This window comes from Microtus oregoni, unplaced genomic scaffold (genome assembly GCF_018167655.1).
Source record: "Microtus oregoni isolate MIOR12 unplaced genomic scaffold, Mior012 000060F_001, whole genome shotgun sequence".
Classification (NCBI taxonomy): Eukaryota; Metazoa; Chordata; class Mammalia; order Rodentia; family Cricetidae; genus Microtus; species Microtus oregoni.
In genome coordinates, this window is record NW_024543836.1 from 20910 (window position 1) to 165088 (window position 144179).

Consider the following 144179-nt stretch of genomic DNA (forward strand, 5'->3'; position numbering starts at 1 on the left):
TTGGGGCTATGTTAACATGGGTGGATCACTTAGGGGATGTCAGCATAACATACTGCAGACTTCTCTCTGCGGCTTTCTCTCCCCTGTGTTTGCATTTCATCAATTGGCATGCTCTTTGTGTTGGGGCTGAGCTGTATGACGTCTGTGTAGTTCTGCTGGTCTTGGCCTGGGATTAGCTGTTTGATGTCTCAGGATCCAGCTAGAACCCACCCAGCTGTTGGGCCACATCAGACAGCCTCCACAGGGACAGCTCATCTGCTCCTTCTTCTCCTTCTTCAACAGGCATATCCAACCGCGATCATCGGCAGTCACGGGAGCCAAGCGTCTTCCATATTGAAAGCATCTGAGTCATTATGAGATTGTTCGTTCTTAGTAAATTCTTCATTAAACTTCCAATTATTTTCCAGTATGAGATTCAATATGGATACAATGTGTGATAGATCTGACCTTTCTGAAGCTGTGGCAGTTCATTTTGTCTCTTGTGAAATAGGATAGACTTTATTACTAACATTTTCTAGTCCTTGTTCTTACACAGTTTTATAGACTTTCTGACGTGATTAAAGGTCTTTATCATTTTGTTCTCGAGCTTGTCAGTTCAATCCATACCAGAATTCTTTATTTCCCCTAATTTGTCTCATTGGCTCCTCTACTTCCTGCATAATTTTTCTTCTCTTCTTTCTTTTGACAGCCCAACTGGATTGACAGACTGTCCTGTTTTCGCTTGTCTTGGGGCCTTCAGGAGAAACCTGGGGGACTTAGTATTTATAAGTTTTGTGGTATTTGCTTAACAAAGGCGCCTTGAAGAGATCAAGGTCGCCACTGACTAAGTTAAGAAATAGGAAAACAGAGGGATGCGAGGCACCTGCAGCTGGAAGAGTTTCTCTGGGATTGCTATAATTTACAGTGGTTCTTGCCTTTTAAATTTTATAAACTATATATATGTGATTTCCCCCCTTGGCTTGACCAAACATAATAGTGTATATTTTATTTAACATCTCATATTCTGCAAACTATTTAAAAATATTAATTTGCCTAATACTAATAAAATCTTATGGGCTACTCTGAGAAGCACTGAACTTAATTTATAGAGGTGAATATGATTACAGTACATTATACATGTATGGAAATCTCATAATGAAACCCATTATTTTGTACAATGAATGTATGCTAATAAAAATGTCTAAAACTTTAATTTATAGATTAAAAAATGCTAAAGTCAAGAAGGTGGTTTTCCTCTAACCAGTGGCAAAGCAGAGTACTAACTATATAGCCTAATTCTGCACCAGAGGGACTCCATTACTCGTTTCCCAAGAGTAAGAAGACTCCCAAAGGAAGTAACATAATAACTCTTTGTGATGGTTAAGTTTCATCACCAACTTGAGCAGAGTTGCAATCATATAGGAGACACCAGGTGTCTGTGATAACGTTTTGAAGACGATGTAACTGTATCAGGAAGTCCTGCTCTGAATGTGGACAGAACATGCCATGGACTGGGGGGTCTTGGACCAAATGGAAAGAGTGGAAAACAGGACTGGAGAGATGCTTTGTGGTTAAGAGCACTTGTTACTCTCCCAGAGGACCCAGCACCCACATGGCGGCTCACAACCATCTACACTCTAGTCCCAGGGGATGCAATACCCTCTTCTGGCCTCTGTATCAGCAGGTATGTGCGTAGTACACAGACATACACGCAGGCAAAAATTCATACATGTAATAAAATATTTAAAGAAAAGTGGGATAAGGAGTTCATGTGTGTACTGCTTTCTTATTGGGGAGTTGATGTGACCTAACACATCATGCCTGACCTGGGTATTAAGGGTGGCCTCCACACTGGCCTCCACGGCTGTTTCTGTACACATAGGCCATAACATCTATCATGGGCACTCTCTGGAAAACATAGAGCTGAAATATCCTGTACTGAGAGACAAAATTAAACTTTTATATCTATACTTCAGATATATGAGTGTTTCATAAATTCAAGCCGTTAAAGTGATTTAGATTTTACAAAGTAGACTGGGAGTGGGAACTGTTTTATCAGATTGGTCTCCAAAAGCTCACTGACTGCCAAAACAATGGTGCCAAAAAGGAATTAGGTGCAGACGACTCAGGGAAGCTGTGCTTGCTGCCAGCTTGAACTTTTCTTCTTTTCCCACTGAAACATGTTTTGGAAAATCTATGTATGTATCCTATTGTATAGAGAACTTCAAAAGCCTAAAGTGGACCACTGCAGAAACCTCAGAATATTGTCTTGAGAATACTTCAAATATTTTCAAAACACATCAGCATAAAACATCTGCATTGTGAGTTAAAGATGCCAATCGGGTTGCCAGTAAAGGCAGAGTTTAATATTCCCAGATGTTATTATACAGTATCTATGATATGTTGGCTGAGCAGGGTATGCACATTTGTACATCACAGTGTTTTTTTCAAAATGTAAATCTACTCCCTGAAGATATAACAAGCGCAAGGCTGAATAAATTGTCTGGAAAGTAAAATTCATATTTCTTTTTCATTCTTAGCTTAGAATATGGGGGAAGGGAGAAAGCAAGAAAGCTAATTTCACTGTTAGATAGAACTTGGAAAATTGAGCTTCTACCTGTGCAAATTTAGAAAACACATGCACATCTAAAATGAGCCAGCCCTTCATCTGTTTGGTTGCAATCCTCATTACCAGACACCTAAATGAATACAATAGAAGTGAGATTTGCTTAATTCCCCAGTAAACTCTCCTTTCTGAGAGAATCTTATATCACAGTCCATTCTAAAAACATCTGAAACTGGGCACAGTGGTGCATGCATCAACCCCAGCACTGGGAGGCAGAGGCAAGAAGACTTTTGTGAGCTCCAGGTCAGTTGGGTCTACATAGTGAGTTCCAGGACAGCCAGAATTACACAATGAGGCCCTGTAGGCAGAGGCTGCTCTTTCATTTCCAGCCACCCAGACCTAAAATGATCACATAGAAACTGTATTAATCAAAACACTGCCTGGCCAATCACTTAGGTGTATTGCTAGCTAGCTCTTATATCTTAAATTAACCCATCTCTATTAATCTGTGTATCACCATGGGGTTGTGGCCTACTGGCAAGGTCCCAACGGGCTCCCACAGGCATCTTTCTCCTCCCATGGATACATGGCATCTCCCTGACTCTGCCTACTCTTCTCCTGTATCTGCCTGGAACTCCTGGCGTGTCCTATTCTGCTCTGCAACAGGCCCAAAGCAGCTTATTTATTAACCAGTGATATTCACAGCATACAGAGAGGAATCCCACATCAAAGCCCTGTCTTGAAAAATACAACCCCCGCAAAAAAAACCCTTATGTTTTAAGATAATTGGTTGAATTCTATATAGAGTGTTTGGAACAAAATGAAGCAAGATAAGTTGACAATATTAAGTAAGCCATATCTCCACTGAAAAAGGATTTTGGAGGATTTAGCAATTTGTAGCAACTTTGTCCTGTGAAAGCTGGTTGTAAGGACAGAGCAGTGCAAATGGTTTCATTGTTGCTTTAGCAGTATATATATGAATTGTATCGAATGCGAGCTGCCTTGTGACTTTTCCTTGTGTGTATACCACATACTTAGGTTATACTCAGTGCCATCATCTTCTCTTTTCTCTCTACCCTTCATTTTCGTCCTACCTAATAGTCCCCTTTATATTTTATATCCTTAAAAAAATCCCCTAGGTTTTGCATATAATAGCAAACATGACTATCTGTCTGTCTGACTTATCTTACTTAGTATGGTGGCTTCCAATTTTATCCATTTTTCTCTCTCTATGGCCAAGTAATACTCATAAATAAATACACATACACACATATATCCACACATATATCACATTATATATTTCAGCAGTTTTCTGAGATTGGGAGCCACTGTGTAACCCTAATTTGAGGACAAATGATACAGCGTCTTTCAGTTAGGCTGAGAGTGCTGAATTTCCAGGGATTCCACGTCCAGTAATCTATGCCCATGAGAGTTATTTAGTGCTTATCCCTTAGCCATCAACAATGAGTCGTTAGGTACCTGCTACTTTACCATGCTGTGTTAGGCAAGAGAGAGCAGTTCCAGAAAGCTTAGATTCCTCTCCAATCTGAGAAGATGGGTTCAATAGACCAAAACTAACAAAGCCAAGGATGCACACCGGAGAGACCTACAGTGTTTGAGAAACCCTTCACAGATAGCACGCGCGAGGCGTGAACAGGGCCCAACAGGGGCTAAGAGCTGGACAGAGGAATAAATGACGTCACCAGAAATGCAGGAGCTGCCCTAGTCAGTGCCTGTCTTAGAATAATGAGCAGGGCAGTTTGAATGGAAAGACTGTATTATTATTTAATGAGCCTATAATCCCAAGTTGTGTACGGCAGCGTAGCTGTTATTTTAGCAAATGTGGTAACTATTATTGCTATATTTAGCTAGCCTTTGGTACATCAGACTATCCAAGTGTTTACAATTACTTTTATTAACCCCAGGGAAATTACTGATGTGTCTCAGAATGTAACACTGACACAGTACAACAATGGGCAGCTACTTATTTAGTCTGTGTAGTGCACAGCTCTATGGGCATAGAGTTGCATTGGAAAGATTCTTTCAGGGAACAAAGTAGCTGCTCTTGCAAATGGCTGCAAGGGAAGGAGGCAAGGAGATGAGTTAGCAGGTAAAGGCGCTTGCTGTCAAGTCTGATGACCTGAGTTCGATCCCTGGAATCTACATGGTGGAAGGAGAGAGGCGTCTCCCATGGATTATCCTCTGACTTCCACATGTGTGCATAGCATGTGTGTACCCCTGATGAAAAATAAGTGAAAATGTTTTAAAAATGGCCTTAAGTAAAAATCACATAGGATCATATAGCTGATTCAATGCTTTAAAGGAAGGTTCAGTGAGACACACTTTAAAAAGTGATTTTACCCATATCCACGATGAGAAAGATTGTTTGGGTGCAATGAAGACCCTGAATTTCTAGGCCCTTTATCCCCACAAGCTCTAGGACAGTGCTTCTTCTTTTCTTGTCCCCTACAAACACATCTTTACTCGGTGTCCCCAAACATGTTGAACTTCAAGTGCCAATATACTATCTTTCTCCAGCCTTTATAAGCAAGTATAAAAGTCTCAGAAACAACTTTCATTGCTACTTCCTTCACATACCACACACACACACACACACACACACACACACACACACACACACACAGTCTATGCACATGAATATGCATGCACACCCATCAAAACCGCAACAAAAAACAAACATACAAAATCTCAAACAAAATCATTCTTTCTCTTGCAAATCCTACTTTGGTGAATGGTAAACACCCCTGTCACCAGGTCAGATGTTGGAGCCTGAGCCCAGAGAGGGGAACAATGAAATGGGGGAAGATTGTAAACAGGAGGCAGCTTGGGAGAAAGGGTTATTGTGAGGTCAAGAGACATGTCTACTTCTCCACTGTACTTCTGCTAAGTCTGTCACAGTACCCAGTATTGAGTAATTCTCAATAAATGTTTGTGAAATCAAGCAGAAATTTGCCCAAGGGTGGAAATGGTCACCAGTGGAGAATATGGGGTGTCCTGTTTTGTTGCTTTCCACTTTATTCGTTTGAGGCGAGGTCTTTGGTGAACCTAGAGGAAGGCAGAGAGTTAGAAATTGGACCTGACAATGGGTAGGTTTTTTGTCAAGATCCATCTAAGAAGTCTTGTCTGTAGGATATATATGCAGATTAGGATGTAAAAAGAAAACAAGCAGAGCCGGGCGGTGGTGGCGCATGCCTTTAATCCTAGCACTCGGGAGGCAGAGGCAGGCAGATCTCTGGGAGTTTGAGGCCAGCCTGGTCTACAAGAGCTAGTTCTGGGACGGGCACCAAAGCTACAGAGAAACCCTGTCTCGAAAAAAAAGAAAGAAAGAAAGAAAGAAAGAAAAGAAAACAAGCAGCAAAAGAAGAAAGATTAGATGATTTTTGTTTTATTTTTGAGGCAAGAGTTTCTCTGTGTAGCTGTTCTGGAACTCGCTCGCAGACTAGGCCGGCTTCAAATTCAAGGGATCCACCTGCCTCTACCTCCTGAGTGCTGGGAATAAAGGTGTGTGTCACCAACGCCCAGCTACAATTTGTATTTTTAATTATGATTACCAAGACCAATTCTTAATTATGATTAAGAATAACTAGACCAATTCTGCTTCCTTATACCCATGAGAATGGAACTTCCAATATGTTCTGGGCTTGTTTAGGATTTCCCAGATTTTGAACAAACTTACATGCTAAAATTGGAAGGATTTCCATTGAGCAGGCATTGATGCAGCTACCTATGGTTGTATACCCACTTATCTCTAGATTGTAAAGCCTTCCAGCCTTAAAAACATAAAGAACCTTAAATAAGTTTTGGATAATAAAACAGTTATCACCCCTTTAATTTGCTACAAAGTATTATGCAAATTATTTCTTGCTGTATCACCAAAACTTTGTTTAAGCCAGTGGTTCTCAGCCTGGGGATTGCGACCCCATTTGGGATCCAACAGCCCTTTCACAGGGATCGTCTAAGACCATGGGAAATCAGCAATATTCATTTACATTATGACACCTAACAGTAGCAAAGTCAAAATTATAAAGTAACAACAAAAATAATTTTGTGGTTGGGGTCACCACAACATGGGGAACTGTATTAAAGGGTCGCAGGATTAGGAAGGTTGAGAAGCACCAATTTCAGAGAATGCTGTGTCTCAGGGAACACATTTATGATAAATCCATCCAGTTCTTTGCTATCTCGCCTCTACCGTCACTATACTTTCCTTTAAGGCAGTTATGAAGAAAAGCACCCTTTCCTTTGTTGATAAAGGAAAGCGATTTTTCATCTTAGAAAAGCATTTTTTTAGAGAGCTCTATACTCAGAGTTTAGGATGTTTTCTGTTTGAGAAGTGGTTGGCTCTTTCCCACCTTGTGTGCCTGTCAGGCTCTGTCTAGACATGGTTTCTCCACTCTGGGAAGAGCCTGTGGCAAGTGACTCATTCTTCAGGAGGACAGGATGCTTCTGTAAACCTCAGGGTCTTTCTGGCCTTCAGGATCAGATCTCTTGGGACCAGATACTGCAGATTGCATCGAGATCTCAGAAGCCTCTGGACTTTTGACACAATGGCTGACTGTTTTTTCCCCTGACCAAGCAGGGCTCCTCTCTGCCTCCCAGCTACCTCTTTGCTGTCTCCCACGTCTGGTGCTTAGCTCAGGCTATGGTATGAATAAGGCTGGAGACATCTTCCTGTAAAACAGAAAGGACATTCTTATTGCTGCGTTTGCCTTTGAAGTCAGAGAAGAGGCTAAGGAGAATTAGTTTTTGGTGTTTTCTAAAATTTCCAAAATGTGTTCCAAGACACTCTCATCTCAAGAAATTTTTTTGAAAGAAAAGGTTTGTTAAGGAATTTTTAGATAAGTTGGTTAAAGAAGTTTGACCAGGTGTGGTGCCCCATGCCTTTGATCCCAGCACTCAGGATGAGGGTGAATCTCTGAGTCTGAGGCCAGTGTGGTGTACATAGTGAGTTCCAGGCCAGTCAGCGTACACAGAGAGACCCTGTTCCTGTTTCTCTCCCTCCCTTGAATACAAGACAATAGGAGTTAGAGAGCAGAGCTCAGGTTCAATTCCCAGCACCCGCTTGGCCGATCACAGCGGACGATAATTACAGTTCCAAGGGATCAGGCACCTTCTGGCCTCCACAGGCATAGGAATGCACCATTTAGTGCAAAACATATATCAGGAAAAGACTCTTCCTACACATATAAGAAGAAAGTAGGACTGCATACTGCTCTTACGTATAGAAATTTATGATGCACCTGGGCGGTGGTGGCGCATCCCTTTAATCTCAGCACTCGGAAGACAGAGGCAGGAGCATCTCTGTGAGTTCAAGGCCAGCCTGGTCTACAGAGTGAGTTCCAGGACAGGCTCCAAAGCTACAGAGAAACCCTGTCTCAAAAAACCAATTTAAAAAAAAAAAAGAAAGAAATTCATAATGCAAAGAAGCCCAGTAGTAGTAGCTGTTACAAAAAGTCCCATAGTAAAGAAACCTATTCAGGGTGGAGGTTGGAGCTCAGTGGTAGAGTGTGGATTTAACGTATTCAAAGTCCTGAGTTCGACGCCCAGCACCAGAGGATGGAAAGAAAATAATTCAGTGTTTCCCAAACTTGTTTTTTTAAAAAATCTTTGTAATAGTTCTCTGTGTGTAATGTGTGAGAGTACACGCTCAAGTGTGTCCGTGCAAGATGCAATTGTGTGGGTGTGGCCAGAGGACAGCCCCGGGGTGTTGGTTCTCACTTTTCCGTCTTGTTTTGAGATGCGTTCTGTTCCTTTCTGGGTGAGCCGGGTCAGCTGGCCCTTTAGTTTTGAAGACACTCCTGTCTCTACCTCCCATTTCCGTAGTGAGCGGTGATTTCTCATGCTTGCACTACTGAGTCCAGCTTTGATGTGGGCTCTGGGGATCCAAACCCAGATCATCGGGCATGTGTGGTAGGCAAAAGTCTGTACCACTGAACCATTTCCCTATCCCACGTTGTTTGAATGCTATATATCATCTCCAAAGAACTAGAACGCTCAGAGCTACACAAAGGGAAATACCAGGTCAACAAGTCTTGTCATTGCCTATACTCATTCGCTTTGCTGTTACTGAAGTCTTTTGCCACAAAGGCCTGTTTTTATTTTCTGACATCCCTTCCTTCTTGTCTTCTGATTCTCTCCTGCGTCCACTCGGTGTTCCTGGCCTGAGAGGTCTCTGTCATTCATGCTTCAGTTCTGTTTGTTTTTCTTTCTGTCATCCTTGGGGATCATATCTTGTTTCTACTATCCTTCATATACAGACTTGGGAGAGCCCTGATGAGTGCTGGTTAGTTTTATAGTCAACTTTGCACAGCCCACAGTCACCTGGGGAGAGTCTCAGGCAAGTGAAGCTCAGGTTGCTGGCCTGTGGGGATGATCTTGGCTATGCTGACTGGTGCAGGGAGACCCAGGATAAAAGTAGGTGGTGCCATTCTTTTGGTTTGGGTCCTAGACAACGTGAAAAAGGAAATGGCAAGCTAATGCACAGGCCTGTATGCATTCATTTTCTCTCTCCATTGGATTATGGATGTGGCCAGCCTTGTGGCTAGTTCTGACTCCTGGACTTCCTTGCTGTGATGGGCCGTGACTGGAACCATGAGCTGAAGCCAACTGTCTTCCCCTAAGCTGCTTCTGACTCCCTCTCTAAGCTCTAGACTTGCGTCCTAAAATGGCTCTAAATAGTTTTCTCTTCTGCATTCTGTGGCCTCTTCAATTTTGACAAATCTATGCTTCTCTTGCCACAAAACCCACCCATTTCAGAATTCCCTTAAGGATTCATTGCTAGGATTTGGGGTTTGGGTAGAAAAATGCAGTTTTAAAATGTTAATAAAAACTTCACTCAAATAGAAACCTGTCTTTTTACCACATTTTTATTGATCGGAACACTAAGGAAAAGAGTTGTTTAAAACTCAGTTGTGTCTAGCCTATATGGTGTTCCACAAGGTACAAGACTGTGGCGGCAGACACAATGTCTGCTTTGATCTCCAAGAGTCACTACTATTTGGTTACCAACATTTTAAATGTAAAATAAAATGCCAAACATGAATACCCTTCCTATATATGAACAATAACCACTTTTAGCCCATAAAGTTAGAGAAAAACCCATTTTAGCAGCAATAAAGAAGATTAAGTACTTGGAAGTAAACATAGTAACAAGCACAGAAACCTGGATGTGAACATCTTAAAGCGTCCTGCCAGGCAGAGGCCAGCAAATGGAAAGTCGTCCTCTCTTCTTGCCTCAGATGAGTCGACATATAAAGATGCCAGTTCTCTTTAAGTCAGTTTATAGAGTTAACGCGGCTCCAATAAAAATGCCAAGGCACCTTTTAAAACAGAGCTATAGAAGTTGATGCAAAGTTCATGTGGAAGAATAAACATGCAAGAATAGTTAGGACAACACTGAAAGGCAAAACTACGAGAGAAGAAAGACATTGAAGAAGATGAAATACCACAGGTAAAAAAGAAAGGGGTTTAAAGGAAACAAACATTTATCTACTCATTTGTACTAAAGATATGCAAAGATAAAGCAGAAAAGGAGACAGGTTTACTGGTGGGAGTAGAGAGGGCTGGGGGTGGGGAGAAAACGTAGCAAGACTGAGAAGGCAATCATACTTCTGTATCAATCTTTTTTGGATTTTGTTTGCTTTGGTTTTTTATTTTATTTTAAGTGAACCTTAAAAGTTAGCATACAGAATGAAGGATTTCATCATGGTATTTTCACACATACATGCCATTATGAATAGATCTTTCCTGTAACTGGTTCTTGGAACTATGGTAATGAGACACCTATCCTCCTCCCTGACAAATGAAGTTAACTCCAGCCAGGATGGGAGGGAAACCAGAGGTAGACTATGAAGAGTGAGAAATGAACCTAAGTATATTAAGTGAGCAATATATAACACTGTAGCAGATAAGGGAAGAAGTGCTAACCTGGAAGACGATAGTAGGATGATAAACTGTTAGACAAACCAGCACATATTCCTGCACAGAGCCTGGAGAGACGGCTCAGCAGTTAAGAGCATAGGCTGCCCTCGTAGAGGACCCAACTTCAGTTCCCCTTACACAACTCAGACAGCTCTCAACCACCTATTATTCCAGTTCCAGGGGATCTGACACCCTCTTCTAGACTCTGAGAGCATCTGCACACATGTGCGCACACACACAAACACACAGATAGACAAAGACACAATTCAAAAGTTAAACATAGGAGTTGGAGAGATAGCTCAACACTTCAGAGCCCTGGCTCTCCTAGAGGACGTAGGCTTCGGTTCTGGCACCTTCCTGGTGGCTCAACTGTCTGTAACACCAGATGTAAGGAATCGGATGACTTTTTCTGGCCTCTGAGGGCACTAGGCACGCAGGTGATGCAGACATACATGTAGGCAAAACACTCATACAAATAAAAAAAATAACCAACCATCAAAATACACTCAGAAAACTAATTAGATAACCTTAGCTATCAGTAGTAAATACATAGATGATCAAGAATTAAAGTAAAAATTATGAGAAAAAGGGTGATACTCAAGTACTTTATTCACTGTGGTATATTTTAACGAGTCACACTTAGAATATGTATTTTCTTACTGCGACATAACCTGGCAGGCTTGGTATACTCACTGGTGTTTTTACTGTTGCTGTAGCACCGCGCCCATCAGTTTACCATTTTCAATAGGCAAAAGTTTTTCTTAAAGACTTGTTATGTTTTTTAAAACATGATAGTAGACACAAAGCAGTATTTATTATATATATATATATGTTGTAGAATAGAATATTAGCTTAACGATGTAAAGATATGTTACTTTTGTTTATGTTGCAGAATGTTACTTTAACTGTGTAAAAGTGTGTTACACTTGTTTATGCTACATTTGTTTAATTGTGTAAAGATGTGTTGCTGTTTCACCTTGTCTGCCTAAGGCACCTGATTGGTCTAATAAGAAGCTGAAAGGCCAACAGCTAGGCAGAGGAGGGATAGGCTGGCAGGCAGAGAGAATAAGTAGGATGAAGAATCTAGGCTTGGAAAGAGAAAGAGAGAATGAGGGAGAAAGAGAGGGAGACATATCTAGGACCAGCCAGTGAGGCAGTTAACAGCCAGCCAGGCAGTAGAAGCAGTACGTACAGAATGAAAGAAAGGAAGAAAAGAAAAGACAAGGCAAAATGTAAATGAAGAGCAACAGGTTAAATTTAGTTATTGGAGCTGGTGGGGCAAGGGTAAGACAAGGCTGAGGATCCATAACCAACAAAAGTCTCTGTGTCATGATGTGGGGCGGGGAGTCTGAGAAAGCCTGATACATACACATATATGTTTATCAAAATAAGTATATACAGGCTAATTATGTGGTCTTTATATTGCTATCAAGATCAAAGTAATTTTTAAGATAGAATTTATTCTTTTTTTCAGTCTTCAAATATCTGATAGAATTTATTCTTACAGATATTCTCTTTACTTATTCTGACTTCAAGACCACAGTTATTCTCATATTTATGTTAAGTAAAACTATCTTTTTGTTTTGCTTTATATTTTTAAAGATAGTCTTACTACACATTCTAAACTGGTCTTGAACTCAGTATTCTACTGCCCCAGTCTCCTGAGTGCTGGGATTACATGCTGACCATGGCTCTGGGTTGGCAACTAATTACTCTTTATAGATAAATAAACTGGCTTTCTTTTCTTTGCTGTGTGGGGGTCTAGTCATACACACATCCAAGGAGGAGGCCTGTTATTCTTTTGCAGACATTCTTAGCTCTGTTCTTTTTAGTTAAAACAATCATCTGAAATTCTCTTCCCCTGTGTTAGGGGCTGCAATTAAGACATTATCACATTTTTACAACTCCCTTCATGGAAATGAAAAATATTAAAGAGCTTAAATGACTCGTCTAAGTTCCAAAACAAGAGATAGCCACGGTATAGCACTCCCCTCCTTTTGACTGAGCACAGTGGTTCTATTGTTTTGGCTGGCCTGCATGTTTTCTCTGTTTCCCTTATTGTGACAGGCCCCACCGCCCCATCCCCAAGCCTGCTCCGCTATCCAATCCACTTACTTGGACAAAGTACTAAAAGTGGGGGTGAGAGCATGCAATTGAAGATAATTACAGTTCTTCTAGGTTAACTTAGAAGTTGGGGTTATGTCAAATTGGTGCTTGTAGCAGTCACTTCTCAAGTTGTCTGGAGAAAGTGCATTTTAAGATAAGAAGAAAATGGAACAGAGCTATAGAGACCAAGGGTGGACAGAGAGAGACGAAGACACAGAAAGACAGGTTGCCAAGCCTAAACTTCTGATTCCTACAGGCCTTTATAATTCTGTGTATCATTGCTTTATCTTTTCTATCAAAATGGGACACTAAACTTAAACATGGTTAAGTTTAGGTTTAATTGTGTTTTTGTAACTTACAACTACAGAAGTCCTAGTTAACATAGGCCCTGTGACTGTGGATGAGACATAATTGCCAGAAAGGGTGGTCAGTGAAACAATGAGACTCAGTTCCTAATGACGACTCATGAAAGTGAGCAAGAAGATAATTAGAAGATCAAGTCGGAAATAGCATTTTAATTTATTTTGAAAAACCATTAATATTTGAAAAACCTTTGCCCACGACAATCAATTATGTAGCTATTTCTCAAAAATTAGTCAAATACGCTTGTGGTTCGTGTAGTGGAGCGCCAGCCAAATAAAGAAGGCGTTACAGTCAGAAAGTGGGAACGAAAGGCATCAGCTTGATTGTCCTGGTCAGTTATGCTTCCTTAGGTTTGCAAAAGGGAAGAAAAGGAACGAAGTGACGTTAGGATGAACTGCCACGACATTTTTGGACCCTTGAAGCATCTTTGCAAAGCTAGGCACGATGGCACATTTCTTTAATCCTAGTACCTGGAGAGATGAGTTTGAGGACAGTCTGGGATACACAGCAAGACCTTCCTCACCCCAACTAAAAAAGAAAAAGAAAAAAAAGCAAAAAAGAAAAAAGGAAAGAAAAAAACTAAAGAGGAAAAATTGCTTGGAGTTAGCTATAGTTTATTGTTTCTTAACTGAGTAACACACCGTTTGTGTTGAATGAATTAGCCATTGTCAAAGTTGTTGATTGTGGAGGAGGGAACCAACTTAAGAAGTCTGTAATTTACCATTTTATTATCAAAGCAACAGTATCTTTTAAAGAATCATAGATAAGAGTTTCCTCTTGCAGATATCTTTCAAAAATATTTGCATTAAAGTATTAATATTTTGTCAGAGAAAGTGAAATATAAATAAAATGCCCAAATATTTTAATATTAACATATATTCAAAACAATAATTGAACATTCTCTTACTGTGTAATACAGTAACACAAAGTCTAGGTTAGAGACCTGCAAATATCCTATGATAGAACAATTTGGCAAGTAAGTGATTTTATTAGGGCAAACAATAAGACTGTCAATGTCATGCATTAATAATTTACTTTAAATTATTGTGTGACTATCCTTTTAGTAACATATGGATTCCACAGTACTTTTGTTTTATAACCTCATTCTTAAAAATTCCAGTGGCTTGTTTTCTTGTATTTCCCTTAATTGTGGTGATCTTAAACAGATCTTCAGTTTTAAATCTGCCAGTTGTTCTAATACAGATGCATAAATATATTTTCTCCAGTTGGCTCTTTATTACAAAGAAAGCTTGTTTGTGGGCACCGTCGAGACATCTGCATCTTATTGGATTTAATTTTTAGTAATAAAGACCTCCCACATTATACATTCTTTCCAGCCTAAATTTGCCTGTGTGGGAAGAAAAAGAACTGTCAGTCAAAGAGAAAAAAGTAAAGCCATATGCTGTGGAGGATTCAGCTTCCTTGACTACAATGAAAAGGAGTTGTGTATATAGACAGTGTCCCAGCAGATCTCAGTTTTAATTTTTTTTCTCAAAAGGCTTGCTACTGTGATCTGAATGCTGGTACCCCTTCAAATTCAAATGCTGAAACTCAATCAGCAATATAACAGTATTTAAGAGGGAGAGAGAGGCCTTTAGGAGGGTTCTTCTATGGAATTAAAACACTTATTGAAAAGGCCTGAGGGAACTTGTTTGTCCTCCTTCCCCTTGGACCATCTGAAGGCACGAGAAGATACCATCTATGAGGAGCGGTTTCTCTTGCAAGACCCTGGATCTACTGAAGCCTTGATTTTGGATTTCAGAGCTTTCCAAGATTAGCAATAAATATGCTGTTTATAAATGACCCAGTCTGGCTGGATGTGGTGGCACACACCTTTAATCCCAGCAGAGGCAGGCTTAGCTGTGAGTTTGAGGCCAGCCAGATATACATAGCTCCAGGATAGCTAGGGCTTTGTAGAGAGACCCTGTCTCAAAATAAAACAAAACAAAAAACAAAAGAAAAAAATCCCACTCCTCCCCCCAAAAGCCCCAAACAACCAAAAATATAAATGAATCAGTCTAAGGTATTTTCTCCTAGCACCTATGACTGGCTAAGACACTTGTTATACTAGCAAGGGTAGGTACGCCCTAACCCAGTCCTCTCGATGCATCCTGGTTTATTGTGTCTGGTGAGCTATGGCTGCTTGGCTACAATTATGCACAAACGTCCTTTTTGCCTCGCTCATGCTCTGTTGTTCCCACATATATTCCCAGGCTCTGGCTCTAACATTCTTTTCCATTTTGAGGTTCACCTCTACCCCTTTGTTTATTGGTTTCATAGTCATCTACGGACTTGGGCTCAAGTTACGAAATAGAACACTAAATCCATCCAAAATAGTCAAAACATATTATCTGTAGCTTTAGAAAGATAACAAACAGAAGAGGCCAACACAACTTGAACTGATAATAGACTTTTCATTTCTTCAAGGCCAGGCAAAATATTCCCTATGCAGAGGAAAAGAATGGAAAACTTGGTTGGCAGGAAGATCCAGGAACAGCTCATTTCTCTGGGTCAATGCCAACAACAGGATGAGGAGAGAACTGGACACCACACACTCCATTATTAGTGAGCTTCTTCCCTCAGCACAAACAAGAATGATCCACTACCTTCCTTGTATTGCTATGAGCTTCTCATTAACCTCTAATTTCAGTCAGAGAAAAGTTGCCTTTAGAATACTTTGTGTCTATTTAAATTAATGGGTAAGTTTAAATTTGGTTTAATAAACTTCTTACTTGTTGTGGGGGCTACAAATACTGCTATGGTTTAATCTTTAAAACTTTCTAACATTTTACATTCTCTGAGAAGACTTCTACATCCTTGCCTCTGGCATCTACGGATGAGACTGTATCTGGAAGTCAGCTCATTGCAGATGTAATTAACAAGAGGTCATTTTTCAATAGAGTGGGCCTTAATCCAATGACTGGTGCCACATTAGAAGAGGAAATTTTGGACAAAGCGACACACGGAGAATGTCACGATAGACGCAGAGGTTGAAGTGACATGACTAAAGTTATGGGATGCCAAGGAACACCGGCAATCCTAGAAGTTATGAAGCATGAGGAAGGATGTCTACGTCCTTGAGAGAAAGCAGAGTGATGGAGGATTCCCCTCTGTATGCTGTGATATGGTTTATTACCATTGCTTAATAAAGAAGCTGACTTGGCCTATGGCAGGGCAGAATAGAGCTAAGCAGGAAAACTAAACTGAATTCAGGGAGAAAGAAGGCAGAGTAAGGAGATGCCACACAGCTGCTGAAGGAGAAAGACACCAGAACCTTACCAGTAGGCCACAGCCTCATAGTAAGACACAGACTAATAGAAATGGGTTAAGATGCAAGAGCTAGGAATATGCCTAAGCTATTGGCCAAACAGTGTTATAATTAATATAGTTTCTGTGTGATTATTCGGGTCTGGGTGGTCAGGAAATGTACGAGCAGTCTCTTTCAGTCTTGCCAACACTTTCACCTTTCGTCTCAGACTTCAAGCTTCCAGACATCTGTTGTTTAAACGACCCATTCTGTGGTAATTTGTATGGCACTTCTAAGAAAGCAGTATACTACTTAACTATTAGTTAAGGAAGCAGAAATATGAACAATAATTATAATGGAGGGTCAGAGATCTATGAACATAAAGAAAGGAGACATACCTTTCCAAAAATATCATGGACAGTAATTCTTAGAACAGCAGTTTATCTATGTACAAACTTCATAAGCTATGTGTGTGTGTGTGTGTGTGGGGGGTCTGTGTGGTGGAACTAAGAATAGGAAGTAGGGTCTCAAGCTAGGCCAGAGCTTTACTAGTGTGCCAACTGCTCAGGTCTGACTTTTCTGAATACTATTATTGGCCAGCCTAATCCTCGATCTCCTGATTCTCAGTGAGAGATCCTAGAAGAAAAAAGTGAGGTGGAGAGTAACTCAAGAGGAACTTAGTCATTGACCACTGGCCTACCCAGCTGATGCTTGTGCTTGCCTGGACTAGCCCGCCAAGCCTGATGACTTGAGCTGGATTCCCGGAGTTTACGTAGCAGAAAGAGAATCCCAAAATTGTCTCAGCTCTCTATAAACACACACACACACACACACACACACACACACACACACACACACACACTTTGGCTCACCCAGAGATCTATTACAAGTGTAACTTCATGTTTCTAATTCGGTAATATTTATGACTTCCCAATTATAACCTATAATTAAAAACAACACGATTAGGCTAAGAGAAAAGACTCATGGGAGCTAGTGCCCTTCCTTCCCTGCCCCCTTTACACTCAGAAACAAGAAGTTGAAGTGTTTTATTCTCCAAGTTTCATTTTGAGTGCACGGAGTTGAAAGACAATGTTTCAGCTCACGAGCTGATCAAACCTCCTTCTGGCTAGAGCATTTGAACAAATACTTGACACTGCTATCTGTCCAGGGACCTCAAATCCTGCAGGTGGTGGAACTGAGGGAATTCTGAGTTTCTGGGTCTGACCAGGCACTTTAACCTCTTCCAGCTTGCTCCCATCTTGGTAGGTTGCTGAAAGGATGCAATAAAATTCCAAAGCGCCGATACACGTACGTGTATTCACGTAGCTAGAGACAGTGCAGAGGCTGATCTTCCAGGGCTCACGCGGGTCCGGAGCGCGCGGGGCGGAGCAGCCGGAAGTGCTGGCGCGCGCTGTCAGCGACGCCGGAAGTCTTGGGCCGGCCTGGCGGTAACCTTGCGGGCTGGGCCGCGTCTCGTGAGGTGGTTTCGCGGTGTCCGAGCGTTGAGTCAGCGAGGCTCGTGAACTGCGTGGGAGCCGCCGAGGTCGCGCGGGAGGGAGCCGAGGGCCGCGGAGCGCAGGCGCGCGTTCAGGGCCTCGCAGCCGCCATGTCTCTGGTGGCGGAAGCGTTTGTCTCCCAGATCGCAGGTAGCCCGCGTGGGCGCTGACGGGCTGGGGAGGCGACGCGGGGCAGCGGCGGGGAGCCGCGTGCGGAGAGGGCCGTAGTTTCCCTGGAACTTGTGGGGGACGAGAGTCCCGAGCCCACAGCCCGGGTGGAGGCGGCCATGCAGGCCTGGCCTCACTTTCCGGATGAGGAAACTGAGGACGCGTGGCCAAGGTCACCCTGCAGGGGCAAAGTGCTGTCCACGCTGCCCCCGCGGCGCTTTGTTCCCCTTCACGGCGGTTTGGGTGGGTGGAGGAGGCCGGGGGTTGGGGTTGCGGTGGGGGCGTGGCCACAGGGCCTTCCCTCCCCAAGGGGCTCTCTCTTGGGGTGCTGGGTTCTCCGTCACTAATGAGCGCCCCTTCTTTACCTGTTGTTGAAATTCTTGCTTCTCCCAGCCATTTGCATAATCTGTAGGATTTTTTGAACTAGTCTTAATTTGCATGAAGTTTAAAGAAAGTAAACACCTTTGACTTGGTGGTCGAACTTGACTGGTAAATAGATTCACAAAAGTTTTTTTTCTTCCTGAGGTTTTTATTTCGGAGAAAGTGAAGGGTTTAAGTTAACGGGATGAACGTTAACTCCAGCAATGTTTTCAACATGAGTACCATAAGGAGCTACTAGGATAAACTAGGAACATTTGACATAAAGTAATGTTTTGGAAATGAAAAGTATAATGTGTCATAACTTTGCCAACTGTATTGAATTTGCCTGAACATAGATTTCTTTTTTCCTTTAAAATATCATTTTATAGGAGAGGGAAGAAGCTAGATCGATTGTAAGCTTCATGAACGCAGGGGAATGCTTGTTTTGTGTGCCCCCCCCCCCCATCCTAGTACCTGTCGGTCACTTGGTTCTCTGTAAATACTCATGACTTGAGTAAGTAAGGAATACTGCGATTTCAAGTAACGGTTATCTCTGTCTGTTGTCTTAGCTGTTTGTAGTAATCTGTTGTAGTAGGAGGAAGCATTTCAATTTAGATAATTGAGTAAATACATTGGAACAGCTCCTAAGTCAAAATGCTGCATGAATAAATTTTAGATGAATTAAAGGTTAAAGATTTAAATGTAACACAAACCAATTTATAATAAAACAATTAGAAGAAAATTACAAGGACCAATGCAGGATATTAGTTTAATAATATTGAATAGCAGAAGAGGTTCCTTGGCAAAACACAGACTATTCACGCCATAATAGGAAATATTGGCAGAGTTGGTTGTATAAAAGTATTGAAAGCCTTTGATGATAAAAGACACCGTGAGTAGCTGGGTGTGGTGGCTTTTGCCTGTAATCAGAAACACTTGGGAGGCTGAGACCCAAGGATTGCAGGCTTGAAGCTAGCTAGCCTGGGCTTTAAAGGAACATGTTTCAAACAAAACAAACATCAACAACAGGGAAAACCCCCACCATAAATAAAGTTGTACATATTAATGAAAAAAAAAACCTCCTCAAAGAAAGGCAAAGAATCTTTCATAAAAGGAGAGATACACGTAGACAGTGGACAGGTGGAAAGATGTGCTCCATGAATAACTGGCACACTGTCTTTGTAGCTAGGGAAAAGTGGACATGATAATCTCCAGTATTGGCAGGGGCATAGACACATTACTTTCTCACTTAGTGGGTCTGTAGATTAGGCTCCCTTTAAGAGCCAAACACAGCAATATTTACTAAAATGTTATACTTTAACCCAGAAATCATCTGTATGTAGATTTATCTGATAGAAATTTGAGGACCAGTTCTTAAAAGAACTATATAGTCATCTTTAGCATAGCATTATTTCTGATAGCAAAAAATAAAAGTGTTTGATATACCAACCCAACAATTTCATTTTGGTACCTAAAATAAGTGAGTTGTCAGATGATATCTTTACTTCATTATTAATATTATTCTTAATAGCCAAGACATGGAAGCAGACTAGGTATTTGTCAGCAGATGAATGGATCAAAAAGACGGGCATATATACAAAAAGAATACTGCACAGCAGTAGCAAGAAGGTCATTCTTTCATTCATGATGATGTGGATAGAGCTAGAGGACCTTATCAAATGACGTCAGCTAGGAATAGAGTCACAGATATTGTATGATCTCACTTTTGTGTTAATCTTCTAGAAACCGAGTAGACAGGTGATTACCAGAGGCTGGGGCAGTGGGTGGTCGGTAGGGGTAGAAGAGGTAGAAAGGGGCCATGTTGACCAGAGGGCACAGCTTTCCGGTTGGACTCTTCTCAAGACCGAACACCATTTGAATGTGTAAGTGTCCTGACATTTTTTCCTTGTCCAATGATATTTTTTAAAATATAATAATAGTAATGATCCATGGTCATTATAGAGTGAAAGTAATCCAGAGAACGGTAGGAATAAAGTGAAAAAATCACCTGACAACCTACTGCCAAGATTAAGATTAAAGAAAAAAAAATCCCATCTCATATTCAAAACCAAATCTATCATTTATTTCCTTATAATTTATTTCCCTTAAATTAAAAATACAGACATAGATAATGTAGAGGGCACATTTCTTTTGTTATGATATAATGGGTCTCTTCTCATGTCTATGATGAAATTATATGCTTTCATATTTGAATAGCTATGTAGTATATCATTATAGTAAAGAAGCCATAATTTACTTGTGATCATTTTTGTTTGTTTTTTTGATTTTTGTTTTTTGATACAGGGTTTCTCTGTGTAGATCTAGCTGACCTGTAACTCTGTACCTAACTCAAACTCACAGAGCTCTGCCTGCCTCTGCCTCCCAAGTTTTGGGATTAAAAGTGTGTGCACCACCGCCCGGGCTTAGTGAAATCATATTCTAATGGGGTTTTAGGTTTTGTTTTGTTTTGTTCTGTTTTTATGAGACAGGGTCTCATTATGTAGCCTTGCCTGATTGGCCTCAGACTCAAAGAGCTCCACCTGCCTCTGCCTCCTGAATGCTGGAGTTTTACTCTATTTTATCAGTAATATTTATATCAGTATTATTTACTCTATTTTATCAGTTTAATGAATGATTGGCAGCAGTAGGAGCTCTGTGCCTACATGGGAATATCCACACCAGCTCATGCTCCTATTATGTGACTGACCAGACAAATTGAAAACTTGAAAAGCAGACATGAACAGGGAATCTAGGAAGGAAAGAAAGCATTTGGGACTAATGTTTGGAATGGTTGATATCAGGCAAGACTTAGTCCCTCTTTTAAAGGACTTTTAAGTTTTTAAGCCCAGGCTACCCCAGCATATCTCCTTTTTAAAAGTCATATGACTATGAATTTTAATTGTATCAGTTAAATTCCTTTACAGCAACATCTATATTTGTATTAGAATAACCAAGTGAAGGTGTTTTTGTATGCTTCACAGTGGCTGTTGTCTTGTTTTGCATTCCTACTACTTTTTGTGTAATAGTCTGGCAGTCCGTATTAACTGAGAGCAGAAAGGGAATCTGGCAGGTCAGTTTGGTCAAGTGGTTGTGTCAAAGCCATTGAACGTTATATGATTTCTCTCTTTGCAGTGCTGCTTATGCTTGTGGTTTTTTGGGGGAGATAAATTTCTTAAAATGGAAGAAGAATTTGAATTACTTTTTTTTCACCCAAGTAATATGGGAAGAATAACAATTTATGACTTTAAATGAACAGTTTGGTTTTCTAGATTATAGGCTAGATTTGGAGTTTTGAAAGGATAAAAATGGTCCTGTATATTGAATTGTCTAAAAAACTTACATAGATTGTCTCTGTATTTTAAATTTTTATTGTTTTTTTTTAATGGTAGCTTTACTAATACATAAGTTTCTGGTTTATGACCTTATTTTTAGTTAGTTGAGCATGAATATGTCCCTAGACATAAGTATCTTGAAAATAAGTGGGGTTAAGACAAGTATGTTTTGGTTGAGCATGTAGCTCAGTGGTAAGACTCTTACTTATCACGTGGGAGACCCTGGTTTTGATCCTTTGCATCACACAGACGTGCGCCCCCCCCCAAATAGGCATATTTTAAAAATGTTTTTATACTGATAATAAAGTATGCTTCCTTCTGGTTTTCCTCACATTAGTACCGGGCAATGTCAATTTATAAAGCACCAAGACAGGTTCTAGGGGGCTGAAATAAATGGAAAAATAGAGGCTAAAAGAACCTTAATATTGGTAGAGGTGGACTATAGCTCCGGGGAAGAACGTTTTCATATTCAGGGTCCTCTGTTTGATCTTCAGCACCACCAAAAAAGTGGGGTGGGTTTTGTTTATTTTTATTTTTTGGTGTGAAGGGGCAATGCTGTTGCTGTTCACAAGGCTATATTGAGCTCTCAGAGTATTTAATGATGAAAACTACAACAGAATTGAAGAAATGCATTCATTTAAAAAATGTATTAAGGACAATACATTCAATTATTTTGCTCTTGGAAATAAGATATTTTCTTAGTTGTTTTTAATGTGGTGTTCTGAAGATTTCCTAGTAGTATTGAGAAGGCACCAAGGAATTCTTGAGAAGTTATTGAACTGGCCGTTGCATTTCAGATAATCTTTTTTTTCTTTTTCATTATTAGTCATGGATAGATAGTATTATATTGTGGAACTTCTCATGTTAGTAGATGTGAAGTTGATGTTGAAGAGGCAGGTGGTGAAATCAAACAAACATAGGGTTATACTTCAGATGAAAGGCAATGTATAGTTGATTTGCAGGAGGATGGCCTATTATTTGATCTTACTGTATTAATGAATATATTGCAAACCAGATTATAAAAGGTGAGGTGCTTTGCTTCCTTTGAAAACTTTAATATGTTGCTATGGTTATTTTGAAAAACATGTTTACTGAAATAGTCCACAGTTGAGCAATAATGTCAATTTTAATTTACTTGTAAGTTCCATTACAATTTGATACTCTTAAATAGCATGTCCTCTCTCTGAGATGTGTATGGGATGGAACCCATTGCCTTTAGTATGTTAGTCAAATACTCTGCCACTCAGCTTTACCCACAGCTCCATAATTTTTAATGATTAGCTTAAAAGATTTTGGTGATGGGTACCCTGTAAAATATGTCACTATTATCTCTGTGAAGGCTTTTGAGTTATTAATGTTAGCTTAAGCTTTCCACATTTGAGTGGAAATTGAAAGAAAACATCATCAGATCTCTTAACATTTTTCAAACATTTAAAAAATTTCTTGAGAAGTAGTTATTAAATAGGCTGAAGATAATCAAATAGATAAGATGTTGAAAATTCAGACTTTTCATTTTTTTTAAAGACAGAAATTATAATATTCAGTAAATTTAGCTAAACTCATTTACATGTAGAAGAGAAGTATTCGCCTTGCCAGTAAGAAAAATGCATACTTTAATTTTTTATTGCTTTGTAAATGACCCTCTATTCTTGAACTCTTATTTTTGTATAGTCTATAAATGAATCATGGTTTTGAACTTTTTTACATCAGTAATAAAAATGAAATTTGATGGGGTAGTAATGAAGGCTCTTTTCACAAAAACAATCATTTTATCGTGTCAATTTCCATTAACTGTAACTGTGTTAGCAAAATAGAAGCCATAAAATAAATTTCATTGTGTGTTTTTGTGCTAATTGCTTATTTTTAATCATTAAGAACTTTTCTAAACCACAGAAATTTTTTTATAACTTAGTCTGCCCTTGGATAAAAAAAGATTTCTGATATATATTGAATACAGCATTCTTCACTGTAATAGAATTTCTTTTCACATGTATATTAATTATGTGGTCAACCTAAGCATTGACTAGAAATTTATGTAAATGAATTTTATCATCTGTTAGGCTTTAAGAGGCCATCATTACTGGCCATTTGTTAGTTTGCTTACCAATCTTTACGGTAAATGAAAATGTTTTGGGGGTGGGAACATAGCCCAGTAGCATTGCCTAGTGTGCTTTCCAGCGTGCTTGAGGCCCTGGTTTCAGTCCTCAGCACCACAAAAACAAACAAACAAACAAAAAAAACCATGCGAACAAAAGTGTATGGACATCTTGAACTACAAGAAATGTTTTTGACTTACCTGTTTTATTAATTTAAAGGGTTGTTATGTTCTCATTGTTTTAACCATTGTCATTTATCGGTTTAAGACTCTGATTTGGCTAGTAATGAGAACTAATTATAATATGCTAACTATTTAACTGGTAATTGGTTTTTTCTTTTTCAAATGGAATTATGAATTGTTGTTTATATTCTCCTCTGTAGTAGGCTTCTACAGAGGAGGAAGTCAAGGGCATAAGAATAGACATGACTATGTGAGACGAAATTGATTTGTGGAGTTGCTTGTTTGATTGTGGAGGATGAGATGTTCCACACAGGCTGTCTGTAACTTGGAGACTTTGGAATGCTGGTAACTGGGCTCAGTCCCAATCTAAAGTTCTCAGAGCCGGAGAAGCTTATGTCTCAGTCTAAGACTGAAGGCCTGAGAGAACCCAGGGAATGACTGATGTTAAGTCTCAAGAGTCCAGAGATTGTAGTTCTGTTGTCCCAGGGAAGGAGATGAGGACCCTGCTCAGGGAGGAAAGGAAGCCAACAAGAGAAGGAAGAAGGAGGAAGGGAACATGAATCTTCTCTTCTGCTTCATTCATTCATTCATTCATTCACTCACTTGTTTTTATTGGTAGGGGAATGTTTGCTTCATCTTACACTTTATAGTTTGTCCTCAGGGGAAGTCAAGGGAAAAGTCAAGGTAGGAACCAGGAGGCAGGAACTGATGCAGAGGTCATGGAGGAATGATGCTTACTGGCTTGTGACCCAAACCCATAGGAATAAGGGTCCCTAATGGTCAGGTGTTGAGGGGGAGGGCCGGGGATGAGAAGATAAAGAAGACAGAAAACTGGGATCATGAGGTCTTGCATAAGCTAACAGCTTATGGAAGTTTATTAAAAAGCATATCTTAAATGCCGTTTGTAGGGGAGAAGTGAGCTGATTTCAGCAGACAGCTAAATCAAACAATGTTGACTAAGAGAGCACAGCCTGAGACACAGCTGCCTTAGGCCTGATAACCACATCCTTCAGTGGGGAAAACCAGATTCCCAAGAACTGAAACCATTATTCTTTCTAGGCCAGCCGTTCTCAGCCCATTGGTTGTGTGACCCCTTGGGCGGTTGAAGGACCCTGCAGGGGTTGCATATCAAATATCTTGCATATCAGATATTTATGTTACAATTCATAATAGTAGCAAAAATACAGTCATGAAGTAGCAATGAAAATAATTTTATGGTTGGGGGTTGCCACAACTTGAGGAATTATATTAAAAGGTTGCAACATTAGGAAAGTTGAAACATTGTTCTAGACGGTATCTCTATTCCCAGACCAGCCCTTGCCAAGTCTGCTTCTGGGCAAGGACACAGAGCTAAAGTTCCATTTGTCCTTTCATCAAGGCCTCCGGAAAAGCCTTGGATTGGCCTAGCTCCCAACAGGCTTGTTACTCATGACTTCCTCACCCTGCTTTCTGATACAGCCCAGGACCATTTGCTCAGGGATGGCATCACCCACAATGGGCTCGGCCTTCATGCCAAATTGTAGTACTTCTTTACAGGTCTCGTCTGTAAAAGCCCTCACAAACACACCTGTAAAAAGCACCTTGAATAGTCCTTGATCCGAACAAGTTGATACCTAAAAATTATATTTCCTAAAATATTTCTCCACCTTGCCGTGCATTTGTGCTTTAGAAATCATGGACTGCAGATTAAAGACAAATATTTATATTTCAGTTTACTGTTTTAGATTATTTTCGTACCCTTGATATTGACTTTATTGGTCTGCCCGTAAAAAAAGATTTGGAGATTTGAGTTATAGAGCCGGACGGTGGTGGCGCACGCCTTTAATCCCAGCACTTGGGAGGCAGAGGCAGGCGGATCTCTGTGAGTTCGAGACCAGCCTGGTCTACAAGAGCTAGTTCCAGGACAGGCTCCAAAACCACAGAGAAACCCTGTCTCGAAAAACCAAAAAAAAAAAAAAAAAAAAAAAAAAAAGATTTGAGTTATGTTAGATGAATTGAATTAGTTAAGCAGTTGGAGTCTATTCGTTTTTCTTTTTGAATAACGTAGCAGCTGCTGTGCAGATCAGCTGTATGTGAGTGTGTGGTCTAGACTTCTTCTGTTGGCTTCACTGGTTGCTGTTCAACCTTAATAACTGAGTCAGGGCTTCTCTCAGTCAACCCAAAGCTCACGAATAATGGCTAGTATGGCTAGCCAGCCTGCTCCAGAGATCCCTGTCTGTGCCTCCCGTGTAATGGGAATTAGGATTCTTAATAACTCATCTAATTTTATTCTCTCAACAATCTTAGAAGACATTTAGTATTTCCCCTTCTACAGTAAGATAATGAGGTCAGAATAGGTTAAGTAATTTGGCCAAGGCTACTTAGACAATACATTGTAAAATTGGGAAACTCTACCTGACTTCAAGGCCTAACTTTCTTTACACCACCTGTTTTCACTTACTTTGCTGTGAATGGTTGCTGTCTCTCCCCTCTAGTTTCCTTTCCTTCCATCTTCTGGAGTACAATGGCAATTTTATATTCATTTTTTCTTATTAAAGTAATTTATGTTTTAGGCATTTAATAGCTTGTTTGTTCATTTAAAAGGCTAATTGAAATATTATTTGGGGGGAAATCTTTTATGTTTTAATACATAGATTTTTAGCCATATTCATAAATACTGACTTGAGTAGAGTAAGATGATCAAAAATTTTGTTGAATTAAATTAATCTACATAGGTCCTCAGTATCACTTTATCTGAGCTAAATGAATGAAAGAGATGAAAGAATGTAGTCTTAAGTGCTACTTGTGTCTCTAGGACTTTCTATGTATATATGTATTAAATGAACAAAAATTGATTGTAGACGTGCTAAATGTAGTTTCTGAAATGAATGCTATGTACAGTTTGTGTATTCACATACCACAAACAACAAGGACTCTGATACCAGTCAACAGGTTTCCTCTTTCTACAGACTTAAGGCAACTTGTAACCAAGGCCATAACTCTGTAAGACACTTTGAGTTACAAGATCCTTTTTTGAGACAGGATTTCATGTAGTCCAGGCTAGTTTTGGACTCTGAACTGCTGATTCTGCTGCTCTCACTTTCTGAGTACTGAGACTATAGGCATGTGCCACGGCACCCGTGCTTTGTAGGTACTGGAGTTGAGCCTAGTTCTTTGTGCATGCTAGGCAAGCACTCTATAACTGAGGCACATTCCAAGTTCTTATGGAGTCCTTATTTAAACCTGTTAGTCTTTAATCTTTGTATATGCACTTCTTGCTTTAAATTCTAACTTGCCTTACCACTCTGCTCCATAATGCCAGCTGCCTGTGCTTTAGGTTTCTGAAAATGACTCCTGCATTTCTCCCTTTTAATTAAAAACATGAGCCACTTTCTGGCATGAACTGATCTCTCAAACTGTTAAGGTGCTGGGAGAATTTTTTAAAAAAAGATTGACTTTTATTAATTGTGTGTGTCTATGGTGATATATGCATGTGAGTGCTGGTGTCTTTGGAGGCCAGACGAGGGCATTGGGTTCCCTAAAGCTAGAGTACAGGTGACTGTTAGCTGCCCATTGTAGGTGCTGGGGTCCGAGTTGGGGTCCTCCACAAGAGCAGTATGTACGCTTAACTACGGAACCCTGTCTCCAGCCCTGGAAGAATGTCTTCACACTCCTGTGTGGGGAAGTCACTGCTTATGCATTTGTTGTAAAGTCTTTAAATGTCATCTCTTCTCCTGCACCTTGGGGATGTTATTTAGTAATCTTGTAATTATTAGCTGGGATCTGTCGTTGCCTTCTTTTCTGTAAGCTTACAGGCTGAATTAATATCGAATTTGATAATCTAAAACAGCATTCCTTAAATTCCCATTTTGATAATCTTATATTTTAAGTCTAATTATCTTAAAAACCCATTTCATTACATTTGCCTGACAAATGATGAGTTTTAAACTTTTAGTGTATTTGTTGATATCACTGGGGTCATCAGTCTGGTGTCTATATCAAATTAGCAAGTTTGTTTCTTGTTTTCTCCGTATGTTGTACAGTAACTTTTGATTAAGATTGTCTAAGTGCTTCTTTGATTGTCTAAGTGCTTCTTTGAGCATTTTGTTATGTTGCTAGTATTTGAATTTACACCTTTGTCAGAAAGTCATCTGAATCTGGAGATAGACTGCACATATGCCTTATTCCTTTTCTGTAACACTGTAGTCGTGTTGCCGGGCTGAAGAAATGGCATCTATGAGCTTTTAGAATATAGTTGCCTAAGGAGAAACTGAGTTTGACTTCATTAGTGCACAAATGATAGGTTTGTGAGGAGTTATTATAGCATTAATCAATTTGATGGATTGGAAAAATGGCAGAATTGAAGCAGCGTGTAATATTAGTGCCTATTATTCTACAAATTATATCTTCACCTGTGTTCATATGCCAGCAGAGTCATGTTGTGCATCAGAAATGCAGAATTTAAGAAAAGAGACACCAACGGCAGAGGGGATCTCTTTTCATAGCTTGTCTCTTGTCCTCTTAGATTAGCTCAAGAAGTGGTCCTTAGAATCTAGACTTTTTTATTAGGTTATCACTTTGATAGTGTGAAATAACCTTGAATGGAAGAACCATCTGCCACCAGAACAACTTATCACTTAACTTGACATGAGAACAATCAAGTAATATGTAACTTCTCTAAAAGACCTGTGATATACATATGTGGATTTATTTGCTACCAGTCATTTCAGTAGTATTATAGTTTACTACTAGTAAAAACATTGATTTTTGATTATATTTATCGATAAAACTTAAGTATAGCTTAAGTACAATTAAAATAATGTTGAGCAAATATTTGTTTGGTTTTGTTAGTTTATCGTATATATTGCTAGCAATTTACGCATTATATTTTAACTTTTAAAATTTTAAGAGTTGTCTTTAATTTTTAAAATTTAAAATCCATTTTGTTTTTATTGATACAGTGACTATATGCTGCTATGCTAACCTGGTACTTATCCCCTGCCTCAACCTCACATGTGCTATAAGTATAGGGTGTGCCTCCTGCCTTGAGCATGTCCTTTTTAAATTTTGTTTTGTCTTCCTCAACATAAATACATGCAAGAATAGGGAAAGGTCCATTTTAAGTTTAAGAAATACTCAGTTGCATAAAAATACTCATCTTTATCCCCAAAGACTGAAACCTAGAGGTGTCTTTCGCTGTTGGTAAAGGAAGATTTGGGTAAAGTAGGAAGTAATCAGGGTACTGAGTAGGGCAAAATAGAAAGTTGGTAAAGGACTGACTAGCTTTTCAATAGAATTAATTGGGATATGCACTTAGAGGGCTTTGATTCATTTCTAGTTCTTTTTTTATATTACAAAATAGAAACATAATTCTTTATAAAAATAATAAAATTGAAGGAAATTTACCCAAATACTGTTACCATAGCAATCTATTGTTTTGAATTTAAGATTTCTTTTATTATGTAAATGAGGTTTTTTTGCCAGTTAGTGTGTCTGTGCCCCATGTATGTGCCTGGTGCCTACGGAGGTCAGAAGAGGGCATCAGCTCTCTTGGAACAGGAGTTGCAGCTATGGTGTGAACCACTGTGTGGTGCTGGATCCCTGATGTGAACCACTGTGTGGGTGCTGGATCCCTGGTGTGAACCACTGTGTGGGTGCTGGGTCCCTGGTGTGAAGCACTGTGTGGGTGCTGGATCCCTGGTGTGAACCACTGTGTGGGTGCTGGGTCCCTGGTGTGAACCACTGTGTGGGTGCTGGGTCCCTGGTGTGAAGCACTGTGTGGGTGCTGGATCCCTGATGTGAACCACTGTGTGGGTGCTGGATCCCTGATGTGAACCACTGTGTGGGTGCTGGATCCCTGATGTGAACCACTGTGTGGTGCTGGGTCCCTGGTGTGAAGCACTGTGTGGGTGCTGGGTCCCTGATGTGAACCACTGTGTGGGTGCTGGGTCCCTGATGTGAACCACTGTGTGGGTGCTGGATCCCTGATGTGAACCACTGTGTGGGTGCTGGATCCCTGATGTGAACCACTGTGTGGTGCTGGGTCCCTGGTGTGAAGCACTGTGTGGGTGCTGGGTCCCTGGTGTGAAGCACTGTGTGGTGCTGGGTCCCTGGTGTGAAGCACTGTGTGGTGCTGGGTCCCTGGTGTGAAGCACTGTGTGGTGCTGGATCCCTGATGTGAAGCACTGTGTGGTGCTGGATCCCTGATGTGAAGCACTGTGTGGGTGCTGGATCCCTGGTGTGAACCACTGTGTGGGTGCTGGATCCCTGGTGTGAACCACTGTGTGGGTGCTGGGTCCCTGATGTGAACCACTGTGTGGGTGCTGGATCCCTGATGTGAACCACTGTGTGGGTGCTGGATCCCTGGTGTGAACCACTGTGTGGGTGCTGGGTCCCTGATGTGAACCACTGTGTGGGTGCTGGGTCCCTGATGTGAACCACTGTGTGGGTGCTGGATCCCTGATGTGAACCACTGTGTGGGTGCTGGATCCCTGATGTGAACCACTGTGTGGGTGCTGGGTCCCTGGTGTGAACCACTGTGTGGGTGCTGGGTCCCTGATGTGAACCACTGTGTGGATGCTGGATCCCTGATGTGAACCACTGTGTGGGTGCTGGGTCCCTGATGTGAACCACTGTGTGGGTGCTGGATCCCTGATGTGAACCACTGTGTGGGTGCTGGATCCCTGATGTGAACCACTGTGTGGGTGCTGGGTCCCTGATGTGAACCACTGTGTGGGTGCTGGGTCCCTGATGTGAACCACTGTGTGGGTGCTGGATCCCTGATGTGAACCACTGTGTGGGTGCTGGGTCCCTGGTGTGAAGCACTGTGTGGGTGCTGGGTCCCTGATGTGAACCACTGTGTGGGTGCTGGATCCCTGATGTGAACCACTGTGTGGGTGCTGGGTCCCTGATGTGAACCACTGTGTGGGTGCTGGATCCCTGGTGTGAACCACTGTGTGGGTGCTGGATCCCTGGTGTGAACCACTGTGTGGGTGCTGGATCCCTGGTGTGAACCACTGTGTGGGTGCTGGGTCCCTGGTGTGAACCACTGTGTGGGTGCTGGGTCCCTGGTGTGAACCACTGTGTGGGTGCTGGATCCCTGATGTGAACCACTGTGTGGGTGCTGGGTCCCTGGTGTGAACCACTGTGTGGGTGCTGGATCCCTGATGTGAACCACTGTGTGGGTGCTGGGTCCCTGGTGTGAACCACTGTGTGGTGCTGGATCCCTGATGTGAACCACTGTGTGGGTGCTGGGTCCCTGGTGTGAACCACTGTGTGGGTGCTGGATCCCTGATGTGAACCACTGTGTGGGTGCTGGGTCCCTGGTGTGAACCACTGTGTGGTGCTGGGTCCCTGATGTGAACCACTGTGTGGTGCTGGGTCCCTGGTGTGAACCACTGTGTGGTGCTGGGTCCCTGGTGTGAACCACTGTGTGGTGCTGGATCCCTGATGTGAACCACTGTGTGGGTGCTGGGTCCCTGGTGTGAACCACTGTGTGGGTGCTGGATCCCTGATGTGAACCACTGTGTGGGTGCTGGGTCCCTGGTGTGAACCACTGTGTGGTGCTGGGTCCCTGATGTGAACCACTGTGTGGTGCTGGGTCCCTGGTGTGAACCACTGTGTGGTGCTGGGTCCCTGGTGTGAACCACTGTGTGGTGCTGGATCCCTGGTGTGAACCACTGTGTGGTGCTGGGTCCCTGGTGTGAACCACTGTGTGGTGCTGGGTCCCTGATGTGAACCACTGTGTGGGTGCTGGGTCCCTGATGTGAACCACTGTGTGGGTGCTGGGTCCCTGGTGTGAACCACTGTGTGGGTGCTGGATCCCTGGTGTGAACCACTGTGTGGTGCTGGATCCCTGCAAGAGCAGCAAGAGCTCTAAGCACTGAGCCGTCTCTCCAGCCCCATCCCAGGAGTTCTGATCTTTAAAATGTAAGTTAGAGTAGACCACCAAGAGTGTCTTTGTTTTAGCATGAAAAAGATGAAATAGTTTTTTAATTTTAGAAAAAAAAATGTATCCCAGTTTTATTTAGAAAGGGACAGTGTGTGTGTGGGGGGAGGGGTATGCCATAACATGAGCAGAGAAATCAGAAATTACCCATGGTAGTTGGTTTCCCCTTATACCATGTGTGTCCTGAGGATTGAATTTATGTCAGCTTTTACCCACTGAACCATATAGTAATTTCTTTTCTTAGAATGAATTAATTTCTCCAAAATCAGGCAGTAGGTTTTTTTGTATGAATGTGTTTAGCACACATGTACATGCACATATGTGACGCCAGTGGTTGACATCAGTTACTCTCTACCTTATTTTTGAAACGGGATCTCTCACTGAGCATGGAACTTATTCAGCTCACTGGCAGCCAGCAAGCCCAGGGAGCTCCTCTCTGCCTTTTCAGCATTGTGATTCCAAGCATATGCTGGAGCACAAGCTTTTCCAGTGGTTGCTGCGTGTCAAACTCAGGCTCTCATGTTCGAGTGGCACTTTACCAACTGAGCCATGTCTCTAGCTGCCAAAGTAGGTAGTTTTACTTTGGAATTCTTACAACAAGTATTAGCTTTAAATGGTAATTAGACAAAAAATTAAAACTTGATAAACTCAAATTTACTATTTTTGGCATGCACTACAGTGATTTGCTTGAAGCAGTTGAGAATCCAAGATTTTAGCAAATAACTTCAGAACTACAGAAAAACTTTTGTATCTAAGAATTTATTTGTAGGAAATGAGAAGTACAATATTGACTTCACAGTAAGATACGGTAGAAAATAATGTATGACATAGGTAAATATGAACTTCCATGGACAGTACATATAAAAGAGAAATAATGTGACAAACTTGGCTTTGAAGATGATTGTCAGTACAGAGAAACATCGAAGGGAAACAATTTGAGCAAATTCATAAAAGCAAGCCTTAAGTGTTCAGGAAAAATTTGGCATATTCTGTCTAGTTGGACAAGGATCGTGGTGTTAAGTGGGCAGGTAGACAGGGACTCCTCTACTAATTCATGTATGTTCTTCCCTCAGCCTTTCTTAGTCTAAAAAGCTGATTTTTACCTGACTTTTTCTTGGTTAGGAGCACATGAATATTTGAATTCTATGGTGAAATTTGAAATAAGTAGTTTGTAGTCAGACCTTTCTCTCCTGCCTGCCTGTTCCCAAATAACTACTCAGAGGCTTAATATTACTTATAAATGCCTGGCTGATAACTCAGGCTTGTTATTAGCTAACTCTTACAGTTAAATTAACTCATATTTCTTATCTATACTTCACCACGTGGTGCATGGCATCTCTGCGACTTTGCCTTCTTTCTCCCAATATCTGTTTGGATTTCCTACCTAGCTATATTCTGCCATGCCATGGGCCAAAACAGCTTCTTTATTAACCAATGGTAATAAAACGTAGTCACAGCATACAGAGGGGAGTCCCATTTTAATACAGCATGCAGGCCCAAATAGATTTAGTAATTATGTTTGTTTATTCTTTTAATAGATATCAGACACATAAAGAGTTTATACTAAGGATGAAAGTGGGAAGAGTTAAAAAAGTAAGTTGAAATTGGAGATCCAGCTGTTTTCAGGCAAATAATATTACTGGACTTGTGTTGTATGGTCTTGAAGTTGTCTGGGTGAATTTTTAAAAATGTTTTTCTACATGATATAGTTTCTGTATCTTTCCTGCAGCTCTTATTAGCATAAAATGATCCACAGTAATAATAAAAGAAGTGATAATAATAAAACACAACATTATCCAGTGAAATATTTCCTATGTGTTAGGTTCTAAAGATGACCTGAATTCTAGAGTCACAGTTTGTTTTCTGCTTGGAGACATAACTAAACATCAGACTGTGAAAATATCGACTGTGATAAGTGGTATAAAGGGTGTCTGTGTAAGGGAGCGTTTGAGCAGTTGAGGGAGATCAATAAAGACTTGCTGGGGATAAAGTTCATCTTCAGCATTTGTAGGATACAAAGTGAAAACGAGAGGCTCTTGCTTACAGACAGACTGTAAAGACTCCGGGACTGGGACAGCAGAGTGCTTAACTAGGCCCTTGCTGAGTGCCATCTCTGTTCAGCTGCAGGGGTCATAAGTTCACACACCGGACTACCTGAGAGGTGATGACACAAGAGAGCATTCTAGGTGGAGGAAACAACACAGGAGAGGCCGGGGCCGGAGAAACTGGATGGAGTGCAGACTGGGAAGCTGACTTTCCAAAGGCCAAGAAGGATCTGGGACATCATGTTGAGGGTTTGGGTCTTCATTCCAAGTACTACACGAAACTCTCGGTTTGGTTTAGGCATAAATAACTTGGCAGTATTGAACAACCCTTTCTCACAACTTCTGGTTTTTACCAACCCCCTTTTAAGAAAACTTTTAGTTTTAACTTTTCTAGTTATTCTGAGGCCGCTCCTTCTCTAAGGATGTTTAAAATGGCCTTTCATACATACTGGGAGTGACTTAGTTTAAGTTGAAAGTACATAGGGGTAAGTGATATGAAATATTTCCTACTGAAGTAGTTTTATTATCTAAAACATTGCAAGTCAACTGAAGAATAGTTATTTAAAACTGAATAGGCTATTTATTTATTTATCGGGTTTTCAAGACAGGGTCTCTTCGTGTAACAGCTCTGGCTGTCCTGGAATTCATTTTGTAGACCAGGCTGGCCTCGAACTTACAGAGATCCACCTGCCACTTCCTCCTGAGTGCTGGGATTAAAGGCATGTGCCACCGACACCCGGCTGTTTTATTGTTTTAAAAATAATTTTAAAAATGCTACAAGTATTATGTTTATTGTCATCACTGTGCTTTAAAAGTGTTCACTTCCCTTTATTTGGTACATAGTATAACTCAGAGCAAGTGGTGGAGTGGGAATTGGTTTGCTCAACATTTGGAAAGAGAAAATGTCCTTTTGGATGGCCCCTTTAGTCAGGTGTCCACAATAAAAGTCTTTAATTATTGTTATTCACAACAAGAAATAATCTTTATATTTTGCCATGTGTGGGAGATAATTGTTCATGATTCTTGGGTCTACTTACATCAGTGTTTCTCATCCTTATGTGACCTTTAATACAGTTCCTCATATTATTTCATTGCTACTTCATAACTGTAATTTTGCTGCTGTTAGGAGTTGTAATGTAAATGTCTGAGATGTTTGAGACTCACAGCGTGAGAACTGCTGACGTGATAGACCGGCACCCCCGTGGGTTAGAGGTCTAGCAACATGCCCCCCCCCCCCCCCCAACATGGGATTTTCTCTTTTGGTACACTTATAGAATAGCACTAGTGATTTCTCTTCCCACATTATAATTGTTTAAACTAGGCCACGTAGACTATGCCAAAAAATTAGTGTTGTTTACATGCTCTGAGATGCTCAGGGGTGAATTAGGTAGCAGCTCATTTTCTGCATACAGTTTCTCATCTGTTGATCCATGGCACTGAATTCTCAGGTGCTAAAATAAAATTGCTATAGAGTTTCATCAGTCTACTTGCCTTTTTTAAATTGGTGTGTTCTATTTGTGAAGAAAGTATCAAATGTTTGGTAGTTTCTTCCTGAGACTTTATTTTCAATAACTTATCAGTTGAAATATAGTTTATATATTGTACCAAGCAAAACATTGCCCTCTTCTACCTTAGTTTCCAGCTGTAGGTTTTTCATACCAGATTTATAGGTAGCTTACTTTCACTCAGGTAGAATGTTGCAAAAATTCTATTGCTTTTATATACTCTATTGAATTAGGTCTGGAGAATCCATCATAGTGAAGGTGGTGATAAATTAAATTAACTCTCTGTGTGTATGTGTGTGTGTGTTGAGTTTGAACCCAGTGCTTTATGTTTGCTAGGTGAGCACTCTGCCCTGAGCTACTGGAATTACTGAAGCTTGAGTTAATGTTCACATTATAGCTCATATCATAAACCAATAGAGTAACTTCTAATTTATCAATAAACACACTGCAGATAGCATATATTTAATGATAAATTGTTTTGAAAATTTGCAGTCTGTGTCTAGTATAGAGACAAAATAGCTAAACAAATTGAAATTACCAAAATATTTTATAACAACCCACTACAATAATATTAAGCTGCTTATCCATTTTTAAAGAATGAAGTATGATAGATTTTAATTAAATGTTCAATTTCTTTTTTTTACTTACAATGAGTAGGAACTGTATGCAAGATATGTACATTATGGCTCATAGAAAGGTATAGAACACATGTATTCTCTCAGAAACTGAGTTTAATATTTATTTATCTTTTGGAAATTTTATAAATGTTATTTTGGTACTATTGCTTTAGCCACATTTTATGTGGTGCATAAAATTAAATATTTGATGATTATGGACCTTATAATAAATGAGTCTCATTGTGTTGTTTAGAGAAGTTAATAGTATAGGTATGTTGACTATATAATCTATCCTAAAAAGTTACTTTTGAATAATTTGCTAATGGCAGCTTATTTTTGTTGCTTTGATTTTTAAGAATTGTACTATGTAGGCTAATTGGGTTCTTACTGAAGTTTTACTTTGTTAAAATGTTTACAGTAAAATATAAATATTTAGCATCACTACATTTTTTGGTATGTGTGCCGAAGGCCAGTAGCCTTTACATATATGCACAATATTGTAGCTAACAGTATAGAAAACTATTCCTGGTCCATTATATGCTTAATTATTTCCTAGTATTATCAGTAAATGTGTACTTAATTTTATGTATATTAATTAGGTTAAATGTAAGATTTGCCCCTTTTGATAATACTATGTTTTTTATAATCATTCTAAAGTATAAGAAATTTAAGTGTTTTTTACCTATTGCCTCTTAAATGATTCATCTTAAAATGAATTACATATATAGGTTTCTTTTAAAAATCAACTATAATTATATATTAAAATGATTTGTTGCTGTGTCAGAGACTAGATTAACATAAACAGTTAGAAGACTATCATTTATTAACTATCATAACCCACTTTCTTGCTAATAGCAATTATAGTTGCTTTATAGGATTAGTTTATGCTTTATGTCCTTTACAGAGGTGAAGTTAGTAAATGAGATCTTGATAATCCTGTATATTCTGTTAATACAACTATTGCTTCTTTTTTACTTTTTATTTTTAAAATATTTTTTTAAAGTTTTTGTTTTCAGTACATCTGGTGCGAAGTTCCTCCTCCCTCCACTCCTTCCATTTCCACCTCTCCTCTCTCCCAGGTCCACTCTTCTGTTTTTGCTTCTTCGGTTTGTTTGTTTTGTTGTGTGTATGTGTGCGTGTGTGTTTTCCTTTTCCAAGACAGGGTTTCTCTGTGTAGTTTTGGTTGTCCAGGAACTTGCTTTTGTAGATCAGGCTAGCCTGGAATTCACAGTCTCCTGCCTGTGCCTCCTGAGTGCTGGGATTAAAGGCAGGCACAGCCACCACCACAGGGCAAAAATCATTTTGCTTCTTAAGCACAGTTGATCAGAGTCTTTTTAGAATTGAGTGCTTTTCCTTAGCGCTGGTGGATTTATAGCTAGCTTCTCCTCCAACTTCAGTCTTGTGTAGACAGGAGAGTAAGGGTCAAGGTCAAGCTTCATTATCAGGCTTAAAATTAGTTTTACTGACTTTGTTTCACCTTGTAATTCTTAATGCCTATGATGCATTAATGCTTATCATTTTGTAGGGTGGCTTTCCTGGAGTCCAGGCAGTGGAGCCTTCTAATGTTCACTGGGATGCCTGTGTTTTTGCAGTACTACTTTTAAAAAAAGGAAAGGTGGACGGTTGTTAACAGATGTGTGTTTTCTTTCATCTAGTGAGGGAAAGTTTACTTTTTGAAAAGCTTACAGTAAAATGTTCTCAGCATTATTTATTTTTTGTGCTGAATAAAATACCAGTATTTTGTTGTATAAACATTATTTTGCATATACCTATTTTTAAGGAAGCTAATTTTATGTTAATTGGGCAAGATATTCCCTCTTTTTCTATGAAAAACCTTATCACCACACAATAAACATTAAAACAGTCTAGCCTTCTTAAATAGGCTATCCTGTGGTCTAAGGTAGTATGAGTCATTGCTGTAGTTAAGTGTCACCTTAGCTTTGAAATGCTTTCCAGTGTGCACACTGATGGATTTGCTGAGTATTGATATGCTTTCCAGTGTACACACTGATGGATTTGCTGAGTATTGATATGCTTTTGCCCATGTGCCTGATTATCGTTGCCTTGTTTCTGCAGCCACAGAACCTTGGCCTGAAAATGCCACCTTATATCAGCAACTGAGAGGTAGGTTCTTATTCACAATTAAAATGGCTTTGTGTTAGAATATACTTATAACCAACAATAAACCCCCAAGCTAAACTGAACCAGCTGACCAGGCAAATAAACAAACGAAACTCGCTGCATCCCCCAAATGTACGAATCCAATTGAGAATGTAAAATACAAAGAAGGATTCCCTTGTATAATTTGTCTATGAGGTTTTGCCTAAACTTGTATCTGCCAGGTAACCAACTATTCATAGCCTATAAGGTCCTTAGTTTATTATTGACTCGTTATATTGGTTGCTATAGGCAGTGTAAAATGATGTGGTTGCAGGAGCACTTGGCAGATTTACTGCACCAATAGCTGAGACAGCAGATTTTCCAAGTCCTGTGGTAAAGCGGGCTCTCAGTAAAAAGGAACTGTTAAAATGTATAGGCTAGGATGGTTCAGGCTCCCTTTAGCAGCTCTTCATATATCATCAGATCACATTATGGACCCCATTTGGGGCTCAGCAGCCTGCTACAGTTGTCAGAAGACTGCAAAGTAATGAAGACTAATAGGCAGCAGCCCCCGTCTTCTAAGCATGGAATTTTTATTGCAGCGAACTTGTCATCTTTCTTTTGTGTGACAGACCTAGACACACAGAGCAATATTAACTGTAAGCTGGTTTATGTGGTTGTGAATACTTTTACTTTAAACTAGAGAGATTTGAACAGATACTATTTTAGTTCATTTTAATGAAAAGAAAAAATACTTTTTTAAATTGTAAAAATGGATGTTTCTAAAAAACAATTTTAATTGCTGAAAAAATGAGATAAATGATCAGATAATTTTAGAATGTCCCTATTTTATCATAACTTACACATGATAATTTAATTGAAACTGTTACATGGCAGCATTGATATAAAGCTTCATAATTGCTTTAGTGTCGGATATCCTTTTTTAAAATAGAGAAAACTTTTATAATATTTAATATATTTTGCTTATTTAGCAGTTAAACTTTGGACTCATACCTTTCTTTATGTTTCCACAGGGGAGCAAATTTTGCTTTCTGACAATGCAGCATCTCTTGCTGTGCAGGTAAATATGTAAATAATGTAATTTTGTTCTTTGTGCTAGAGGATGTATATCATTTTGAGTTGCACTCCACCCCCTACTGAAAGTCTGGTATTGTATGTTTAGAGTTTTTCTGTATGACTTAACCATTATTAGTATAATCTTACTCTTCTGTGAAGTATAATTTTATACAGTATTTTCAGTTGTCAGTATGTAAAATACACTTTATTATCTATTCCTTTAATCAAAATTACTTTTAAGAGGACGACACATTCGATCTTAACAGTTGTTTTGTTTTTGGTTAGATACACTATTTTACTTGGGGCAATAATTTTACTTACATACTCAGAATTATTTTCTAAGTTATTTGTAGTTACTCGCTACATATTTTAATCATTCTGCTTGTTATACACATGCTAACTTAATTCTGTCAGTTTTGAAGCAGATAGATTCTTTCTAGCTATTCCTCATATATTTATTGATTGTATATGTGTTTATTATTACCAGTCCACTTATTGAGTGCAATTGCTTTTTAAATTTAATGTTACGTTGTATAATCCAAAAAAGATTTTTGGCAATGTGAACTTAAAACTGTGCTATGGAATACATGGAGAATTGTTTACTTGAAAAAAGTAAATGTTTCTGTAGGTTATAAAATTAAATAAATATTTTATATATTTAGCTGCTGAGGTACTTAGCTTCTGTAGTTTGCAGCACAAAGGAGATTGACTGTACAGCATGTAAAAAGGGTCTGTAATGTGTGACATTTATTGGAGGTGAGACTGTGGGCTCCTGGAGGACAAAGAGAAAGAAGGAGAGAAAGTATTTTGTCAAGCTTTTGTCGTATTGGAGGCATAATGCTAAGCATTTAATTTTAGGTCATCTCATTTATATTTTTTATTTAATTTGATAACCACTGGGTTTAATACCACTGTCTGATATTGTCATTCAGTGAGGCTGTAGATGGTATGGTATTCAGTTCATCTTTGTTTTAAGGCAGAGAAGGAAAGAAAAGATGGGAAGAAATGTGCTTGGACAGAAATTTATTAGTTGGTGGATCTATTATGTTTCTTTTACATTTGTCTTGTATCTATCTTTTACCAAGAATATAAATTATAATTTTTGCCTTTATTTTGTCTTTGAATTCTATTTAACTAATTTTTATTTATTTTTATCTTAACTTTTGATGAATAAATTTTCAGTTATGTGTAATACATACAGCCTTTGTACAGCTTTTGTGAGATACATGGAATTTAACATTTTGCACATACACACAGACACACACACACACACACACACAAACACACACAAACACACACAAAACATAGCTGCCTGGAATAGAGAATGCACCCAATAGATGTATATTGTGTAAATGGTTTCTTAGTGTGGTGAAGCAATCTTGCCTGATAAATGACTGCACAAATAAATTATTTGCTGTATATAAAATAATATTTTCAGTCTTTATATCTTTGAAAAGATAGCCTCAGAGCACAGTGAATATTTTAGTTGAAGCACTGTTTCTTGACCCCTTTTAATTGCCGTTTGGGCGGTAGCACTTTAAGGATCTAACAAAGCTAATTAACATTTTTTCCTCAGAAAAATCTCCTACTGCATGCAGAAAAAGAAATGTGCCCAGGCTACTTTGTATGTATTTCAATATATTTGCTCCTTACTGAAGTCGTCTAGGGATCCCTTACAAAGAGCCCTTAGGATGAAATAATATCGTAGAGAGTACTGCAGTGATTAATTTTGAACAAATAGGACAGAATTTTGGGTAGGAATAGACTAATGATTCTCAGCTAGGGAAGAGTTTGGCTCCTTGAAGACATGCAGTGGTTAAGCACGTGGGTTGTCAGAGCTGTTGGAGGAATCCATTGCATGTCCCTATTTGGTGGACTCCAGATCTGCCGCACACTCGCTGTTCCACAGTGGATAGGTCAGTTCTACCATGAGCTCCCCAGTTCCGTATATAAAGGGTGCCAGACTTGAACAGCCAAAGTCTAAGTGGTTTAATCAGTTTCTATACAAAGCAAAATAGCAGAATATTACCATTTTAAAAAGTGATGTTTAAGTTTTCCTTGGAAGGGGAGATAAAAAGACCCAGCTTGGTAAATATTATTGTTGTTATGTTTCCTTTTAATTTGTTTTCTCACCATAGTTTCTCAAATCACATGAAAATAACACCAAAAAAGACCTTTTAAAATAATTGAATTTTGCTTAGCCATTTCAAATTTTTATCCTACATATGTCACTTAGATGATAAATTAACCAGCATATATTAAAAATTCTTGGTTTTCTTCAATATTCTTTGACTTGACAGCTGATAGTAGCCATGACTATAAATGCGACTTTCTCACATATCTGATATAAACTTTATGGAGTAATTTTCTTCTGTATAGAGCAACAGCATCTGTTTAGAAGAACGAGCTAAGGACTTTATGTCTGATGTATAAAATTGATCAAAACAACGTGACAAGTATCTATAAACTGTTTATTTTCTAGAAGATACCAGATATAAAATATTAGACATTTTAATAGTCCACCAATTATGCCATCAGGAAATTTAAATTTACTTAATCACATAGGCAGGTGTTTATTATATTCTGAAAGCTAACTTCTTGACTATTTTTAATGGTAGGCACCTTTATGACTTCAGTTTAAAAGAAAATAATTTTCCTCCCGGTGATCAGTTCCCCTGTGATTTGCTGTCTCTGTATCATCTGTCTACAAGTTTAGGCTTACCTGAGTGCTGCTTGGTCGTAATGTGCTCTTGATTGCTGACTGTGGTGAAAAGTTAGCCTGATATATTCTCATGGGCTCAGTGTTTATGTAACACTGTACACACACGTGTAGACACAGTTCTCATTTTAAAGTGCTTCTTTGAGGGATTTAGGCTTATAGTGATTCGTAAAACAAACCTGATAATTCCATTACTATTGTCTCTTACTCTCTAAACTTAGACCAACTATCTAGTAGATAATATACTGCTAGCTACTAAGTAATTCAAAATTTCTAGTAGCCTCATTTAAAAAGTAGTTAATTTTAGTAATGTTTTACTTAGCCCAGTATATCAAAATATCATAAAATCAATAGAAAATTTGTTTTACTTTCTTCAAATTAAATTCAAAATCTGATGTGTACACCTAGAATATGTCTGTTTGTGCTAGTCATATGCTCAGGCATATGTGAGTGCTGGCCCTTGTATTGGACAGTGCTAGTTTAGAAATACAGCGTGAACAAGTGACTATGAATACATAGGAATTCTTAAGCTTTTCACAAAAGAAAAACCCCGCTTTTTAAAAGTAAGAAGTTCTGGGTGTGCACTTTATCCCTTTATTCTTAGCACTCAGGAAGCAGAGGCGGGCACAGAGGCAGGCATATCTTGTCTGAGGCAGTCTGGGCTACATGGTGAGTTCCAAGACTGTCAGGGCTATATAGACCCTGTCTAAACGTCTCTGCTGTTTCAGTTAGAAACAGTAGATATAGATATTTATATGTAATATATATATTATTTTATAACAAATTCCACAAAGAGAAATGGACAGTTTATCCCTGTTCCAAGGACGGTATGCTTTAAGAACTCTGTTTCAAGTTTCTTCCTTTGTAAAATAGACATAAGGTAGTTACTGTCCTGTTGGCAAATGGGAATCGAATGGATTAACATATTTCAAACATTTAGAAAGATACTTGGAGTGTTATAAATATGCAGGGGATGCTGATTATTTCCTTATGTTCTGATTCTTGGCAGAAATACATTTAATCAGTTTCAACAAGATAATTAGAAGCTTACAAGCTTGATAATGCCTAAAGAACACCACTGGGAATAAATATTATATATAAGGTTTTAAAGGGAACATTAACATCAATAATTTTTATAACCACATTAAATACAGGATTTTATGAATTCTCTGATACTTTCATACATGGATTTTGTTCATGTTTACCCTACTACTCCTTCCCCAACCTTCTAGATCCATTTCCCATCCTCACACTTTCCCAACCTCTTGTCCTTTTGTCTTCTTTTTGTTACCCACCAAGTCCACTTTCTGCTGCCTGTATAATTATGGGCATGAAGCTGTGCACTGGAGCATGTTTTCATGCTATGCCAAATATGTTGATATTCAATGCGTAAACCTAATGTTATTTAAGAATATTCAGATTTGTTTTAAAATTTAATATTAAATATGATTGTGTATAACCAACTCTTCGAAAGCTTTTATGTAAAGTATTATGATCAGTTCTTACCATAGCCCAATGTAGGGTGCTACTATTACCCTTTTTTAAAATGTGGTACTAGAGAGATGTCTTAGAGGTTCAGAGCTCTGGCTGCTCTTAGTTGCCAGCATTCACCTGGTGGCTCACAGTTGTAGCTGTAGTTCCATGCATCACATGGTGCAAAGATATACATGCAAAACACCCACAAACATGAAAAAAAGAAACAAACAAATCAAGATGTGGCACATAGCCATAATCCTAGCATTTTGGAAACTGAGGCAGAAGGATCATCATAATTCAAGCCCAGCTGTGGCTAGATGAGTTTCAGGCTAGCCTAGGCTATATATGAGACCTAGTCTTAAAGCGACCAACAACAAAGCCGGAAAACACAACACAAAAAGTAGACATCTTTAGAGTTCAGAGCTGGTCTTTCTAAAGACACAGGGCCCACCAATTATGGAGGAAAACAGAAAGCCTCCATCCATATTGGTTAAGTTCTATGTGTGGGCAACATTGTGCTGAGCACATTGCTTTTATTAGTTTAATCCTTCTATGAGGCCAGTGCTGTGTGAGTTACATGTCAAAAGGACCCTCTCCTTAGCAATCCCGTGGAGTTGGTATCATTAAAATTTCTACTTCCCCACAGAGAAGAGTGGTGAGGCAGAGAGGTTCAGCTGTTGGCCTAATAACACATGACCCCCTCATCCCCCAGTAGCTCTGGCTGTCCTGGAACTCACTCTGTAGACTAAACTGGCCCTCAAACTCAAGATATCCACCTGCCTTTGCCTCCTGAGTGCTGGAATTAAAGGCGCGTGTGCTACCACTGCCCTGCTAGTAAGTGAATTTGTGCTTTGTTTTTTGAGACAGAGTTTCTCTATGTAACAGTCCTGACTGTCCTGGAACTCACTCTGTAGACCAGGCTAGCCTCAAACTCACTGAGATCTGCCTGCTGCCACCGCCCAAGTGCTAAGATTAAAGGCGTGCACCACCACTGGCCCCACAATAAGTGAATTTTTAATTATACATTATTTCTGACATTTCTTAGCATATTACAATTTACATTAAGTTATAAAAGATAAACGTCTCAGTTTTTGGGATTTTGAAATGTAGCAAAGACATTCTTATGTTATTATTAAGCTTCTTAGGTAGTGAAAAGTTCTTTTGAAAAAATTGAAGCTATGGAAATAGAAGACGTTGAGCAGAGAATTAATGCCTGTTTTGACTTTAAGGATTTATATACTTGTTTTGAGAATATCTTCATATAAATAAGTGTGTGTATATATATATATATACACACACACACACATACATATATATATATATAAATAAAATAAGATAATACTTTTTGGTGAGGTTTAGAAATAATTTCATTTAATATATATGAAGCCAATGTAAACAACCTAGCTTTTCTTTTTTTGTGTGTCTGAATATAGAGTCTATAAAATTGGAATTTTTTTTAGTGTCACAGACAAATAATCATTATTAGAATTCTGCATGAAAAAGTAGCACTTAAACATTAAGAATGACATTTAAGCTCAGATTAAAAAGAGTGTCTATGTTTCATTTAATCTTTTTTATTTTCCTTGGGTTTTGTGAGTAAATAACTCTAAAAATGAGAAAATAAAAATAACAAAAACTATTTTTTCTGTTGATTATATTGTCAAAAAATTCAAAGTTTTTATAGGCATCATTAATGCTGTGAACACTAACATATCAGATGGACTGATATTTACTTAAACTTGTAGGTGGAAGTATTTATTAGTGATTAACGGTCATATCCTAATGTAATCTTGGGGTTGAGCAGTGAGGAGTAAGTACCTTTTTTCTTTGGATTGCAAGTCAGTTGTTGAATTGGAAAATGTATGAAAATAGCTCCTTGTCAAGTCATTTAGATAAATGGCAATGGCAGACAGCTTGCCTGCAGAATTTTAGGTAAAATAATCTTGAGTATTTGATCGGGTTTCATACATTTTTGTTTTAAACAAGTTGTTATATTCAGTATGAAGTGCCAACTTAAAACATGATGGGAATACTGCTAGGATGCTGGCATTTGATGTAATTTAATAGAGAACGAATAAAATACTATTTATGGAAAATATTTAAAAATTAAAGCTGCTTTATAGTTTCATAAAATATGAATTTAAAGATTTCAAAGTCTGTCCTCACTTTGATCATACTCTGTAAAGTGAGGTTTTGTATTTACCTTCAGAGTTAGGAGAAGGCAGTAACAACTAAGGAAGAGAACATAGCAACAGCTGCCCTTTTCAGTATTCCAAGATGAACGAGATGAAGGCTGTAGATGTTTCCTTGAATTTAATTTCTTCAGATTTGTTGTTTTATATTACATTAATTAGATGATTATGGTAAGTTACACTTAAAACACCTGGCATGAATTATGAAGTATAAATATAAAGTATGAATAAGTATAAAATATGTTTCTAAAATAAAACTGAATTTATATAGTAAACAGAACTTAACAGAGTGAAACAATTTCGATATCATATTAGTTCTTTAGCACATGAATGATATGTGTAAAACATCTGAACTAGTCTTATAGGATTTGCAGCCATGAAGTACTGCATATTCAAAATAAAGTAGGTGAATACGTTGTCATTTTTAGTAATTTATGAAGTAGTTTATACCAGCTAATATTTTCTAATGCAAATATTTATTTAACCTATTAAAAGTCCATGTTTCTATAAGTCTCTGAGAAATTTTAAGTTTAAAGTATCATCACTTTTTTGCTTGTTTCTTTAAAAGGTAAATAGCAAACTGTATGTTAACATTTGTTGCAGTTAAATAGGACAATGAAGACATAGTGGTAAGAAGAAGACAATCTATTTTTTTTAGTAGAAAAATGCTAGCATTCTTCATTATTAGATGTACAATATCAGCATAATCGATCTAGCAGTATTGTATTTGAGCTGAAAACACACTTAAAATTGAGACCATACACTATCCAGTGTGAGTGAAACATCTTTCATACAGTTCTAAGATGAAATTACCCTTGAATGAATAGCATCTTCATTTATCTTCAAACCTCTTCTGTGCTTTTAGTGAATCTACTCTTTCAACATTCCACAAGAATTACATTATACTGTTATACCAGAGTACCTCTGCAGTGTGAAATAGATTGGTTTGGAAAATGAACCTGGCTTTGCTATAAATTACATTCACAGGTACAAAGGAATTTGTTATTTTGTTTAAAATAGTCACAAATATAATTACGGTCTTAATTTATGTTAAACTACAAATAGCGCTATTACTGTAACTGTATTAGGAATTTAATATGTCTCTTTAAGAATGATACCTAACACTTCTCATTTTTAACCTTAGATACATTATTTCAATTATGGGGTCTGCAGCAGTTTGGTGTAAAATGAATTATTTTGTGGGTAGATTTCTTCATGGTTTTTAATTTTAAAACATCTCTTTTCAGTAAAGTGGAAAATAATTCTTCAGTTGTCGGTACTGATTTTTCTTTGTGTTCTGGTGAAACAGGATAGAAATTAAAATCAGAATTATTTTCACTTTGTGCCCGAAAGTGGCATTGCATGATTGAGAATAAGCTTTATAGAGTTTTCACGTGAAGTGTTTCAGATGTAATTATGACCTGAAGAGAAGTTTGGTCCTGAGGTGGGCAGTGTAGGCTGTGATCGCTGTCATTGAGCAGTGCTGTTAATGTGCTCTGTGTGATGGAAAAAGTCGTATTAAGCTGTCCTCAATCTTAAAAGTTTAATTAAAGAAAATTATTTAAAATTTTGGATTACTTTAACATTTTCCTGTCACTTGGCTGATTTACTGCTGAAATGTACATTACAGAGTGTTAGTGTTTAACGTCTAAGATAAGATGTTAGCATATCTTCAGGTATGGGAGAGGAAAGAGGTAGCTGCTAAACATCCAGGGCTGTGTTAGAATTACTTAGCTGAAATGAAGTGAGTATATTATCCGTCCCTACTTAATCTGTTTAGCTAATAAAAATTAGAATTTTTTGTTACAGTTATTTTTTTTTCAGTTGGAACTGTAACAGAACTTTACATATCTTCTTAGACTGTAGAAAACACTTCACCCCGTTTCGGTGAGTGCCAGCTATGCTGCTGGTGGTTTTGTTTTGTTTTGTTTTGTTTTTTACTTTTGACTGGATGTGAGATTTATTACTGAACATGATTTGGGAGGGTACAGGAGAGTACCGTGGACTCCCTCAGAAATGCAAGGGACCAATATATTGCTGGTATATTAGATGTTATCAGGAACGAGCTGCTTCTCAGCAACCATGTCTTCAAACTCACTGCATTAAGCTTGGTGAAGCCCCACATCTCTAAGATGTGGATCTTCTGGCAGCCAGGGAACGTAAACTTGGCAGAGCCTCAGTCACATGTGTCCTTATTCCGTAGCCTGGTGCAGATGGACATGATGGCCTGGCCAAGGTGAACCCTGGTCACTGACCTGGGACTTCCCAAGGCACTATGCATACCTGTCCGGAGCCAGTCAGACCCAGGACAGGACAACATCTTGTTCATTTGGATGACAAGTAAAAAGGGCGGGGCCTCCCTCGCATATGAAAGCCATCCTCCCTCACCACAACTCTTTACCACGGATTTGTTGGCACAAATACAGGCAGCCTCTGGGGCTGTGGAAGAGCGGTGCTCATATTCATCTGACACTATGCGGCCACAAAATGGGAATTCATCAACTTTTGCCTTCTTCTGTCCCAAGAAGTCATTGTGGATCTTGACCCCAGGGACACCTCAGCAGAAGTGAGTCCTTGGACACAGTTTGTCTAAAATACTAATACTGGTAACGAGCTGAAGGAGAAAGGGAATGATTGATTTTCAACACACATTACTATATATTCTTTTCTAACAAAACAAAAACAAGTAAATAAGCATACGGTACTGACAAATTTTTACTTCGTAATTTATCAAAATCATGCAGATAAAAGACCTCTCCCTTCAGAGTGTAAGTTCCGTCAGTACCTTCAGACCATGACTGTCTTTACTACCTATCCTTTACATACAGTAAGTTCTTGAAAAGTACTGGCAAGCTACAATAAGGATTAGCATCTTTTAATTCTATGAATCCAAAGTTCAGTGCTTCAAGTAAACCCACCTATTAATTAGTGTTTTAAGAAATCAATACTTACACCTATTAATAAGCAGGCATTGGTTTAGAAAACAAACAGAAAATTTAGCTATTTGTAATCAGAAATCATAACTCAATAAGCAAATAATAAAATATAATAAGAAATATGCTTTATATAGAGCAAATCTGTTACCAAAGCATGAAAATGACATTTAAGAGCACATATGAAGACAGATTACATGAGAGAATAGAACCATCCTTAGTACACACTCTCAGAAAAACTATTACTGGAATATTTAGCTCAACTTTAGATACATCAACATCTGAGAGCTTTGAAAAATTAGATTCTTTATAAAAGCAGCCAAAATTAGAATAGAAAAAGATACAGCATTTGCCTATTAAAATTACATATAGGTGAAAACAAACCTTAGGGGAAAATTAAGCAAAAGAAGTATAAAGCAGTGAAACATAGAAAAAGACTAATTCTGTAGATCAGACTGACCTTGAACTCCCAGAGACCCGCCTACCTCTGCCTCCTTGAGTGCTGGGACTAAAGGTGTGCACCACCACCGCCCAGTGGTTTTAAATTTAATTTAACCATTTTTTTTCTCATGTTCCCTTCTGGAATATTGCTAGTATTTTCGGCAATAAAGACTTGAAATGTGCCGGGCGGTGGTGGCACACGCCTTTAATCCCAGCACTCGGGAGGCAGAGGCAGGCGGATCTCTGTGAGTTCGAGACCAGCCTGGTCTACAGAGCTAGTTCCAGGAGAGGCTCCAAAACCACAGAGAAACCCTGTCTCGAAAAACCAAAAAAAAAAAAAAAAAAAGACTTGAAATGTGATGTACATATTATCTGGGATGCTGCTGAGGCATCTCTCCCAGTTTTGTAGGTTGTCTTTATAATGTTAATCACTTCTAGATAATGTCAGCTTTTCGTGCCTCATTCTCTTATGTACTGGCTACCCATGTTGTTATAAATTCATACTATCCAGTAGATCTCCAGCACCCATTACCCTATCCCACAGAAGTGTGATGTTTGTACTGTATAATAAATGTAGTAAATAGACCTAAGGCACAGGTGCCGCTTGAATATGAAAAAAAGACTAGATTGCCGGAGAAACTGATTTTAAAATTTTGTACAATATTATTAAATTTAACTTAATTAGCAACTTGTCACTAGTGATTACAATATTGGACAGCCTGGTTGTAAAACATTGGCATAGGATATGCTAAGGAAGTTATTTCATGTTGTGCTTTCTTTGAGTTGCTTCAGAATTAAGTGTCCAACTGAAGAGTAAGAGGTTAAGTTTGCTTATTCCTTGTTATAACCAAGACTACATTTTTCTCAGCTAAGGATAAAGATAAATATTTCTACTTCAAATAAAAAACAAAATGTGTTTTTGGTTGATGTTTCATAACTATTATTTGGAGTTTTAGATTAAAAATAAAAATGAGGGGCTGGAGATGCCTATGTGGTTAAGAACTCATGCTGTTCTTTTAGTTAAGTTAAGTTCTTAGTGTTGGATGGTTCACAGCTACCTGTGACTCAAGCTCTATTGGGATCTGGATCTATAACCTCTGACCTCCATGGGTACCCTCACACGTGTGCACTGCCCCCCCCCCCCCCCCCCGCATTAAACATATTATAGAAATGTAGAAGGCGAAGGTACTGTTTTGGAACGTCAATTCCCTTCCATTTTACAGAGAGAGTACAAAAGAACTAGTTAAGTCAGAGTTTCCTTTCCCTTTGAAGTTTTTACATGTTGAAGATAATCATGGAAATGCTTTGTTTTTACATTTTTAATATTTGAGTGGAAGTTCTCTGTAATATCAAGCTTCTTTGTAAACTCCAGATGAATTCAGATATTACTTCTGAACTAGTGATGAAGAATAAATGTGTTTATGTTACAAAATTAATCTTTGTCTAAGAAGAATCTTGCCCTCAGTTGAGTTTTGTATGTTGAGTGTCATTAAATTGGTCAAAATTAATTTTTTTTTATTAAAAAGAAGCAAAAACTTGAAGTATAGTTCTGATTGTACAGCAATATATTCTGCCTTTTAAAAAAAGTGAACTAAAGTTCTATGGAATATTGATTCTACTATATATATAATTCTACTATGTATGTAGTACAATTTCATACCATATGTACCATTTTGTATGGTATTAGTGGTTGCTAATTAACAGTTGAATATTATTCAGGTCTTTGAAGAGAACTAAATTATTTCAAACTCTTGCTTTGTTGAAGGCCTTAGTCTCTCCTAGACTTTTGTTCTCAATAAATTTCTCTTCACATTTCACAGTTAATATGAGTACATTCTCATTTTCTTGTGTTTTTTGTGTGTTTACATGTTCATGTATGTATGTATGTGTGTGAAGATCAGAGGTTGATGTCAGGTGTCACTCCACTTTTTTATTTTTTATTTTATTTTATTTTGATTCAGGGGCTCACTGTAGTAATCCTAGCAAGCCTGAAATGTCTTACGTAGACTAGGCTGATCTTAAATTCAGAGATACTTCTGCATCTTGAGTTCTGAAATTAAAATCATGGGCCACTGTGGCCATCTCCACCTTATTTTTTGAGAGAGGGTTTCTCACTGAACCTGAAACTCAGTGAGTGGCTGGACCATTGGCCGGGAGGTTCAAGGGCTCTGCTTTCCCTCTTCCTCCTGCCGTGAGGTGGAGTTACCCTCTGCGCGGCTTTTTATGTGGATCCCCCACATCCCACATCAGGCCCTCAAGTGTGAGCTGAACTTTTCACTCACCGAGCTGTCTCCTTGACCTTAGTCTTTTTCCTGTTCCTGAAATCAGTTTGCAGTCACCATCATTGATCTCTCCCTTCTTTGTATTACAGTATGAAGGGTTGCTGATAGGTGCTCCTCTCCACCTTTTCTGTTTCTTCTGATTATGTCTGTTTCCGTCTACTGTGTGGAGTCCCGGAACTTGCACTTAGTATCTGCTGCTGAGACTTCTCCCGCTTCCAGGAGAGGGGGAATATGGATGGGTGAGGGTAGGGCAGCTAAAGGTATCTGCCACAGTAACTTGCCCACTTTGATTGGAGTACCCAGATAACATTGCAAAATAAGCAACGTTGAGTGCTTGGCATCAAATACTATACAATATTATAAGTCAGTTGTAGGGAAAATGAAGGAGATTGTAAGGAGACCAGCAGAAATTCAAAAAAAGCAAAATTACTTTCTTTGGCTTTCTAAAGCATTTCTTTTCTTTCTTTCTTTCTTTCTTTTTTTTTTTTTTTTTGATTTGATTTTTCGAGACAGGGTTTCTCCGTAGCTTTTGGTTCCTGTCCTGGAACTAGCTCTTGTAGACCAGGCTGGCCTCGAACTCATAGAGATCCTCCTGCCTCTGCCTCCCGAGTGCTGGGATTAAAGGCGTGCGCCACCACCGCCCGGCTCTAAAGCATTTCTTTTGCTTGGGGAGATCAGATATACATAAATTACAAAACTTTACTCATGCTGTGAATAAAGGGGATTTCTTTTTTTAATTGATGTACTTTTTTATTGTTTTATTTTATTTTGGTGTTTTGAGACAGGGTTTCTCTGTGTAGCTTTGGAGCCTGTCCTGGAACTAGCTCTTATAGATCAGGCTGGCTTCGAACTCACAGAGATCCTCCTGCTACTGCCTCCCTAGTGCTGGGATTAAAGGCATGTGCCACCATCACCCAGCTTAATTGACATACTTTTAAATTAAAATACAGAGTTTTATTTTATTGAGACAGGGTCTTGTAACAAGATAGGTTCTTGTAATGTAACCCAGAGTGGCCTGGAACAGTCTTACCTTAGTTTTACAAATGGGTAAATCAGAGATTTGTTTAGAATGTTGTTCATGTTTAGTATTGATTTTCAATCCAAAATGGAAAAGGAAGCCTAGGAAACAGCTCTTGAGAAATTTGTATTGTGTATAAGCTGGCTGTTCTATCCTTAATTTCAATATATGATAAAAATAGCCTTGCTAATGAAGTGATTTATGGCAACTTACATTTGACTATTTTTATTATAATTTATCAACTTGTGAAAATAAGAAAAGTTTTTCCCCCTTCTAAAGTGTGTATGGGAATTAGAACTACAGTAACTTAAGGTTTCCCAATGTAATGAATTATCGTGTAGAAAGAACATTGGAAAACTGTAAGAGGAGGGGTCACAAAGTTATGAAAGAGGACAGGGGCGCAAACCTGGAGTGTCCTACAAAATAGTAGGGTAGGTAGAATTTGTCTGTGTGAATTTTTTTTTCTGTTTCTTTCTTCTTTCCTTTTTTTTCCCCTCCCCCCGCTTGAGACAGGGTCTCTATGTAACCCTGACTGTTTTGGAACTTACCATGTAGACCATGCTGGCCTCAAACTCAGAGATCCACCTGCCCTCCGAGTACTGGAACTAAAGGCGTGTGCCACCACACCCAGTTTATATATTTTTTAATCATAAAAAATTTTTCCAAAGCATAAGCTTTTAAGAGAAGACAGCTGTGGAACATTCTGGTTTTGGATATACTATATTGTCTACCTACTCTTTTATTAGTAGACATTTAATCCTTCACAGTTCTTCTGTAAACCAGGGGAAAATCATTTGTCTCTTTAAAATTTTATTTAATCTTATGTTTATTTATGAGTTGTGCTGTGTGTGTGTGAGAGAGAGAGAGAGAGAGGGAGAGAGCATGCTCACGAGCATGAGCATGTGTGTCACCACATGTGTATAGAAGACAGAGAACAACTTTTGGGAGCCGATTCCTTTCACCATGTGGGTTTTGGAGGGTATTCAAACACAGGTTGTGCCGGGCGGTGGTGGCGCACGCCTTTAATCCCAGCACTCGGGAGGCAGAGGCAGGCGGATCTCTGTGAGTTCGAGACCAGCCTGGTCTACAGAGCTAGTTCCAGGACAGGCTCCAAAGCTACAGAGAAACCCTGTCTCGAAAAAACCAAAAAAAAAAAAAAAAAAAAAAAAAAAAACCAAAAAAAATCAAACACAGGTTGTCAGGATTGGAGACAAACGCCTTTATTTACTGGGCTCTGGCTCCCAATTTTAATTTTTTTTTTTTTTTAAAGATTTTTTGAGACAGAGTTTTGTTGTGTAGCCTTGGCTGTCCTGAAACTAGCTCTGTGGGCCAGGCTGGCATAGAACTCAGAGATCTGCCTGCCTCTGCCTCCTGAGTGCTGGGATTAAAGGTGTGCACCACCACTAACTAGCCCAATTTAAATCTTAAATGATGAATTAGTTACATAAAAACCACATGTCAGGATTTTGAGGATTACTGAAAAGAACATTGAGTAGCAGAAATAACATTTTGAATTTTCCAGTATGACGAGAAAAATGACAGTCCTTCAGTGAATAAAAATATTAAACTATCAGTATCTTAATAAAATTTTGACATTAGTCATCCATTAAAAAAAGTTAAAGCAATATATAATATTGCTTACTTACATAAAGTAATATAAATGTGAATAAATTTTTTTCTTAAGTATGTATATATATATATAATTGTCTTAAGTTTATATATTTACTAATGACAGATTTTTTTTTAAGTAAAATGATAATTTTGCTTGGAAGCTTTAAACTGCTCATCATTTTCCAGTGGAGTATTATTGTATGGACTATTTAGGAAAGAAATGAAGAAGGAAGAGTTCTTTTCAAATATGTGTGTATTCTTACCAGGCTTATTATGTTTCTCTTCATTTACAGGCCTTTCTGCAAATGTGTAATCTGCCTGTCAAAGTGGTGTGTAGGGCAAATGCAGAATACATGTCTCCATCTGGTAAGTGTGTGTTTTCTGTTAATACTGTTTATTCCTTTGTACTGAGGATTGAACCTAAGGCCTTGAACCTGCTAGGTCAGTTCCTTACCACTGGCCGTATTTCTAGCCCCCGTTATCAAATCCTTAGTTTATTTTTCCCCCTTTGAAGACTTATCTTTTTAAAGTAGCAGTTATAAGCTTAATCATGAAGACCTATGTCTATTTATGTCACCTCTGGTCTGAGGTTTTTAACTGGATGTTCAGTACATATGTGATATTACATTTCCCCAGTCTTATTTATATAGGGCTTTCCTTACCTGAAAGCAAATTTTAATGTTAATGAATTTTTTAGCATCCCTGAGTTATATTTCCTATAGAACAGGTAAAAGAAAAAAGCACGTGAAATAATTAAATCGTCAACTTTCTTTTTTTTAGTATTTTAAAGTACTTTTAGTAAAGCTTCACTTTGGCTCTTCTGAATGATGACAGTGATCTGTGTTACATGCTAGTGGATTTAGTGATGAGGATGATTTGTGTGTTAGATGCCAATAGATCTAACTAGTCTTAAATCAATGAGATTCAAATAATTCATTCAAATGTCTCAAAGCTAATTAAATGTTAAATATAATGTCACAGATTATTTTCATTTTGGTTTTGCTAAAGCAATAACTACACAGAATCATTCTTTCATGAATAAATGATTGTGTATAATTGATTAGTGTAGGTATGCTATATAGCTTTTTATGCATATAAAAATTTGTTAATCTCTTCATCTTGATATGGTGATTATTTAGCAATTAGCTGTGTTTAGCATTTTATTTTCACCCTTAAGTTTTTAAGGGTGATAATAATTGTTAGACTATCTGTAGATACCCATCCCATAACACTGAAAATTCCGTACAAATGTACATTTATTGGATTTCTGAATAAACATTTCTAAGAAAAATTTTCTAGACTTAGAAATCAAATATATTTTGGATTTTCAGAGGTTGCTATTGCTGTGATGAAACACCATGACCAGAAGCAACTTGGGGAGGAACAAGTTTATTTCGCTTACATAGTTCTGAATCTCAGTCCACTAAGGGAAACCAAGGTAGTAACTCAAACTGGACAGGAACCTGGAGGCAGGAGCTGATGCAGACCATGGAGGAACACTGCTTACTAGCTTTCTCCTCATAGCTTGCTCAGCCTGCTTTCTTATAGGACCACCAGCCCTCAGGGGTTGCATCATCCATAATGTACTTAGCCCTTCCACACCAGTCACTAATTAAGAAAATGCCCTGCAGGCTTGTCTATAGCCCAATCTTTCGGGGCAATCTTAACCCTGAGTGTCATGACCCTTTTCGTGGGAAATCAAACAACCCTTTCACAGAAAACACAGGTAATTTACATTACAATTCATAAAATAGCAAAATTGCAGTTATGAAGTAGAAACAAAAGTAATTTTATGGTTGGTGGTCATCACAACACGAAGAACTACTATATTAAAGGGTTGCAGTTTAGGAAGGTTGAGAAACCACTGTTATGCATTCAGTTTCTCAGCTGAGATTCTCTTATATGATTCTAGCTTGCGACAAGTTGACATAAAAACTAGCTGGTTCAGATGCTAATGTAAACTGTGGAATTCTGTTGAAATACATTGTATCTTCACTGTCTTTTTCTTTGTCATATAAGGAATTTGGTTTATACCTACTGTCTTAGGGTTTCTCTGGCTGTGAAGAGACTCCGTGACCATAGCAACTCTTATAAAGGGAAACATTTAATTGGGTGACTTAAGTTTCAGAGGTTTAGTCCATTGTCATCATGGTGGGACATGATGGCATGCAGGCATGGTGCTGGAGGCGCTGAGAAGGAGGTGCTTCTTGATCAGCAGGCAGCAGGAAGTTATCTGAGACACTGCACATGGCTTGAGCATATCTGAGACCTCAGAGCCCACACCACAGTGATACACTTTCTCCCTTTGAAGGCCATTCCAACACCGGCAAAACCACACTTCCTAATATTGCCATTCGCTATGAGCTTTTGGGGGCCAATTACATCCAAACTAACACACCTACTTATAAAATGATTAGTAATTTAACACTGAAGTTAGGATAAGTGGCAAGAAGTGATGTAGTTTGTCACGTATGTAAGTTATTGTGCTTATATAATTATGGATTAGCTTCATTTTACACATTTATTGCCATGTTCTCTGGCCTTTTTACTAAGACATTTATACTTAATCTTGTCTCAAATTAGTATTTCCTTTATCATGATTGGGAGTGATAAGTGCAAAATTTCCTTAAAAATCTGCCTACTTAAAATTATAATTTTTTTGAGTCAAGGGCTCACTGTTTTAGGGTTTCTATTGCTATGAAGAGACAGCATGACCATGGCAACTCTTATAAAGGAAAACTTTTATTGGGGCTGGCTTGCAATTTCAGAGATTTATCCATTATCATCATGGCAGGACATGGTGGCGTACCAGGCAGAGAGTTCTACATTTGGATATATAGGTAGCAGGAAGAGGCAGTGAGCTGCTAGGCTTGGCTTGCCCAGCTGAAACCTCAAAGCTCACCCCCAGGGACATTTTCATTCAAACCACCACACTCGCTGTATTTCTTTGGCTGTTCTGGCACTCTCTATGTAGACCAGGCTGGCCATGAACTCATAGAACCTGTCTCTGCCTTCTGAGTGCTGGGATTAAAAGAATGTGCCGCCGTACTCAGCTTGTAATGGGTTTCTGAAACAGAACATAGGACAGTTAGAAAACATTTTGGCTAATAGTTAGGAAGTCATTAATCCTGTTCCTTTGTCTGTTATTAACTGTTTCTCTTCTTTTAACTTTTTTACATGAGCTGCTCAGACAAAATGACATCTAAGTTTCTAGCTGACAGTCTCTGAATATACAGACTTACTTGACAATATGTTATTGCTTTCTTTAGAAAAAAAAAAAGAAAAATAGGGCTAGGGAGATGGTTCTCTATTTACAGTCCACGCATGAGGCCCAGTGTTCAGATCTTTAGCACACAAAAATCTGGGCATGCCAGTATCTGCCTGTGTTGGGAGCTGTGAACCCCCAGATCCTGAATTTCTTGTAAACAACTTGTTTTCCCCTGATCTGAGTGCCTACAGCTGCTCTGAGCATGAGACCTTCAGGAGTTCCTGATGGCAGGGGAATGGTTTCTGGTGCGTTTGGCTGGGGCGTGGCTATCTCTATATAAACTGCCCCCTGAACACAATAAAGGAGGCATTCTTGGGGCATTTGACTTCAAGGATGACCCATGTCTCAGTCTGTGAGTCTTTGTGTGTTTCAATCTCCAGCCCCTTGCCCAGCTCACGAACTGTATGGTGGTGCGCTACATGCCTGCAGTCCCAGAGCTAGGAAACAGAGACGTGCAGTCTACGTAATCCTTGAGCTCTAAGTCCAGTAAGAGACTCTGTTTCCAAAATCAAAGTAAGATGGAGACAGACTGATGGAAGAATGACAAAGGACACTAATGTCATATCAACTTCTGGCTGCCGCATACCCATACCTGCATGGGTGAATGCACCTGTACACATGTGTGCATGAGTGCGCGTACGCACGTGCACACACACACACAGATAAAAAATATGATCTGGAGTAACTTCTGTGTAAAATGAGAATCAGAACACACAGTTCTATTTGACGCAGAGAATTGTCTCTCTCTGTGCTGTTGCCTGATAGCTGCAGTAAAGACTGCACAGTGACTGTAGTTAACCTGGTGAGAAGGAAAGGATCACTCTTCATTGCTGCTTCATCTTACTCTATCTCTTTATTGAATGTATTTGCATATTCAGCTAACTAGCCACATTATTTCTATGCTTATTACCTACAATGCTTAATTTGTGTATGGGGGGAGTAGGTGTGGTGTATCACACGCAGAGGCCAGAAGTTAATATGTCTTTCTTTGTGGCTCTCCACCTTTTTGTTGGTTTATTTCCTTTTGAAATAAGATCTCTCTGAACCAGTAGTTCACCATTTGGCGAGACTAAGTAGCTAGTCCCCGGGATCTTTGTGTTTCTTTCATTTAGCGCTAAGAACAGAGCTCTTGTGTGAGAGTACATGCACACATGCACACGGAACTGGAGTTACCTCACACACATCAAATAAAATCTTAAATGTCATATCTCATATCTATATTTCATGTCTAGGCATGAAACAGTTTTTTTTTCAAAATCTCAGATGACCTGTATTTACTCTAATAAAGTTTTTTTTCCAAGTTAAAACCAAATAACAATATAACCTAATGTTTATCCAGTTTAGATTGTTTGTTTTTTGAGATTTATAAAGCAATAAAAGGAATGCACCATTGGTAGTAGGGAAATAAAAATGCATCTCTTGAGTGTTGTGTTCCCAAAGGCTCTCTTTTCTTTGTAGTGTTATCCCACAGATGCAGATGAAGCTTTTACTGGTGCCAGGCACCTCATCCATTACCCTCAGGCTGACTGAATTAGAAGTGAATAAAGGGAAAAGTAGTAGGCAGAGCCTGCTGTTAGTGTGAACTCTGCTTGAACTAAATCATCCTTTCACACTTGGAGTGGGCGAGCTTGCTATTCAGAGACTGTTTTCCTTTATCTCTCATAGTTATATTAAGCATTAATGTTTATTAAAATGGAATATTACTCTCTAATGTGGCATTTATTTAAAGACACCAGTTTCTTCTCTCTCTCTTTCCCTTACTCTCCTACTGGGGTGTGAACCCACAGCCTCATGTTGTTCAAGCACTGGAGCTATAAGTTGAGCTATGTCTCTTAGCGTTACCATTTCAAGAGCTTACTGTTCTGTTCTTTTCCTCTTGTGTGTTGGGAACATAACTCAAAGTAGAACACCCTCTAAGGTGGTACATTCTTTGAGTCCACGCAATTTGTTCATCATCACTACTCACTAAGAATACTGACTTCAATGGGTATCGGATTTAAAATTAGAAAGCATAAAAGAAAACATTTGAAGACTGCCTTTCCCAGCACTCAGGAGGCAGAGACAGGTGAATCTCTGGGCGTTTGAAACCAGCATGGTCTTCAAAGTGAGTTTCAGGTCAGCCAAGATTACACACACTGAGACCCTGTTTCAAAAAACAAACAAAAACAAAAATCCCACCACCGCCACCACAAACACTTTTCAGTATAGATTAGGTTTGTGTTGTGCAGTATAGATTAGGTTTGTGCTGTGCCCTGAAGAGAAATCCCAGTTGTTTTTCTTTGGAAGTTTTCAGTGATCTTGAACTAGTGTCCTGGCTTGGGCCATGTGATTTATTATTCATCTTATTTAGTGTTCTGAAATGAGAACGTGATGACTAGTTGATATATCTAGGCAAGAACTCTGAAAATGAATCTGCTTGTTCTTTCCCTCCCTCCTTTGTAGTAATTTGATTTCTGTGAGTTTTACTTTGGGGGCTGTGTTTGATCTTCAAATCCTGCCTCGGCCTCCTGAGTTCTGGGATTTCAGCATGTGCTGCTTATGCTTGGCTCTTTTATTTTAAAATTTATTGGCAATCATTGCTTAAAATTTGTAGACTTTAGCAGATGCTTATGGCTGTCATTTGGAAAATTACAATTTTATAACATTTCTTTATGAATAAAACAAACCTGAGTTTCTTGTTAACTTTTTTTTTTTTACTAGCACAAACTTTAATTTACTGAAACTGTTTTCTTACATATTTTCTCCTCCTCAACAGGAAAAGTACCTTTTATTCATGTGGGAAATCAAGTAGTGTCAGAACTTGGTCCTATAGTCCAGTTCGTTAAAGCCAAGGTAATGGAAAAAATAGAAAATGCATGTGACCATTTTCATTGATTTGAACCTAGCTTAATGAAATGCTAATGTAAATTATTAGAAAATATTTCTGAACTATAAGTTGGGTGCTGTTTCATAATATGAATCAATAGCAAAGATGTAGGTTGATTTTTTTTTTCTAATATAGGGAAATGAGAATTTCTGTCTTAAATGAACCTTTTAAGTTCTTAAGAACCTTGAGAAGGAAAATAGAGATAGGATATGTTTTTGAAGTCAAAAGTATTGAGTTTCTTACTTGGCAGTCAATAATTCTGTTCATTTGTTTAATTTGGATTTTAACCGTTAAGAAACACTGTTATTAGCCAGGCAGTGGTGGCGCACGCCTTTAATCCCAGCACTCAGGGCAGAGGCAGGCAGATCTCTGTGAGTTCGAGGCCAACCTGGTCTATGTTCCAGGACAGGAACCAAAGCTACAGAGAAAGTCTGTAAGAACAATAACAAAAAAGCAGCACTTTCATTCTTAGGGCAGCATTCTTGCAGACCTTTATATAGACAGAAAACCAGATCATACTATTATGTGTTATTTTATCCTTTAAAATGATTCCATATTAATGACTATACACAGATACATATCTTAAAAATGGTTGCATGGTTTTCTGTTGTGTTTTATGCATTATATAGTTTTTAAATGAGTATTTGGACATTGATCTTTTATATTGCTATTTATAAGTATTAAAATGAATTTTCTTTTGCAGAAAACTCTGTATACTTGTTTCATTAAGATAAATTCCTAAGGCAGGCGTGGTGATGCACACCTTTAATCCCAGCACTCTGAAGGCAGAGGCAAGCGGGTCTCTGTGAGTTTGAGGCCAGCTTGGTCTACAGAGTGAGTTCCAGACCAGCCGGGGCTACATGTTAAGACTCTGTCCCAAACAAAGCAAACAAAAAGATAAATTCCTGAAAGTGTTATTAGGATGCTTTGACATATATCTTTTAATAATTAGAACAGATCATCGCATTGAGCTAGGAGCTATTCTATGTCTCTTCATTGTTACTTTTGACTTTGTCTTTGTCCCCATATCGTTAGCTATTTTCCCCCATCTTTGCCCATTTTATAAGTAGCACATGTTTAACATTTATTTTGTTTTTAAGGTTTATGCCTGAAAAACACAAGGTTTACTACTAACCATTTTGTTTTCTCCTTTATGAAATAATTCATTCTGTAATTTTGTCTATTGAAAATACATCTTTTGTATTTCAAATTAAAACTACTTAGTGGTGACTGAATATTAGGTATACTTTTATACATAATAATTTTGTTTTAGAAAGCATTTTGGAAATTAATCCATTGGACATTTATATACTATATTACTTGTGATAGAAAGATAACTGAAAGATTTTTGTATTTTAATATGATGCTCTTTTAAAATTTTTTTAAATTCCCTTTAGGGCCATTCTCTTAGTGATGGGTTGGATGAAGTCCAAAAAGCAGAAATGAAAGCTTACATGGAATTAGTCAACAATATGCTGTTGACTGCAGAGGTATAAGATTATAATGCTTGAAATAAAATAGTCTTGTATAATTTGCATTCTCATATAAACTTTCCTTACAGTCTACTGTAAAGCCATTGAGAAGCTGGATTCAGGCTGGGGGTCATTATCTATAAACAAGTTTCCAGATATCTTCAGCTCTGCTGTTGCTCTTAGAAGCAGTGAGTCTTGTCTACTCACTGTTTCACGTTAGCCTTTTGCAGTTTACTTTAATAATACCCATACAATACTGCTGTACATATGTACAAACATATGTTCTGTACATAAGAAATGTTTTCTGTAAAGACTGCTGGTAAATTTGATAATTCTGTCCAGTGAATTAGCCAAGAAGGAAAAAGCTCATATATTTAATTGACAAAGTTGTCTTATTAGGAATTACTGTGGCAAGAAATAAGTTTGACCCTTTTCTTTTTGGTAGTTTCAGTGACTCTTGTTTTGTTCCTAGCTGTATCTCCAGTGGTGTGATGAAGCTACAGCCGGGGAGGTGAGTGGTTCTGCAGCATTTATCTTAATTAAAATTTAATGAGAAAACACTTCTGCTCAGAATCGCAAGTCCCTGCTCATAAATGAAACATTGTGGTTTATACCATTAGTGATACAGTTTTTCACTTACTTTAATTTTGCTTGCACATACATTTTAGGGAAGCCATGTGTCATTGTTTGATAGAACTGGTTGTAAAGTACATAAAAGTTTATATATTTTTAAAGGGAATGGTTTAAAATTTTAATTTTTTATGTTGTAAGCTATATATATTTTTTTCAAGATTGCTTTATGTATGCACTCCGAGGATACATTTTAGAATTCTGTTTGTAAAAATGCATTGTTTTCTAGGAAGGATTCTGTGTTTCACAAAGTTTTTTTGCTTTAGATCACTCATGCTAGGTATGGCTCCCCTTACCCTTGGCCCCTGAACCACATTTTGGCCTATCAGAAGCAGTGGGAAGTCAAACGTAAGATGAAAGCTATCGGATGGGGTAACAAGACTCTGGATCAGGTCAGTACAGATCAAAGTTAACAAAAGGATCTCTTCCTATGCATTAAAATGGCCTTAGTTTAAAGAATAATCTCAGTGTAATATTGTAACATAAACAGCAAAATACTTGATATACTTTCTCTCTCGTGACATAGTTATATTTCTCTTATGAAAGTTTCCTGTGCCTATGAGGCCTAAATGACAAGTAATTTCTGAGATCCTGTCACCTCAGACTTGCTCCTCTTCATTTGCAGAATATTTTCTAGATGTCTAAGTAATACTGTCCTCAAATGGGATCATATTTTGCCTGCTGTTCTATAACTTGATTTTTTTCTCCTCCTAAACAGCATATTATTGCAGTCTTTTGTCAATAAATAGATCTGCAGCATCAGATCTTAATAAAGCTTTATTAAGTACAGTACTTAACTGGCTTCACTTGAAGGGGGTTGTCTTAAGTTTACTAAAGTAACAAAAATATTTAAAAGTGTAATTTTCAAGGTCTTGAAGTTGAACATCAGTCATTTAAGCTAACTGGTGATTTTTTTTTTTCTCTCCCTGATTCCTAGCTAGACATCATACTGATGTGTGCTACAGGGGGTTAGCAAGTAACTGGATAGAGTGAGTGAGGTCAGTCTCCAGCACTTTCTAGTATGTCATTTTTATGGAGTAGACTCCCCTCACCCCTTAAAATATAAGCAAAATCATTGAATATATGGTCTCAGGAAAACATTGTTTAGAGAATTAAATTTTGAGAGAAAAACTTTTTGTTAAACAGTGATCTTTATCAGTAACTTAAATTGTATTTAATGGGTTTTCACTAATTCCCATTAATATCAAAAGCATTACTTATGTCATGTATAAGGTCTATGGTCTTAAAAATTTAAACTGAGTCTGTTTTTGTTATGAACTGGGATATAGAGTCTTACATACTTTTTATGGTTTTGCTAATTTGGCTACTTTTCTCTTTGGTTCACTGCCTGCATAGGTCTTAGAAGATGTGGACCAGTGCTGTCAAGCCCTTTCCCAAAGACTGGGAACACAACCTTACTTCTTCAATAAGCAGTAAGATGTTTTCTTCTTGTGGGAATGGCTTTGCTTGACATAGAGGTTTCAGATGTCTTTTATCACAGAGCTCTTATTCTTTTCAAGAAGGACATATAACTCTGCTCTTCTTGGTGGGGACAACTGTGCTGCTCTTCTTGTTACGGTACAGGAAAGGGTCCAGCCCCCTGTGGTCATGTCATTGATGTTGCAGCTTTCTGTCCACAGATTTTATTTTCAAGTAGCAAGATACATTACTATATATAGAGATATAAATATATAGTAATATATACTGTATATGGTAATATATATGGTAATGTGCATATAATGTATAGTATATATAATATATATATAAATATATAGAAAATACTTGTTTTTTAAAATTCATTTTTGTACTCATTAAACATTTATTCCCCTCTTGACTGTGAGGCACAGTGCTGCTTAACATAGAACTAAGATTTCTATAGTCTAGTCCTTGTCATTGAGTTTTCTTAAGATCAGTCATGTAAATCAGTCAGTTTTTGTATGATTTGACAAAGATTTTGATATAGTTTAAAGTGCTGTAAGAAGTACAAAATATTAAAATCTTAAACTTTCAAGTACAACAACACAAATATGCTGATAATATAGCTCCAATCTGTAGTATAAGATGCTTGAAGACCAGGAGAGTCATTAATAACAAGCAGAATACTGTCAGAAGGACAAGAACTGTTTATCCTTTTAAAATGAAAATATCATAAATACAGATATTAAGGAGTATAGATAAAATATATGCATATATGTAAATTGAGTAATGCATATTTTATTAACAAGAGTTTAAAATTTTAATGCTAATTACATTTTTAATTAATAAGATTCATTAAAAGGGCAAAGATTTTTCTTTATTAAAAATTATAACTAGGGAGGAGGTTTAAGACAGTGTTTCCTGTGTATCCCTGACTGTCCTGGAACTTATTCTGTAGACCAGACTGGTTTTTAACTCAGATCCAGCTACCTCAATCTCCTGAGTGCTGTGATTAAAGGCATGTATCATCACTGCCTGGCAAAAATAATAATTTTCGTATATTGAAAGTGATTGTTCAATTAGGTGATACAGTGTAGATGAGTTTAAATTAGTATTTTCATCTCAATGACTTTTTTTTTGGATTTTTCGAGACAGGGTTTCTCCGTAGCTTTTTTTGGTTCCTGTCCTGGAACTAGCTCTTGTAGACCAGGCTGGCCTCAAACTCACAGAGATCCGCCTGCCTCTGCCTCCCGAGTGCTGGGATTAAAGGCGTGCGCCACCACCGCCCGGCTTTCAATGACTTTCTTAAGGCTATTTTTTTTCTTGGCTTATTATTAGAAACACTGTATTTTAGGTTGATAATACTTTTTCATGTGTATGGTATGCATGCATGTGTATGCTCCCATATGTAAATGTGTATATGGCTGTACATGCATGGGTAGGTGTGTGCCTGTGGAAGCCTGAGGTTGATGTCAGGAACTTCCTAGATTGCTTTATTCTTTTGAAGAAGAGTCTGTAAGGTCTATTATCAAATCCAAAGCCTGTTGATAGGGCTGGTTCCTGCAGAGCCAGAAGAGGCCATTGGACCCATGGAGCTGGAGTGTAAGGACAATTACGAGCTGTGATGTGGGTGCTGGAAACCAAACCCAGGTCTTTTGAAAGAGCAGTCAGTGCTCTAAACCACATCTCTCCAGCTCCAATAATTAAAAAAAAAAAAATTATTCTATTCTATTTTAAATTCTGTGTATATGATTGGGTTTGTACATGTGAGGAGCCCAGAGTCCTGAGCTGGAGTTAATGGTGATTGTGAGCTATGACATGGGTGCTGGGGTCAAACACAAGTCCTCCCCGGGCTTCATTTGCTATGATTGCTACTCTTCATAGACATCATGTTCTGTAGCCATACCAACATACTTTATATTAAAAATGAATATGACAATTTAGAAATACTTCAACTATATCATTTTGTAACAGAAGTAATATAAAACTACATATATAACATATACATCTCAGGTTATATAAAATTATTTTAAAATTAAAAATTGGGACTTGTTAATCTCTGAAGCAAAAAGCCTACAGGATTCATCAGATCCTGGAAGTTACAGCTTTTACAACTATGTTGTCTTTCTGTTCTTTAGTCCCTAACGCAAAGACATATACGCAGATGTTAGTATTATGTAGTTCTTTTTATTTTTGGTATTGAATTCTTACTAGTGCTAAAGTTGAGAGGGGCTATGTTTCATTGTTTGAAGTGTAGTATTCTTGTTTACCAATGAGTGATTTTTGTTACACATACATATTACACATACATGGGCGGGCAGGAGAATAATTTTTAGTTAAAGTCCTTGTCAATGTGTTGATAACTATAGACCTTTTGGCATGTGATTTAGAGAAAAATTAAAGATACTACTTTTGTTAAGTTGTATTTAAACTTACAAAAGAAAATGAAATTTAGACAGTTGTAAAACAGAAGACCTGCTTTTGATATTTAATTGGTATTTAAGATATAAGCATTCAAAAATTTTACCTAATGTGATGCTTAGGCAAATAAATTTTTTTATTAATAATTAGATTGAAGAATATAATTTTGCCTATCTTTTTTATTTAATTTTTGGAGATGAGGCTATTACTGTATAGTTCTGGAATTTGCTATGTAGCTCAGGCTGACCTCAAACCTCTGCTCGCTGTTGCTTAGCCTCCCAAGTGCTAAGATTACAGGTGTATGCCACATGTCTGTCTGCCCTTCATTTAATCAGTATTAAATGGAAAGAATCTACATTTAGGAAAAGGTAACTTGTACTTTTATTTTGCTGTGGCAAAACTTTTTTAATTTTTCTGTGGCAGAAGTCAGTTTTTCATGAGACATGGTTTCTTAACTAGTAAGGTACTGGCTTAAGATACATAGGTTAGATTCTAATTAGAAGCCTTGAATTGTACCCTTGGCTCTCACGTATACTAAACAGTGACAGATTCTCTTTTCCTTTGTATCCTACTTTTACTTCCTAAAATTAAAACCAACTTTGGTTGTTACTTACCTACTGGAGATATTGAGAAAAAACTTTTAAAAGAAACCAAATGGAAAAGAGGAAAAAAGTTTTGTAACAAGAACAGTAATTGAGAAAAAAGACAGAAAGGGCCTTGAGTTTCATACTTTAGTAGCAGTGTAAAGCTCACTATTTCATGTGTATACAGGGATCATGTGTACTATGACACATGGGTGGAGCTTCTGGGAGTTGGTTCTTTCCTACAATGAGGGCCCAGGGATTGAGATTGTATTATCAGGAAGCCAGTGCCTTTACCTGCTGAGCCATCTCGATGGCTTGTGTAATTCAGTTGTTGTTGGTTTGTCCTTGTCTTTCATAAGAGCTGTAGGTTTTTCTGAATTGGTTGCTTATCTTTTTTCTTTTGGCATAATTTACATTTTGTAAAATTGGTACTTTTAAGAGCATGGTTTCGAGTTTTAAGAAATATATATATTGTTGCATAACCACAGTGTACTTTATTTTACAAAACTTAAATTATTTATGTATGTGTTGGTGGAGGGCATGCTACAGTACAGTGTGGAGGTCAGAGGACAACTTGGAGAAGCTGGTTTTCTCCTTCTACCATGTGAGTTCCTGGGATAGAGCTCAGGTCATCAAGCTGGGCAGCAAGTGCCTTACCCCTGCTGAGCCTTCTTTCCAGCCTCACAAGTACTTTTTAAAAGGAAGGAATTGTGGGAATTGATAATTTGTAAAAGTCAGAATCAGTTAACATGAGTCACTGAAATTTGTAAGGATTGCAGAGAATGCCTTTAATCTTAGTATTTGGGAGGTAGAGGCAGGTGGATTTGTGAGTTTGAGGATGAACTGATTTATATAGAAAATTCTGGGCCAGCCAGGACTATACAAGTAGACATTGTCTTAAATTTTATGGATTATAAAAGAATGTGTTTTGATAATGTATGTGCTTTGTTTGGTTCAGCTGTTGTATCCTACTTCCCAACTGTTTTCAAAAGCAACTTTAAGTAACTGTCTTATGTAACAGTTTTTGTATGCTTATTTTTATATATAAATTTATATCCATATATAACTCCATATATGAGTATATACTTTTAGCATTTGACATTTTGATCTCTTTAGAGTACTTCTGACCCACCTTAACTTGAGCACAGATTCACTGTTGACCTTATTCAGAGCCTTCATTTATTGATAAAAAATGCCCAGCTATATAAGAAGTGAGGGATGATTGACATAAATGTGTATTAAGAAAACCAGTCCCCACTTGTAAGATAGATATCTCTTTTTAAGACATATTAGGGATATAGGACAGTTAGTGTTTATATTACTCTAGTGAAGACCTTAACTCTGCATTTATCTCTTCGTGTTCTTGGCTCTTTGTAAGGATCTGCTTGTTATTGATTTCTTCATCTATGATGAAAAAATTATGGTGCTATTAAGTCCAAGGACTCTTCTTATTTAAAAAGAAATGCTACCCTTTGACTACCTACTTAAATGTGAGCACAGTGTACACATTTCCATTTCATTTTATTTTTAGACAGGAATTGGTGTATAACCCAAGATCACCTTCAATTTACAATGTTACTGACTAAGCCTGAGTACTGCAGTTAGAGGCAGGTGCCAGGTTGTACATCTCACACCCGACAGTGACTTACCTTCCTGCCTTCATGTACTCAGCCAACCCAGAGACTGCAGACACTGGGCTGAGGTCTAGTGCTATAAAGATTCGGGCAGTGCTTGCTGCTTTTAAAACTTACGGACCCTGGGGAGGGAAACAGTTCAGTGAGTGCAGCTTTAGTGTGGTATAAGACACATATCGCCTTTTTATTGACTCTTGTAATGGGCATGTGGAGAACCTGCTCTGTGTGTGTGTGTGTTTGCACACATGTGCAAGTGCACACGTTCACACTTGTTTTCCATGTCTTAGAATATCTTCTTTTTTAATCTCTAGCATAGTTTCTGCCACACTGGAAACATACTATATTTATTTTATGATTAAAATAATAACTTTAGGACTAGGGAGATGGCTCAGTGGTTAAGAGCACTAGCTGCTCTTCCAGAGGACCTGTGTTCATTTCCCAGCACCTACATGACAGCTCACAACCACCTGTAACTCCACTTCCAGGAGATTGGACACCCTCATACAGACATTCATGCAAGAACCAACGTTCATGAAATAAAAATAACTTAAAAATGAATGCAATTAATGTTATCTTTTTCATGTTCTGTAAATGAAAAAAATTTCCATCAAGTTGTGGTAGGATTTATTTCAGTGACTTTTTCTTTTCTAATTGATGAATAAAATGTTCTTTAAAAAAGAATGCTTTCTAATGTAAAAATGAGGTGCCTTAGCTTTTCTCATCATTATTTTTTTAGACCTACCGAACTTGATGCTTTGGTGTTTGGCCATTTATACACCATTCTCACCACACAGCTGACCAGTGATGAACTTTCTGAGAAGGTGAAAAACTATAGCAACCTCCTTGCATTCTGTAGAAGAATTGAACAGCACTATTTTGAAGATCGGGGTAAAGGCAGGTTGTCGTAGAGTTGTATGTCAATTAGTTATAAAAAAAAAATCTAACTTTTGAAATATGAATTACTTGAACAGTATAATAAAAGTTTCAGAATTTCAAAACCAAAACCACTTTTTTGAAACCTCAGAAATTTGCACAATGTCATATACATGTTCTTTGTGCTGTCTGTGTCTACCTTCATTTTGAGTTGTTTGATTTGTTACACTGTATTCTATATCTTGACATTTTATTTCTTTATGAGCATATAAAAATAAACCTCAAGCACTGTGGTTGTTTCATTTACTGTTTTTGGCTACTCACTGAACTCACGTGGAATAAACAGTTGTCTAAGCGCCTGCTGTGTGCAGTGAGACTACGGAGCACATGGGGACAGTGGCCCTGGGAAGTATTCTCTACCAGTGTGCCCAGAAAGCGGGGTGACTGTTGGCTGTCCGGTGAGGCACACATCGAACAGTCTTCATTCCTGAATTAAAGTGAAGTAATGTTTCGTTAGGGCAGGATAGATTGAAAGAACTATTTTATGAGGATGAGAACTTCTTGATTTTTTTTTTATTCTTTTATTTTGGTGAGGGGGTAGTTTTTATAGGAGTAGGGATGGGAATTCATATACAAAACTAAGGATTATCTATCTTCTTCCCTCATAGTAGTGGTGCTGTAAAGAAGGATATGTAAATCTGTTAACATGTCGAGAGTGATAGTTATTTGATACTACCTTCTTATTCTTTACCAGACATTTCCAACTCAGTTCGTTTCACAGAACACTTAATGTTAATCATCACCAGTTTACAAAAGAGGAAATGGAGTCACAATCTTCTAAAATATTCATGTATGTGTACAAATAGTTTAGTCATGTGCATCCCCCACTCCCTCTAGTACTTCCCCTTTCCCCACATATATCCCATCTCCCCATAACTTCCTGTCTTTAAAATAATAGAAAGTTTTTTTGCAACCTAAGTCAAATTACTCATGTTTGTGAGGTCATTCAGTGTGGGTTGTGGGTCAGCCTACCAATGGCTTCCCCCTCCCCAGAGAGAAGTCTCTCTCTCTCCCTTCCTCCTCAGTCATTGACTGCCATGGGCTTCTCAAGATGAGTGGGCCATTGGGAGGAGCCCTTCCCTGCTCCATGACCACATAGTCTTTCTTGCTTTGTTTGTATTTCATCTCCAAGCTAACACCTTTTTCCCTTTCTGCATAGGGTTTCTATGTAATCCTAGCTGTCCTGGAAATCACTCTGTAGACCAGACTGACCCTGAACTCAGATCTGCCTGTTTCTGCCTCCTGAATGCTTGGATTGAAGGTGTGTGTCACAACTGCCAGACTTCAGGCTAACACTTTCAAAGGGGAATTTAGCTTCACTTTTCTATTCCATAGAGTTCTGAGAGAGAGAGAGAGAGAGAGAGAGAGAGAGAGAGAGAGAGAGGGGGGGGGGGGAATAAAGTACTGGATTGCAGGTGTTTGCTGCCACTTGTTCTGTTTGTTTAAAGGTTTTAAAAATTTTGTATATGTGAATACTTCTCTGTGTGTACCAAGTGTATACCTGGTGCCTTCAGGGGCCAGATCCCCAGGAACTGAAGCTACAGACAGTTGTGAGCTCACTGTGTGTGCTAGAATCTGAACCTGGGAACAGCAAGTACTCTTAACTGCTGAGTTCAGCCCCTAAAGTGCTTATTTTAATTCGTTCAACAGCCAGGGTTGTGTAAAGTAAGTACTCGAAGAGAGTGGCGTGTGTATGTAAAATTTAGATCGAAGTAAATTGATAGTAACAGTTGAGTAGTTGCCTGGAGTGAGATTATTTATTTATTCATTTATTTGGTTTTTCAAGACAGGGTTTCTCTGTAGCTTTGGAGTCTGCCCTGGAACTCACTCACTGAGATCCACCTGCCCCTGCCTCCCGAGTGCTGGGATAAAGGTGTGCACCACCACCACCCAGCTCTGGAGTCAGATTTTTTATTCTTTGTGGACTGTATGTAGAGGGGCATTTTTTGAAGGGTAATGGGAAATTACTTTGATTCTAATGTTTATAAGGTATGTATGTTTATCAAACTGTATTTTATTGTATGTAAATTACAGCCCAATAAAGTTTGTTTAAATAAATTTGATAATTCCCCTGTCTCCCTTCCTTCTCCCCTTCCTCTTCTCTTCATCATAAGAAGCAGAGACTTTCATTTAAAAGTCACTAGCTTTGGGAAGTAGTCCAAGTTGGCCTTGAACTTGAACTCAGCTGGCCTCCTGCATTGAGATTTTTGGATTTTTGAGTACCGGTTTACATTTGGTTATTGTCTAGGTCCTGTATTTCCTCCTAGGTAAGGAAAGAGTCTGGTAAGTCAGCTCTATACTGACGTTATTCACTTTTCGTTGGGCTTTTACTCCATACCTGGCTGATAAGAGAGGTGATTCTTGTTTTGGATTCTGGTTAAATCTGACATCAGGCTTGGTTTCAGTCCCCTATTCTGTTTCCTTGTCTTTTGTTCCACTGTGCAGTTTTAAAGTGATTGGATGCTATACCCCACACTGCTTTAGCTAAGAGAGGTAAAACATTTTTTAGTTGTAGGAGTCGATACTTAGTCTCTGATTCTTGAGGCTCTGCTTATGGTCATATTCCTCTAGTCAAGTTATTTCATGCTTTGTTGGCACCGCTCCCTGTCTCTCCGTTTAGTCAGCAGCCACAGACTGGTCAGAAAGGTGGACCAGTGATGGGGGGAGTGAGACAGGTGTTAGTGGTGCGAGCTGTGCCATGCTAGAATGCATCCATAAAGGGTAAAATAGAGCTACTAGTCTGCCACATTCAGCTGATTAACTCCTTTCATGAACCCATTGACTTCACTTGGGACTTGAACTGTGAAGTACCAGAGGCCATGTGTGCATGCTTTTAATTCCAGCATCCAGGAGGCAGAGGCAGACAGATCTCTGTGAGTTCAAGGTCACAGAGTTTGTGTGACCTTGGTGTGTGCCAGGTCATCCAGGTTTGTTAGTGGTGTGTGTATGCACATATAATCTATGTACTACGTAAAGGGGGTTATTGAGGAGGCAAGGGAGCTTCCTCTGCAGTGCAGTCTCCTTACCCTTGCCTACCTAAGGACCACTGGTACTTGCTTGGTGTCCAGTGCTAACCAACAGGAGTAAAGTTGACGGCATCGTGTGGCTTTAGTTAGTGACCATTGCAAACAGCTTTCCTTTTCTCCAGCAGCAAATGTTAACTTTGCTTTGTGCATCATTGCAGTATTTCAGAACTCACCAGAGACTGTATGTAGCTCTCAAATGACCCATGTTACAGTGTCTAATACTTGGGTAAGAATTCCATTTTCTCATTTGTTATTTGGTCAGTCATCCATTTAATACATATTTAAATGCAGGCAGAAGTGAGTTGGGGGTTTCTTTTCTTTGAAGGTACTTAGGACTTAGTGTTAGGAGTAAAAACACCAGCACTGGGCCTGCAGAGGCACGTATCACTGCCACGGGCTTAATGAAGCCTCGAAGGATCAGCTGGACTGTTGGCAGACGCCTCATTTCCTGTGGTCGTCCCCCCACAAGTGAAGCAGCGCTTGCTTCCACAGTCTTCACAATCATCCCCCACTTGTTCTGCAGGCCTCACGTTGCTTTCTTCCCCTTGCATTAGTCAGGTTGAAGGATTCACGGTATTAATCACGAGTGAAGCTGTTATTTATCACCTGCTGGGTGAGAAATAATAATTTTGGCACGAGTGGGGCAGCAGGCCAGAGGTACCAAATTAAGTAAAACATCTAAACACTAGCAAGGATCATTTCTCTGATTAATGAATTGTTACAAAGGAAAAGTGCTACTCATTATCTGGTCTTACCCGTACAAAGTGGGCCCGGAAGAGAAAAGCGGACCAGCGTGCTCAGGCCAGTTTTTGTCTGTTTGATTACTTTTCCCTTCTGATTGTCTCTACAGAATTGTGCAGTCACACCATTGTTTTGGTTTTCTTTGTTACCAAAGCACAGAGACCTAGAAAAATAGCTTGTTTTAATATTATATTAGAAAATATTAAAATGGTGATTGAAACAAGTTTTTTCCACTGTGTATCTTTAGTTGGCCAAGACTTCTGTGTAAACAAGGCTAACCTTGACCTCATGGAATCTACTTACCTCTGCTGGGATGAGAGTTGTATACCACCACAACTGGCCTGAAATGATGATTTTTGTAACTTTTAAGATATTAAAATGATTTTTGAAATAGGAAAGGTAAATCACCTTTAGAATGTTTAGTGACCTCAGATGCGTATAAATCATCCCTTGCCCCATTCCTGGGGCTCAAACTTGGGACTTTCTGCATTATAGGCAAGGTCTCTCCCACTCAGCTATATCTTCAGCTTGCTTGTTTTGTCTTGACATGGACTCATAAAGTGCCCAGGATGGCCTTGAACTCACTGTGTAGTCCAGGCTGTATTTAAACTTACTACCTTCCTGTCTCACATCCTACATAACTGGGATTACAGGCATCTGCCACCAGGTCCAGTCAAGTAAAAATACCAGCATCTTCAGTATTTCTGCCGGGTGCTGTTGATGAAGGGCTTACTTCAAAAAGGGTCCGTTTTCATTTGTGGGTCTTTTTCTCTGACAATTTCAAAATAAGTTTGTTTCACTCTGATTCCTCAAGTTTTATTATATTTTATTGTGACATTAAGAACTTTGCCCCCCATTCATGATAGGAATAATAAGGATATTTATTCGTGGTAGAATAATAACCAGACTCATCCTGTCTTCAATAACTTAAACCAGATGAAATACATGGAATGGTGGATTCAGACGTGGGACAAGATAAAGGACAGTGAGCCTTGTCTGAAGAGAAGAGCATCTCCAGGCTACCCAAAGAAGATGAGAACCCAAGTGGAAGCCAGCAGTCTCCTTGGTAGAGAATTCAGTGGAGTGCTGAGGGAAGACACCTGCATAGGGAACTCTGGAGATCTAGGTCTTTAGTCTTCCAGTGTTGGCTCTGCTGTGCTTACAGAGAAAGCCCCTGGGGCCCGAGAACAGCTCTGATAGAAGGCTGCTCACGGTTTAGTCCCTGCTAGAGAGTAGAAAGGCCACCTACACACACGGCATCAAATAGATGGCTCAGAAGAATATTGCGTGCCTTAGTGCCCATGTGGAGGGTGAAGTCCTGAGTGAATCCTGAGTGAATGTGTATTACATATCAAGGACCCCAGTGCCTGAGGGTGGCAAAGTCTTCCCCAGGTCAGGTTAAGAGGAATGGCAAACACAGATGTTACTAGAGGTTAAGAGCTAAAACCAGTGTGTGCAGAAACTATTTCACCTTCCCAGACAGCTGCAACCCAAGACTGTTCCCCACACACCTTCTGCTGAGACTAGATGATTGGTTCAGCGAATGCTCCGACTTTCCCGGTTGTTATTGGCTCTCTCAGAGCCCACGGCCCAGCCACTCCCAACTTCTCTGTGTGTGTCTATTCCTTCCCTGGCATTCCAGGTCAGTACCAAAGCTGTGCAGGTCACTGCGGTTAGGGCCAAATCAGGCCTCTACTAAAGAGAAAAACTTTGAGAGAAAGGAATAGATCCTAAGTAACATTTTAAAACAAAGCGTTGAATTAGTTAAGAAACACAAAAATCTCTAGCACCCAATAATGTAAAAGTCACTGTCTGGAATTCAATGAGAAAAGGCAAGAAGTATAAGGAAAGCAGTAGAAAAATCAATTGGTAGAAGTAGGCCTAGAAATGGCTCTCGGAAAGAATGAGACAAAGGTGCACGCAGTGATCATACTCAGATGGTTAGGAAGGGAGACTGGGAGGGCTATTAACACATTCTAGACAGCGGGCTTTGAAAATGTGCTAAGGGCATATATATATATACACGTCTCCAGTGTGTGCATATATATATATATATATATATATATATATATATATATATATATATACACACACACACACACACACACACTCAGGATTGTATTGTTTGCTTTTCAGAAAATGCATTTCAACAAGTATTAAAAGTATTGAAAAATAGCATTTTCAAATGAGAAGAAAATAATCTTACATGACAGATTGAGTTGCTAAACGTTATTGTTGCATTAGAAATTATCTTGTGATGTTTATAGTCTTAGGTTTGTGTGTGTGTGTAGGTAGGAATAAACAATTTCCTTTTTGGGATTTTTGTCAAAGGTTTATAATGTATCTGATAATTACTGTAGGTTAATAACACATTTCTACTTTCTTTAATAGTAGTTAAAGAACATCTCCAGGAATACCTAATCTGAATACAATGTATCAAATGAGAAATTCACTCCTGAAATAGTTGAGGAAAAAGGGTGACTTTATTTTAAGCTACTTTGACAATGATTAATAAGGAGGATTATATATAGCACTTAAAGTAACTAACTTTTAAAAATAAATCGAAAGCATCTTTAATAGAAGGGTAGTCAAGGGTATCTGTACTTGGTCTCCCGTTACACTGCCAGGTTGGAAATCACAAATATGAAAGTCATCACTGACAACTCAGCCAGCACTTCCAAAAGCTGGAAATTGAACTGCCGTGTGATCCATTTCTGCCTTTCTGAGGTGTATCACCGAAGGAATCCAAGTCAGGCTATAATAGAGATACCACACATCTGTGTTTGCTACCGCACTCTTAGCAAGGACCAAGTTACAGAACCATCCAGGGAGGCGTGGCAAACATATAATGGAGGATTACTGTAAATCAGCTGTAAACAAGGAAAAAATTATGTTGCTTGTGAAAAATGAATTGAACTGGAGATCATCCAGTTAAAATAAGCCAGACTCAGAAGACAAATAAATACCTGTGGGGTGTTGGGGGGAGGGTGTGAAAAATAGAAGGGGGACTTTTAGGGAAAGGACGGGAATCAGAGTGGGATTGAGCGGGAAATGAAAGATTAATAAGGCCAAAGCGCTGCAGCTGCAAGATTGGAAATGTAATAGTCGTGCCCATTATTTTATTTGTTGAATTTTGAAGGACAGGCAAAACCAGACAAGTCTCAATCTCTACATGTAGATAAGAAGATAAGACAAAAATGGGGCCGGGGCCAGGGCCAGGGATATAGCTCAGTGGTAGAGTTCATCTAGGCGTGCCTCGGACCCTGAGCTTGATTCCCAGCACCAATGAATGGATGAATGAATGAATGAAAGAATGAAAATCATTTTTTTGTATGTTTTTCAAAACAGGGTTTCTCTGTGTAACAGCACTGACTGTCCTAAAACCACCCATAACCAAGGGATTTAAACAAACAAACATGGCGGTCATTAGCTTAAGCTTGTGTAGCAAAGAACCTGAGTTAGGAAGATGTAAAGAAAAAGGACACAGAGAGGCCAGTTTTGAGAAAATTCTGAATGGAAAAGCTAACAGAGACAATAGGTCATTGGATGTGATGAAGTAAAGTGGGCCCAGAGCCTCAGTGTTAGAAAACGGAACGGCATTCTGGAGAGATTAGGAGTTGGGAGACCAGCTTTGGGTGTGTTGAGATGGACATGCAATGGGAAGTCTCCACTAGACAGTTTTAAACAGCATTGATTTCCATAGTCTAAGAAAACTGCCCAGGATTCTTTGGCAACATAAGAGATATTCAGTGGCCATGTAGTTGGTATATTAAGGCGGTAAGAGAACAAAAGGTCTAGAAACAGAGCCTTGACCATGCTCATTTTACAACAAGTAAATTGAACTTGTCAGAATAAGATCCCAGGGTGTTGCTGGCCACATCTTCCAGACTCCTTAAACGTAATTTCCCTAAATCTATCACGCTCGTTTTTCTTCTAAATTTATTGTTAGCATATGTATGCTCTGTTTTTCCCATCTTGCTGTTAGTTGAAAGAGTAGCAGGTCATCACAAATGACAAATGATGGAAATTTTGTTAACTGCCTTAAAAAAATACTGTTAATTGAACTCAGTTCTCTATGTGTGCCAGACAGACATCCTACTATCTAGCTACAGCCTGTCCCCATCACCTGTTATTTTCAATTGTGTTTAATTTCTGGACATGTTGACGCACCACCAACACAGCTTTGATGGCTTTGGATCCCAAAAGAACTGGTCTTATATGTGATGTTTGTTTTTAGAATACTTAAGTTTTTTTAAATTAAATTTGTTGACAATTTTATACATATATAGTGAGTTGCTTATTCTTTTTTGTATTTTTATAAAATCTATTAAGAATATAATTGCATCACTTCCCCCTTCCATTTCTTCCCTCCAGACCCTCCTAGTCTCCCTCCGTCTCCTTCCGTGTTCCATTCTCAAGTCCATAGCCTCTTCTCATCCCTTCTCTAACCTCTCTCCCGTCCTCGTTATCTTGTTTCTTCCCTAAAGATTCCCCGCTTTTTTTTTATTTACATCCCTGTCTTCTTAGTTTGTTTTCTGACCCTCTGCTTTTAACCAGGATGTTCTGGGTGTCTGAAACCATCCTTTGGAGCCTGGTGGGCTGTTCTACAACTGAAAGCAATGATTGTCCCTCCCCTAGAATCCATCAGTTGCCAGTAGTTTATTAGGGAGGGGTAGGACCGCACGAGCCTCTCCCCATCATGATTACCTGTTTGACAGGCTAGTCTGGCGCAGGTCCAGTGTAGACAGATTATGCTGCTGTGTGATCATGCTTTGCAATGACTGTATTGTGCTCAGAGATTCTTCTCCCTGTCTATTGGCTCTTACATTCCGTCCTCCCTCTTCCCCAGTGTTCCCTGAGCAGTTCTGTAGAGCAGGTGGTAAAAATGTCCTGTTCAGGGCTGAGCACTGTGCCGTAATTTATTCTAAGCATGCTGAACACCCACGAAGTGTTTGCATTTGCTGCCATATTCGCTGTGTCAAGAGCTGGGGGGGCCAGGTTCGTTTTAGAACTTATTTTTGAATTAAGACTAGAGACTTGGACCAATCTTCGAAATTCATATTTGGAAGCTTTTAATGTTCAGTGGTGGAGGAGGAGAATAAAATGCCACACATCTTCATCTAGGGAGATACATTTGTCCATCTAAATTTTATAGGAAAGTAAATTCAACCTGTTTCAGATTAATTTACCCTCCATCCATAAAAATGATTGTGTGGAATGTATTTGGTGTCCATACAGATTCCTTTGGGACAGTCTTTAATTCTTAGTTAGCTACCTCTATCACTCCCTTTCCCACCCTGATAGAGATGGAGACCAATAATGTGGGAGGAGAAAGGCTTGGCTTTGTTTGCTTTGAATGTCTGTATTTAAAAGGAAAATAGAGGTATTCCTTAAAAGGAAAAATAAAACTTGCAATCTCAATAGTTTAAATGTATTTACAACTCAAAACTATTTAGTGTGTGTGTACATGCGCTCATGTGTGTGTGCACGGGAGTGCACAGATGTGACGCACATCAAGATGAAAATTCTGTTGACATATTCCCGGAACTACAGTGGCCTGCAGAGGTGCTCCCTCGTCATGGTGCTTCAAAGGAAAGAACCAGGTCTCTAGTAATAGCAAACCCTTAAAATGAATGGCATCTGCTAGGTGCAGCCGCAGCCTGCTCTGCTTACAGCTGGTGATAGCAAATACGCCCCGTACCTTCCCTTCCCGAGGAACAAAATGCGGGTCATTTCGAAGGCATTTGGCACAGCAGTCAAGCAGGGCCAACAAGCTTTCCCCTTTATCAAAATATATTCATTCCAGTTTTCAAATTGCTGTTTTTGAGTCCTAAATCTCTACTCGCACTAATTTCTGCGGGTCAGACTCTGACCCTGATTGGAGCGAAATCTGGAGTCAGATATCCACAGCGGAACGCTTCCACGTCCCCGCGCGTCAGAAGCCATATTGCTGCAAATGCCTCACACACCTAGGAGTGCGGCTTGTGGAACTGATGAGGTGAGAGCGCTGCACCGCGGCGCGGGCCCGGTAATCACAGGGCTGAGGAAACACATACATCATCTGCCACCTAGGTTGGCATTTCAAGTAAAAAACCTTCACACTGTGTAAGGTGTTGGACAAATGATGGCCATATGCATGTTTGTCTGCGTGCAGATGGCTCTGTGTTCCCAGAAAGGAGAAAGCTGAGCTCGGCTCTTTTTGCAGACAGTTTAATATTGGTGACACAGTTTATGTCCTCCGCAAAAACAATAATGGAACGGAAGGTGACATAAATTATTTGCAAATCGTTTGACATATGCAGGGCATTGTCCTTGCAATAATCACCATCAGTCTGTCAGTTGAAGATATGAACCATGCCACTGCCATTTTATATCACTGTGTTAAAGCTTTCACAAGCCGTGATTTTACAGATTTGTTCTTTGCAGATCCACGGCAACACCAATCATAGCGGATTGTGTTTAGGCATGTAGTGTATCATGCGCATTGCTTAGATAAAAACAAAAGCACACATTCCATGCAATGGGGGTCTTGAGGCAGTCTTTTCCATTTCCTATCGCTGTGAGGGGGTGCCCAAATTAGTCCCCGCTCCTCCATCGATACCATCACTCGACTTTAGTTCATTTCTCAGGTCAGTGAGGTTATTTATGGTAATGTTAACTTCCTATTTACCAAGTGCTCCAGAATGCACAGAATTGAAAATGGTGCATCGTGAGGATATTTCTTAACTCTATTTTCTAATAAATTGACAAAGTTGGTATGCAAATATCCAATGATTGTGTCATAACCCCCATTTAGTTTCGTTTGTGGCGTCACCTGTGGCGTCACTGCGTATGTTCTCAGCCTATGACTGTGACTGTGAATAGTGATTAAACAGCAGACTGTGTTGTCCTTGTTTCTGTTGTATGAACTTAATGCCATATGGCATGTTTTACTTATTGAGCGGTTGATGCCAATCGGTGTTGAGAACTGCATTTTGCAGTGTAACCATACGGAGCAAATGTTTGAAGTGCATCTGAGCCATTGCTGTATCACACACATTTGGACCGGTTGATAAATGACCTTTGGAGAGAGTTTCTCAATTTCCCAGAGTTTATAAGAAAACTATAAATTCTAAAACATGGCATTCAGAGCTCAAGTACAAAATTTTCAAGAGAAATATGATTTGTTTTATTTGGCAAAGTTACTTCCACTCTGTTATGTCAACAAAGCTGCATCTGCTGTCTCTCATTACGTGGCCCTTAGAAAAGATCTATTGCATTTCCATCTTTGAAATAATATTTATTCGTATGGCAGGTAGCCACAGTCAGTATGCTATCATAATTATCGCCATCCTGATAAGTGCACTGAGACATGTATTTACAGACATATTATTTTAACCTATCTTAAATGGTGCATTTAAATGATACATCAGGGGATTTGACATTGAGTTCAGATGATTTCAGAAAATCTTTACAGTAGCATTAAATTGGGATACTTAGCACTCAGGAAAAATTTAAACCAAAAATTTAAGCTTGATGAAGATGCCAATACAATCAAACATTATACTGAAAGGATAGAATTTTTATTTCTTCCAACAAACTTGAGTCATTGTTTTGTGCGGGACTGCCAGGTTGCTGGCTGCAGGGCTGCGCTTCTGAGCGTACCTTCTAGCTTGCTTGTCCAGCGGATGCCTGGCAAGCGCCTCCAGTCCCACAAGCCCCTTCTAAACATGTCCTTGCGTTATGTCCCCCAACTCAGCCATCTTACCACCTACTCCACTGTTCCTTTCTGGCCCGGAACCGTCATGCTCATTTCTGTTATGAGACATAGTTATGCCGTAGTCAGTTCTTTATCATTTTCATTTGTCTGCTAGGTCTTTGAGACCATGTTGGGTACCAGATGCTCAGTCAGTACTTTTCAGCGACTTGTTCTTCTGCTCAGCATTGTCCTGTGATGTCAGCAGTGGCCGTGAAGTCACCACCTCATCCTCATTCCCCTGTTCCCTCCCTGCTTCAGACCCTATCATCCCTCTGCTTACTCAACAGTCCTTCCTTCCAGAAGGAGGTGCCTGTTCTGCCCTGGCCTAGTTGAGCACTTGCTTCCTCAAGGCCTGAGTGTTTCTTCTTCCTGCTCCAGGGGACTCCTGGGCCTCTCAAATGTTCTTATTTTTTCTCACCAGCAGGAATTGCCAATATTATTTTCATGCTATCCATTGTGGGGGTTTTCTTTTTAACTTTAGTTGTGATTCTTTTATTTTGTTTGAGACAGGGTCCCTCTATGTAGCCCTGACTGTCCTGGGACTTAGTAGGCCAGGCTGGCCTCGAACTTACAGACACCTACTTGCTTTTGCCTGCCATGTTTTGGGATTAAAGGTGTGCGCCACTCTGTTCCACTGTCACTTGTAATCTTAAGGCTGTGGCTCTCACAAACTCTGACCTCTTAACATCTACTTGTAGGTCTCACATGTTCAGGTCTAGATTTCTCTTTTTCTGTCAATTGTTTACACATAGTAAATACTTTAAAAACCATTATGAAAAAAAGTCAACATACCCAGCCGTACAGAGGGTGGTATAATGAGTTAGCTCCCTGACCTCATTACCACCTTGCTTTAGCAATAATGGCTCTGAGGACAATCTTACTTCTTCAAGACAACTATTCCCCTGTGCTCCTTTGATTTGAATAAGATATGAGATAATAAACATCATATTCAAATTAAGAATGTACTTAACAAATCTCTTAAAGCCTTAAGAAATACCATCATGATGGCAAAATTGCCTTACTCTCTTTTAATATGTAATCAAAGTTCAGGTTTCTTGGTTGTTTCATAACTGTAGTTTTGAAATTGTATTTGTTCAGGCTGAGTGTGGTGGCAAGGCAAGCTTGTTCTATATTGAATTTCAAGATAACCAGAGTTATATAGAGGAAGGAAGGAAGGAAGGAAGGAAAGAAGGAAGGAAGGAAAGACTGATTTATATTTGTTCAAATAAAATACAAATAAGGTCCATACCATTCTATTGTGGTGTGGGAGAATTGTCTGTATTCTGTCAATCATGTTATAAATAAATGCTGATTGGCCAGGCAGGAAGTATAGGCGGGTCAACCAGACAGGAAGTAAAGGTGGGGCGATGAGAGGCAGAAGCTGGAGGATCTCTGTGAGTTCAAGGCCAGCCTGGTCTACAAAATGAGTTCTAGGACAGCCAGGGCTGTTTGTTATACAGAGAAACCCTGGCTCAAAGTGTTTTTGGTTCAGTCCTTGTTTATATCATCCCCAAGAGAATCAGAATCGTACCACTTTTGCCCAGGAAGAGTTTCTTCAGTTTCTGAGTCTTTTTGACTGAGTGTTCTTTGGTAACCTTTATTGAAGTAGTAAGGGCGGCAGGGCTGCGTTCTCAGCACCCCCGGCCGCCTGCCCGGCTAGCTTATGCCCAAAATAATTACACAGACACTGTATTCTTTTAATCACTGCTTGGCCCTTTAGCCCTAGCCCTTACTGGCTAATTCTCACATCCCGATCAACCCATCTCTAATAATCTGTGAGAACCGGTCTTACCGGGAAGATTCTAGCCTAGTCCATCCTGGGTCGGAGCTTCATGCCGGGAGCGGGGCATGGCGTCTCTCTCAGGCGTCTGCTCCTGAGAGGAAAGCTGTCGAGACTCTGACCTCACTTCCTCTTCCTCCCAGTGTTCTGTCCTGTTTTCTCCTCCCACCTATCCTCTAACCAATAAAATGGGCCAGGGCAGTGCCTTTATTAGCCAATGACCTTCCTCCATCACTTTATTATGGCCATTCTTGCTTATTTCTTCCCCAGACCTGGTACGTGGATCCTGAAAAGCTGTGGGTCTTTTTAGTGGAGGATGCTGTGTTCAGAACAGCCTGGACATGACCTAACTAGGGGTGGTGAGAAAAGGAATGAAGGACAGACAGATGCACATCTCGAAGAAGCTGGGGCCAGGTGGGCTGTGTGCTCTTTGATGGGGTGGTGCCAACTATAGTACAACCTGGAACTTCAGCATGGGGAGGGGCAGCTGGTCTGAGCAGTAGGTGTGTGTGGGCAAGCAGTCCCGGGGTAAACACACAGGGAGAGGAAGCTGCAGTTGCTAGGCTTTGCACAATGGTCAGTTATTCCAAACACTGGAACTTGCTTGCACATGCTGTCAGTATGCACACTCAGACCAGAAGACTTCGCTACACCAATCCTGACCTGATATGAGCTTTGCCACTCCTATGGGTCTCAGGCCTTGGTCCTTGGCATGGCCATGCCCACGTCAACAACACACATTCACTCAGGTCTCCACCTGGTCTTTGCACATTCCCTCAGGGCTTCCTCAGCTCTCCACCGGGAAATGGCACTTAGAGGTCCTGGTTCCGATGCTCTTTGCTGCTGAGATTTGCCACCATTTCTAGGTCTAAAATCATGTTTATGCCGACAAAGCACAAGCATATACAGAGAAGTATCGTTGTGTCCGTATCCTAAACACAACTCCCCAGAGCCTGTTTCCCTCCTTCTCTGCATTCGACCGTAGAAAAAATGTTCTTCCAGGGGAGGTTGTATGCATCTCTACAGATCTATCTAAGTTTGTGTTAATATTAGCAGTGTGCCTGTTTCCGCATGGCCTCAATAACAAAATATGCCTTCTCACTTGGGCTTCTTTAACTTTTCCACTCAAGACTCCTTTCACTCAAGAAACATTTATTGACCCCAGACAAAGAGGTGTATAAAGTAGGAAGGTACACAGAGCAAACATTTACTCATAATTACTCATAAGGAAAATAATTTTCAACAAATATTTTAATATACATATACATTTGATAATAAATCATAAAGTTTTATTTATTAAAAGATTTATTTATTAAAGATGAAGGTCAATTTTCACATCAAAGAGATTATCTGCTTGTTTATCTCTTCACAAAAAAAAATCTTGCCTGGATATATGGTGCTAATTCTATGTAGTAGCAGAATGTAGAACATCTTCAATATTTCCCAGATTTGATCTATGTATTGATTTGATAATCAATGTCCAGAACTCCACTTTGCATAGATATGTGGTACAGTATACTAGAAGTATGTTTAGGGCCACTTCAGAAATTCTGCTGCAATCCCAAGTGATGTGGGATTTCCCTCTGTATGCTGTGAATAGCATTGGTTAATAAAGAAACTGTCTTGGGCCTGCGCAGGGAATAGAGGTAGGTGGGGAAAACTAAACTGAATGCGGGGAGGAAGGAGGAGGAGTTAGCAAGAAGCCATGTATCTCCTCTAGAGACAGATGCTGGAACTTTAGCTGGTAAGCCACAGCCTCATGGTGATACACAGATTAATAGAAACGGGTTAAATTAATATGTAAGAGTTAGCCAATAAGAAGCTAGAGCTAATGGGCTAAGCAGTAATTTAAATAATATGGTTTAAATAATACAGTTTCTGTATGGTTATTTTAGAACTGAGCAGCTGGTAACTAACTAGCAGTCTTTACACAACACCCAAGTCAAAATTCAGTCTTTTCTCTAAATGAAACACATCAGCAACCTAAACAGTATTTTAAAATTTAAGCTTCCTAACACAATACAGTCCTAAGACGGATTGACTCGCTCAGTACACATGAGGAATAGCGTTAGGAAACTATTAAAGGATCTTCCCTTAGTTAAACCTAGTGACTGTATAAGGAGGGTTTCAGGTGGTGTCTGTTGGTGTTTTCTGGTCTGTTGCTGTGTATGGTACCGGGTGCTCATGCCGTGTGTTCACAAAGTCTACAGTGACGTCTCCTGGTGCAGTCCAGCACTGCCCAAACCCCGTGACCTCCTGTACTCTGGAATCTGAATTGATTTATTGGTTGTTGCACTTTCAGAAACCCTTTTCTGTTCCCACAATTTCTGTGATTCTCACACTCAATGAAATGACCTCACGTGGGGTTTTGGAAACTGAGTTCTAGTGATTTGATTTTTATTTATCTCATAGATAAGAGATAATACCTCAATTTAATTTTAGAAATAAGTTCCATTGCTATGTAAATTACATTTAATACATGTAAATTTGAAGTGTACAATATTCAGGCTCATCGAAAAAAGTTGTGTTCTGTCTTTGTTAATTTTTCTAAGTATTTAAAGTGGGAAGATGAGTCTCACTGTCAGAAGCAAGAAGCCTTTGTCTCACTGCCTTTACTGTGAGTTTGGACATCTTCTCAGATTGCTCAGGACAGCTAGCCTTTTGTTTGTTAGCCCATTTGTCTATGATCTTATGGGATCCCCCCATTCCTCTCCCTGTTTCTCTTCCTCTATATATGTGTGCATGGACACATGCTATGTGTCCACATAATTTGTAAACACATGCTTGTGTATGTGTGTAAAAATCAGGATATTAACTCTCCGAAATAAGTTGCTAATTTCCTGCTGTGTTTGTGTCTTTATTTTCAGATAGAAACACTTAATAATTGAAACCACCCAAAGTGTGGAGGAAACCATCCATTTTCATCTAGTTCTTGTGTAGTTTCATTTAGAGAAGAGTTCATTGAAATCTGTTACTTGGCACATATTCTAGTATGCGCTATGACGAATGCATCTGGTTTTATCTTTCTGGCATATAACTCTCCAGGTAACCTAATGCTTCTTATTAAAAAAGTCAATTTTCTCTCGCTGATTTAAATATTTATTAAATACTAAATTTGAAATATTTATTAAATACAAAATTTCTTCCATGCAGTTGAGTCTAATTCAGGCTTTCTTAATAGTTTTATTGTTCCGCTTATTAGGGTACCAAAACCCTGCTATTTGATATTTGCAACTTCGTTAGTTAGCTCTGTGTTTTCCTGGCTGTTACCGGTTCATTTGTTATTTCAGATTAACTTCATAGCCAACCTGTTACCTGTAGACAGGAGTGGGAATGAGTGGGAGGCACTTGCTACTTGGCAGATAGGGATCTATAGCGAAAAGTTCCATTTGAGGAGCATTTTGAAGGTTAATTTCTTTGAAGCAGGTGTTGCACTGAGGGGTAATTGGGATAAAGGTCATTTGAGAAGCGGGAACCTGACTGAGACATTAACCTTGATGTTGAGCTTAGTAAGTGAGAAAAACCTGGAGAAGAGAAGTTGGAACATAACAACCAAAGCAACAGCATTTATTGCTTCTGTACGAGCCTAACTCTGTGTGTCCCCACGACATTTCTAAAGAAACTGACGTGTTCTGATTTCTGCGTTTCCCATCACCTAAAAGGGCAGGGTTGTCTGCCGCCCTTCAAAGACAAGACCCATCTGGCCTGTGTGCACAGAATGGCTAGCCCCTGGCAGTGAAGGCCTGCTGAAAGCCACCTGCTCTTGGACCAGTCAGAAGAAAGTGCTGGGAGAATCACTCAGCATTGGCAGAGTTTGAGCCTTTGGAGTCAATCAGGTCTGGGTTCGAATCATAGCATTCCTGCTTCTTAGCTGTGGATCTTGCGGAAGTGGGTTTCCGCGTTTGTAGGGAGCATCCTAGTGGTTACCTCATAGCTGCTGGGCTGCTTAACTAGTAAACTCCAGTGTCTCCTCATCTGCTTCTTCTCTTGTTAAGGCGTTGGTGTCACCCTTCTCTGTAAAATACCAACAATGCGCCCTGGAACTGGGATCTAGGCTTTCTCAGCACTGCACGAGTGAAGTAACTTATATTTAATTTGCATGTCGTTCTGTTTGGAGTTAGAATGTTACAGAGAAAGAAATGTGTTTATTTCTTTGAAAGAACGGTATTTGTAACCAGTCTGGGGAAGGCGGCAGCTTGCTCCTTTTGAGGGGGAGTTTGCTGGAAAAGTCGAATCAATCCTGAAAGATCCGTGGTCTTCCAGGGTGCAGAGAAAACCTCAGCCAGGTGGAGACCTTCGAGCTAGAGTCTCAACCCAAGTCAGAGGCCGATCTCAGTCTTCTGAGATTCAAACGATATAAACCCTTTACTTCAAATTGATGCATGAAAACGCAAGCTAAAACGTTAACGCGTTTTCTTACGCAGCCTGTGAATCTTTGCCAAGCAGGGCCTCTTGGCTCATTCCTGGCACTGCTGTGTGTCAGCATGACCAGGCAGACCATGAGGAAAGCAGCTCAGGTGAAGTCCTTTGCTTCCAGCACCGGGGCGGGGAGTGGGGCTGGGAGCGGGGAGTGGAGGCAGGGAGGGGCAATGTCTAACTTAAAGAATTTAAGTTTCAGGTTTTCTCAGAAGCAGTTGCTCATTGCCTGATGTATAATAGGAAACAATAGGATTCTGTGAATAATAATTTATAAAAAGCAACCCTCAGAATACACAAGAAATGCCATAGGTAGAAATAGACAATTTCCTCAGAGACCCATGCATTTTGAAATAAATTATGTGGATATGATCTTGAGTTATGTTGGTCCTTCACTGTCAGAGATGTCCTGTGTCCTTTGTATGTCCTTATCTATGAAAATAGTCTGCATTAGGCCAAAATATGTGTAGTTTCATGATTACCTTCAAAAAAGTAAAATGAGTGCGGTATTGCGTGTCTTTCTGAGATGTATCCTTTTGTGGGGGGTGGAACTTTAAAACACACTCGTGCCGACATATCAAGCCACGCACAACAAATGTGACCACCCCGAATCTGCCCTTGGCAGCCTATGGGCCTCAGCAGCAGCATCTTTTCTCTGTTTGTTAGACAGATGTGTGGATCTCTTTCCTATTGGTGCAGTCCCGTTAGAAAGGTTCACAAGCTCTCACAGGGGTGAGCTTGCTGCTTTGCAGAGGCTACACCAAAATGCAATGGTTTTGCATTTCTGTTAACTCAAGAGAATTTAGCAAAGGCAAATGCATAACCACCTATGTAGGGTCCGCTACGAAGCCACTGAGGCTTTCTCTGTGGGCGGGACCCACTGCTGTCTCCAGGTGACAGCAAATAGGTAAATCAACTCAAATCCAGTTTCTTATCTATGAAGTCAGGTGTAGACAGCAGGTGGAGAGCTGATAGTATTTCTGGATTGCAAGAAGCCCAGTTCAACCTGAATTTCAGATAAATAATAATATATTTTTAATATAAGCATGTCCCAGATATTACACAAATGTACTAACTCAAAATTGTATAACCATGCACACGAAATTGATATTTAACTGATATTCTGTGTATTTCTGTTTTATAATCTTGTTTTGTTTTGTTGAGATAAGATTTCTCTGTGTAACAGTTCTGGCTATCCTGTAGATATCCTTTGTAGACCAGGCTGGCCTTTAACTCACAGAGATCCACCTGCCTCTGCCTACCAAGTGCTGGGATTAAAGGCGTGCGCCACCACCGCCCAGCTACAATTCTTTTTTTATTGAAAACAATTTTCTATTTTGAAAATTAAGTCTTTGAGAATTGCATTCTATGTTTTTTTATCATACTCTTCCCAATTTCTCCTAACTCCCTGAGTAAAATAGAAATTTTATTACAGACAAATTATAATACACACACACATATATACATGACTCAGTGGTTAAGAACACTGGCTGCTCTTCCAGAGAACCCTGGTTCAATTCCCAGCACTCACATGGCAGCTCACAACTGTTTGTAACTCCAGTTTCAGGAGATCTGACACCTTCATACCAATGCACATTAAAATAAAGTTTTTTTTTTTAAAAAAAGGTCAAAAGTGACATCATGTTATATAAAATGGAGTAGTTAAATCAAGCTAATTAGAGTATCCCCTAATCTCAATATTTTGTTAAGAAAATTGAGCTTTTAAAACATTTGAGCTAACATTGTACTCTAAAAATACCACCCTACCAGTCTGAAGATGTTCTTGTGTTATTTGCTAAATTTGGGAGATCTAGTTGGGGTCTTTGAAGGATAACTTTTAAATACTGCTCATGTTCAATTATCTGTGAAGTTTAGTAAGAAAGTGTGTCTAAGGTTAGTCCAAACCTGGATGTCCCCTCTGCCGTTGTAGACATTGCTCTGCAGATTTGCCAGATCTTACCTGTGCAGTTTATGACCCTCAGGACAATTAAATAAGATGAATTGTTCTGAGAATGAAACCCCTTCCCCCAGGCTCTTTGCCTTTCTCTCACCCACAGTCCAAAAGAAGTTAATCTCACCTCCACCTTCTGTTTTCCGGCTCAGTTAAAATCCTGGCACTCCATGTCACCTCCAACAGGTCACAATTGGAGCCCATTCCACGGCCAAATTCAATACTTGGCTTTTGTTAAATATTTCGCAACTACCGAGGTTTTATGCTCAGAGGTTCCTTTTATTGAATTTTGATGTCCGATTCTGTCTCCATCAAAGGGATTGAATTCACTCATACAAAGATTCAATTTGAAACTTGTTCTAAAGACTTCGCTCCCTTCTGTCTGGGTAGCCAGGGCCACCAAGAACGGTATTGTTCTCCTGCGTTGCCCATTGTAATGAGTATATAAGCCAGATTTTTAGATCTAGCACAAGTCTAATTGAAAGGAGCATTTCAGCTCTATTCAGTGGATTGAAGAGAAAATAGAGAATTAACAATTGCTGTGTGTCTAGGGTCCACACACATGCCAGATGCACAAGAATGTTGTGTCATAATTTATTTTGAAAAAGGGTCTTATAATACAAAATGTTAAATACTCATCAAGTAAGGGCACTCACTGTATGTCTGCATAGAAGTTTCTCCATTTAGGGATGGCTTCTTTCCCACATAAGAACAAAGAATTCAAAGAAGTCACTTGTCCTTAGTAAGCTGATTCTGGTCTGGTCCAGATCACTGGTAACTTTTGTCTGATAAATTTGTTTAGCCTGTGTTTTTTTTCTTTCCCCCACAAGAGGATCTTTCTTGGTCAGCTCTGGCATCCAGGTATTTCACTCCCAGCTATTTCTGATGGTAGATGTTACTGGGTGACGAAATCACCATCTGTCATTTGAGTGGCTTCTGATCTTTTCTCTGACTTTTGCTAAAGGTTTTTATAGTGGTGAAGCTACCAAAAGCAAGATATAAAATTTTCCTCAGACTACTAAAAAAAAATCACATCCTGGTTTTTAACCTTAGGAGTTTTGTATGGGCTCGAGAGACAGTTGTGCTTCTAATATAGTTAAGTGAGCTCTTAATTGGCCCACATCCACTAATTATGAACCATTGAAACTCAAGTGGATTTTTGAAGTGTCTGTGCACCGTAGTCATCAAGCTACATATGCTTTCCAGATGTTGGCTAACTTATGCAAATCCCAGGAAAAGCATTTTCCTTCTTTGGAACTTACAATGGTTCCTAGGATGCTGAAAACTCGTAATTTTATTGATTCTGACTTTAAGTATTTCAAATGTCACCGCACTGAAATTTACTAAGACCAATTTCTGCTCTCTAGATAGGTTTTTGAGAGTTCTCTGACGGTCTTTTAGATGCTATCTAAAATGGTCCTTGCGAATGGGGAAATCTATTGTTTGACAAGTAGGTGGGAATCATACGTTTTAAGGGAGGCTGCCTCATAGTGCGAAGCCCTGAGTAAGTTAAAGATGGGACCAGAATGCAAGACTCAGGTCCTTCCTCTGGCTGTTTATGACGGAGTGAGTCTAGAGAGGAAAGAGGACTGGTAGAAGGACATTTGGGGGAGGGGGGAGAAGGCAGGGGACGGTAAGAGCTACAACCACCATGTGGCACTTCCCTTAATTCCTCATGAATCAACAAATGATTTCTAAACTATTTTGATTTTTTAAGAATTTGAGACAGAGTCTGGCACTGAACTGATCATCTTAATTCGGCCTTATAGATGCGCGTGTCACCATGCCAACAGAACTGAACTCATTCCACCTTGACCAAAGGTCAGAGGATTCAGGCCTATTCTTGCTCCTTTAAGGTTACAACAGGAGATTTGACCCATGGTGTGGCTACCTACAGGATGCTTGGCCTAGAGTGTGGGTTGCTGTAGTTGTGCCTGAACAACAGAATTGTGTTATTTTGGAAATGATACCTGAAAAAGAAATACATTCAGAATCGTGCTTGAAAACATCTATTAGTGTATGTCTACCGACAAATCCATGCAAAGGCCCGTTAACCCCATGCACTGACTACTGCTTCTCTGGGCTCATCTATCACTGTCTTCCCCTTGCTTACTTGGGTCTAGGCAGATACACCTTTGTCTGTGCCTTGTTCCCTCAACCCAGTCCTTTTCCTAATCCTTTCCTTCTCTCTCTCTCTCTCTCTCTCTCTCTCTCTCTCTCTCTCTCTCCCTCTCCTCCCCTCTCTCTCCATCTTCTCAGACTTATTTCTGGACTCCTCCATTAGCCACCACCCCACAGCCCTGCCAGGGCCCTCTGTGGCTCCCTCACCGCCTTCCTGGTGCTCTAAAGCAGCTGTCACTCATGATGTACTCTGTTCTTCCATGTTCATTTGTCCACTGCCACATCGTTAGCACTTAGACCAGTATCTGGTAATAGGCTTGGAGATCAATCAATACTGAATTTCATCTATACCCTATAGTATCTTTAAAAAAAAACTACATTATTATAAAAAAAAACATGGAAGGTTGAAAAGTTAACCTCCTAAATTATTACATTTTAGGCAGTTTCACCATTGAGATGCAAAAATCTTTCATGAAATATTTCAATCTAGTACTAGTAAGGCCTTTTAGATGATAGGATAATATCCATCCTAACTATAGCAGAAATTAGAAACGAGCTGTTCAACAACATGGTGTTGCTTGATAAGTTACTCTAGCTATCTGTGTTCTAATGTATATGGGCATTTTGCCTGCAGGCATGTCTTGTGCCTGCTGCCTGTTGAGGCCAGAAGAGAGTGTCGGATTCCTTGAAACCAGAGTTCCAGATGATTGTGAGCCACCATGATCGTGATTCCCACGTGGGTGCTGGGAATCAAACCCAGGTCCTCTGGCAAAGCAGCCAGTGCTCTTAACTACTGAGCCACCTCTCCAGCCCCAGTATAGCTGTATATTTTATTCTCACACACTTGCAAATGATAAACAAAGATTGGGATGCCCCAGGTGTTGGTTCTAGTACATCTCACCAACCCAGAACTATGGGTATTTAAGCTCCTTGTGTAGAATGGTGGAGTATTTGCCCATAACCTGCCCACATTCTCGTTCTCCTGTATGTGCTAACCACCTTACAGTACGATGTAGGTCCAGTATAAATGGCTGTTCTGCTGTATTGCTAACAGTATTAACAAGAAAAAGGTCTGTGCTGACCAGTTTTTTTTTTGATGAATATTTTCATCAGGGAACCTGTGGACACAGACGGATGCTTACATTACGATGGGGAAATGCTTCTGATGTTTTCATATTTTAAGACACAAGTATGCAAAGTATTCTTTTCATTTCATTGTAGGAGACTGAGAGGAATTGGAGAGAAACAGATGAAGGTATTTATAAAACCAAGAAGCAAATGGTTTAAGTAAACGGCACTGGTCACATAGCTGCTAAGTGGAGGAGCCCAGTGGCATCTAGGTCAGCTAGCTAACTTTGTATGTAGTGTGTCTTCTGTATACCATGTCTAGGCCAGCTAACTTCATTTGCAGCGTGTCTTCTGTATACCAGCTAACTTAGAATCTTACTGCCTCAACTGGCTCGGACTCAAGCCCTTCTTCAACTATGCCCAGGGGCTACACTTCCATAACCCAGTAAAGAGCCCGTGTGCCAGCCTGGCACATGGGAGTGGATTTGAATCAGTGTCTCATAGAACTTTGGGTCTTCTATGTCATTTCTCTGGGCCATAGGCGTGGTGCTCAGCAGACAAAAACCAGTGTTACCAACCAGGAAGATAATACTGACTAGCAATACCCTGTGCACTTTCTACAACGCCGAGTTTCCAGCTTTGAGTTGGTTTTTGCATTTTAGGTTCAAGGACAGGGAGGGATTACCACTGTTGAAGAGCACGAAGGGCTCAGCTGAACAGCAGATCCATCTCAAATCAACTGCTGCCAGGTTATTCGCATGTTAGCTAATGCCTTAGGCGACTTTCAGCTAGGGCACCCACTGGTTTGAGACCAAGCTCAGATAAAACATCTTCCAGAAAAGTCATCAGGGGTAAAGTGTCTTTGGATTCCTAACCTAATGAGTGCCAGACTCTAGCTCTCCTCTGGTTTATAGTCTCACAGAAGCAGCTTACAAAATGGTCACCATTTGTTCTCCCATTTCCCTAAACAGCTATCTCAGTCCCCAAGATGTCCCTGTTTATAAACTGTCCTCCCAGAGGCCCAGGAGCAGAGCAAGCCACGTGATGGATTGCCCACAGCAGGCTGACTCCGCCTAGTGCTCTTGCTGGCTCTAATTAAAAGATGACTAAGTCAGGGGTCTGAGGCAGGGATGACAAGAGGACAGCGGTCCCCAAAATAGCAGCAAAGGGAAATGGATGCCTGTGAGTGATCGCATGATGTCTGAATTAATGGCCAGGAAATGAGCGATTATCGCACACTTAGAGCCGGGCTGCTTTGTGAAACTTGCCGTGTGCTCAGCGCTATCTACTTGAACTTGGGGGTGGGGGGGGGATTGAAGACAGAGTTTGCGCAATTATTGCTTGGCTGGATAAATGCACATCCAAGCAGTGCTTAAACTAAGGGGACGATCACTTTCTGTTACTGCTGTTTTAGTATTGATGTTTCTAAAAAAAGCATAATTTTATGAAGCTCGATTTGTAGACACATGTAGTCTCCAGCCAGCTGTTGACTGGGGGAATCAACTTTTATTGCATTGCTTCTGTTCCTGACTTACAGGAACATTAGTTGGTATTTGAATAACCGCTTTTCTGTGGAGACAAAGCTCCTTCCCACCCCCGATTTTGGTTAATATAGTCTCAGAACACTCCAGTTTGGCAGTGACAGGCATCCTTATTTTTCTAGGGCTGATTGGTTCAGTGGGTTAAAGCATCACACAAAAGAGGCCAAAGACCAGCATTTGATTCCCTTGTGGGGGTGAGCTCCCTAGGCTGCCGGCCTCACCTCAGCCGCCATCTTGTAATGGTGTCCATTCATCACGGACAGAAATGGGAGGAAGGGTGAGGGAGGATTAGAGCAAATCCATCATCACTACTGGAAACCCAACTGATTATGCTGGCCCTCCCAGGCTTGGGGGTAGAAGGAGGCTGGGTGTCTTTATGCAAACAATAGCACTGTATGTAGTTAGAGAAACTGAGGAACAGACCACACACCAACTGCTGGATTAAAACAAAACAAAACAGAAACAAACAACAAAGCAAAAACCAGACTCAAACAAGGAACTAACATGGTATTTTTTTTGTCTTTCAGTCAGTTTGAATTTCTTAGACGCATTATAAAAATATTAGCCACTATTTAGCCCGAATCACCCATAGATACCTATTTACTTCTTGAACTATTAGTTATTCTAAAAGCCATTTCAAACTTAGTAATTGTCCAATAAAGTCTTTTTCACACATATCTTCTCATGAGGAATGTTTTACCTTAGGAACCTAAAAGGAAAAGAGTGAGGAACACTGGACCACAACACACTTCAGGAAGTGGATAATTTGGCTGAGCCAGGATATTACATATGACCTAGCTATCAGGACATATATTGTTAGCGCGACTGGCCTTCCTTTTGTGAATTCCTTTGACTTTGGCTAATACCAGCTCTTCTGCTTCCCCTCTACTTTTTATTTATTTATGCTCCAACAGGTCCTGCTTATGAGAAGCTCTTCTGCTCTGGTCCTGCACCATATTCTGTCAGGCGTCCTGAGGCCCCTTGGGGGCCCAGCCACCCCTTCCCCCAGACATCTCCTGGCCAGCTCTCCTGTCCTGTACCCCACACCATCAATTACATGTTGTAATCCCTCCCAGTTGCCTTTTGTTAGCCTGAGCCGAGTTACCCAGGAGCAGCAGCCGGGTCTGCAAACGCCACTTTTGCTCTCTGATGGGAGCCATTTGGCAGAATGTTCCAATGTTCTCTGTCTATAGATAACCAGGAAGGCTCCGGTTACAAGACAAACAGCCTTCGTCTTGCACTTCTGACTCACTTCCTATTGATGAGTGGCCTCCAGGCTTGGACTCATCTGTTCCTCTTTTGTCTCCCAGAGTTATCCATCGCCATCCAAGGCCTGCGAGGAAATGCCCAGTTTCTTTGGTTTGGAGATGCTGAAACAAGATTGCTTGAGCCAATTATAGTTCCATCACTTTTAACTGTGTGATGTTAGATTACTTACTTAACCTCTCTGACCTTCACTTTTTTTAATCTTTCAAATGAACTGCTGCTACATAAATTAGATTTGTAGTGAGGATTCATTTGGTTGGTTAATGTGCTAAAAGTCCATATGAAAGGCCGGGCAGAGTGTTCTGTATAAATACTAACTGAGGGAGTTTTCCTTCTCCTCTTCCCTCTGTTCTTCTGGACAAGACCTTGAAGCTGCCGTGGTTCTCAGCCCGTGGCAAAGGTGCAGCTGCAGGCCTAGTATGGACTCCACACCTTGGACTTGAAGGGTGATTATGAGCCTCTTGTCTCAGTCTGCCCAGGACCAGGACCCTGTCTGTGAGGCGTGGGTACTGTTAACCCCAGTCTCTCTGGGTTAAAAGTGTGTTTTATCTCTGAGACACCAAGAGCTATTTTCAGAATAAAACTCAAGATAGTTTCTCTCTGGAGAGAAACTCTAGAAAAAAATATGGGAAATACAATTACAAACTACAGGAAGAAATAATGGACAAATGTGTGTTTTGTTTTGTTTTTAGATATTTAGTTATACTCTAACTGTATCTGTGATCTTTTGAATCTTTAACATTTTTTTTTTTTTAAATTTTTCGTTTTGGTTTCTAGAGATGGGGTTTCTTTGTATAGCCTTGGCTGTCCTGGAACTCCCTCTATAGATCAGGTTGGGTTTGAACTCACAGAAATCCTCTTGCCTCTGCCTCCCTTGTGCTTGAATTAAAGAGGTGCAACACCACCGCCCAGTCCTTGAATCTTTAATCTTAACTATCATGCATAAAGCAATAAGCACATGCATATCAGACACGGCACGACAAAGTGGGGCTTGACCGTCTTTGTATTCTCCATGCGGCCTGTAAAACCTGGGCATTGTACAGTTTCATGTTTGCTTGACATACTTGTGGTTGCAACCGCTCTACACATTTGTGTGTTCTTGTTTTTTTTTTTTTTTTTTTTTTTGACAAGGTCTTGCTATGTAGTTCTGGCTGGTCTGGAACTGGAACTTACTATGTAGACCAGACCAGCCTTGAACTCACAGATCTGCTTACACCTGCCTCCCAAATTCCAAAATCAAATGCATGTGCCACCATGCCCAGATAAACTGAGCATGCTTTAAAAACATTTGGAAATGGTCATATGTGCCAGTGTTATTTCTAAATTCTGAAAAGATAAGATGATATCCCAGATATGCACAGGCCTCAAGCTCTTCTCTCAATCACTGTCGCTACAGCACCTGCCCAATGCCTTGCCCCCAGAGGCCGCTTAATAAACTTTTAGTTCAGGATGATATTCAGTGTGTGGGCAAATGTGTTTCTTGCTGTGTCCTTCATTCAGCAGGATAATGGGCCTTTCCCTCCTCTCTATCTGGGCTTCAGACAGGGAAAAATGCATTGATAACCATCGGTTTGGGCACATTATCATGAGTGGTATTATTGTTGTCCACTTGCTTATTAATTTAGCATTGTTTTTAGGAAGCGATAAGTGTCAAGCACTGATTGACACAGAGGATCATATTTTAACAATGACTTCTATCCAGTTCATGCTTTTTCCCAGCCCATCCCCCAGATTCGACCACCAAGTAAGCCACCATCCTGCCAACTGTGCTGAGAAACCCTGAGACCCTTCTCCTGGCTAGGGAGGGGAAGGAAACATGACCCTTTGCATGTGAGTGTCCTGGGATTTTCTGAATACAATCCATTTGCAGTTTTGCGATGGTTCAGGCCAGTAAAAGGTCTATTGCAGCCTTGTTTATCTCAGTGTGAAGGACTTGGCAGGCCTGCCGTGGAAGGATGGGGTGGGAGGAACTTATCTATTGGTAGGAGTTCAAGTGAAGACATAGCCATCTACTTCGAGAGTGCAGAAATAAGCTCGTGACTGGAATTTATGGAACTTTTTAGACGAAGAGTCCAAAACTTTGCACGAAGAGGAATCTGCTCAGTCATGAGGCTGTGTTCTCTCAGCTTCCCGTGGTAACCTCCGAGGTGGCTGTGTGTTTCCGTCTAAGTGCTGGCTGCTCACGCCCTGTTGTCAGTTCCACCTACTGTCCTGGGACTACTCAGTATGGTGGAGGCTTAGCTCTTTCCATCTTCCAGTTTCTGACCACTGGGTTTAGACCAGTATTTCAGGGCTTGCACGTCTATGACACCTATGCTGCTGGGGCCAGGTCACCCACCGCAGTCAGCTTTCCTCTCCACAGGAGCTGCACATTTCCTGGCTACCATTGACTTTGCTTTCTCTGCCCATCAATCTCTTTTTCCATAGTCTTTAAGACTCTCAGTACCCTCGCCGTCACCGGCATCCTCCGATGTGCTCCAACGCGCTCAGTACCATTTCCACCGGCATCCTCCGATGGGCTCTAACACGCTCTGTACCATTTCCACCGGCATCCTCCGATGGGCTCTAACGCGCTCGGTACCATTTCCACCGGCACCCTTTGCTACACTGTCAGTTCTCATCCCCAGCATTCTTCCCTTTCAAAAGCTCTCTCCTGGGTCATAGACCTTCTTGCTGTCATTGGACTGGGATGTTTTGGAGGTCCATGGTCCTGGGAGTTCCCTAGGCCTCTTTCCTGCAAAACATTTATAGTCTTCTTTCTTATTTTTCTGTTCGGAGGTGGGGAGAGTAGAGTCAGGTAGACAAGATCCCTGAAGAAAAAGGGTGGACTTGGTAATTATTTTTATATCCCGCAGCTATTAAAATGGTTCTGTCTGCCCTTCCAATCCCCTGAAGGGTGATTTGGCTATAGGCTTATAAACAGAACAGCATTTTCAGTGTTTCATCGTCTTCTAGATCCTGACAAGTGGCCTTGGAGAAATCAAGTGCGTTTTTATGCCCTGTTGTTCATACGCACCTGGTCTCTGACCTGCCCATTTGAAAAGGATTAGGACTTTCCCCTTCATTGCTGGTAGCCTAAACTTTCCAGGTGTGGGCACTTTCCATCACTTATGCTAGGACCCCAGAGGCCCCTCATTCTTCAGATTCATAGATGTCCCTTCTACAAGTCTTTCTTCTATTATTTGGTTGATAATTTCCCCTTTTCTTTCTGTTGCTGTTCAACATTCTGTGTTGACTCTCTCATTCCCTCATGCTATTCTTCTATTGTCTGTTGCTGCTATTTTCTCCTTGCTTTGTTTCCTAAAAGACTGGCCTTGCTGGTTTCATGTTCCCTTTTTATGACATTTTATTTTGTGGGTGCAAGGCTTCCTCTTACACTGCTGAGGACGCTGACTGTAACATTAGATGTTATCCTCCACCCTCTGTGTGGTTTCTTTCTCCAACAACCTCTCCTTATTATACTAACTTTTTGGCTCAGGTTTCCTTCTTAGATGTCTAGGTTTAAAAGCAAGGGCCATATTATAAATTATTTGTAATATATTTTATCTTCTAAATAGGACTTGTCTTTGGTTTTCCAATATGTTTGATGAACTATTCAAACAATGTGGAGGAACAGAAGTTCATTTACAATTAAACCTCCTAAAAAGAATCTTTATTTAAAAATCATGTATTTATGCTACAAAAACAGTTTTGTAAATGATTCCAAAATAAGATGCAATCCATGCTTTATATCTATTATCTGTTTATGAGTGAGTACATATTTGTCCTTCTGGGTCTGGGTTACCTCACTCAGGATGGCTTTTTCTAGTCCCGTCCAACCAGCCTACAGGCCACAACCCTAGAGAACCTAGATAATAAAGAGAATCCTAAGAGAGACACATGTGGATCCACCTAGGAAGGCGGAAAAAACAAGATCTCCTGAGTAAATTGGGAGCATGGAGGGCAGGGGGAGGGTGGGAGAGGAGTGGGGGAGGGTGAGAGGGAAGTGGGGAAAATAAAAATATAGAGCACATTTCTATCCAGACAATTAAAATGATAAGGATTAAAAATGAGATACAGTGTTTAAAATCTGTGATTCCCCCACCGTCACTAGGCCACTGATATCTTTATGCATGAAGACACATATTGCACACTTTGGAATGCTGTGACATGCCCTTAGCCCAAGATGGAGACTTCTGGTTTGTCACTACTCAAAGTCAGACTGCACCAGCCCCTTTTGTTCACCTTTGTCTGCTCGCTGGATTGCTCTCTTAGGAAGAAGTTTTATTTTATTATTATTATTTTAACATTGTTTATTTTTATTATATGAATGTTTTGCTTGTAGGTTCCCAACATAGGTGCCTGGTCCCATATGGAGGTCAGAAGAGGGCATTATATCCCCTGGAGCTAGAGATAGAGGAGGCTATGAGCTGTCATGTGGGTGCTAGGAATTGAACCTGGGTCCTGTACAATAGTATCGGTAGTGATTAGGTGCGGCAGGGCTGTGTTCGCAGCACCCTGGCCGCCTGGCTAGCTTATGCTCCGAAATAACAACACACAAATTGTATTCTTTTAAACACTGCTTGGCCCATTTCTATCTAGCCTCTTCTAGGCTAATTCTCACATATTAATTTAGCCCATTTCTAATCTTCTGTGTAGCACAGCTAGGTGTGCTTACCGGGAAGATTCTAGCCTATGTCCATCCTGGGTCAGAGCTTCATCGCGTGTGTCTCAGAGAGCAGAGCTCTCACGTCCGCCCTGGAGAGGGGAGCATCGTGTCTCTGCTCCAGACAGCAGAGCTGTCGAGTCTGAGCTCACTTCCTCTTCCTCCCAGCATTCTGTTCTGTTTACTCCTCCCACCTATGTTTTAACCTATGAGGGCCAGCCAAGCAGTTTCTTTATTTTTTAACCAATGACCTTCCTCCATCAAGTATCAGTACTATTAACCATGGAGTCATCTTTCCAGCCCCAGGGAAAAGGTGTGTCCCCCCCCCCCGGTTTTTTTGAGACAGGGGTTTGTCTGTAGCTTTGGAGCTTTCGATGGAACTTGTAGACCAGGCTGACCTCGAACTCATAGAGATCCACCTCTGCTGGCATTAAAGTCATGTGCCACCACTGCCCGGCTCTAGGAAGAAGTTTTAAAAGCAAATTTACTGGGAAAAGAGAGAGAGAGAGAGAGAGAGAGAGAGAGAGAGAGAGAGAGGAAGAAGAAGAAGAAGAAGAAGAAGAAGAAGAAGAAGAAGAAGAAGAAGAAGAAGAGGAGGAAGACTCAAGAACAGGAGGGTCTCGGGCACTGGGGCTGTGCCTACCTTCAGTGTGCCCAGCAGGACCAAGCGGACTGAAAAAACAGCCTCCAGTTCCGTGCCCTTCTCAGCTTGTGGCTAGGCTGGCCGTGGCTCAGGTTTACTGTCTAGAGAATTTGTCTTGGGTTTATTTGACTGAAACCTCAGCCCAGGTTCATTTATTTATAGAAGGGAGATAGCAAGCTAGCTCCAATTATACTTTATCTCACGTACACATTGCATAAACCAACCCAAAAATTAGAGATCATCTAAGTGAAAAATTAAAAATGTCTGCCTATCCTGACAGACATCATTTCTGTTTTGAACTCCACTGGTCTGGAATCAAGATCCCATTTCATTTGCAAAATGAGGGGGGCAGGTTCTAGAATTGCCTGGGCAGTAAAGGAAGAATATCAGAGTCTGAGAGGCTTAGGTAAGTTCTTCTGAAAGTATTGTACAGATAGCTTTACATCCTCAGAGTCTGAAACAGAATTTTTAGATTAATTACAGATGCCCTCCTCATACCCTCCTGTACCGACTTCAGGAACTGGATTTCCACTAATTCAAAAGGCAGCCTCTCCGGCTGCTAAGCTTCAAAACAGTTGAATACAGCCTTTGGGCTGCCGGCTTTGAGATCCTCGAGAAGCCTGAATGAATGTTTTCAAACAAGATCTGAAACACAATGCACGGTTTTTTTTTTTTTTTTTTTTTTTTTTTTTTGCTTTGCTACGAGTGTGGACAGCTCAGAGAATGACCCGCCCTTGACTTCAGCTTCCTCTGGCCAAGTCTGAGCAGCTTGGCTTCTTCTAGAGGGAGGAGCACAGTGACCCTGGCTGCTTCCTGCTTGCAGTTTACCGAAGAGTCCCAGATGACCAGTTTGTGTTCTAGGCCAGAGTAACTCTTTTGCAGAATGAATAATATTTTCTTAAGCGCTTTTAAGTTGCCATTCATGGCCCATTTTAAAAATGATTTAATGAGTGAAAAGATGCTGTTTATATGTCCCTTAGTGCGTATTTTTTAGAATGGCTGAATGAGTCGCTTTGTTTACACACGTTTACTACAATGGCCAAGGGAGATGTTACAGCAGTCAGAAGTCCCTTAAGGTGGTATGTGGAGAAAAATCCTATCTGCCTGCTTATTTCTTTAGGCATCAAGCTCTTTTAACAATCGACTCCCTTGAACCCAGACCACGGGGCCCCACTTTTAAATGGGGTTGATTAAGGCTTTCAGATACACAGATGATTTAATTGACCTGGTAAAAGCCAAAGGCAGAGACTAATCAGGAACACGGCCGACTAACGTGTAGCCTGAACGTGAGATAAGAACTGGGCTCCCAAATCTAGGTTGGAGACTGGCTTTGCCTCCCCAGCCCCCCTCCGCCCAAAATCAGGAGCCTGCAGAGGAGAGCTTAGGGCGCATGCTCTAAGGGGAGGCAGCAGCCGGGCATACAGGAAGCGTGCTAACCGTGGTATTTCTCTATTTGTTAACCAGATCCCTAAATAATCTCTTAATAAGTAGAGCCATGGCAGCTGTGTGAGTTATTGTATGTGGTTTAAGGAAATAAAACCACATCGATTTAAAATATTCTCTAATTCAGATAAGGCCGAATTAAGGGGCAGCGCAGTATTGTATGTCATTTTTCATGTAGGAGAAAGTGCTAGCTTCGAACGTCTTAATTTGAAAAATTAGCTCTACTTATGAATTTGTTGTTATCTAATCTTTCTGAATGCTTTCATTCTGCAAAATTAACAGCCGTTCTAATTTTAAGCTGGAAACTGGGTTTAAAGAAATCATTTTCCACCAAGAGGAAAATTTAACTTTATTTTTAAGAAACAGCGTCTCCAGGAGTCCTCTGTTAGGGACAGTAAGAGGCTGAAAAGGGAGGTCGGCTGAGACTAAACTACGTAGGGAGACTGTGTCAGCCCATAGTTGTCTTAGTTAGCGGTCTACTGCTGTGAAGAGACACCATGATCAAAGCAACTTCTAGAACACATTTAACAGGGAGCTTGTTTACAGTTTCAGCGGGCTAGGCCATTATCATCATGACTGGGGGCATGGCAGCCTGTAGGCAGGCACAGTGCTGGAGAAATTGCAGAGAACTCTACGCCTGCGTTCAGAGAGAAGGAGACAGTGTGCCTGACAGAGGCTTTTGAAAACTCAAAGCCTACACTCAGTGACAAACCTACTCCAACAAGGCCACACCCACTCCAACAAGGCCACACCCACTCCAACAAGACTACACCTCCTAATCCTTCACAAACAGTTCAACTAACTGGAGATCAAGTATTCAAACATGAGCATATGGAGGCCATTCTCATTCAAACTCCCACAATAGTTTTATTAATTTTGTCATTATTGTTACTATTACTATTGTTAGTAGTAGTAGTTTTGAGAGCATAATATAATCACAGTATCCCCCCCTTTCTTCCATTTATCCCATACATCCTGCTTTTCAAATTCATGGCCTCTTTTCTCATCAGTTGTTGCCACACACACACACACACACACACACTCCCTCCTAAATATATAAATACACCCTGCTTTGTCTGTACACTGTTTTCTGTATATGTGTTTTCAGAGCTGACCATTAGGTACTGGATAACCAGTTGATTTGCTCTTCCTTGGGGAAGACTATTTCCTCTGCTCTCAGCATTCCTTAGTTGCCTGTAGAGTTTTGTGCATGGTTGGGGCTTTGTGGGTTTTCTGCCATACACTTCAGCATGAATATGGCTGTTGTCCTTGTTCGGCTTATGTTTCGGCCTGGTGAGACTTTAAGAGTGAACCCTCTGACATTTCTAGGAGGTACAGTTTCATAGCCACCTCCCCGATCCTCTGGCTCTCGCAGTCCTTCCCACGCCCTCTTCCACAGAGTTGGGGGACGAATCACTCAGCTGACTTTTCTATCTGGGGGAGTCAAACTTAATTCTCTGGGTCAGCAAAAAAGGGACACACACACAGACACACGCACGCACACATGCATGCACGCACACACACACACCTCCTTTAGGGTCTTTCTATCATCCCTCTCTCATCTCTTCTTTTCTTACCCCTACATAAATATATCCCTTCTGTCTATTCTTAGTTTTTCTCTTACAGCTTATATACGACAGCAGAATCTCTCAAGCAGTATAAAAATTACAATGTGATTACATTCTATTTTTAAGTCAATAATTAAAGTGAATACAAATAAAAAAACATGTTTCCATATCCCTTATATGATGAAACATTTTAAATATTACAAGTAAAAAACAAATTATTTCCAAGGACCCACATACATTCATGTCCAAGCAACTTGTTATAGACGAACAGAGTCTAAGCAAGCAAGGTATTTTTCTCAGCCAGTTCTTTTGCTGGCAGGCTGCATTTTGTAGTTACTAAGAAAAAGCCCACTACTTTATCATTTATCTCTATAGGTAATCTCATAAAAAATCTGAAAAGAATCACAAATCTAACCTTTTATACATAAAAAGCAACCAGTCAGCTCTACTTCAAATCCTCAGGATACAGACCCACTCACCAGCAGGTTTTTATATCAGCAAGCTGAGGGTAGAAATGGGTACAAGGAACTGGTTATCACCTTTGGTCACCAACCTATTCTAACCAGAAAGGTACATCAGCCAGCAATGCCAGGCTACCACTGTTCCTGTTCCCTGACCTCAATGAGTCCCTTGTTCAACTATATACAGACATACATTATAGATTTTTTAAGGAAAATAGTTAACCATGATTCTTTATGCCTTTCCCATACATCCTTACTGTTGTTTTACCCTAGTCTCCTTCTTCTGTATTTATCCCTGGACTCCCTCCCCAATTAGAAGCCTTCTTTCCCGTTTCCCTGATGAGGTCACTTGTACACTCTTATTCCCTGGTCTTCTGCTTCCCTACCCCACTCCACCCAACCCAGCAATAGTCCCTTTTTACCTTCCTGGTTACTCCAGGTGGCATACTGTCATCTGAAGATTTGGAGCTAGGAACCTTTGATGAGCGAGAACATACAATATTTGTCTTTCTGTGTCGGGGTCACCACACTCAACAAGCATATCATAGTTTTAAATTATAGCATCAACATTCTAGTTTCTGTTTCGTTGGGATTTCTAGGAAAAAAATCCAAATCCTTTCAATAAAGCTTTTTTTTTTTTTTTTTTAACTGATTGTTTGATTGTGTGGAGATGTGAATGTGCCATGTGTGTGGAGGTCAGAGAACAGCTTTCAGATGTTGATTTTCTCCTCAAACCATATGGATTCCAGGAATTGAACTCAGGTTGTCAGGTAGCAAGCACCTCCTGAGCCATCTTTCTGACCATGAATAAACTCTTACTACATTCTCCTATGAACAAACTTTTATAAAACATGCCTCTTGAGGCTGGAGAGGTGGCTCGGTTGTTCTTTCAGAGGGCCCAGGTTTGATTCTCAGCATCCACCTGGTAGCCTAAAGTCTTCTGTAACTCCAGTTCCCGGGGATCTGATGCCCTCTTCTGGCTTTTTAGAACACTGCAAACACATGGCGCACATATAGTCATGCAGGCAAAACACCCAAACACATTCTTTAAAGAAGAAAGAAAAAGAAAAAGAAACAAACTCCAAAACAAAACCCCCATACTTCCTTGTTACTTTCACCATGGTGATGCTCTAGGTTTCCTAAGTCATTGTGGAGAGAGAGAGACATCTACCTCAGCATTTCTCAGCAAAAGGGAGCCAGTAAGATCTCAAGTTGTGCTAATTCCCCAAATAAAAATGAAAAAATGTTATAAATCACTATTTGATTTGAGTTTTCAAATTTATTTCTTCTTTTTATTTATTATTGTTAAAGTACAGCTGTCATTTTCTCTTTCAAATAACAACAACAATAACATTATTATTATTATTATTATTATTATTATTATTATTATTATTATGTGTTAGGGTGTGCAGGTTGCATTCTGTGCACATGTATGTGGAGACCAGAGGACTAGCTTGGGTGTCATCTTCAGGAAGACCAGTTTGCTCATGATGCAGGGTCTATCATTCATTGACTTGAAGCTCACCAGTTCAGCTAGACTGACTGGCCAGGAAGTCTCAGGGATCACCCATTCTGTCCCCATTTCCCTGAGGCTTTATGCCATGATGCTGAACATTTCATGGTTTCTCTGGATCAAAGTCACTCTTCTTGCTTCTATGGTAAGCATTTTTTACCAACTGAACTATCTCCCTGACCCCGGTGAGTTACTTCAACAAAACTTTTGACCCAGGTTAACCCCAATTATCAGACACAGCCCACCAAAGATTTTACATTGTAAAGGGAGTTATGTGACGTTACACAGGCCAGTCATGGGAAAACTCTAATTCTTTTCAGCAGTTCACGTTTTGAATTGTTAAGTGCTTAAAGTGGAACTCTGCCTTGTTGGGGGCTGCAGACCCCTGGCCCCTTGACTTTTTTTTTTCCTGCCTCAGACCCTTTGCCTGCTGGAGTGAACTGAGCAAAACAACTTGTTTACCTGTGCCTGCAGCTGCTCTGAGCACGGGACCCTGATAGCAGGGGAGTGGGTTCTGGGGAGGCCTGCAGCTGAAAGATCCCGAGAGCTGGGGCATGGCTATCAGCTAAGGATCCCTATGTAAGCTTCCCTGGAGCACAATAAAGTTGGCTTTCTTGTTTCAAAGATGACCCGTGTCCCTGTGTCTCTCTGTGTGTGAGCATTTTAAGTCTCCAGCCTGGTTCCTACCTCACGTACCGTCCCGTAGTGCAGGCAATACACTACCTCTCTCTAAATATCTTTTTAAAGATTTATTTATTTTATATATATGAGTGTTTTGTCTGCGTGTATGTATGCATACCACACGAACGCCTGGTGCAGGTAGAAGAAGCCAAGAGAGGGCATTAGAACCTCTGGAACTGGAGTTATAGATGGCTGAAAGACATTAAGTAGGTGCTAGGAATTGAACCCAGGTCCTCTGAAAGAGCAGCAAATGCTTTCAAGCACTCTTGAGCCCTCCACACTCTTTTTAAAATAGGAACTGAGGTCACTGTAGCACTATGGTACATCTTAGAAGCCAAGAACATCAATGCATTGATTGGAGGACAGGAGCTCATGCCGAGCCATTTTCAGACACGTGCTCTTCTGTGGCATTCAGCAGCAAAACCAGCTTCCTTGGCTCCTTGGGAAGGAGTTCTTTTCAGCCCGCAGATTGCCTTTCCTGTGTAGTGATGCTAGCACACTGAAATGTTATCAGGTGCCTTGTAATGGATAGTCATCAATGAACCTAACAAGGATACATTTTATAAGAAAATCAATAAGGGAAAGTGATTATATTGTTGACTGGAGCCAGCGTGCAGAAATGAAAAATAGAGAGGAAAATACCACTTTGCATCGGACAGGGTTTCAGTGCATATAACAGGCTGCGATTGTCTCTCAGAGTTATTAGGGATCTCACAAAACAACAGCTAGCAAAGGGATAAAAATACTTCAGCCCTTTTTAAGTGTCAAAAACAACCCGAAAACTACTATTTCATTCCCAATCTACTGTTTGAATAAAGTGCTGTTTCCTGCCCCACTGAATGTTTTACGGGTTTAAGTCAACATGAACAGAGAGCCACAGTTTGGAGAAGGAGAGAGAGAGAACTAGCTCTCCTCCATGAATAAGTATTGTGTCAAAGCCCACCTCACTAACCCCAGCCTCTGTCACTAACACTCTAGTCTTTAGGCTTGACTTGTGTCTCTCCCTTCCCTGCCCTGGAATTCTGTGGTATTCAGGTTTAAGGTTTTGCTGTTTCTCACTGCTGATGTATCTTGTGTTTGTTCCCCTCTTTCCTCTTCTAGACAACCAATATGACCCAATATGACCCAATGTAAAACTATAAAGAAATAAGAGATTATCAAGTTCCTGTTGAGAAGATAAACTTCTCTTCTACTTTATACAATGCTTATTCATGGAGAAAAGCTAGGTGTTCTCCCCCCACCTTTGACTTTTTGAGATAGGGTCTTGCTGTGTATCCCAGGCTGGCCTTGAACTCACATATAGCTCAGACTAGCCACAGATTCTCCCTTTTCCTGCCTCAGGTTCCCAAGATACCTTTGCAGAAGGAGAGGAAATTGAAAGATTATTTTAATCCCATATTGAGATAATTAGTCTGTATTTTGTGGAGTTAGACAGCATGTTTTTGAAATGAGTGCTAAAATTGCCCATAAATCTGAACTTTAGATATTTAAGAGCATTTGCTAGTTACTATGGTTTTTTATAAAACCTTATCTTAAAACATATGTATGGTGTAAACTATCAAGAAACTTTTGAAACACGGGCAAACTCAGGTCTCTAGAACACACTACATGGGTAGTTTTTCTAGCCCATCACTGCTCCCCAGCAAACCCACTCCAGTTTCTCTTTCCTTTTTGTGAATGCCCATGGGTTTGTCGCAAATAATGAGAGATTTGGAAGCCAAGAGAGAACAAGTAACAATCACAGTGACTCGCTGGTAAATTTTCAGTGTTTTCAAAAGGCGTGATCTGGCGCTTGTTTAGTGTGTCTCAAATGTTCCTCAGTAGGACTCAGCAAACTCAAGCAACCAGTTATTTTAGAAGAATTTCAATCAGGAAATGTTAAGTAGGGTCCAGTTAGTGCTCCTCTGAGAGCAAGATGTGGGCTTGGAATCAAATGAGCTTCCTAGAGTGATAGCCACTTGATGGGAAGGAAGACCACAGGAGCCAAGCCTTTTCCTTAATTCACAGGCTCTGGACTCAATATTACTTTGGTGTCCAGTGAGGTCTTACAAGTTTTGTGGTACTGACTTTTATTGTACCGACAATTACTGTTTTGCTTACCTATTGCTGTAATAAAAATAGCATGACCAAAAGCGACTCCTGGAAGAAAGGGTTTGTTTTGGCTTACGGTTCCAGAGGCAGAGTCTATCAAGACAAGGGAGGCAGAGCAGCAAAATGGTGAAGCTGTTGTCTCAACAGCACATAGGAAGCAGACGGGGAAGACTGGAAGTGAGGTGAGGCTGTAAACTCCAAAAGGCTGCCCCGGTGATGTCCTTCCTCCAGACACGGCTCAGTTGGGAAAGCGAGGACGATTTATGTGCTCCGTACACACGTGAGCTGTAAAGGAATGAAGACTTGGCCAGGCATTGGGTTCACATCTTTCATTCCAGCACTTGGGAGACAGAAGCCAATGGATCTCTATGAGTTCGAGGCCAGCCTACTCTACAAAGAGAGTTCCAGGTTAGCCAGGGATGCATAATGAGACTATATCTCAAAAAACCAAAAAACAAAACAAAACAAACAAAGAAATAAAAATCAAGAAAATGCAAACTTGGATTGGGCAGGCTAGGTGGACCAGAGACTCTGCAGGTGATGCCCTCGGAGCTGGACTAAAGGGCGCATCTTGACTGGTAAGGACTCGAGAGTATTCATCGCAATTTATGCATGCTCCGAAAGCCTCTTTTTTTCCACAGTAGAAGTGCTGCGCTTACACCAAGCTTCCTTCTGTGGGATTCTCAGGATGTCTTACTGTAATTACAAGCCCATGCTTTCCCACACTGCTTCTGTCTCCTGGTGTCTCCAGGAGTATCTTGTTCTCGCAGTGAGGGAAAGACAACTGTTACTAGCACTCTTGAGGCAGTGGCTGCTTAGGGCCCTCAGGAAACTGAGGAGACTCTTCAGGTCCCCTCTGGGCTACGCCCACATGAGGATGAGGAGCATCTCTGATGCCATCCAGTGCGGAGTAGTTGGGTCTTGATTTCCAAGAGGGCTGCCCTGAAGCACTCAGTTTTGAAGAATATTCGAGAGCCCTACTACTGGTCTGGGAGTTAGGATGTGGCTGACAGAACTCTCTGATTTATGAGACCTTTCTCTTGACTTGTTCAGTGGGGAGCCACTTGCCAGATACTCAAACAGAAATATGACTCGTGGTGGTGATAAACACTCGGAGGAAAGGGGTATGAAATGTAACTGAGGAAAGAATTGGAAGAGAAAGAGCACATTTAATTCACTGTGTTTTATGCTAGGCCTCTCTCCCCTTGAGATGGTGGAGCCCCTCTGTGATGGCAGATACGAAAATATGACACCCTGGAGCACCAGGCGTAGGTGGAGTGTGTGTTTCATGGAAGCTGCCTCAGCTCACCTCTGAGGGGATGGTTCATTTGGAGATGCGTATCGTAAGGACCTCTCCTGTTACAAACTAATTGTCTTTGTCTGTCTGTCTGTCTGTCTTCCTTCCTTCCTTTCTTTCTTCTCTTTTCCCTCTTGTTCTTCCAGAACCTAGTTGAGGAGCCATGGGTTCCAATGGAAAGACATTTTGTCTGAAGCTGCCATTTATCTGAAAGAAACGAGATTTGAACCTATAACTCAGATTAGTGGCAGCGATTATCCAACCACCAGATCGAGGACCGCTTTTGGATCAGAGCAGACATGCACAGGGCAAATTGACTTCCTCTCTCCTTTAATCAGTGAGTCTCAAAGTCTTCCCAAGCCAGCAGCAGCGGTTCACCCTGGAACCTACTAGGAGCACATATTCCTGGTCTCCATTCCAGGTCTCCTGAAGCAGACTCTATGGGTCCATGTGTCTGTGGGTTCTCTCCCACCCCCGACATCTGCAGTTCGCACTGGTTCACGTTAGCCATTCACGGAAGCACACAAGGACAAAGCAAAAGCAAGAAAGATCCGCTCAGCTTCCCATCCTCGCTCTCGAGAGCCTTCTCTTTTGTCTTACTCCTTTCTTCGGCTTATTTTCTTTACCTTTGTATTTTGAAATAGTTAGAAATTCCTAACAGCAGCAAACAAGAAAATGTCCAGGAAGGTCTTGGATTCCTATGATCATTTCTCTCAATGTTCACGACTTGCCTAGTTCAGCACCCGGTCACACTACAAGCTGATAACTGTGCAGTTAGTTGACTTAAATATCATGAGTTTTGCAAGTATTCAAATGTCTGTACGTGTGCGGGATTCTTCATCGATTTCTAATGAAGACACAAATTCTTCTATTACTGCCAGGTTCCCTGTGGCTCTCTCTGGACTTATCCTACCTACTTCTTATCTTCACCCAGTCTTAGCTGTAGAAGCCTCCACTGTGGTCTTTATCTCTATAAACCTATTGTTCCAAAACATTTTAATGTGATCATTTCTATGAACGTCTTACCTGCATATATGTATGTATGTATACTGTATGCATGCCTGGTACCTGCTGCAGTGGCCAGAAGAGGGCATAGAATCCCCTTCCACTGGACTCAGAGGTGCTGGTGAACCTCCAAGTGGGTGCTGGAAACTGAACCTGGTTCCTCTGCCAGAGCAGCCAGCACTCCTAACTGCACTGCTTCAAAACATTCTAAGTTTATAATTCTAATTTTGATGAGATCTTAGAATATGTAACCTTTTGGGATTGCTTTTTATTTTGTAAGAAACAACTCTGATCCTTTAAAAAAATCTTTATTCTAGCCGGGCGATGGTGGCGCACGCCTTTAATCCCAGCACTCGGGAGGCAGAGGCAGGTGGATCTCTGGGAGTTCAAGGCCAGCCTGGTCTACAAGAGCTAGTTCCGGGACGGGCACCAAAGCTACAGAGAAACCCTATCTCGAAAAACAAACAAAAAAAAAAACAAAAAAACAAAAAAAAAATCTTTATTCTTTGCATGTGCCAAGGCACACATGTGGAGGTCAGAGAAGAGCTTGCTGGAGTTGATTTTTCTTCTACCATGTGAGTTCAGGGACTTGAACTCCATGTTGTCCGGTTTGGTAGCAAGGGCCTTTCCCAAGGAGCCTCTCTCCCATCCTAGCTTTGCTTTGTTTTTATTTTTTCCCTTTTCTTTCTTTAGAAATACATCCAGGTTGTTGCAAGATCAATAGCTTGGGCCCATTGTCCCTTTTAATGGTGAATAGTATCTCATGGCAAGGATGTTCTGCTCTCTATAAACCCACTGGGCTGTTTTTGACCACTATGAATGAAGTTATTGATATTTGTGCGCAGGTTTGTGTGAACATACATTTACATTTCTCTTGCATAAAACATCCGTGAGAACAATGACTGGGTTCTATGACAGTGCTGTTTACTTCAGCAAACCCTGCCCATGTCCCTGGACTCAGGCAGCAGTAGTCTCTGGTCCCGTTTCTCTCCACCCTCTCCTGCCCATCTCCCTGGTACTCACACGGCAGTGTCTTTGGTCCCGTGTCTCTCCACCCTCTCCTGCCCATCTCCCTGGTACACATACAGCAGTGTCTCTGGTCCCGTGTCTCTCCACCCTCTCCTGCCCATCTCCCTGGTACACATACAGCAGTGTCTCTGGTCCCGTGTCTCTCCACCCTCTCCTGCCCATCTCCCTGGTACACATACAGCAGTGTCTCTGGTCCCGTGTCTCCCCATCCTCCCTTACCCATCTCCCTGGTACTCACACAACTGTGTCTCTGGTCCCGTGTCTTTCCACCCTCTGCTGCCCATGTCCCCGGTACTCACACAACAGTGTATCTCTGACCTCGTGTCTCTCCACTCCTCTCCTTTGGCCACTGGTTTCAGTTTTAGCCATCTATTCTGACAAGACTATACCAATATTCTCTCGGAGTTTTGTTTTGCATTTTTATAGCACATGACTTAGACCATCTTTTCATGTGTTTATCTGCCATCTGGATATCTTCTTGGATCAAAGCGTGGGTCATGCCTTTTTCTCTATTTTCTAGTTGTTTTTTTGCCGTTAAGTTTTGAGAGTTCAGATATGTGCTTTGCAAATATCTTCTCTCAGTACATAGCTGTCTTTTCATCCTTCTAGCTAAACCGTGGCGTGGTCTCCTAATTCATCAAATTTTTCTCTTATGGGTTGTGCTTTTGATGTTCTCAGTTTTAGATTCCAAAGATTTTTTTATTTCTTTTCCAAACATTTTTTAGTTTTCTGTTTCTGAACTAACTAACTCCACAGAATGGGAGCAGCAGCAGTAGCTATGTTTGCCTTCTTTCTCGTCTGGGGAGGAAGGCTCAGTCACTACGTAGCATGGTACCAGCTGCAAAAAATGTCTCTCACCTTCTAGTATGGTCCTAGCTGCATGAGTGTCGGTCACCACCAAGGACTGTGCTAGCTTCACGAATGTCTGTCACCTTTAAGGATGGCACTAGTTTCAGAAGTGTTTGCTTTCTTCAGGTTGATAAAGTTCTTCTTGATATCTGGTCTTAATGATTTTTTTAAATGAAAAAACGAGGCATTAAATTCTATCAGATCAGTTATCATCACGTGCTTTTCTTTAGTGGTTTGATTTTATTCTTTGATTTTTCAATAAGGAGCTGGGTTTGCATTTGCTGATCTCAAATTGCTAAACTTTCGTTAAGCGTGGTCTGTCTAGATTCATGACGACTTCTCTCTGTAGGTTCCTGTGTAAGCTGTTTTGTTGGTTTTGCGCAGTGGAGTAACCCTATCCTCATACAACAAATGCTCTTTTCTATCTTCTAAAGAAGATCTTGGAGACTTGGTGTTAATTCTCCAGGGAAACTGTCTATGGGTTTTTTTTGTTTTTTTTTTTTTTTTTTTGGCGGGGAGGGGGATGGATGAGTGGAAAGACTTTAAATAACTGATTTTTTTTTTAATGGTTAGCAGGGTGTGCAGGTTATCTGTCTAACTGTGGTTCAATTGCCATTGGTTATTTTCCAGGAGCTAACCTGTCTCTTCTGAACTGTTGAGTGTGTGGCAACAAATACTTGTACTATTCCTTTATTATCATGCTCGTGGCTGCAGGGTCTGAGCTGAACTCTGCTTCACCCTCGAGGTGGGTGATTTGTGTGTCTGGTTGTTGTCTTTAGACATTTGCGAACTTTATTGCTTTGAAAAATAGATTTTGGTTCTTGCTTCCCTCTCTTGTTTCCTGTTTTTGGCGAATTTCTTTCCTCCTGCTGCTTCCGGGCCACTTGATTTGTTGTCTGTTCTTTGAGGTGGGGACTAAGCCTGTGGACCCCGGGTTTGCTAACGTGACCTTGCTTCCTTCTCAACACTGGTGAGCCGCAGCCCCCAGTACGTGTGTTCTACTTCACACGTAGCCGAGTTCCATGAGATCCTAATTTTTAATTCCCTTTCATTCATGGATGGTTAGAAATACACTGTTTGGAGATTTTCCTATTGTGTGGTGTCTTTAGGAGTTCAGTTTTGCCAGTAGATACATGTGAGTGGTTTCATTTCTTTTAAATTCGGTGAAACTAGTCCTGTGACCCTCTGCTTTGGCGTGTGCATGTCACAATCACCTAAAGAGAAAGGGTTTCTGCTCCATTTGGTGCACATCTGCACTGTCACTGGGGCCTCTTTGTGGATGGCATTTTTGGTTTTCCCATAGCTCAGTTGGTTTTCTGTTTAACAATTCTATCAGTGATCAGAGGGTACTAAACTCTTGCCTGGGATGCTAGCAGTTGGTTAGAAGCCTGAATTTTTTTCAATGGGATATTAACTAAGGATTTGTTACCTTTCTGTATATCTTAGTCCCTTTGTAGAATACAGATAATAATATGAGACACATAGAGATAGAAATATTATAACCAATTCTCATTTTCTGATATTTAAAGGCTTTCCACCCTTCCCATTCTCCTTCCTGCTATCATCCCTAAGAGCTGAATCCAATGGTTACTTGGCCTAAGATAGTATTCCTAAAACCTGCCTGCTCATAAGGACTCTGGGACACTCACTAAATTTCAGATTTCTTGGCTTTATCTAAGGGTTAAAAAAAAAAAAGACCAGGGTGGTTGTACTTTTAATGAATATCCCATGTAATTCCAATGACCCGCCATTGCCTTTGAACACATACAATTTCTCATCTCCCCATCCATGGCTCCAGTTATCACACATGCTGCTACCAACTACTTTCTGTAATTGAGATGTCTCTGATGGCTTGATTTTTCTAACTGAAAGGAACTTTTATCTTAACTGGTGTATTTATTAATTATCAAATAATGTGTTTCTCCAGTATGAACGCTAAAAAAAAAAAAGTTTGCTAGTCTCTACACCAGATACTATCGTGAGTATTGTCACAGCAAAAGGAAGAAAATCTCTTAATAGTATAGTCCAGAACCCAGCGGGAATAAACATGACGACACCTGGGCTGTGTTTCAGCGAATTCCACACTGTATATTCATATTCTGTATGAAGGACCGATGTTGCAGCATTTAAGAATGCTATGGAAAGAATCATCCTGCTCTCTCTGGGATGAAAAAGCTCACTAATTGCACATAGCAGGAAGTAAATTCACTCCTAAGGTTTTGCAGTGCCTACTAATGTTACTTTGTAATTGTGGAGGAGTAACATGGAGAGTCATAAAACACAAAAGGTGTGCCGTTCCCTCAACTCGAGTCGCAGCAGCAATTTTAGAAACTATGGTATTTAATGTTTTCATTTTACACGCAATAAAAATGGTGAGTACTGGAGTAATTAGATAGCACCACACAGTTTGGTTTTTAGATCTATAGCGTCGTTGACTCTCACTGCCTCCGAGGCAGGTTACCATTCGTGTCTGCAGATAAGGGAGTAACAGCAGGGGGGGTCAGGAGTGTGTACACACAGCTAACGAACGGGAGAGTGGAGCAGGAGAATCTCCTCGTCTGAGGGAGGAGACACAAGCACTCTGAAGTAAGTAACGTTCCTTCTACACAGGAAGGCAGAGCTCTGTTGATTCCAACCAGTACATAAACCCCCCACCCCCACAATATACCATATAAAAACATACACACATATATATCGTATAAAAACACACACATATATATAAAACACACACAGTATATCACATAAAAACATATACACATGTATATATCATATAAGACACGCATATATATCATATAGACATACACACGTGTATATATCATATAAAGACATGCACATATAGCATATAAAGACATACACACATATCATATAAAACATACACACATATATATCATATAAAAGACACACACACACAGACACACATACACACACATACATACATATATATATATATATATATATATATATATATATATATATATATATATATCAGTTTCTTCAGGATTCTTTCCTGCCAGTCAATGGAATCTTATAAATGTTTCTACTCATAGTTCCAGACCAACATTCCAACATGTTCCTGAATGTCATGTTTATAGTCCTTCAGCAACACATAGGCAGATAAATTCCTTGGTACCACCTTTTGTTAAGGGATGCCTAAGAGCATAATGGATGACCGAAGGCAATATCACACCTGTCAGTTATGTCTTTCACAATTGTATGTTTTTGGGTCAACTGGGTCCTCTCTATAATTTATATATCAAAGTCCTGACCCGTAAGGGTCCAGGATGGGGCTTTATCTGGAGATAGTGCTTTTGAAAAGTGATTAGGTAAAATGAGCTCCAACCCAATATACCTGGAACCTTTATGAGATGCGGGAATTAGAACACAACACAGACCAAGGGAGGGCCATGGGCTTGAGGAGGTAATTGTCGGCAAGCCAAACAGAGGCCGCAGGTGAAATCAGGCCCGCACAAATGGCACCTTAATCCTGAATTTACAGCCTCCAGAAGATGAGCTTCTGTTGCTACCCTTTCTGTGGAATCCTGTTATGGCAGCCCCAGCGATATTGATACAACATGGTTGTCAGGTCTCATATAGTCCTGGGATATTAATATTTGAGTAAATATTGTCTTTACATAGACAATTAGCAAAAAGGTATATAATTTGGGGCATCGCCTCTCTCCCTGCACAATATGGAGATACATGGAGATACACTCAAGTGTGACATCTTAGCTAAGGAGCCCAGAAACATTGCTTCATTGTTGCCCAGTCTTCAATCAGCAGATTCCTTATGACTGGGGCAAAGATACTGAACAAAGTAATGTAGAACTTCTCCTGGCTTTCACTGAGCTGATTGAGCTGAAAATTAGCAGAGCTTCCTGGTTAACAGGGCAGAACCGTGAGCCTGTGACTTGCTTAGTGAGGTCATATTAAGCTGAAAAGGGGCCACTTTCAGGGAAGTTTCCATTTTTAGATATTTGATGGGTAAAATAGAAAAGAGAAAAGACAAATACATTCTCAGGGAAGGGGCGATGCAGACAAGTGGTCTAGGGGTTATGAGGGCCTTCCGAGGAAAATACCGTGTTGCTGGGGTCTATCAGTGAGAAGCCATGGCATGAGAGAGATGTTTTGAACGTTATCTTTCTGTTCAGAACTATCACATTTAATATTCTACTAATATTCTGTTTGCTGTTTTATTTGGTAACAGTCATCCCAAGCCCTCACGCTTCTTTCTTTAAACTTAAGAGAACATTAAAGTCTTTTGTATAAGTTTTCCCTAATTTCATCCTTGTGGGGCAGTAGGCAGCAAAGACAGCATTTTCCTTCAGGAAAGGAAGGGTTTTGATACCATAAATAATTTTGACTTGTCCTAAATAACACCACCAAACACCACTAGAGGATTCCACCATAGAGCCATCATGAGGCAAAAGATGGTTGTCAATTCTGACAGATGTAAATGATTTCAACGTCTTTAGATCCCTTGGCACCAAGAGATGGCAAAGAAACAACCCCAATAAAAAGAGAAAAATGCAATCCTATAATCCTTTTTAAAATGCTTTATTTTTAAAGAAGAAACTCTTGGCAGTTTATCAAGAAAGGGAGCATACTCCTGAGGACAGGACTGGGCTCATGAGTGGAGGGACAACTCTTGGTCCCCAAACCACAATTCTGACATGTTCCAGAATTTCTAGTTATCTCAGATTTGGTAGGTTTTGGTACCTTTCAGTCCTTATAATGTTAAAATCATATATTTTAAGGACAAACCTAATCAAAAACTAAAATACAAATCTCCGAAGTGTTCCAGAAGTCCTCATTATATCAGATGATGTATTTAATGAAAATACATATAGCTTGGTAAATACTTATGACCATAGATTGACCAAGAAGGCTGTGTGTATTTTAGGCACATGATTATAGTTATCAAAGTTCATGAACATGCACCAAAGAGATATTACTCATGAATCCAAAGTAAGATGATTTTTTTTGTTTTATTTTGTCTGTATCTGTGAGCTCTGTATGGAACAAATGCTACAGGAACAATGCTGTGAGCATAAAACTTTCTTTGTGTGGCGGTTATGACAAATGCTTGATTGTTCGGAAGAAGCCATCTGCGTGCATCTGTAACCTTATAGGATGCTCTGTTCCTATTTCACTCAAAGAAACGTCTGCACTGCTGTGTCAGTGTCCTCTAACACATTGTTTCTGGCAGATGCATTTCTCCAGGGGAAGAGAAAAAAGCCCTGAATCCTTATACCCATACGCCTACCCACAATGGAGCCGCGGGAACGGAACGGCAGCAACATAGACAGAATATGCCCAGGGCTGGGTTTCTTACTCAGACTCAGAATGTCCTTGATGCTGTGGCTTAACATATGGGAAATGACATGAAATATGGAGAGAACTATCGAATAGATGGTGAGGTTGGAGGGATTTGTAGAAGGACACAGACCTTCCTAGCGCAGATTACCAGGTCTCCGTTCAAAGGCAGTGTGATCAACAGCACTGGCTACAGTGGGTGTCCCGCTGGAAAGACGGCCATGTGCTGGGTTTCCTTGTCGATAGCTGGGGAGCTAGAAATCCAGCTAAGAGAATCATCGCTTCAGCTGGTGTTCATGGAAATTCAGATACCTGCAATCCCTGCTTTTCACCTTTGCAGATCATTCCCCAGGGCTCTTCAGGCCCAAATGCAGGCTGGAGGAAAAGCACATCCCGACACGCAGTTAGTGCCCTAATCCTGCCAAACCAGAGGAAACCCTCCTTCAGGACTCCAGCTGACTGAGAATTGAGCTGATGAACAAAGGATTTGACTTCCCACTTGACTCAATGTCTGAAATAATCACGTAGCAAAGAGGCTTCCACTCCACACTAAAGAGTCAAGCTGAGTGGTTCCTGGTGCTTACCTTAGGGAGCCATGGTACAGTCCTGGGAGTGGACTCCTAAGCAGGGTAAGTTGCATAAAACTGATCTTGTGGTAGAGTCTCCAAGCCCTTGGCACATTACTCAGGACCTCGGAACCTAGGGCTCAGCTTTGAGTAAATAAAGAGCAGTTTTTAAGACAGGAAAGGGCAGGAGAAATGGCTCAGTAGTTAAGAGCATGTACCGCTTTCCCAGAGGACCCTAGTTTAACTATCAGCATCTCTACTGGGGATTTCAGATCTTCCTGCAACTCCAGCTCCAGGAGTATCTGACTGCTCCTGTCTCCATTAATGAAATGATAATTATTTTATTAATTAAAATAGTTAATTAATAAAATAAAAATGTTAATGAAATAATTAATAAAATAAAAATAAAAAAATTTAAAAGCAAAGCATAAAAGCATTCCTTTTCTGGATGGTCAGGTTAGGACCACGCCATTCATGCTTGGAGGCAGGGAGCAGCTTCGTGATCTGCCTCAGATAGAGAAAGTGATAAGCAAGGGGCTGCCTTTCCGTGATGGCCACTGAGAATCAACATTTACGCAGTATGGAAGATGCGCCGGGGCTGGGGCGGGTCAGCTGTGACTGTGGAGAAGGAGGTGTCAGGAGCTCTGCACTTGCTCTGTCGTCATGGATAGCAGAATCATCCTGGTTGGCCCCATAGCTTTTAAAAAACTGGTTTTCCTATGTAGTAAAGGGTACATTGCATTAGGGGTGCTTCAGGGCCTCTGATGTGTCTTCCAAGGTGCTGTGTTTAGGGTACTGCAGATTCATCAGAAGAGCAGAATTAGCAACATAGAAGTTACCATGATTTCCTTCCTTAGAGAAACTAACTGCAGAAGCTCCCTGTGAACGAACAATACTAGTTCTGCAGAAAACGGGGGATTGTTTATAGGCGTGAAGAAGCAAAGCCCACAGTGGTATTTAAATGGAGACTGCTTTGTGAAAATGCATCTGTGTCAAAACTGCACAGAAAATAGTGAAAGTCCTGCGGGGGGGGGGGGGGGGGGGGGGGGAGGATGTGGGCATGGCTTCTTCTATCTACATCATTGTAACATTTTATTTACTGTGTCCGTTACTTTTCTCAACAACTAAAAACAGACTTTCAAACCACTTTTATCTCTAAATTTAGTTTATGGAGACAGCCATGCTGCTTCAGAAAGAGTTTATTAGGTTGCACTTGCTACGTTACCTAGAAAATAAGGTATTTGTATGCCTATAGATCTGTTTCCTTCCCAGGACACACAAAACCAAAAACATTGATGGCTAGACATGTATTTTCCTATAAACAAGAGAAGCAGAGACAGTAAATACAGAAGTGGCGCATTGCATTACCATCGTAGCAGAAGCCCAAGGTGAGGCTTAAAGTGGTATTTATCAACCCCTGGGAGCTACAGGACTGTGGATTTTCATGTCTTCAGTGTCACCAGAGTTTAGATAATTCCAGACTTTGATTCTTTATCTGAGAACTTCATTTTTGCAAAGCTTTTTAGTAAAACCAGGAGTCGAATGTAGAAGGTATCAGAAGTCTGGGGGGAAGCAAAGATAAATGAGTTGGTGCCTGCCTGACCTCAGCAGGAGGCAGGAAGTGTTCGAGGCGTCCCAGAGTGTCAAGATCCTCATCACTTCCACAGGCCCAGCAATTTCTTTGTAGTTGCTTTCTAAAAATGTCTTTCTGGGTCAGGAATTCATTTCTCTGGTTTCAAAACAGAAGTTTGGGAGAAAATGAAACGCAAGTATGGATGATGATATCTGTATTTATTATATGCGTTTCCGTGTTAAAAGAATACATTTCTGTCTCTTTTAAGAGACACGGGCAATATGGCCAGATGCGGTGGTAACTGTGTGGTGATTGCACTCCTATAATCCTAACGCTCAGGTGGCTGAAGCAAGGTCCTGCATTCAAGGTTGGTCTGGGCCTACACAAAGAGATCCTGCCCCACTGTGCCCCCCCCCAGACATGTATTTGTCTTGGTAGAAACCAAATTGTGGGTGTGTGTTGAGGGGTTGGCATTGAAGTAGAGGGGAAAGTTGTTAAATTTGGAGAACGTGCATCCCTCTTGCTGTGGGATAATCTTTTTGTGAACTGTGAAGACTCTTCGTTGTTTGACCTTGCCTGTCTATGCACCTTCTGATTGGTTGAATAAAGGGCTGATTGGCCAATAGCTAGGCAAGAAAGGATAAGAGGGGACTTCAGGGCGCATATAGGAACTCTGGGAAGGAGAGAGGCGGGATTTGCCAGACAGACGGGGAGGAAAAAAGTGGGATGCATGGAACTGAGCAGGTAACAAGCCACATGGCGGAATGTAGATTCATATGAACAGATTAATTTAAATTATGAGTTAGTTGGGAATAAGCCTATGCTAAGGCTAAGCTTTCATCCTTAATAAGAAGTCTCTGTGTCATTTTCTGGGAGCTGACAATCCAAAGGCAGTCTGGCTATACCTCTCTGCCTTTTCCAAAGTTTTCAGGGACTGTCTGGATTTTGAAGGTTGCTAACAGAACGGAGAGGCGGGTGTATGCATTTCCTCTGCTCTGTCTTATCTCATGAATGAGACTATCTAAGACAGAGATAGTTTTCCCCAGGAAACAGGGCCCAAATCAAGGTCATAGAGTTGGCCACCAGGCTTCCATCATTCTGTGTCAGAAATCAAGCAACTTTACTTTTAAAAAAAGATTTTGTTCCAAGCCATCACTCAGCTGACGATGGAAGAAAGTTGTGACAAACGGTGAGTGAAAAGGAACTCGGGAGAGAAAGAGCCCTGCTGGAGAAGGCTCTGTCATCAGGAGCGACCTTCACCTCAGCCCCTCAGCCCCTCAGCCCCTCAGCCCCTCAGCCCCTCAGCTCCTCAGCTCCTCAGCTCCTCAGCCATGCCTAACGGAGTAAGCCACAGCTTTGCACACTGAGTCCTAGTGTCTGAATCCCTGGAGGAGATGGAGGGCACGCAGGAATCCCGGGAGGAGATGGAGAGCAGAACCTTCTTGGTGAAGGCGTTCCTTCTTTTCATGCCCTCCACCTTGGCTCATGCCATCTCTCACTCTGCACATCAGAGGCTCCCAAAGCAGCAGACTTCTCATTTGCAGCCCCATCACCCTTCTAATTACTTCTTCCCCATCTGTCTCCCCGCTAGACTGGAGACTCCGGGGGTGCAGGACCCATCTCTCTTCTTCACTCCCAAACACCTGACATGCTGGGCCAGCAGGCAAAGTTGCCAACAAGAAGCCGCGGGCCTGGAGCCACCCTCTCTCTCCACCAGGGACACATCGGTGTCATCGTAAAGCTTCTCTTCAGTCTCAGATCTGGTGCCTTGAGTCCTTCTCAGGGTCTTTTGGAACAGGCAGTACCTAGTGTGTATTTAGGGGGCTGAAAAGCAGGGTAGGAGCAGAGCCACCATTGTATGTGTAGAGCCAGAGAACAGGGCCTCATTTTCATGGCTTCACAGTGTGGTTCCCCAAAAGAGAGGGCTCATCTGAGGGGCAGCAATGGCAGAGCTCGGATAAAATCCTCAGCAGAGCTTGTTGCAGCCTTTTCTAGTGTTTTCCTGTTACTTCTCTAGAACCTTTAAAGGGCAGAGAAAAAAAATTTCTTCTCATCATGAAGAACCATTTCATCTTCTTAGACATCTAAAAAAGAAACAGTTCCAGGCTTTTGGGCAGTGTCACAAGTCAACAGAATTTGGACACCCCACGCGGGACATGTCCTAGGTCCTCAGGATTTTCCCTTCTCTGTCCCCAACCGTTTGTAGATTCACACAGCATGCCTAACTCATTTCTGGCCATGTATTTAAAGTTCAGTTCATTAGGTAGAACTTCAAGGCAAATGCATCTGTGTTTGTCTCGCAGCGCCTATGGGGAGGAGGCCAATGCAACTGGATGGTTTGAATAAAATAAATGGAAAACACAGACAGAAATTTTTGCTCTATGAAACAAAATCATTTCTCTTAAAATCAGACCAAATGCTAAGTGCTGTTCTGACATTAAAGTCCGGGGTTACCGTCATGCAGAGAAGGCCAAGCAAACCTTCCTGGGTGAACGATAGGGAAAGTTCCCGGGAACCCTTCAGAAACCCACTTGTTTCTCCCATTCTCTTATCCGAGCATCATTCTCGGGGATCCAGAATGCACCTCACTTATACTAATAAAAACCAAACAGACAGAAAAAGGACTATATAGTCTGTAGACAGGAATCCCATTAAAAAAAAAAAGGAAAGAAGAAGAATTGACAATTACTTAGAAGTCAGGAAGCCAATTTTCAAATCAATACCTTGCTCAAGAAGGATAGCGTGATGTGGTGTCAGAGTCGGAAGCATTATCCAAGCTGCATTTAGTTTGTGTTGGTCCTTAAGTAGTCCTGGTCAATGCGGAAACATCTGAGCGGGAGCAGACAGCAAAGAATTACGATGGGACCTAAATCTTCACACTCCGATGGTCAAACCTTACAATAAAGCACAGGGCAAGGGAACCAGGCACTAGCTGTTTTTTGCACTCAAATTTGCTTGGTCTGCATCTAACTCCTAAGAGCGTCTCTACCCCAGCCTCGCCCTCACCCCTAGGATAAACATCGTTAATTATAAACAGGAGCAACCGCAGAATCAGTCCCTGGTGTCCCCTCAGACTCTTGGTGGCATTGCAAAACTCAGTCTGAATGTTATTAAAGGGGAACTAGGAAACAAAGAGAGATTTCAAGTAAATTGCATGAAACGAATTTGTCGTCATACCAGCTTTATTTAGTGTGTGAGAATGTGATGTTGCCCACATGCGTACACCGCAGAACAATTGCAGCCCAATCAGCCAAAGGGACAGGAATAGATTTAATTTCAGAAAATGTAGCCCTGGTTTGTCCCACCGTTATGGCGGAGGGGCAAACCCTGCCACGGGGACACCTTGCCCGTGTAATGGAACGGGAGGGAAGGAAACTAAATTTGTTTTTGCCGTGTTCAGTCCCAAACCTTTCCCCATTTGTTTTAAATTACTAAGAAAAGTAAACATTTTTTGGCAAATCTTCCAGAGAGATTTATAGGTGGCCCTAAATGCAATCTACTTGGTGACGGACTCGATTTTAATTCCTTTGGTTCTTCCTTGCAGAAAGGGCCACACTGTTACCACTTGCCTGGTCAAAGGTTACACTTCCTGCCCTCCATCAACCTGGCTGGACGTTTGAGTGTTTTTAGATGCTGGTCAGGTCACCAGCCAAGGGGATCACTCAAGCTAAGTATCTGATCAAGGGGCTGCTGTAATGAATGTTGTTACCAGGTATGCAATTAGCTGGCTGGAGCCGGCCCTGGCTTAATGAAATGCATGCTAGATGCTCTCCCACAGAAGGCCTAAGCCAGCCGTGGCAGGTGGAGCCAGAGGAGTGAACAGCCGCCCAGCCTTTACAGTGTTTTATTTAGGAGCTCAATGATAGAACACTTGCCTCGTATGTGCGAGACTCTTGGATTAATTCCAATATTGATCTTTTTTTAAATTACCTATCCACACTTTCTTTCTTTGCTTCGTTTGTCTCCCCGCCCCCTCTCCTCCCTTTCTCTTCCTTCCTCTCTCCTCCTCTCCTTTCCTCTGTTATGTGAAGGCTTCGTGTTCCCATCTCCGAGGGTTTGTACCCTGCTCTGGGATCTTAGATCTCCTCGGAGGTCCACATGTGCAAGGCTTTGGTCTCTCGGGTCAGCATTAATGTCTGAGCCAGCGTCATGTGTGTTTCTTCCTTCATGTCTCTCCTTTATGTTTGAGTTTTGTCTCCATGTAGGTCTGCACACCAGAAGATGACATCAGAGGTAGTTATGAGCCACCATCTGAGGGCAGGGAGTTGAACTCAGGCCCTCTGCATGAGCCATCTTAACCTCTGAGCCATCTGTCCAGGCGGCCGCCCCCGCCATGTCTCTTCTATAGAGATCCTATACTGAGTGCTTGCAAAGAGCCAAGTACCACTCCTTGCTTAGGACCTGCAGATGTTAACAGAGCCACCGACAAGTCACGTGTCTATGAGAAGTGGCAGAGCCCGCATCTGAACCCAGACAGCTTGCACTCTGTGCACTTGGGTCAGCGCAAAGCCGTGCTGCTCTTCAAAGCTATCCCGGGGCCTTAGACTCCTGACTGCTGTCTCTCTCAGAGGTGAACAAGTGGGGTTTTATCACCACAGCTCAGTGTGGGGGTCTGCTGTCTTAGTTCACTGTCTCTTCAACTCAGGATGGCACCAGGGTGGTAACTCACACGGGTGTTCGTTCATTCGTCAGCCCGCCCAATCCGTTCTCATATCGCTCAGCTGCCGAGGTTGGTTCAGGGATGCCCCCTGCTCAACCCAATCTCACCAGAGTGTCGGAGCCAGCCATGAAAAGCTAAATATGAACAGATCACCCAAAGGAAGTTTTTTACTTCCAACCATTATCACCTGCCAGAGTAGGACTCAGTCACTGATAAATTTAATAGAGGCCTGAGTCTCAGTAGTTTACCCTGAATCAATGCCTGGTTGCAGAAAGGACCACAGACTGAGATTACCTGAGCACCACCCAGGAACAGACCATCCAAAGGAAATGCCTAACGTTCCAACCACTGTAGATAGGATCACCTGCCAGCACACACTCACCAGGACATCGCTGGACAAATGTCAGCCAATCAGGGGTACTGAACCTCAGAAACCCTTCACCCTACCTTCACTACTATAAAAACCCAACTCTAACTGAGCACGGGGCTCTCCGTTTATTCCAATATGTTGGACATGTGGACAGACCGAGTTTGCAAACTTGCATAAAATAAAGGCTCTTTGCTTTTTATACGGGACTTGGTTTTCTTGTTGGCTTTTGGGGGACTTCGCAGATTGGGGCAAAACAGAGTTAATCTAAACACTTCTTGGTTTTAAGCAAAGAGAAAAAGCGATTTTGTGGTTATATTTGAACCTGGAATCACTGCACGCTCTGGGCAATGTGGAATCTGTGAGGGGCATCAACACATAAAGAAAAAGAAATCCTAGTCAGGCAAAGAGGACCCAGGCATGGGCAACCTTAGGAACAGTACTTGACTAAAAGAAATTGGAAGCACGTGCTAGCCTGTGTTCGGATGCTGGGAATGATAAGGAATCAATTAGGATGGGTCAAAGACAGCTCTTCACGTCTCCTGAGTGGTGGATGTGGTTCCTAACCACTGGTCAGTAGATGTGGCAGCTGTACATCTTTTGATAGGGGAAACTGAGGCATTTTATTCTGCTGAGCCAGAGAAAGACACAGCTGGGCCTGTGGAACAGGGAGGAATGGGAGCCGGCTGCAGCCAGAATCCCACTGTCTGTAAGGAGCAGGATGGGAAACTGGCCTCGTATTATAAGGCTGATGAAGTGGAAAGGATGAATCCCAGAACATGGGGACAAGCTTCCTGCCTCAGTTTCCCCAGGAGAGTGCTCAACATTCAGGCTAGTTAGATTGAGTATTATTCATCTTCCTTAGGGCCCAGCACTCTGGGGATGTCGGTATGGATGAATTAATGAATGAATGAATGAATGAACGAACAAACGGGGCTGACTACACCCAGGATGTCTCCGAAGCAGGGCAAGATAATAGCTATTGATCAATGGCTGGAAGCTACAGAGATCAAGACGATTCGGAGTGGAGAGGAACCATTTTTCTTGACAAAAGTGAAGAAGTCGTTAACTCAATGAGAGTTGTGGTTTCTGTTGTGGTGGGGCTGGTGGAAATGAAGCAGGGGTAGACGGGTCTCTTTGATCCAATTAGATGGCAGGCTTGTGCCGGGTCTTCGGCTTTCTCAACAATCAATATTCATATTCCTAATGCTCCCTGGCTCCACCTCTCAGAGCCAAGTCACACGCCCCCCCCCCCCCCCATCCCAGGTGCCTTATTCTCGTCACATCTGCTTGGCGTGACAGTCACCTTGTATGAAATACCGCAATGTCTGCATCTGTCTGCAGGCTTGCCTTCTCTATCAATGGTGTGTATGTCTATTGTCTGAACATTTCTTTCTTTCTTTTTTTTTTTTTTTTTTTTTGGTTTTTCGAGACAGGGTTTCTCTGTGGTTTTGGAGCCTGTCCTGGAACTCGCTCTGTAGACCAGGCTGGTCTCGAACTCACAGAGATCCGCCTGCCTCTGCCTCCCGAGTGCTGGGATTAAAGGCGTGCGCCACCATCGCCCGGCTTGAACATTTCTTAATGCATCTGGACAGATCAACTAAGCCCGAGTCGCCCATGTTTTCTGACAGACTTCCTGATCTCTCACTAAAGGTTGCCTCTTCCCGTGTCCTAAACCTAGAGAAACCACCTTTAATCCCCCACCCCACCCCGTTCTTTCCAGTGCAGGAAATTGCTCTGGTGTTTGGCATCTGTCCCCAGCAACCAGAACAACCTCTGGCCTCTGTTCCTTCTCCAGGCTGATGGCTTCAGGTGCCAGGACTCTGCCTTGCTCCAGTGATCTCAGGAAATGGAATTCCTTTCTCAGGCTGGAGCCTCCAAATTTGCATCTTTCTTCCTGCATTCCTTTGCACGGACTCTAAGTTAATTCCCTTAGGGTTCCTGTGCCTTTAACTCGACCTCTTACTGGTGCTATTGCTCCCATTTCAATACCCAAAGCAAATTTCCTAAGCTCATTGCAGCAGAGAGCCTTTTTTTTCTTGTACAACAAGAGAGGTGCGAAATAGTTTCTTTAAGTGGGTCTTAACACACACACACACACACACACAGACACACACACACACACACACACGTATACACACAACACCCTTTCCGTATTTGATAGGCAATTTCTCCCTGTATTTTTCTATTATAAATCTGTCAGATATTTTCTGAGTTTTCTAAAGTCAACCTTTGCTTTCTATTTCCCTAGTATGCCTTGGGGAGAGAACTCTGCTTACAGTTAGAGGGAAGGATGCTTCACTAGGGAGGGGAATAGTGTGAAAAAAACACCAGGTTTTCCACTTCCTTCCTTCCTGGAGGAATAGAACCACTTGGCACAAGGACATCTTGAGATGCTGCCAAGAAACAGCTCTCCGATAAATCAGCTCATTAGGTCCTTAATTCCTGCGGCATTTATCTGTCTGGCTTTATTGTAAACGTGTTGAAAGTGGAAACTGGTTTTTTCTTCAATTCTCTCTCACACTCTAGGTTAACTTTGGGATTAGGTTCTCCATGTGCAGGGAGCCCCCCCCCCCCCCCCCCCCACACAATGTGGAGATCCTGTGTGATTGACTCTATATTTGTTTGCTGAAATTGATACCTCAAAATTAAGGCATGTTAAGAGTGAGTTTATGGCCATCTGTAAAACATGTTTGTATGCTTACTATAATTATGTAGGATCATAATTTTGGTCACAAATACCAGAAAATCTGATATAATGTAGTATGAACAATGAGTAGGGCCACTCCTAAATACTTACAGTTTGCACCCTAGCTCTCAATGTAGATTTTAAGGTTAGATATATAGTCTCCTGTAGTAGTAGTTGTTGGGACAAACACACGAATCACAAGCTTCTTGGTTTAAGACTCCACAGACAGGATGCTCACTGACCTACCCACTCCCCTGCGTATTCACAAATGTACAATAGGGTTCCGCAAAGTTTTCAGGAGAGACTACGGGCAGGGAGACTTCATTTGTACTAGTTTTCTCCTTCTTACTTGTTGCATGGCAGAGGCCTTGAGCAGTCTGTGGTGGCACGAGTGTGCTTGTGGTTGCTTCTCGTACGATGTGGTACATACCCGGAAGCAGAGTTCCACCTGGGAGTAGGCCGGGTTCTAACTCTCAAGCCATCCCACCCACTTTCTCCATTTAGGCTCCACATCCTAAAGATTCCACAACTTTCCAAGATGCTGGCACCAGCTGCAGACCAAGTATTTAAACACAGGGGCTATGGGGGAGATTTCACCTTCAAACCCTCCCAGTGACCCTGTCATTCACTGCAAGTGGCTGAAATGATAATTGCTTATAACCACTTGCTCCATAGCAGATTAAATTAGAGTGATATGACTGCTCATGGATCTTTTAGAACACATCCAGCCAGCCAGTAAGCCACCAACCCATCCATCCATCCATCCATCCATCCACCCCCACCAACCCACCCACCCACCTATTCATCCATCCATCCACCCACCCACCCATTCATCCATCCATGTAACCTATATGAAAAAATTATCAACTTAAATCTTTTAAGGCTTTTTCCAAAAAAGTGTAGAACTGAGTGCTTACTTTGCTTATAATTGATTAGCCACAGGTGGTACCGCCTGCTTAGTCTCTGCCGTTTGCAGTACAGCTGTTCTTGGTAAGATGTTTGACTCCTCTGAAAGTAGATGAGAGAAACAAAGGAAAACAAAGGATCATGGCTACTCCTTCAGATCCGTTTTCTGTGACTTTCTTTTAGGAACCAAATAAAACATATCCGGTTTGCAGAAACAGTCCATCAGGAGAGGATCTACTTGTTTAAAGGTTATGAACAGGTCATAAAAATTTTGCTACTTTTGTGTGTGTGTGTCAAAATGCTTCCCAGGCACCCATTGTTTGTAAGTATGGTGGGTGAATAAACGAAACAAAGACTGCAGATCCCCTGTCTTTGGGGAGGCGACATGTTGTGGGAAAAGAAGCCGAGGGACCGCGATTGTTTTATGATGGCGTGTCTGGAACTGAATCGATTTAGAGCACTTAGGAGGGTCTCTGAAGAAGATTGAATTAAAAAACAACCCCGCAAAACTACCATCTGTAAGCCCAAACTCGATCAGGCTGCCTGATTTCTCAGCTCTCCATTAACAAGGATCAAAAGGCAGTAATGGTCCTGATGAAGCCGTGTGCAAGACAAACACTCTCCGAGTCACTGCTGGTGTGAACTGATACACCCTTCCTGGGAGGGAATTTATAACAACGCTGAGATTCCCACACCTTTTATCCCAACGCTTCGTCTTTCAGTCGACTTCCTTGCGAAGCGTGGTTTGTACACGGAGGGTTTTTATTGTGGTGCTTTCCTAATAGTGAAAAACTGGCAGTGTCCAAATGTATATTAAATGGTTAAGTGAGCAACAGAATATCCATGTAATAGTGTATTATGCTGTCATTAAGACTTATGAGTATGATGTAATGTTAAATAAAATGCAGGATATGAAATTATACATGGACTATGAATTTAACTATGAGAAAGAAAGCATGCTAGGGAAATATTGAAAGGCTATTTGGGAAAATATCAAGTGATAGTCTTTCGATGGTGGAGTTTAGACTTTTTTTTTTCTTGAATAATATATGTGCTTTTCCATGTCTTCCCCCATGAGAATGGGTTATGTGGATTCCAATGAATAAACACTTTTTAATGAAATAATTTGGAAGCAGAAGTAGATTCTAATTTAGGTTCTGGGCAACAGTAATTGTGTGGTGGCTTGGCAAATTATTTAATCTCCCTGAACTTCCATTTATAGCTGTAAAGTGAAGGCCCATGGTATCTAACTTGCAGGGTGAACGTGATGCTCACTCAGATCCTGCATCTAAGAAGCCAGCGGGATTGCCAGCACACATTAGACAGTTAATAAATAGTACTTGTTGAAATTATGGTTGAGAGATGATTGCAAGCTGGAAAAATAATTTCTTCCACTTGACCAGTTCATCTGTTATTTTTTATGGATCATTCCAACATTTTACAGGAAAGCAACTTTTTAAACTCCAGTTCATTGCATGCTGACCTTCTTGTGGTTCTTTCCAACGAAGAGACTTATAATTTTATATAAATCTAATCATTAAGCATAACAATTGACGTTCTATTTTACACGTCTGATCTTTGAACATTTTTGCACAAATTTTGTACATGCCAATGTCATCTGCTAGCTGCATAACCCTCTAAAGTGATCCATTTCCTAACTGTGAGACGTTTTTTTTTTTAAAAAACATACAATGAAATTTCATTTAATAATTTTTTTCTACAAATAGAATTTGTAGAAGCAGGCTGGAGAGATGACTCAGCAGCTCCAACTGCTTACTGAGCAAGCCTGGCCACTTGAGTTTGATCCCTTTAACACGTAGCAGAAAAGAGAGAACTGACCTCCACACATGCACACTTGGATTGGTGCACCCTCTTTCACACCACACACACACACACACCTCCCTCAGACACACAACAAACAAACAAAAAAAACAATTCCTAGAAGCACCTTTCTATAAGTAATTTATTTTCTTTAAGTGTTCCCCTGGTTGTGCACTAATCGAAATGAGTTAGTTTGCCAAAAGACAGACCCGCTCAGGTGGTAGGCTGTGTCATGCTAGTGACATGAGAATGCATGCAGCTCGAAACGCGTGCCCGTGTGATCGTGGGAACGAGGTCACCATCGCTTCGGTTTCCATTTTTAACATCAGGAAATCTGTGCGCCGCTCCAAGCGTTCCGACTCCTCCGTAACCATAGACCGCATCATCTGTATTCTCCCCTCATAACCTCACCTGGTAGAGAGCAGACAGCCTCTTGATTTATACAGATTTTTAAAAAATATTAAGATTTTTTTTGCTCATGTGCAATGCAAATCTCTCCTGTCATGTCTTCTTCCTGTGTGGGGTACAGTTTTTCATTTTTTCTTTAGTTGGCCTCATCTATCTTGTTGGTGATGTTTTTTAATATAAAGATTTCAGTACTGTCGCTCCTGACTGAGATAAGAATTGTAGTTTTGAAAGTTTCCTCTTAAATGTAATACTTTTCTAGCTATTTGGAACATATTCTGCTATATGGGAATTAAATCCCTTTTTTCTTTTCAGGCTGATTTCCAGCTAGCTTTCCTCCCATCAATTCTAAAATATTTCTTTCTTTCCATTTGGTTTATTAGCCTTAGTTAAATTCTTACTCAGTGTCACAGAACTTAAAAATAATGGGAAGATAACTTTATCATTAAAAATGCCTGTTTTACGTGCTGTACTAATAAGAGATTTCTCCCCACGTCCCTAAAGTGAAAACTTTCTGTGCTTATACTAACTGAATAATTTCCAAAGTCTCTGAAGTGATACTTTTCAAGCAGATAAAATCCAGTTTAGGTGTTGGAGGAAAACCGACCAGGCTCACCCAGGATGCTCCTGAAGTCAGCAAATGCTGCCCTCGAATTGCAACACATGGTTTGCACATCCCCTATAGATAAGATTTTTCTTAAACACTTGGATTAGATTGCAGATTATTTTCTCACCGTTACAATGACAGAGTTACCACCAGGAGCTGATAGTTCTCAGGTTCTAGTAAGATATAAGCGACATTGCATAGCACGGCTTCACTGAGCTATGTCTTTGTGCTCAGTTTCCTCTGGCACCTCCTTGTCAACGCCCATGACATTATTCCTGGGCACCATGCTTCTCTCTTCTGTCTGCATTGTGTCCATGGGTTCTGGCCAGGTGTTGTAATTACTTAGGTCATTGGTGTGGCTGTTATAAAAAGAATCACTTAACCAAGTTTGGGACATTATTACACAGTTGTCTGGCTAAGAGCAAGGCTTGTTTCTGTTTCACACAAGTGTGAATGGATGGGCAGGCTCAGACAGCCTGTTCTGTTCCCTTGGGCACACAGAACCAGTGTGCCTTCTAATTTTGTTGTTTTAACCATTCTTAGGAATTTGTCTTTGTTATTATCAACATCTGCATCTCAGAGAAGAGTCCAAAGAGGAAAGAGAGAGCAAGAAGCTCCCAGAAGTTGTCTAAATCCCTTTTATGTCCCCTTGAATTTGGTCACATGGTCCATATTTGTAGGAATAGAAACTGGGAAATTGACTCCCATGATCACGTGCTCAGTTAAAACTCAGTGGTAAAGCTCCTTCCTAGTATGCGTGAGGCCCTAGAATTGGTCCTTAGAGCTACAAAATAACACGAATGAATAATAAAAAGACTGACATGGGATGTCCTTCTGTATATGTGTTGCTTTTATTGGTTGATTAATAAAACTGTTTTGGTCAGTGACTTATCATAAAACAGCCAGACAGGAAATCCAAACAGAGATAGAAAGAGAAAGAGTAGGTGGAGTCAAGGAGATGCCACGTAGCTACCAAAGGAGAAAGATGGCAGAACATTACCGGTAAGCCACATCTATGTATCTAAGTGATATGTAGATGAAATGAAATGGGGTAATTTAAGATGCAAGAGCTAGCTAGGAATATGCCTGAGCCACTGGCCAAACAGAAATATAGTTTCTGTGTGATTATTCTGGTCTTGTGCCCTGGAGATGAAAGCACAGTCTCCGTCTACAAAAGATAAAAGAAATGCAGATGCAAGTGGAGAAGATGGCTCCATGGGTCATGTACTAGCTGTGCAAGCATGAGCACCTGAGTTTGGATCCCCAGAACCCCAAAGTAAGGCTGGTGTGGTAAGGTCCATAACACCAGTACTTCTAGGGCAAGAGAGACAGGAGGAGAACCCCAGGAGGCTCAAAGGGCAACTAGCCTGTGCAGTGCCCTAGCAGGGGAAGACAAGAGACCCTGTTCCAAACAAATACTGGTACCTAAGATTGTATTCTCTGACCTCCATGTATTCTCTGACTCCTGTGGCACGCGCATGCATGCCCCCACTCATGAACATAAATACATATATGTGCATATGACATACACATGTTCACACAATCATATACGCAGGCACACAACAATTTTTAAAATGCACACGGAATGTGGGGAATATATTCCCATAAGGAAAGAACTCAGATAATGGGATTTCCCCATCTCCCGGTTCTGTTTGTGACTCTTTTGTGAGCCCCTTAGACAGAATTAGCTTCTGTCTCTGGAGTCCACATGAATGATCTTTTTTTTTTTTTTTGTCCATCTTTCTCTATTGGAGGCAAGCCTATTGGACACACGTGTTTCTATGTTCTTGCAATTTACGATTTCAATTCATATTTATCTAGGCACCTCTTTTTATCCTCAGATGTTATTTATCACATAGATTTTTATACTTGGAAGGTGAAGTTCAATTCTCACTTTGCTCCCCAAACACACATACCCTTGTAGTCTCTAGCCACAGGATGTGGTTCTCTAGTAATTTTATCGATGTTAATGCCTGTGCTATGTTTATTTAGGTAGTCACGTAACTTCTTATTCATCCCTACCCTTTCCAATATTTTGTTTTCCACTGCGTTTATAGCTATACTTGCTTTTAACAGATCGTTATTGTTATTTAATATCTATGCACTTATCACTGAATTCAACTCAAACTTCACTTGAGTTGCACAGATCCCCCTTCGGTATGTTTAAGCACATCGAGTGTAAATTACATCTCCCAGATGAAAAGCCCCTTCTGGAATGCTCTGGCCTGACTGCTTGGGAACGCAGTGCAGTGAAACCTTTTCCCTCTCGGTGAGATCTGTGTTTTCTTCAGCGTCCCTCTGCTGCTGCTTTTGTTGGCCTCAATTCTTCATAGTAAATGTGTTCAGCATGTCTCTAACGGTAAGAGCCTCAACGCATGCGTGTGAAGCGTGTGGAATGGACTCTGGAGCCAGGCGCAGCTGTGGAGTGGAGCCATAGCTGACTGGCAGCCAACGCTGAACATAAACCAGAAATCAGCATGATCGGTGTAAATCACTGTGACTTGGGTGTTCTTTGTAATTCAAGTATAGCAGAGCCGAGGAACACAGAGGTTCTAGAACCCTTTCTGCTAGCGAACTTGTGCTTCAGGTGTAATGGGTCAATAATTACATGCGCTTTATGTATTCTACTCAGTGTATTTAGATGGATGCCTGTACAAGTGAAGTCATCTTCACAGTCAAGATATGAGCATTCCCAATAGTCCAAAGGATTCCCTACGTCTGTAACACATTCTTCTCTCTGCCCCTTATCTATGGCTGCCATTGGTCTGCTTTTTGTCACATTGACTATTCACATTTATTTTCTTACATAAATGGAATCATATGATTATTTGATTTTTATACTTATGTTTTTATAAGAGCCAGATTTTTATGTTTATGTTTTTTTCACTTACTAATTTCATCTATAATCACCCTAAAGTATAGTTTAGATCATGTCATTATAAAACACCAAGGAGAATATATATATTTTCTTCTTTCTTTCAACATGACGACTTTGAGGTGCACCTATGTTGTGCGTATTGGGGAGGCTTGCCTTTTAATACTTGTGCTGTATTTTTACTGTGCGGATACATAGCTAGTTATTTTTGATGGTCTCCTCCCATTACTTAAGTTTTTAAACCATCCGCTGCCCCATACAAATGTTGAGGAAGTTAGAATTGCACCTCTACTACATCTTATCTGTGATAAAATGACACGAGTCTAAAGTTAAGAGAATATTCAATAGAACAAATCTAGCTTCTTTCTCCTTGCGCAGTGCCACACCCGTGTAGCATCAAGGTATCATTGACTGGCAGCTGCCACAACACCTGAATGCAATCTTCATTCAGGACACCTCAGCGATGCTCCCGATGGATGCGTTGCCTTTCCCCTAGATTTACCCCTTCTCTTGGTTTCCCTGTGGGTGAAAGAAGTAGTTCCATTCAGTTAGCTGGAGCAGTGAGTGTTAGCCTCACCCACTTCTGCTAACCCTTTCTCAATAATCCAAGTCCAGCGTGTGTCTCGGATTCACCCACAGCTGTCTGCATCTCTGTGTTCTTGGTCCATTCACATCTGTTACTTTGTCTTGGATCTATTATGAAAACTAATGTTCGTCTCGAAAGTCATGGGCTTCCTCTAGGCTTCAACTGTGTCTTGTAATACTCTATCGCTTTTTAAGCTTCTCTAGAATTTTTAATTGTTCCCCTTTCACAAGTCTTACCTTGCTGTTTAAGCTCTTTGTTTTCTTAAGTTTTGGAGAGAGCCCATTCTATGAGCCCAGTGGTTCTCAACCTTCCTAGTACTGTAGCCTCTTCCTACAGATCCTCACGCTGTGGTGACTCCAACTATAAAGTTATTTTTGTTGCTACTTCATAACTGTAATTTTTCTAGTTATGAATTACAGTGTAAATGTCTGATATGCAGATGGTCTTAGGAGACCCCAGTGAAATGATCATTACCACCAAAGGGGTCTCCACCCTCGGGTTAAGAACCACTGTTTTAGTCCTTTCCAAGAACCAGATTTTTATACTTATGTTTTTTTTTTCACTTACTAATTTCATCTATAATCACCCTAAAGTATAGTTTAGATCATGTCATTCCTTTCTCAGTAAGCCTTCAATGGCTCCCTATGGCCCTCTGAATTAAGAGCACACTCTTTAGACAGGTACTCAGGGCTCCGAGGAGCTGGGCACTGAATGGAGTCCTTTCTCCTTTGTCGCAGAAGGGGAGCGACAGTTGTGTGGGGAAGAAAACCATGTCTGCACACCAGCCCATAATCCGTTTAGCTATGTTATACAACACCTTTTATGTTTAACACGGGGGGCAGATCCCTGACCTCCAGCAAGCCTGTGAAATAGACCTTGCTTTCCTGAAAGTTGGGGATATAAATAATATTTATATATGAGGTCTGCAATATCACAGGATCAGTTTCATGTGCTGTAATTAAATAGGACCCTTGCCATAAATTTCGTCGCTCTTGATGCCATACAACAGCTGGTGACCTTAGTTTTTAAGTGTTTTAGGGGATGAGGGAAGAAAAAGTGGGGTCATTAGTGAGATCCAGCCTCTGAGACTGTTGTGAATATTTGGGTTTGGTGTGAACCCCCACCCCTAACTGAAGGACATCTGTTCCTTCTGTCCGTAGCTGTTGACACGGGCATTGAAGACAGCTCAAAAGAATGGCTCTTACCCGTTCCGGCCTACTACGTGATTGACAGGACTTAACTGAGAATTTTTTTTCCTGCCCACAAAAACATTCTCAAAAAGGTGGAATTACTAGATGTTTGTGGTTGTTGCTTTACTTTCTGCGAGGGCGGAGAAACGCTGCATCCGAAGGAATGCGACTGCAGCCTTGTGGGCTTGTGGGTTTCCCAGAGAACCCCACGCCATGTTCCCAGGTCCCTCGTGGGTCCCTAGGCTTGGCACTGACACCGAACGGGGTGATCACATGGGGTTGGGTGCTCCGTGAGAGTTAAATGACGAGCGTGTAGGGAAAGGCCTAGCTGTTGGAGACCGGAGAGCAACAGCAAGTGTTCTTAACCAACCTTAGAAATGAAATGTTTGCATGTGATTTGGGGGAATCACAAAATTAACAGAAGTTTGGCATAAAAGTTTAGGTAAAAATAAAAGTGAAATACATCCAAGTTTAAAAGAAAAGTATTTAAAATTTTTTATGTCTTTATTCTGTTTTTGGTTCCTATCGGCCTGTTACATGTGTGTTTAACAAAAGCGTAACTATATTTCGTAAGTTCTCTAGAAGCTCTGAGGCTTCTTAGTTGTAATGTTTCGGTTATTCACCATCTTCCTGTATGTGGGCAGATTTGTGGCTTGTTTGTTTCCAATAGAATGCGGGCCCCCAATGATTCTCTGGGATGGGAAAGTCTAGGTCAAAACAGGTTCAGATTCTGCCTTGTTCTCCCTCGTGCCTGTGCTGGGGCTCCGAGTTACCAAGCAAGCAGCCTGAAGCGTTCATGGCGGGAGGAAGCCCACACAGTAAGGCCAGGCCAGGCACAGAGCTGTAGTCAGTAACCTGACCTCACCCCCCAGGAGCCCTGGAGGGCATCCAGCACAGAAGGGCCTGCAGCTGACTGCAACCCCATATCTTATGTGGCTATGTTGGCAAGCTACCCTGTGAAAACAACTCAGTCAATCCTTTCTGGGGTTTCTGACCTGTACTTTTTGGGAGAAAAAAAAAATAGGATAATTTATTGCACAATAGTAGTTTCCAGAATGCATGTTTAAAACAGATAAAAAAAAAGTCATCCCATTATTTTTTTTTTTGTCTTCTAGCTAGATCCTTTAATGAATAGCACCATAGTGAAATTCTTGTACATATCTATGGTTTATTTCCTTTAATTATTTTTAATTTTATTTTATGTACATATACGTATGTCTATGCACCATATGTATGTCTTTTGACTTGAAAAGCTCAAAAGATGACATTGGATACTCTGAGCCTGGGAGTTACAGGTGTTTCTAGGTGCTGGGAATCAAACTCAGGTCCTCTGAAAGAGCAACTAGTGCCCTTAACTGCTGAGAAGTCTCTCAGCATCTACAAGTTCTTTCTCCTTCCTTCCTTCCTTCTTTCCTTCCTTCCTTCCTTCCTTCCTTCCTTCCTTCCTTCCTTAATTCCTTCCTCCCTTTCTTCCTTCCTTTCTTTTGTTTTTCGAGACAGGCTTTCTCTGTGTAGCCCTGGCTGTCCTGGAACTCTCTCTGTAGACCAGGCTGGCCTCAAACTTACAGAGATCCACCTGCCTCTGCCTCCCAAGTCTTGGGATTAAAGGCAAGCACCATCACGGCCTGGCCTACAGTTTATTTCTTAAGATAACTTTCTACAGTTAGAATTATTTTTAGTGCTTTTAGCAAACAGCCCATGAACCCACTATAATCACACAGTCACGGCAAAGAGCACATGGATGTCCAAGTTAGAATAGCTGTAGGTCTGAGTTCTAGCTCAGAGCTCTGCAGTTTGTATGCCTTGAACAAATCACTTAAACCGTTTAAACCCAGAGGATTACCCAGAGAGAAACATGAGGTGCCACGTTAAAGTGCCAGCAGAGTGGCCATTCACAGCCACTTGAGGAGGGGATTATGCTGAGATTCCTTTGTCCTACTCTTCCTGCCTACTGGGCTCTGCTGTCTTCTGTCACTTTTTGTGGTGCTGTCCTCCCGGGCCTTGCAGTACCTGAACCAATCAGGGAGGCAGGGTGTGATGGTGGTATTTCCATACCGCGGCTGCAAGGTTGCATGGCTGTAATGTAAGGTTGCATGGTTGTAAGGCTGCTTGATTGCATCATGCTTGCATGGCTGCCATGGCTGCATGTTAAAAGGTAATCCCCGAAGGTAGAGGCATCTTGAAGATTAAGGAAAGAGTCTCTGGCTTCGTGACACTTTCCAAGAAGAGGGACTAGAAAGAAAGATCTCCCTGCCGTTATTCCCTTCAAACTATATGCCCTGGGTTTCTCCCATTGTGAAACTGGCTCTATTCTCAGCCAATGGTCAGCTGGCCTTCCTTCTCAAAAGGAGCCCAGCAAGAAGCCAAGATATCTGTGCACACAGTTCTTTCACACTGAAGCTTGAATGAATTTTGGGTGGTGTTATCTGAGCTCTGAAGAGCAGCCACCAAGGTGTGCACAGTCAGAGATGGGTCAGGAGGAGGGAGAATGTGCACAGTCAGAGGTGAGTCAGGAGGAGGGAGAATGTGCACAGTCAGAGGTGAGCCAGGAGGAGGGAGAATGTGCACAGTCAGAGATGGGCCAGGAGGAGGGAGAATGTGCACAGCCAGAGGTGAGCCAGGAGGAGGGAGAATGTGCACAGCCAGAGGTGAGCCAGGAGGAGGGAGAATGTGCACAGCCAGAGGTGAGTCAGGAGGAAGGTGTGCACAGTCAGAGGTGAGCCAGGAGGAGGGAGAATGTGCACAGTCAGAGGTGAGCCAGGAGGAGGGAGAATGTGCACAGCCAGAGGTGAGTCAGGAGGAAGGTGTGCACAGTCAGAGGTGAGCCAGGAGGAGGGAGAATGTGCACAGTCAGAGGTGAGCCAGGAGGAGGGAGAATGTGCACAGCCAGAGGTGAGCCAGGAGGAGGGTGTGCACAGTCAGAGGTGAGCCAGGAGGAGGGAGAATGTGCACAGCCAGAGGTGAGTCAGGAGGAAGGTGTGCACAGTCAGAGGTGAGCCAGGAGGAGGGAGAATGTGCACAGCCAGAGGTGAGCCAGGAGGAGGGAGAATGTGCACAGCCAGAGGTGAGTCAGGAGGAAGGTGTGCACAGTCAGAGGTGAGCCAGGAGGAGGGAGAATGTGCACAGTCAGAGGTGAGCCAGGAGGAGGGAGAATGTGCACAGCCAGAGGTGAGCCAGGAGGAGGGTGTGCACAGTCAGAGGTGAGCCAGGAGGAGGGAGAATGTGCACAGTCAGAGGTGAGCCAGGAGGAGGGAGAATGTGCACAGCCAGAGGTGAGTCAGGAGGAAGGTGTGCACAGTCAGGGGTGAGCCAGGAGGAGGGAGAATGTGCACAGCCAGAGGTGAGCCAGGGAGATATGACCAGGTGTGCACAGAGTTAGCCCTGGGTCGAGGGGACACGGAAGCTCTCTAATGATGGTTGTGGGGACACCTAGACGATGACAAGTGAAGTGGGAAGATTCTCTGAGCAATTTTTATTTCTTTATCTCTCTTTTACTCCTTATCATTTCAGAAAACTGGATGAAATAAAGACTAAAGAAGAACAGCTTTTCGCCTCTCTCTTCCCGACACTTTGCTCACCTGCTCATACTGTGGGGTGTATCCGTGTAAAGCTGCTGTGACCTACTTTAAGGGCAGGGACTCTAAAGGACGTTTTTTGTTTGTAGGTTGGTTTTTTGTTTTGTTTTATTTTGTTGTTGTTGGTTTTTTGTTTTAAAGCAAAGAAAAGTTTAGGGAATTAAATTATTTTCACTTTGGATATTGCCTTTTTAAATCTTCATCTATATTCCTACATTGTAGCATCACAAAATTTCCCATGAAACACTATATTGTGTGAAAAGAAATAATACAGATTTTTGATTTTCTAAAGCTAAGTTGCTCTTCCTCATGGATCGAGTTGCACTAATCAGAGAACACTGTGAAACAGGAGATTTTTGCTAACCGAATGTTTCCTTTGATGGGATTAGTTAATCAATGTTTATAGACATTCAGACGCAGGGGCAGGCTTTGACCCCTGTTTGCCCATGCTCTTCTCATAGAAGATTTGGACTCTGGATCTTTAGGGGTTTGCTTGGGATTCATGCTATTGGTTCCTGTTGTAAACTTGTTCCCCTTATGGCACCTTGGGAAGACAGGACGGATACTGTGGTGTCTGTGACTGGCTCCTGACCTGAGGCTGTCTGTTGGGGCCTTTTGAGGTCACCCTACTGGCTCAGTGTCCCTCATTTTGACTTTCGCTGTTGCTACACACCCTTTGGGTTTGGGCCATGGTCTCTATTTGGTCCTTACTCCAGGGTCATCTCTCAGTTCAACTGTCATCTTTGTCTGCCTTCAGGGGCATCCGAGAATTTCTCGGTCAGAGCCGAGCTGCACGGGATCCAGGGTGTCCTTCGTAGGTCCTTCTGTTATCTACACCATGCCGCAGTGTTGACTGATGGGGCGGCTTCCAGTTTGGCTTGGGACAAATCCCTTTCAGGACATTTTGCTATGTAGACATTTCCTCCTAAGCTTCACCAAGCCTGGCTTTCGAGACCAAATGGACACGAATGGAAGTGGAAATTGGTTCATAGATGCGAAGCTGGCGACTTTATAAGGGCCCTCACGTCCACCACACTGCTTGCCCGTGCAAACACTACTGATGTCGTCTAAGAAATAAAAGTTTGCCAACCGACATAATTTATAGCAGGAAATATAAATACATGTGCTAATATTTACAACAAATCATCCCAGAAATGTTTTATATTATGATTCTCAGAGTATATGCCATTTCTAATATGTTCTTCAGTCATTTGTAAAATTCATCACACATATTATAATATTTACCACATGCCCATAAAACCATCTAAAATGCCATCTTTGGTGGTTATATTTCACAGGTTTAGTATAACATGTCTTTGTCAGTGGGCATCATACAAGTTTGCCATGGCTAGTTTAATCCAGTACCACAAAACTCTGTTGCTTAAAAACAAACACAATTTTATGAATTTACAGCTCTGTCAAGGAAAGATCAAAATGAAGGTATTGGTAGAGCCTGTCTTCAGTCTAAAATCTGCCAGGGAATTTCTTCTCACCTCTCCCTGGCTTCTGGCTGCTTGCTGACAGATTGGGGGCATTTCCTGGCTTCCTTTGCTCCTCAGTCACTCACTGCCCAGTTTGATGTGTTGAATAACAATGGCCCCGTAGGCTCGCAGGTGTACATACTTGGTTCCCAGATGGTAGAACTGTTTGGGAAGGATTAGGAGGGGTTGGCGAAGTTTTCCAGTGTGTGGATCCTGAAGTGAGCTCCCAGCTGCTGCTCCAGCACCATGCCTGCCTGCTTGCAGCCACACTTCGTGCCATGATAGTCATGGGCTCTGGTCCCTCTGGGAAGGGAAGCCCCAAACAAACCCTTCCGTTTTGCCTTGGTCGTGGTGTTTTATTGCAGCAATAGAAAAATAGCACAGAGCTTTCTCCCGGGGTTTCTTCGTATAATCTTCCCTCATACGGTTTTGTAATTTTCAAATTCCTCTTTTATATAAAGAAAGCTCCCGGGCTAGATCAGGACCATCCTCCTCAAAGATTTCATCTTGACAATATCTGTAAAGACCCTATTCCTTTTGTCTATCTTTCTCCTTTCCTCATCTTTGTTTTTGGTGTGTGTGTGTGTGTGTGTGTGTGTATACACTGTACACCAGAGGTCAACATCAGGTGTCTTCCCCAATTGCTCCATTGCTCCCCACCTGACAGCATCTTTCACTAAGTCTGGCCCCTGCTGCTTAGGCTTGACTGGCTGACCTGCAAACCCCAATGATCCTCTTATCTCCTCCCCAGTTCTGGGGTTATAGGTGCAAACGGCCATGCTTGGTTTTTACGTGGGTGCTTGGGACTGAACGGAGGTCCTCATGCTTATGTGGCAAGTGTTGGGGTGGAAGCTTCATCCCAGCCCTGGCATCCATATATCCAGAGTCTGGAATGTTCCGGTGGACGCTCTACTCTAAGCCCCTCCCCCATCTCTCTCCAAAGCCTCCTGCATCTCATAAAGCCCCCAAAGGGTGACCCCACCCCCAGAGATGCTCAAGATCACTCCTACAGCGTATTTAAACTGTCCCCCAGAAAGCAGACAGGTGGTTTTCCCATCTCCTTTTCCGTCTCCTCTTTGGGGGTTTAGAAATCATCCCGGAGTGTTGTATCCATTAAGCCTGGGCTTTTTCTAATTCGGTTTGATTTGTTCTGATTTGGATTATTGCATCAGCGGAGAGGCTTATTGGGGTACAGAAAGAACTTCCGGCAAGCTCTCTACCAGCTGAGTGACCTCTCCAGTCCTCTTCTTTAGAAAGACCCTATTTCTAAATAAGATTACATCTGAGGCACTGGGGGTTAAGACTTAGTCTTTCTTTGCAAACATGATTTAATCTAGACATTTGGTTGTTTGCAGATTTCTGTTGTTCGCTGTTGGAAGCGATGGTAGTAGTGGTATTGTAGATAAATTTGCTTTGGTATCTGCATGCATATGGCACTTTTCAATTATGTTATAATCAGTGCTAAAGTTAGGAAGCAATAAGAAGAGGCTGGAAATAAACTTCCTCAGTTTGGGTGTGTGATTTTCCATTTCGTGCCTCATATTTTTTTCCAACCCATCTTACACTCAGGGATAAGACAGAAGCTATGCAGAGCTTGATATTGGCTCACTGCAGATAGAATGCCATGGACATTGTCCAAGAAGTAATAATGCCTCGTGGGCAAAATCAACACTTAAACTGGAAATTTTTAACTAAAAGTCAGTCTTTTTTTGAGAGCTGTTCTGAGAAATGTATTTCCTTGCTGTGTGCTAAAGCTTTTCAAGATGTTTTTCCGTGGAAGAGAACTCCTAGCCCCACCTCCCACAAAGGCATCCAGAAGAAAGAAGGTTCTGGAAAGATTAATTAGAGAAATAAGACCATTGGAATCTGGGACAGGAGAGTTCCTCGATTCCCAGCTCCTTCTCCAACTCCAACAAACCCACCCTGTCTCTGACTCAAAGCCTGGCTCTCACTGCTTCTTTCTGTCCCGGACTTTGTTGGATCCCAGCCATCCAGTTGTCTTTCTCATGGTCGGCCCTATGCAAAGCTAGAATCCAGATACTCCTGGGCCTCTGGGGAGGCCTGCAGTTTCCTGGCAAAGCTTGTCGTGAAGTTGTCCAGTAGATGCTGGCTTACCCCAAATCCGAGTTTCCCAGTTCCACATTTCAGTCCCCTGTGTTCCCATTGGCAAAGCATTCTCCTTTCCCAGTAATTTTGGTTTCATAATTAGCGAGAAAGGATTAATATCGCTCTCTTCTGATGTGCCAGGCGTTGGGTCATAGCTCTTGTAGACTGCTAGTATAACGCTTCACACCGAAAACCACCTCATAATTGCTCTTTAACATTGGGGAGAACGAGACTAAAGACGTTAATAATTCCATCTGAGGGCCCCAAATAAATGAGCTGGCACAGCCGTCTTTTGAGCATGCGTGTTCAAGCCCATTGCTCTTTCTAGAATGATACAGTCTCTCCCGAGACAATGCAAGCGTTTGTCTGCACCAGGCTGTCCTAAAGGAGATTTGGCGATATTGGGGGACTGGTTTAGGGTTGAATCATCACTTGGCGAATTAAAGTGTGTCTAGAGTAGGGTTTGGCATCTAGGTTGACCATTGGCTTCAGAAGGTGCATGGTTAGAATGAGAACTGCCTCCGTAGGTTCATGTGTTTGAAGACCTGGTTTCCTGTTAGTGGACCTATTTGAGAAGGATTTGGAGGTGTGGCCTTGTTGGCGGAGGTGTGGTCTTGTCAAAGGAGCTGTGTCCCTGTGGGAGGGCTTGGGGATTTCAAAAGTTCATGCCAGGCCCAGTGCGCCCCCCCACCCGGCCCCGCACCTGCTTCCTGCTGCCTGTGGATCAGTGTGTAGTGTTTTCAGCCCTTTCTCCAGAACCGCGCCTGCCTGTCTGCCGCCACCACACTCCCCATCGTGATGATTATGGACTAACTCACCAAAGCTGGGAGCAAGTCCCCAGTTGCATGCTTTCTTTTGACGAGCGTTGCCTTGCGATGGTGTCTCTCCACAGCAGTAGAACAGTAACTAAGACGGGGTAGTTGGCAAACCTGGAAATGTATTGGTGGTTACACTCACTAAGGCGATGTGACATTGGCATCAAGGACAGAGCTATGGATGCAGATGACATCATACATGCCACATGTTGCTGTCCTGTAGAGGAGCAGTGGGGATCATTATGGGATCCCTTTATTCACAATACCAGACTTGGAGTGAAATGGATATTTACTTTTCGTTTATTTACATTTAATTACATGTGTGCACATGTGTGTCACTGAGTCCACATGTCCATGCCACCAGTGTTTGTTCAGAACGCAGAGGACAACTTGCTGGAGTTGGTTCTCTCCTTCTATCGTGTGCACCCAGGGATTGAACTCAGGCCATCAGACTTGGCAGCAGACGTACCCCTACCCCAACCTGATATTTTCAAACAGACAATTAGACACAATAAAGGACTTTCTCCCCCGAAAGAACTGTCTGCTCTAAGATGTTGCTGATGCTGAGCTTGAGGGACCTGGACTGAAGGGCTGGCTTCTCACCTTGACTTTTCTAAGGAGTTGTGAGCTATGGTTTGGAACTTTGCTTCTTGGTGCTGCGGTATTTTCAGCTGATTCATATTTATGATGTTAGAGTTCACTAGAGGAGGAAAGGACTCAAGCTTCAAAGAAATGGGGTAATTTTATTCCTCGCTAAATATGAGAGAA

The 144179-nt window shown here is 40.8% G+C and overlaps 1 protein-coding gene and 1 pseudogene across 1 annotated transcript; one reads left to right on the forward strand and one right to left on the reverse strand.

Annotated features, from left to right (window-relative positions):
* Positions 1 to 17626: 17626 nt before the first annotated feature.
* Positions 17627 to 69245, forward strand: LOC121439087 (metaxin-2). Its single transcript, XM_041639586.1, has 10 exons — positions 17627 to 17848; positions 38007 to 38054; positions 39065 to 39111; positions 54073 to 54145; positions 59803 to 59879; positions 61311 to 61403; positions 61858 to 61896; positions 62282 to 62407; positions 63372 to 63448; positions 68807 to 69245. Exons 1-10 carry the CDS (start codon positions 17809 to 17811, stop codon positions 68976 to 68978), a joined length of 792 nt encoding a protein of 263 aa, XP_041495520.1. The 5' UTR covers positions 17627 to 17808; the 3' UTR covers positions 68979 to 69245.
* LOC121439068 lies at positions 47540 to 49976 on the reverse strand (annotated as a pseudogene).
* Positions 69246 to 144179: the final 74934 nt, after the last annotated feature.

Bases quoted from the DNA above. Each gene is read 5' to 3' on its own strand.
- LOC121439087 (XM_041639586.1), top strand. From the start codon at position 17,809: ATGTCTCTGGTGGCGGAAGCGTTTGTCTCCCAGATCGCAG. The intron at 39,112-54,072 runs GTAAATATGTAA...CTTCATTTACAG, and splicing joins CAGCATCTCTTGCTGTGCAG to GCCTTTCTGCAAATGTGTAA. The intron at 61,404-61,857 runs GTATAAGATTAT...TTTTGTTCCTAG, and splicing joins ATATGCTGTTGACTGCAGAG to CTGTATCTCCAGTGGTGTGA.